Source organism: Eulemur rufifrons, chromosome 19 (genome assembly GCF_041146395.1).
Source record: "Eulemur rufifrons isolate Redbay chromosome 19, OSU_ERuf_1, whole genome shotgun sequence".
Lineage (NCBI taxonomy): Eukaryota > Metazoa > Chordata > Mammalia > Primates > Lemuridae > Eulemur > Eulemur rufifrons.
The window spans coordinates 64,555,209-64,699,387 of record NC_091001.1 but is presented as its reverse complement, the minus strand read 5'-3'; the positions used below and the strand labels follow the sequence as shown (position 1 = coordinate 64,699,387).

The following is a 144,179-nucleotide window of genomic DNA, read 5'->3' as shown; positions in this document are numbered from 1 at the left end:
TTCTGTGCGATGCTTGTCCCTCAAAGCCTTGACCGGCTTCGGAGCCTGTCTCCACCCGGCCCATCACTCACAGGCCTTGGGTCAAGCCCTTGTTTTGCGTGTGCCTTAATTTAACTCAGCGAGTTGAGTGCCCCCAGCCCGGAGTGGCTGGCGTCCTAAGTGCCATTTGAAAAGCGCTTTGATATGAAGTGCCCCATGAGAGCTTGCGCTTCTGTTTATACCAAACCATTCCCGTGAAGAAAACTAAATGGAAGCTCTGGGAATGAAAAGCGAACGGACTGTTGGCCACAGGCATTTAGATCCAGAGGAACTTGTCACACTTTTAGCGTTTATCAAGTTGGGATTTTTTTTTTTAACCTCAGCAGGCTTAGTTTTTGCCTAGCAGGTGTTCACTCTAGTCCGAGGCCCCAGATTTAGATCAGAACTTGACAAATGAGACAATGGAGTTTGTAAACTCTCCACTTACAAGAGGAAGGCAAGAAATGGAAAGAATGACCGTTATTATGGTTAGCGGTGGCCCCTGGAATCCAAATGGCCCTTGAGAAGAACACAGTGGGAGGGGAGCATTTGAGTGGCTCCTAAGAACTTGCCCTGTGTTTGTGGGACGCTCTGAGAGTGACCGTCTTGGGTGGGGACAACCTAATGGAAGGCCATCTGCAGAGGCTAAAACGTGCAAGGGTGTTGCCTTCTGGGAGGCAGCAACGCTCCCTGAAGAGCAGAGCAGCTGTGTGTTACTTAAGCAGCAGCTAATTTGGCTGTCTGCATTCATGGACGTTTCCCAGATCTCCAGGCTGTGAATAGCAGCGTTGTTAAAGATGGCCACTACTCCTTCCATCCTCTGGCCAGGAGCGGAGGGAGGAGCCTGGATCTGCTCTCCTGTCACTGCTGCAGGAGGACATGATTAGTGGTTAGCCTATCTCTAAAAGCCCTGGGGAGCAAAGAGTAGGAAGGAAGGAAGGAAGTTGTGTAGGATAAACAAAACAAAGCAAAACCAAAAAAAGCCGCAAGAAAGCACTTCAGATGTGCAAGAATCTGTAATTCACATACTCATGGGATAGTTGAGGGTTAGGACCTGGAGCAAATGTTTTCACATGAAATGAGAACACCAAGAAAAAAGCAACCAAAGGGAGGGGCGACTGGCTGGGTTTTAAAGAGGTCCTGGAAAGAGATTTCTCTTATGTTTCTGGATGTTTAGACACATCAAGGCCTATACATAAATTGTTTAAAAATATATTTTGCAAGTTTTACCATAAGACCTTTCACATTGCCAGTTTGTCTTTCGTTTTCCATGACAGGATTAAATAGGTTTTATGATCTTGTTGAAAATAATTCATCGCTTTTTTAAAAATGTAGTGTAAAAGAAGTGAATATACCGATAGAAAGCATGAAATGATCTGTTGAGTGAGGCACTATTTTAGAGAAACTGGACTGGTTGGTGCATGGTGACCTTTACAATTCAGTCCTTTTACAATAAAAGAGATTCATCAGGGCTCAACACACCTCAAAGATGGGGGTTTTCAACATCTTAATGGCCGTTTATGTGGAACCAAACAAACACCTTTAAAAAGTAGGAGTGGGGGGGGCCATTTTAATAGGCTGCTAAATTATCTCAATGTCAAGTGCGCCAAGGATTACTAAACCGAATGGTATGCCGTGGTTGGAAGTGTTAGCCTTGTGCAGCTGTTCTGGTGAGGGGTTTGGGGGACAGCTCACATGGGAGCCAAATTTTTTGCAGGTTTTGTTCATATATGTGTGTGAAATTAGTTTGAAGATGATCTGTCAGGTTGAACATGGCAATGAACAAAAAATAAAACAAAAACCAGTTCATGACAATATTTCAGTTTGTACAAATTAAACAGATTTGAATTTCATATGTATGAAATTGAGTAGGAAACAAATCTTTTTTTCCTCATCTAATAACATTATTTTATCATGTTAGTTACCGTCATTTGATCATAAAGCTTGCCGGTGAGGGCAGGGGCTCTATTGTTGGAAGATCTCAAGTTGCATTTCCTAAGTCAAATGGTGAACTTTAAGTCAAGTGGTCAACGTCCCAAGATACTCTGTTCCCAAGTTAGAGAACTTGAAAGGGAACTGAGTACTGTTCCCTCCTTGGCTTTTTTAAAGGACCCTCAAAATTGGTCTGAAACCAGTTGCATTGAAAATCAATTAATTGTATTTGCATGAAAGTCAAGGAGTTTCAAATCCAAAGAAGTTAAGTGTTCTGCAGCATTCTAACGAGTAAGAGGCAGCATGGGGTAAGATAGTATGTCCCTAGGAGAGTTCTGTGAGTCCCAGCAAGATGCCATGCTTCCCAGGTGTGCTCTGGGGTCCAAAGCATTAGGGAAACATTGCATAAACTCCTTTGCAGTATATTAAAGTCCTGGAGAGTCCTGTAGGCAAGAAACTGAGCTGACTTTATCTAATGCAGGATCTCTTTCTATCTCTGTCTCTTTCTCCTTCCCCTTCCCTCCCTCCCCCTTTCCTTCCCCCCTTCCTCCCTCAGTTTCCCTTGGTTCTTCCTTCTCCCCGACCTCCCCCCGCCCCAACCTATTAATACTACGCAACGCACATTCTGGGAAATCCTAGTCCTAGCCAGTAGCACAGCCATAGTATCTATGGCCAAATTTTGCATTTCTGGGCCTTATTTCCTCATCTGTAGACAATGGGTTTCCAGGTGCTTGGAATTGTTATCCCTTACACTCCCTTCCTCAAAGTTCCGTTTTAGAACTAAGATTCAAGGATTTTTATAGACTTTTTTCATATTCAGAATATGCTTTAGAATACCAAACAATAGGCCGGGCACGGTGGCTCACACCTGTAATCCTAGCACTCTGGGAGGCCGTGGCGGGTGGATCCTTTGAGCTCAGGAGTTCAAGACCAGCCTGAGCAAGAGCGAGACCCTGTCTCTACTAAAAATAGACAACTGGACAACTAAAAGTATGTAGAAAATATTAGCCGGGCATGGTGGCGTATGCCTGTTATCCCAGCTACTGGGGAGGCTGAGGCAGGAGGATCACTTCAGCCCAGGAGTTTGAGGTTGCTGTGAGCTAGGCTGATGCCACGGCACTCTAGTCTGGGCAACAGAGTGAGACTCTGTCAAAAAAAAAAAAAAAAAAAAGTGCCAAACAATAGCAGATAGAAGGCGAGAGAGGACTAAAGCTGGGACTAAAAAACACATACATTGGAGTAATGAATGTAAAGAAAATCTAGAAACTAGGAGATTTTCTTGGGTTGGCTATTCCCACATTGGTAGTGTATTAGTGGATGTGGGTCCTGACTTGAGGCCACCAACCATTTCTTGCCTCTCGTCCCGTAATTAGGGTCTTTTCTCCATGGCAAGTCCTGCCTCCCTGAGACACGAGTCAGTGACTGCCCTCCCTGCAGCGAGGATCTGCCCCTTAGACACGCCCAGCTGGGAAGCAGGTACCCAGCGGAATTGTCTCCCATCCAGGGGACAGCGCAGGCCCGGGGCTTTCCGCAGAGCTGGGCAGGGTGCCTGGTATTCGGTGCCCAGTGTCAGAGGTGTGAGTGGCAGAGACTGTGGCCAGCAGGGGGTGGCAGGAGTCCCCCACTGGAGGCCCACGGGCTGGCTGGGCCTTGCTCCTGCCTGAGTGGCTTCCAGCTGGACCCTGCGGCCCTCTTAGAGATTCTGTGAACTCCTAAATAGCCTTTAATAATTTATTTTCTGCATAAATCATCCAGGGCAGGTTACGTTGCTTGTAGCTAAGACCCTGACTAATACAGGTATACCCTGCCAAAAATGGCTGGGATGCAATTCTCTCTTAATGAAGCTTAGCAATGAAGGACGCTGGAGGTAGTTCGGAACATTTAGTTCAGTAATAGTGTGTTTATTCCTTCACATGTCGAGGATAAGAGCTCTATAGACCACACATAGCAGGGGCTCAGTATTTATCAAGTTAAGTCAACTCTTTTTCAAGAGAGAGGCCTCATTCAGCCCCTCCATCTGGTAGAAGAAGATTCTGCCCTAAGATTTTCATAGGCACAGAGGGTGAAAAGAATAAAGTAAGATTAATAAAATCCCAAATAAATTTCCAGGAAATAGGAAGGAATTTATAAACGATAATGAGGTAAAACAAACTCATACTAGGGTTCTCCCCTTTCTTGGAGGAGCTGGGGGCGGAGGGAGGAGGGGTTGGGGAAGGATCAGGATTTCATTCGTGTCCTCTCTGAAATAAAGCAAAAGTGTCAGAAGCCAAAAAAACCGCTATTTTTTATTTGGCAGGTAGTCCAGGAGAGAAAACCACTGTGAAAAATATTTTTCTTGATGTCAGGAGCTCATGGAATTATTTAATCAAATAATCAACAAATATTTTTGATTCATTACCTGCTACGGGCGCAGCTCTCTGGCAGTTGCTGTAAGGAATACTGAGACAACGTTTATTTTTTCTGAACCATTTGAGAATAGCTTGAGACTTCATGCCCCTTTATCTCTTAATACCTCAGTGTGTATTTCTTGAGAACAAGGTTATTCGCTTACGTAGCTGCTGTCTAGTTATCAAATTCAGGAAATTTAACCCAGATACAGTATTTTTTTCTATTCTACACTCCATATTCCAACGTTGTCAGTTGGCCCATTAGGACCTCAAAGTATTTCGCCCATCCAGTGCAGAATCAAGTCCCACACAGCATTTACGTGTTGTATCCCTTTTTGTTTTAGTTACTCTGGAACGGTTCCTTAGCCTTTCTTCGCCTTTTATGACATTGAAATGCTTGAAGAACAGAGGCCAATTATTTTATAGAATGTTCCTCAAGTTGGGTTCCTCGGATGTTTCCTCGTGACTAGGTTCAGGTTAGGCAGCCTGGCCAGCAGACTGCACCAGTGGCACTGGGCGATGTCCCTCTGCTAACGCTCACTGTGATCACCGGGTCAGCGTGTGGTCAGCTTTCTCCACTGCATAGTCACCACGTTCTTGCCACTCGGAAGCAATCTGCCGGGTGATACACTCTTGTCTTTTAAGGGACTGGCACGCGGCGCATATGGAGGAGGCTGCAGAGGGTGGTGAGGAGAACAGGCTTGAACACTCCTGACTCAGCCATTCCGTACCTGCGTGACCTTGGACAAGTCACCTCACTTCTCAGAGCCACCTTCCTCTTCTGTAAAATAGGCTAACAACATTTCCTTGCAGTGTTGTGGAGAGGATACAAACATGTCTGGTACTTGGCTTATAGGAGACATTCCACAATGTGAGTGTGCCTCTCGTTCTCCTCCTCCACCTTCCCCCCATCCCCCTTTTTTTAGGGACAGGGTCTCATTCTGTCACCCAGGCTGGAGTGCAGTGGTGTGATCATAGCTCACTATATCTCTGTAACCTGGAACTCCTGGGCTCAAGTGAGTAGCTGGGACTACAGGTACCATCATGCCTGGCTAATTTTTAAATTTTTTGTGAAGAAGGGGAACTGTTCCTAAGGGATCCTTCCTCCTCAGCCTCCCAAAGTGCTGGGGTTACAGGCATGAGCCACCATGCCCGGCTGTCCACATTTTTAAAGTTACTTTAAAGTTCAAAGTTGAGGACAGTGGTTTGTTGATCTCTTACCACTGTCTCCAGTGCTATGAAGGGACAACAAGGACAAGCAGATCCTACAACGGCAACCTATGTCAAGAGGCATGACAAGCCAGATATGCAACAGAGGCTCTCTGGAACACAGTTCCCTTTGGAAATGCCAGGAGCAGAGGGTGGAGGCAGCAGCAATAGGGCCGACTTGAGAGGCATCGTGATGCTTAGCTGGAGAGTGAGCAGTCAGGAACACAGCCAGTGGGACACAGACTGTGAGACTGGCCTGGGCTCCAGGACTGCAGCTCTGCAACAGTAAGGACTCAGGGGTTTCCGCCCCCTGCCCTGACCAGAAGCCCAGGAGGCGAGACAGAATCTGCCCTGTTGCTGATGAACTGCACATCCCTAAGAAAACCACCAATCTTCTCTAAGCCTCCATTTCCTCATCTGAAAAATGAGAGGTTTTGACCAGATCTGTAGTTCTCAGTCTGGGCTGTCCATTAGAATCAGTAGAATTATTATTATTATTATTATTAGACAGAGTCTTGCTTGTCCCCCTGGCTAGAGTGCAGAGCTTACTGCAACTTCAAATTCGTGGGCTCAAGTGATCCTCCTGCCTCAGTCTCCCATGTAGCTGGGACTACAGGTGTGTGCCACCACGCCGGGCTAATTTATTTTTCTATTTTTAGTACAGTAGAGACAGGGTGCAGTGGGGTGGGGAGTGGGAGTGGTGGTGGCAAGGGGGCATGGGGGTCTCACTCTTGCTCAGGCTAGTCTCAAACTCCTGACCTCAAGCAATCCTCCCCCTCGGCCTCCCAGAGTGCTAGGATTACAGGCATGAGCCACCATGCCTGGCCAGAATTTTTTTTTAAATACCAATTCCTGGTATTTAATACCTACCCATCCTCAGACCACTTGAATGAAAACCCAGACATCAGAATTTTTCAAAAATTCCCGAGATGATTCCACTGTTAGCCAAATGTGAGAACCAAAGACCTAAATAATCTTAAGTATCCTTCCTAGCTTTAAGTTTCTATGAGTCCATAAATGGTATATTCTGAGGAACTTAGTTTTCTGATGAACTTAGAATTCGCCACCAGAAACTCCTTTTTGTTTCTATTCCTATTTTTGAAAACCCTTCTAAATAATCTTGAAGGTCCTTCCTACCTTAAAATTTCTATGACTACATGAGAAGGATATTTGGAGAAAGCGAGTTTTCTGGTGAATTTAGTAATCACCAGTTTGCCACCAATAATTCCTTCTCATATTTATTTCTATTTTTTAAACCTTTTCTAAAGTGTACAATTCCAACTTCCTGCCTAGGGAGGCAGGGGCAATAAATTCATGGGGCCGCCACGTGCTCTCCTTATAGACAGGCTGGACGTGACTCGTTGATGAAGACACTAACCTACAACTTGCCTTAAAAATCTTTCTCACCTCGAGGCAGCCAAGACCAACCAGACAAAGCCGACACACGGGGAGGAACCTGTTTGCCATTCTTGGTGAACTTAGCTCAATTCTTTCGTGATGGAGTGTCTTTCCAAGGCAAGATTCCAAAGGACCCTTTCTCCACTCCAACATCTCCCAATAAATACACAGGGCTGTCGGACAGGGGCTGTGGGGGGCTGTGCTGCATGTACACTGAGTTCGGATAAACTTGGGGTATAAACAAAGTTTTTTATAAAATGTGCTTTGCTGCCATTTACTTCTTTTACTTAAATTGAATACAAAGAAGCCAGTTCTGGGGAAACAGTATTACAAGTAGAGTAAGAGCCAGCGTTCAAATCCTGATCCTGCCAAGCACTGGTTGGACCACTTTGGGCAAGTTACCCAAATTCTCCTCTTGCTGCCTCAGCTTTCTCTTCTACAAGATGGGGGCCAACAATGGTATCTACCTCACAGGGTTATTGTGAAGCTTGAATGAAATAACACTCAGGGTCCGGCACATAGGGAACTTAACAAATGTCACCCATTTTCCTTGTTAATACCATCTATTGAGGGTTTCATTAAGTGACGTATGGTACATCAAGATGGAATAGAAGTAGTGGAGATAATAGAAATACCCATATTGTGCCTCAAACGCCAGCCTGAGTCTGAATCCACCCAAAGTGAGTGCCTGGGCAGTGTGGTCCTAGGTGGCAGCCCCCACATCTGGGATGTGGTCATGTAAGCTTAAGACACTCAGCAAGAGCTGTGGTGGCCCAAAGGGGGAATTTTGGAAATTAGTGGGTGCACTTTTTTGTTGACGCTGCCATTGGCATTTGGGGATGGGGAGGAAGATAGATGTCCTGCAATGAGTCAGAGAATCCCGTACAACGAAGAATTGTCTCACATCCCACCTGAATTTTGAAAGTCCCCCTCAACTAAACTTGCTACAAATGTGCATCAGCAATACTTTGAACACACTAATCCTGAAAGCAAGTTGTAAGAAGTTACTTGAGAATCCCAGTGATTTAGACCAAGGCCATTCCATGGAGAGCAACTTAAATGGAAGAAACGTCTCGTCTCGAAACGATTGAGTAATTTACTCATGCTGTGTAGATTGCCTGCTCTATTTATGTATAAAGCATTTCTAATTACAACTTTTACTGAAAAGGGTTTCAGTACAGTAGGGCTGTTGCTGTACAATGAAACCAACTGAAAATATGTAACAGATTTGAGATTTCTTTGAACAGGTCTTGAACGAAATATAAAAGAGCAGACTCATGAAATGCAAGGCTCTCATTGAATTTCAATTATTTTGTTTCTACAAATATTGTTATATTCTTACCATTCTATACATTATATATATTTAATTTTGTAGCACAATGATAAGAAGCCTAGGTTGTGAGAATTATTCATTAAAATGATTTCCTATTATTTTTCGACATTATTCTGATTCCTTCTCTAGAGGTCTTCCCCACCACGTGGCCTCTTTCAAATACATCCTTCTTGTCTTTTGTCTCTCACAGGACAGGGTCCCCAAGTTCTTTTTAAGTACTGGAGACTCTCTTATCCCAGGTCATAAAACGGGAAAACATCCTGATGCCGTACCTATGAATAAATAAGCCTATAAATAAGCCCCAGCTCATTTATGGCTTTGAGTCTGTAGCTTGTCTCAGTATATTACAGGTTGAGTGTCCTTATCTGAAATGATGGGTGGCCTGTTAGGAAATGCCTGAGTAAGAAAAATAAAGAAATAAAAAAAAAAAAAAAAAGATTGAAATGATGGGGACCAGAAGTGTTTCAGATTTTTTGGATTTTGTTTGCATACACATAATGAGATATGGGGATGGGGACTCAAGTCTAAACATGAAATTCATTTGTGTTTTACACACACCTTATACACATAGCCCAAAGGTACTTTTCTACAATATTTTTAATAATTTTGTGCATGAAACAAAATTTTGACTGTATTTTGACTGCGACCCATCACGTGAGGTCACGTGTGGAATTTTCCACTTGTGGCATCATGTTGGCACTCCCAGTTTCTGGTTTTGGAGCATTTCGGATTTCAGATTGTTGGATTAGGGTAAGGTTACCTTATTATTTCTTTTATATTCACATAAGTGTTCTCTATTATTAATTAGTTTAACACTAGTTTGTATGCTAATGTCCATTCATACCTTTGCTTTTTCATTTTTCTGTTCTTCCTGTACAAATAGCTTCTGATCTTCTTATTCAAACCCATACATCAGTAGTAGGTGCAGGCATCTGGTGGCTTCATTGTGTCCCCCTGTGCAGCCAGGCTTGAATATACAAGTGGCATTAAACAAAAGGAATGTTTCCAAATTTTTGCTATTTTATTACACATTATCTTCTTTATGTTAGAGGAGTGATTCTCACTTGGGGGCATTTTCCCCCACCTCTCCCTGGACATTTAGCAATATCTGGAGACATTTGGTTGCCATGACTGGGTGTTACTGGCATCCCCTGGATAGAGGCCTGGGATGCTGCTAATCATCCTACAATGCACAGGATACACACACTCCCCAGCACCCCCCAAAAGAGTAATGTGGTCCCAAATGTCAACAGTGCTGAGGATGAGAAACCCTATGTTAGGGTTAGGGTTTTACAGAAATTTTTTTTTTTTTTTTTTTTTGTGAGACAGAGTCTTGCTTTGTTGCCCGGGCTAGAGTGAGTGCTGTGGCGTCACAGCAACCTCAAACTCCTGGGCTTAAACGATCCTACTGCCTCAGCCTCCCGAGTAGCTGGGACTACAGGCATGCGCCACCATGCCCAGCTAATTTTTTTTCTATATGTATTTTAGTTGGCCAGATAATTTCTTTCTATTTTTAGTAGAGACGAGGTCTCGCTCTTGCTCAGGCTGGTCTCGAACTCCTGACCTCGAGCGATCCACCCGCCTCAGCCTCCCAGAGTGCTAGGATTACAGGCGTGAGCCACCGTGCCCGGCCCAGAAATTTTTTTTTTTAAAGTGTGTATAGATAGCTTATGCAATCCATGAATTTCATTTGGGATATTAAAGGGAGTTCACAAAATATTTATAATAAAAAAAGTCACTGGCATACATCAAAATAAGAGGAAGTAGTCTGGGTAGACTTTGTGTTCCCCACTTCCACCATAGCCCTTGAGCTAGTTATGAAAATAGAAAATGGCTTTAGAAAAGTGTCCTGTCCCTTAATCTCACAAGGAAGCCCAAGGTCAAATGTGGAACTCCAGGGTATCCGAATCACTGAGTGTCCGTCTTTCCAGCTGTATTTCTCAAACAGCTTCCACAGAGTAGCCTCGTTCTAGGCAGCATTTATTCAGCACCTGCAGATTCCACGTCCTCTCCCTTCCTGCACTGAAGGTGAGTGTTTTGGGAACACTCTCAAGAGGTCTAAGTCACTCAGAGCAGCGGTCCCCAACGTTTTTGGCACCAGGGACTGGTTTCATGGAAGACAATTTTTCCACAGACAGGGCTGGCGGGATGGTTTCAGGATGATTCAAGTGCATTACATTTATTGTGCAATCAAACCTCTCTGCCAATGGTAATCTGTATTTGCAGCCGCTCCCCAGTGCTAGCATCAGTGCCTCAGCTCCACCTCAGATCATCGGGCATTAGAGTCTCATAGAGTGTGCAACCTAGATCCCTGACATGCACAGTTTACGGTAGGGTTCGTGCTCCTGACAATCTAATGCTGCCACTGATCCGAAAGGAGGCCAAGCTCAGGCAGTGATGTGAGTGATGGGGGTCCGCAGCTCGGGGGTTGGGGACTGCAGACCTAGAGGATTTGAGACACTTCCCTTTCAGTCAGCACCAGCCCGGGGCCTCTCTATTACAATTCCCAACCTAGAGGAACACAGCTGCAAGAAAGCGCTAAGGGTTTTCTCCTCATGCTACAAATATCCCGAAAAGAATTCTCAGAAATTATTTAAAGGCGTGGCGCTTACTATGGCCAGTACGTGGAAGAGAGTTTGTGTATAGCACGAGTTAGCACGTCCCCTCCCAAGATCCATTAGGAAGCCTTCATTACAAGTAGTGTTAAACAAAGGGAATGGAAAATTCCAGAATTTGCAAAACAAAATAGGGGTGAGCAATTTCTGGAGGAGAGACAATCTTCTGGTGCAGTAACTCGGCAATATGAGGACCCCCATTTCACCATTTATCATGCTGTGCGGCTTTGGATACAACCTTGTCCTCTCTGTGCTCTGACAGATGTCCCCTTCTATTAATACAAAACGGGGATCATGAGGTATACGGAGTGCCTAGCAGGTGTCTGGCACCCAAGCTGTACTGCCAGTTCCTTCTGGTTAATAAATCCACTCGAGGCTGTACTGCATCTCGGCAGGATGGGCCCCGCTCATGTCAGAACTGGAGTTTGCTTTCAATGAGTTACATTCTTGGCAGCTCAGGTAGCACTGGGGAAGGATCCCAGGCCTTCAGCCAGCCCTGCACTTTGAGCTCCCTGTGGGCTACTCTGTTGGGGACTGGCCTTAGACCTCAACCATCTTAAGATACGGTAATTATTAGCACTTACTATGCATAGATTATATACATGCATAATCTCATTTTATTCTCATAACAACCTAAAACAGAGCTGCTACTGTCCCTGCTCATGGAGGAGGAAAGTGAGGCTCAGAGCAGAGAAGCCCCCTGTCCAGACTCACGGTGGCAGAGGGCCAAGGACCCAAGGCAGAATGGAGCCCAGGCCTGGCCCTTACCTGCAGCCTCTGTACCTGGCCAGGGCTTTCTCCCTTCCTTTTGGGGAAATCACTGCTAAAAGCCTACTCGCAGACCTCCTGGGCAGGGGAGATATGGAGAAGCCAGCCAGCCCTTCTTGAGACTTCCAACTCAAGGGTCCTGGAGCTCCTTCCTGCTCTCAGCCCAGCACTGAGCTCCCCAAACCTTGGCTCCCGGCTACCACATCTGCTTGGTAGAGAAATGGGTGGGACCGAAAGAGCAGATTTATGGCGTCCCCAAGCGCCTTGGGCTCCATCCCAGCTGCACAGAATTGGACAGATGACAAGAATAAATGTGTTTGGCTCCAGGCTCAGTCACTGAGGATTTATTTAGCACCTGCAATAATAAAAAATAACAATGCTGCAGCATGCAAGGCACCTCGTGGGCACGCAGGGAGAGAGGACGCAGGGCAGCGGGCGCTGGCTCGCTTGCTCTCTAGCTGCTTGCAATCTAGACGGGAAAAGAGATGCTTCCTGTAGAATCAGAGAAGGAAGAAAGCGGGAGAGCTTTGAGATGAGCCCTGAGAAGTCAAATACTTTGTTTGAGGTCACACAGCTAGTGAGGAACTGAACGAAAGCTGCAGGTTTGATGGCACTTACATGAGCTCTTTTTTTTGGTAAAACGTGTGGAAAAATAAAATTTAAAAATACAGCAAAGCAAAGCAAGAGAAAACAATCACCCCAAATCCCACAGCACAGAAATAACCACCAGCACCGTCACCTCCCAGCTTTCTTATTCTCTGTGCAAATGCACATGAACACAGCTACATGGCATGTGTTGTTACAGGCCAGTCAAATCTCACTTCGAGAAGATACCCAGGGCCTGGGCAGTCCTATTTGCAGGTTAAATTCATTCATTTACTCAACAAATATTTGTTGAGCTCCTACTATGTGCCAGGTACTGTTCTAGGTACTGGGGATTCAGGAATGGATAAGGTACAATTTGGGGGAAACAGACTATAGACAAATAACTATATCGTGTGTACGTCAGCTAAGGACTCGGGGAGACAAAGTAGAGTTAACAAAGAGCGTGGGGCGGGGACGCCGAGAGAGGGAAGCTGTGTTAGACGAAGTGATCTGGGAAGGCTTTTCTAAAGAGGTGACATTGCAGGAGTGGCCTGGAGAGCGAGGGATAAAGCCACGCAGAGATCTCAGGGCCGAGCATTCCAGGCAGAGGAAACAGCAAGTGCAAAGGTTGTGAGGCAGGAGCGGGTCTGAGGAAGAGGAGGCCAGTGTGGCTTAAGGGAATGAAGGGGGTGGGGGGAGTGTTAGGAGGGGAGGTGGGAGAGTCAGTGGGGACCAGATCGGGTAGGCCTGGAAGGTCGTGGTAAGAACTGCGGATTTTGTTCAGAGATGGGAAGCCACTGGCGGGGCTGAGGAGGGGCATGACACGAGGTCCAGGGAGGACTTCCGCTTTCCCATGGGGATGAACGATTTTCTAAATGGTGAGACCCCACTTCCTTCCTTGAACTTTGAGCTTAGGAAGAACAATTGAATTTTCATTTCACAACTGAAGATCTTGCACGGTCTCAGGATGGGTCATTCATTCATGATACACAAACTTATTGAGGACTCCACGCTCCTCCCGCCGCGGCAGCCGGGAGTTGGATCTCAGTCCTATTCCGGGAGGCAGGTCGCCCCCCTTTCCCCACGGCTGCGTAAGAATCCAGCAACTTGCAGGCGCCTGGGAGGGGAAGGGTCTTTTCAAAGGCAAGCAGCTCCATCCTCCACACCAACCAGGCCTTCGAAGATCCTTCCCTTGGTTCTGGGACCACAGTTCTTAAGAACTCAGTCTCCCCGGTATCTACTCACCACCCATCGGCAGTCAGGTGCTGGCGGCTGCTGCACCCATGAGCAAGGCACCTTTCCTTAAGCCTCCGGTAGTCTTTGGTCCGGCAGACACGTGCACCAGCATTTATGGTAGGGGAGGCTGGCTCTGCTGGGGCAGGCGACAGACTCTAGTGCTATTTTCCTTATGAGAAAAAAGCCAAAGGAGAGGATGCAACCCTCTGTCTTAAATTTTTTCAGAAAGATAACTTGAAACTCTGGGTGACGGAGCCAGGCTGGGGCAGCTTCGGATTGGGCCCCGCAACCTCACCTGGACCCTCCACTCAGCCTGGGAGGAGGGCTCAGGTGACCCTCGTTCGGGAATCAGGAATGCCGCAGTGACCTGCCGCAACCGAGCTTTGTCCTCTCCTGCGCTCAGCACTCTGCCGGTGAAGGGCACGGTGTCAGCTGGCAGCGCCGCGGCAGCACTAATGAAGTTTAGGAAGCGCTTAGCTGAAAAGGGCACGGATGGGGTAATTGAATTGGTGTCAGACGCATAATGGCTTCGAGAGTCTTTTCTCCCTCATTTGGTAAGAAGAGCCCTTTCCCTCACATCCTCCGTAAAAGCTCAAGGAGAAAAGGATGTTCACCCAGCTATACATCAACCCTGTCTGTTGAGAAGGAGTTTTGGGAAATCACGAGGAGAAGCACACTTTTTAAGAAGGCTTTGGGGACTGTTAATAGCAGGCTGGGCAGGGCACAGGAAGAGACTACAAATGAGTGTTTTCCACGAGCCGCTGCCAGGTGATAAAATATTAAAAGCAATACCGACACTCGCTCTTCAAGGAATGGTCTTAATGATTCTGTCAGATGTCTGGGCCCTGTGGTCAAACGGACAGTGAGCTTTGGGCTTTATCATAGGCAGCTTAATGGGTGCCAGGCCCTGCGCTAAGCCCTTACACCTTGTCTCATCTAATCTTTACAACAACCAGGCAGCACTAGCATTATCCCCATTTCACAGACGAAAAACTGAGGCTTGCCCAAGATCACACAGTCATGATGTGGCAAAGCTTAGCTTGAAATCTAGGATTGGGATTCCAAAGCCAGTGCTTTCTTTCTTTACTTCTCTGATGACAAAAACTTTAAAAAATACGGAATGTATTCATATATGTGAAAGTACAAAAGAGTTTACAATGAAAACGAACTCTCTGTCCCAGACCTGCAACCATCAGTACTGCTTCCCTGTGCTGCCTTCCAATAGAGAGAACACACACAGACATCCACGCACGTGTGCACAGAGCGGGTGTGCGCTGCCCGTGCCATCTGCATCTTGCTTTCTTAACACTTTGGGAGGCTTTGGCAAAGCCTAACAAAGAGAACTGCCTGATTCTTTAAATGGCTGCGTAGTGGTTCATAGTATAGATATACGGGTGCTTAGGGACACTCCTTAGGGACAATTAGGACTTTCTAGATTTTGGGCATCAGTAACAATGCTGCAATGGGCATCTTCAGGCAAATGCCCCTTCACAGGTGTGTGAGCAACATTGTGCTTTTGACAACAAGAGCAAGAGGATATCCTGGCACAGCTGGGGTCACCTGCCAGTTCACTGGCTCAGAGAGTTTCACTTGTAGCATCACCAGGGGACTGGGATGGCACCAGGGAGGCCATGCAGGCTCTCGGCTTTGGGACATTCCATACGTACAACCCTCCAGGTTTGACGGCAATAGACCTGGGCACCCCAGGGACATTTCCGAATGCAAGCACGTATATAGATGGCAGAGGTTCCTCTCTCCAGCTGCCGTCTCCTCACAGCATCCCAGGGCAACCCGGAACTGCAAAGGTCATCTGTCAAGCCTGCTGCCTGTGCAGGTGGAGATCGTCATGTCTGGGTCACCGAAGGAGGCACAGACTGAAGTACAGGGGCTGGAGTAGCTTACCCGGGTCACACTGATGGTGGTGAGGACGGTGGGGCGGGGCTGGCACCCAGTCTGCTTTCATCTTGTGGTTTGCTGCCTCAGTAAGTGGCCTCCATGATTGCCTGGGGGAGGTGAGGTGGGGAGGATGCAGGAGGGTCACATACTGACACTTAAATGTCTCAACCAGGTCACCTGTAGCCCACTGGCCAGAATTGGTCACGTGGCAACACCTAACTGCAAGGGACTGGGAATGGGAGGGGGGGTCTCGCAGATAATCCTGAGCAGGATGCTTCTCTGCCGGCTGGGGGCCCAGGGGAGTGACCGCAGGTCTGTGGGGACCGCTGTGAATGGTGGATCTGGGGACCAAGTTTAGCTTTTAGGTGCTACTCAATTGCTAACTCATCCACAGAGGACTTTTATTTTTCTCAACCATCTTACTGTCAAACAAAACACATACACACAGAAAACTCCCCCCAAAAACAGGCAAAGGCAAAGACATTTTTTTTTTTTTTCAGACGGGGTCTTGCTCTGTTGCCCAGGCTAGAGTGCAGTGGCGTCGTTATGGCTCACTGCAGCCTCTAACTACTGGGCTCAAGCGATCCTCCTGCCTCAATATCCTGGGTAGCTGGGAATGCAGGCGCATGCCACCACACCTGGCTACTTTTCACATTATTTGTAGAGACGGGATCTCGCTATGTTGCCCAGGCTGGTCTTGAACTCCTGGCCTCCTCCTTTGGCCTGTGATCCCAGGCAAACACTCTTGAAACTATCTCCCAAGGCAAGAAACAGAACCCAATGGCAGAGTTAATTGTTTTAGCTTTTGGACTCAGTGCTGTACTTTGCCAAACTTGAGTCTAACATAGCTTTGGAAGAGTGAGGTTTTGAATTTCAGAGGTATAATGATCCACTCTTTTTTTTTTTTTTGAGACAGAGTCTCACTTTGTTGCCCAGGCTAGAGTGAGTGCCGTGGCGTCAGCCTAGCTCACAGCAACCTCAAACTCCTGGGCTCAAGCAATTCTCTTGCCTCAGCCTCCCGAGGAGCTGGGACTACAGGCATGCGCCACCATGCCCGGCTAATTTTTTCTCTATATATTTTTAGCTGTCCATATAATTTCTTTCTATTTTTAGTAGAGACGGGGTCTCACTCTTGCTCAGGCTGGTCTCGAACTCAGCCTCCCAGAGTGCTAGGATTACAGGCGTGAGCCACTGTGCCCGGCCAATGATCCACTCTTAAACAGAGGGCAGCCTAATCTCAACAGTGAACTTGCAATCTGTGATGGAGGGAGTGAGGAAGTCCTCCCCTCTCACAATGAATGTGGGGACCAACGTGGGGTGCCTTGGGCCAGCCAGTGGCCTGGGGAAGCTGCTGTAAGGCTCTTCCCCCTGTGCCCTAACTGTGGACTCGGTCCCTGGGTCAGCCTGCTTCTTATGGCCCTGCAGGCCACCACACCCACCATGTGGCCCCTCCTCTAGGCCAAACTGCAGCCTGGAGGTCGGCCTGACCTCTGGGACTCCCAGCTCTGGGCAGAAGCCCCGCCACCCCTGCCAAGGTATGTGTCAGCCTTGAAGCAGCAGCTCACAATGTTTTGTAACTTGCAAAGGCTGAATCCTAGAAAGATCGCATGTTCCTGGCCGCTGGCCGCCAGCCTTGGGGATGCTCACCCCGCCCTGGGAGGCCGATGCACCTGCTGGGAGGCAGCACTGGGCAGGGCCCTCCCATCCGCTCTGCCAACACATATTTCTCGGCTCAAGTCAGACTTGGGAAAGCGTGGCTTTCTCCCAGCCCCACATCCTGCTCCCCCTGCACCCATGGAGCAGCTGACCCAGTTTTGGGTAGAAAAATGAGAAAATTCACCAGTCAGATGAGAGAGAGGGGAGGAAGCAAGTGCCACGCTGCCATAATTCAGCCCAGACATGACCCTCCTTCTGAGGAAGGGGTGAGGAACTTGGGCCTTCTCACTCTGTCTTTTCAGAGCATTTGGAATAAATTCCCAAAATACCAGAGGCTGAGTGCAAACCTCTTTTGCTGTCATCAAGAGGGAGGATGAATCATGCAAAACACGCAATTTCTCTCGTCCCAAAATACTGCATATATACTTACATTTAGTGTCATTTTACATGTGCAAGGTATTTTTTAAAAAATTCTTTTCTCTCTCTCTCTCTCTTTTCTAAACCAAAAACACCAGCTGTAAAACCCACTGCTTCCTTCCCCGCCAAGTCCGCAGTGGCAGGAGGCGGCGGCAGCAGACAGCAGGGCCCCTGTGCTCTGAGTCAGGCCTCCCGCTCAGTGGCTTGTTGCCTGCAAAACAAACTTAAAAGCTGGTGAATGGCACTTAGGGGCCCGCAAGCATGCAGGGAGGCCTAAAATATTTGCAGAGGCGCACACTCTGTTCGTAGAATGAAAGGCCACTATGTAAATATCTGGGCCCTGGTTGGGGCGAGGCATTTTCAAAGTGGCTTCTCCGCTTGTTGCATCAAGCCAGTGGGGAAGCAAAGACACTCATTCAAAAACATCACGCAGGAGCCACACCACAACTTCCTGGCCCCAGAGGGCAGACTCAAAGGGACCACAGCCCCGGGGGCCTGTGTTTCTTCGACCTTTCTCCTTCGCTGCACGTTGCACAGGATGGTTTTGTGACAGCCTACAATGTCAGCTTTTAGGGCTGGGCAGACAGGATCAATTTTCTCTTTTTTGGCAGGGAAAGGGCTTTTTTGGAAGACACTCAAAAGGCAACCATAGTTACTGATGGAGCATGGCAAGCATGAGACAGAGGTAGTTATTACCCAGGCTTGACAAAAGAGGAAAAAACGTGGGATGGATTTTGCATCAAGCCATAAATATTAATTCCAAGTGCTCCAGGACGAGCATAGAGGCAGAGCGGACAGACCTGAAGCCCCTCGAAGCACCCCCCGCAGACTCCCAGGAAGGCTCATGCAAACATGGAACCTGGCAACAGCTCTCTACCCGAAGACAAGGCCGGGAGCCAAGATCCAGGCAGAGTTTTCACTAACCACATTGTTCATGGGGATGCATTTAGAAGAACATTCTTGGATTTCACACCATTCATGTTGCCCTCTGTGAGCCAGAACAGGACAGAAGGTACCAAGAAAGAAGGAAATAGGTTTTTAAAAAAAAATTTTTTTTTTAACATATATATATATTTTATAGCAACAAGAATGCACTTGAAAGGAAATAGTTTTGTTTTATTCAGTCTGTCAGTCAAGGTCTTCCACCTGGGCAAGAATTATCTTCTAGGTCAGACAGCCTAGTTTCATTTTTTTCTGCTTTTCTCCAAAGCAACAGACTGCAATTCCCAGCATGAAACACACTGAGAGAGAGAGAACGAGCTGAAGGCACATATCAGCTTCAGATGTTTCATTGCTAGAGGAAGTGTCAACAGTGGTGGAAGGAAAGGGTGCTGAGAGTTGCTGCTCAAAGATGGTATATAAACTACAGTTGATTGTCTAGCTTCAACAGAAATCTCATAAGCGGAGCAGAAGATCCAACCGTAGGCTGGCTCAGAAATACCCCAGATAATGCTCACTAGGCATGAACATCTTAGCTGGGCAGATGTTCCACAAGCGGAAGCTGCCAGCACCCAAGTAGCAGGCTTAGGACACGGCATTTACCTTGTCTGATGGCTGAGGCTGAGCCTGGGTAGCGGGCTCTCCAGGTAATGGAAAAATACTAACAAGGGGCCAAAGAAAAGACAGTAGAGCCTGAAGGGGAGAAAACGCCTTCGAGACCCAGAGGTAGTGATCTCTTTGAACATGACTGTTCTGCAAGAAACAGACGCTCGTTTTAGATAACTGCTGCTTAGTGTCCTCTGCAAGATGCAAGAAGATATGGCTTCAGTGGAGCTGGCTCAAGAAGGAACTAGAAAGACAACACAGTCGGAGATAAGGCAAGAGATACACAGGGAGCTGTCTAAAATAAGAGGGTAGTACAGAGTAACCAAAAATAGAAGAGCCAGAGTCAAAGCTGCATAGGAAGAGAGTAAGAGCAGAATGGACAACAAAACAGCTTATTAACCAAAGAGAGGAAGAGGCCACACACTTTTTGTTCTCAGGATCCCTGTACACTTTTAAAAATCACTGAAGACCCCAAAGAGCTTCAGTTTCAGTGGGTTATAGTTATTGATATGACTGCATTAGAAATTAAAACTGGGCTGGGCACGGTAGCTCACACCAGTAATCCTAGCACTTTGGGAGGCCAAGGTGAGAGGACGGCTTGAGGCCAGGAGTTCAAGACCAGCCAGAACAATATGGCATAGAACCTAAAATGCAAAAGATAAACTGGGAGTGGTGGTGCTCACCTGTAGTCCCAGCTACTGGGGAAGCTGAGGCAGGAGGATCTCTTGAGCCCAGGAGTTTGAGGTTGCAGTGAGCTGTGATGATGCCACTGCATTCCAGTCTGGGTGACAGAGTGAGACCCTGTTAAAAAAAAAAAAAGAAGAAATTAAAATAGAAATTTTAAAAATATTTATTAAAAATTTATTTAAAAAATTGGCCGGGCGTGGTGGCTCACGCCTGTAATCCTAGCACTCTGGGAGGCCGAGGTGGGCGGATCGTTTGAGCTCAGGAGTTCGAGACCAGCCTGAGCAAGAGCGAGACCCCATCTCTACTAAAAATAGAAAGAAATTATATGGACAGCTAAAAATATATATAGAAAAAATTAGCCGGGCATGGTGGTGCATGCCTGTAGTCCCAGCTACTCGGGAGGCTGAGACAGGAGGATTGCTTGAGCTCAGGAGTTTGAGGTTGCTGTGAGCTCAGCTGACGCCATGGCACTCACTCTAGCCTGGGCAACAGAGTGAGACTCTGTCTCAAAAAAAAAAAAAAAAAAAAAAAAAAAAAATTTATTTAAAAAATACAATAAACCCTTTGCATATTAATAAAATAACATTTTTTCATTAAAAATAACTATATTTTCAAAGTAAAAAATAGTGAGAAGAGAGTCACTGGCTTATAGCTTGCAAATCTCTCTCTTTTTGTTTTTTTGAGACAGAGTCTTGCTCTGTCACCCTGAGTACAGTGCAGTGGCCTCATCATAGCTCACTGCAACCTCAAATTCCTAGACTCAAGCAATCCTCCTGCCTCAGGCTCCTGAGTAGCTGGGACTACAGGTATGCGCCATGAGGCCTGGCTAATTTTTCTATTTTTAGTAGAGACAGGGTCTCACTCTTGCTCAGCCTGGTCTTGAACTCCTGAGCTCAAGCAACCCTCCCGCCTCGGCCTCCCAGAGTACCAAGATTACAGACGTGAGCCACCGCACCCCACCTGCAAATCTCTTTAAGGATTCTCACGTCTGCTTCTGAATTCAATCTGTTGTGGTATGTTGTTTTGGTTGAAGTATATGAAGAAAATCTAACCTCAGATAGATATGTTATTGGAAAAGGGAAGAGAATTTTAGTAGACTTCTGAGATCCGTGTGGATAGTCTTCTTTGATACTATGCCAAAACTCACAGTGATAGCTTTTTAAAAGTCAATTGCAATGTAGAATCTGAAACCCTATCACTTCATTACACCAAAATTCATTGGTCTTGCACTTTGAATGGATCTTTTACCCACGCATGATTTTGTAACAGCATGCATTGGTCATTTGGAAAATACGGATTCAATGAATTATCCAGATCTCCTGAAAGTTAACACGTTTCATTTTCCTTACACAATGCATTAAAAAAAAATAACATTTCTTAATATCACCACCAATTTTACAAGAAAAGTCTGTTGGGAAACTGTCAAGCCAACAGTAGCAAATACATGTTTTACAAAATCCCAATTTTTGCTTGAATGCTCAAATTTTATCACTGACAACAAACACTGTCAGTTTTCTTTCTTGAAGTAATAGGCTTGTTTTGCTCATTTTTTTGAGAAAGTGTCTGCCAAATACCCCTGCCTGAATAACCATAGTGACAGAATGACAGTCTGTCAGTCACTCCTTCAAGCAAAAGTAGTGTCCCATGACAAAAGCAGCTAGCTCAGTTTGCAACTCTAAACAACTGTACGAAGGTTTTACCTCAAGGTAACATACTTAACTGTGCAACATACGTGCTTTATACGTATGTTTCATTTTGTCACATAGAATATTAAAAAGATACAAACTCAAGGGCCGATATTTATTCATTTATTTGGCTTAAACAGGTATTTTTTTTTTTTTTTTTTTTTGAGACAGAGTCTCACTCTGTTGCCCGGACTAGCATGCCGTGGCATCAACCTAGCTCACAGCAACCTCAAACTCCTGGGCTCAAGCGATCCTCCTGCCTCAGCCTCCCGAATAGCTGGGACTACAGGCATGCGCCACCACGCCCGGTCTCAAAAAAAAAAAACAAAAAACAAAAAACAAAACAAAACAAAACAAAAACTTGAATGCTAAGGTTAAAATCTATTCTTGAAAAGTAATATGGATGTAAATCAGTGGTTATCTTAATGGGGGAATTTCAGGTGTTGTTTATTTCTTCTGTACTATTTGGTTTTCTTTAACAATATATCAGAATAGGAATAAGCAATTTTCAATTTTGGGGAAAAAAAGCTTGTCTTTCTTGGTGAACTCACAGGCAGTATTTTATTAGATAAATAGAATGGCATAACCCATTCACTGTCCTTTTACAGTGCTATCCTTTATTAAAGTTTTCTTGCACTCCACCTTCCCTTTCATTTGTTAGAAGAATTTTGAATCTGGGAGCCCAAGGATAGAAATCACTTTAGAAATGACCTAGTCCAACATATCAACAGGGTACATATTATAAAGCAGTGGTCCCCAACCTTTTTGGCACCAGGGACCAGTTTCATGAAAGACAATTTTTCCACGGACCAGGGATGGGGGGGTGGCTGTCGTGGGTGGGTGGGTCACAGCATGGAGCTCAGATGGTGATGTGTAGCCTGTTTCCTAACAGGCCACAGACTGGTACTAGGCCACAGCCTGGGGGGTGGAGACCACAGTTGTAAAGAATTAAAGTAGATAAAAAGGACCACTACATTTTATTCCATATTTAGATAACAAGATTTAAAATACAAATGCTCCCAAGAAGATAATGGGGCAGCAAATTCACCTTAAGGTGCAAATGACAGATATATGTTTGTTTTAGTCCATTTTGTGTTGCTACAAAGGATACCTAAGACTGGGTAATTTATAAAGAAAAGAGATTTATTTAGCTCAGAGTGCTGCAGGCTGAAACATTCAAGGGCATGGCCCTGGCTTCTGGCAAAGGCTTTCATGCTTTGTCACCATATGGCTGAGAAGGTTAAAGGGGAAGTGGGCATGTGTGAAGAGGGGAAAACCTGAGGGGTGTCCTGGCTTTATAACAACCCACTCTCACAGAAGCTACTCCTACCCCGTGAGAACAAATCTGGGCTCGTGAGAGTGAGAACTCACTGAGTCACTAACGGTACCAAGCCATTCATGAGGAATCCACTCCCATAACCCGAACACCTCCGCCAGGCCCCACCTCCCTACTCTGCTGCATTGGGAATCAAAGTTCAACATGAGTTTTGGTGGGGACAAACCAACCACATCCAAACCACACAGGGGTCTTTCTCTTCCAGGGGGTTTTGGAGGAGTGGAAGATGCTGGTCTTGAAAAAGGTTTTATGGGGACTGGAAGCAAAGGGCATGGACGGGGAAGCTGATTGGTCTACATCACAGCGTTGGCTGGTATTGGCTTTGTTCCCAGGCAGAAGTTGGATTGGTGTGGCCAAACTGGCCAGGATGGGGAGCTCATCAGAGATGAAAGCACTACCCTCCTGCCCTTCCAGTCAACCCACCTTCGCTGAGAAGATTAAAGATGCTGAGTTCACTGCTGACTTTGGACATTTATGGGAAAGCCTTACAACCCTAACAGGAGAAAGGACTCAAGGAATTTACTCCGAATTCACTGGAGAAGTAAAGGAACTGATAAGACATACATCCATTTAACCAAATGACCGGGCTGTGATCTTACCTCTTCTAACTAGATAAAAATTTAAATGATTTTTTTAATGTGAAGCTGTTAAGAAGGATAAGGTAAATCTGTATGTATTCACATGCAAAGGTGTCCAGGATACATTTTTAAGTAAAAACAAAACAAACAAAACAAACAAACATTTTTCAGAGCAGTATAGATAAAACACATGATTCTATTTTAGTTCCTCTCCAAAGAGAAACACACGCATAAATGTACACACACACATCTGTGCATAAATGCACAGAAAAGACCAAAAGGACACACAGTGGTTACCTTTGGTGTGATAGAGAGTTTTAGGAGTTGAATTGTGTCCCTGTGTGCCCCCCAAACTCTGACAATTCATATGTTAGAGTCCTAACTTCCAAGACCTCAGAATGTGATCTTATTTGGATATACATCTTTTTTATTTATTTTTTTAAGAGTCACGGTCTTGCTCTGCCACCCAGGCTGGAGTGCAGTGGCGTGACCATAGCTCACTGCAACTTCAACTGGGCTCAGGACATTCTCCTGTTTTAGGCTCCCGAGTAGCTGGGACTACAGGTACGCACCACCATGGTTCGCTAATTTTTCTACTTCTTGTAGAGACGAGGTCTCAATGTTGCCCAGGCTGGTCTCAAACTCCTGGCCTCAACCAGTCCTCCCACCTCGGCCTCCCAAAGTGCTAGGATTATAGGCATGAGCCACCATGCCAGGCCATATCTTATTATTTTTTACAGTGTATGACATTTTTATGACTTTATATATATTACTTCTATAATCAGAACTGCTCCCCAACTTTTAGGAAAAAGAAGAGAGAGAATGAGAGAAGAGACATATGAGGTAGAAAGGGTTCCAGGTATGACTATTGCATAGTAACTTTTTCCTCCTTTATACATATACAGGCTTCCCCCGACCCCAACACTGCCCTTTAGGGGTTTGCTTGCCTCTAGGGCACCACTAGCACTGGTGGCTGCTGCAGCTGAGGAGACGGGACAGGCCCTGATTTGCATGGTCACAACTGGTATCTGGTTGTGCAAGAAGTCACCAGGGTCACCTTCTTTCATTCCATACATCTGGTTCAGGCCTAAACAAACAAACAAAGAGTGGCATTTCTAATTATCTCACCCCACAAATCAGAAAGCCCAACAGGCCTGCGGTAAGAATGCCTGCAGGGGCGGGTACACTTTCATGACCCCCCCCCCCCACACACATGAACAGCCCTGTGCTTGCTGTGATCATCTGCTCAGATGCCACAAAAGAGTAACAAACTGCCTTGTAAATCCCATAAAAAAGAACTCTTCCAACAATGCTTTTTCCCCTGGGAAGTGTCCTGATTTTCTGGGGGGTGTCTACTGTTTGGGGAAGGGAGTTGTGACCAGCATTGGGGGAGCAGCAGGGAGGAGGAGCAGACAGAAGCCTTACTTGCAGGAGGTGACCCCAAAGTCCACAGAAGCGAGGCAGGAGGAGGTAGGCAGCGCTCAGGAGACACTGTACTCCAACCCCAGCAAGTGCCACCAAGCCAGACTCAGCCTCTTGGCGGAAATGTGTGGATACAAGCTGCTGACTTTTTCCAAGTTGCATGAATTGGCTGCCCCAGAATCTAGCCAGCCTGGTGCTCTTCTCGCTCTTCTGCAGCGAGCGATAGGTGGGGCATTAACACATCTGGAAGGGTAAGCAGGAATCGAAACCAAATTCAGAATCACAGAGAAGGTAAGAAATGGAAATCTCAACATATAGGTTGTAGATCTAAATACTCACAAAATATTGACAATGTGCTTTGGCCTCCTGTGCCTTGAAGGAGTTCATCCTCTCCAGTTCCCGCTGTTTCCTCAGGGCCCAGAATAGAGGAACGAGCTAGCATTTCTGGAGCACCTCCTGTGTGCCACACTGTAACTACAGCGTGTCACTTAACCTTCCTCGGTGCTCTGGGTAGGTGTTATTCCACTTGTCCTACCTAGGAAACTCAGAAAGGTGAAGCCACTTGCCCAAGGGCTGATGGCTAGTAATGGCAAACAGACTGTTCAGTGACCTTAATGATGTGCAGTCAGCCCTCTGCATCCATGAGTTCCATATCCATGGATTCATTCAACTAACTATGGACCAAAAATATTTGGGGGGGAAAAAGGATGTCTGCACATCTATACTGAACATGTACAGACTATTTTGGATGCTGAGGGACCACTGCTGTTTCTCTACATGTGCTGTCTCACTTGTAAAGTGGAAATGAACCTCGATCCCGTTTTGACGGTGTCTGTAGTGTGCCCAGTTCCTGGCCTGGCACACAGGGCCCCAAAGACAACAATCTACTCCTGAGGCAGCTGACAGATCTGGACAAGGGGCAAGGCTCTTGACTGGTGCTGCCAACACGGAGGGAGGGAGCCCAGTGAGGACCCAGGCCCTGTGGTCAGCCAGCCTGGCTCAGTCCTTGCCTCGTGTGACTGCAGGGCACCTTGGTTCCTTACCCTTTCTGAGCTGTAGCCCCTCGGCTGTGACACAGGGACAGCAGGAGGGACCTCTGGCAGGGGCACGAGGGGGCAGGATCTTAGGGCCCTTTTCCTACTCCAGCTCTGCAGAAGCCCCACAAGTCTTCCCCTCACTCTCTGACTCCCAGCATCTCTCCCTGCCTTTCGTTTCTGCCAGAGGCTTGGAAAAAATCACCCCCTTTAGGAAGAGTTGCAGCCAAGACAGAGGGGCCCCCATACATCTCTTTCTAAGGGCCCTACTCGGTTCCCTAGAGAAAGAGCTGAAACTTTCCTCTGTGACCCTCAAAAGACCTCGTGTTTTACTTCCTTCTGGGGATTGTCACTGCAGCTTTTGAGCATCCAAAGAGTCCATTTGGAAAGGAAAGTGCGCCAAATAGAGCTCCTCTGAGGAGACCAAGGGTCTTGCAGTTTTAACAATTGTTTTCTGAAACTGTCTTCCAAACTCCACACACACACACACACACACACACACACAGACACACACACACACAGACTCTCTCTCTCTCACACCAACACCCTGAGGTTAAGCAGGAATCAGGAAAACAGCTTGGAGGAAGTACAGCTGTTCCCTCTGAGGAGCTCTCATGGGGGAGGCCAGGCCTCGGAAGAGGGGGTGTTCCCTGGGAGGTGACACGCAGCATTCCTTTCACGTGAGGCAGCGGAGCCCAAGGAGCTGCTGTCTCCCCTTGGGAACATGACATAACCATAGGTGGGAAGGCCTCGCGAAAACAGACCGGTGTCCACACATCCTCTCCACAGGAACCCCCCTCCCATCCTGTGTGCGAGAACGCCTGGGTCAGCCGAGGGCCAGCTGTTCCCCCGTCTCCGGTCAGACAAACACCCCAAAGTCACGATCTGATAGGATGTGTTTATATTTACATGGTACAATTTTAAAGCAATGACTACATTGGTCATACATATTAGAAACCATAAAAAAAAGTTAAGAACTAAAATGTACATCATACACTTGTATATATATTTTTTACACAGAGGTAAAAAGGCTTATTATAAAAAAATCAATACAACAGGGTTTTTAGTATACAGGTAAAGAATGAATTATGCTTGAGGCACTTTAATTTGTTAATGTGAGCGAATAGCTTGGGGGAGGGTCGGGGAAGCTTCTGGACAGAAAATCTTTTGGTTAATGTTTTGTTACCACAGATACAAAAATAAAATCTGAATAATTTCTCTCAAATGATTGACGTCAGTATGGCAAAGCTGACTGGGAAAATACTACACACTGTTCAGCTGCAGTGTGGCAATTAGAGAGACGTATTTACATAAATGTCCCCATGGCTGTCTTTGTGCCCTTAACCACTGCCTTCACAAACCAAAAAGTACACGTGGAGTAAGATTTGCTAGCAAAACTGTTAAAGGGTGGAAAAGGACAAAGCGTGAAGGAAGAGAGAAACATATAACAACTAGAAGTGACAATCAAAAAGCAGCTGGGATATCTGTGTTCTTATTGAAATAAATAGGGGCACTTGAACTGAGGTCTAAGGAAACATACATTAGTGTTGTGCTTTGTAGAGAGAAGACCCTAGAGAAAGACCCTGAGGAAATGCCTCAGGGCGGGGGAAGATGGTCTCTCAACAGTGCTGGAGTCTGGCTGAAGTTTTCTAGATGTTTTCCAGGCATGAAAGAGGTTCTCTTTTCTTCCATCCATCCATCTAGACAGTTCTCTGTTCCTCTTCCAAACTGGAAAGCCCAAACCAGTTACTCCAACAAATGAAAATGTCTAACCAACTAACTCATAAGCACACTGGGTATTTACACTGCTGATCAGACTAAAGAAACACCATGGGCTCTCAGAGGAGCCGAAAATACCCCCATGGAGGTGAGCATGGCTAGCACTTTCCTAATATGATTGGCAGACTGGAAAAAAGTCCCTTTCCTTGAAGACTGATGTCCTGTGTGCAAGAAAGAAGGGACAGGGAAAGGGAGGACGGGGCACGGGCCATGCCTTTTGCTGGCCATTACCACAGAAAGATCATGGCAGGAAGAACAGCCAGTGTTGACAAGCCCATCCCCTGTGGTCTCCACGAGGTTCTGATTGTACTATGCTAGGTACAGGTAACCACTCTTCGTTTTTCTGCTTTCTTCAATAAGAAGATTTGGCTATCTCTTGCAATATATTAGAAAAATACTCTTCCAGATAATTAGAAACCTCCTACGTGGTGAGGCGACAGGTAGAACCAGTCGGCTGACCCAACCATCTGTGCACCCAAAGTGGCAAGTCTGGGTTTGGAGTTGCAGGAGAAAGACACTTAGGCATTGGAAGGGTTTTTACATATGGCCTTGATTTTCCCCAAGTATAAATGAAGAAATTTGGTGATGTGAAATTGAGTCCAAAGTAACAACAAAAACATAAGCTCATGAACAAAATGCAACCCACCACTCCTCAAATATTATGACATTTAAAATCTGCCCCCCCGCCAGTTAATATAAAATAGCCACTGGCGGGGGGGGGGGGGGGGGGAGAAGGAAGCTCCTATAGTTTTATTCACCACAACCTTAGTGTTTCTCAGTTGGAACTTGTTCATAGAACACTGGTTTGTGTTTGAGTAAACTATTTGAGTAAACTATTTTGCAAAATATTGAGCAAAATTTCTTACTTCATTAGTGTCATTCTAATATTGTGAAATTTTTAGAAGTGGTAGCAACACAATTTTAAAAAGTTCTACTTTAGGGATAACTGGGGAGGCTCGTAGAAACCTGAAATCCCCTTTCTAGCCCTAGTCCAAGAGGCTGCAATGCAGTTTAAGGAATTTTCCTAATTCTTACAAGTTAATCTGAAGTTAAGGCTCGATTCTCAGTCATTTTACGGGTGAATGTTTTGCATCAGGGAATAATTTCGACAGATTTTTTTGGGTGCAGAAAATGATGATGGGCTAAAGATAGAAACTGCAGCTTACATGGGAAATTTGGCTTTAGAAAAGTTAAAGCAATATTGTTTTGTGGTACAAGTTTGTTAACTAGCTCACCTCCTATACATAGTAAGTGACTGCAGGTTTAAATACTTTCGGTAGGGTTTCATCATTCTGACATCACACGTCGGCAGGCACCTGATGCTTGCTAGCAACGGGCAAGCTGAACCAAGAGAAAGATAGCCTTCACACTCTTGGGCAAAAATCAACTACAAAACCCACCAAAAATCATTAGTTCCAACTGCAGACGCCTTTGAACTGGAAGAGGTGGGGGAGGAAAGAGGAAATCAATACATGGTAAGACAGGGAGCTTGGTTCCAGATTGTTAGTAATACACGAGAGTCTATGCCGAAGGTTCCTTCCTTAGAACACCGTGTGGGCACGTGAATGGGTGTGTGGCTGACGCAGTGTGGGTGGCCGGGGCAGCGGAGCACACCCGGCCGGTGCCCCTGGCTGGAACGGTGCCCCAAGGAACCAGGGAGCTGGCAGGCCTCTTGCTCTCCTCGCGCCTCGGAGTGGAAGGGAGCAGGGGAGGAGATGACAGTGTGTGAGAGACAACGAGTTCCCCTGCGGTGGTGGATGGAGGGGGAGAAGGGAGAGAAACCGAGTCAGGCGGCGGCTTTGTGCTTCCCGCCGCAGCACCTGCACATCACTCCGCAGTGGTAGCAGGCCCGAAGGGGCAGGTAACAGCACATACAGGGGGCCAAGAAAGACAAGGCAATAAGAGCCATCCACCGGAGGCAAAACTTCTCGTCGCTAGTATCGCACGAGCAAGGGTCTGTATAGTCTCCCTCGGGGTCCGACATACAGTGGTAGAGCATGCTGTCTGCACACCACATACAGCTCACCCGGCGGATGCAAGTTCTCACGGAGTCGGGCGCGTCCTGACAGTGGCCCCTCCGGTTCTCCTCGTGGTTGAACATGTCCCTGCAGTACACGCACCGCGAGCGCTCCCCGTCCTCCTTCCGCCGCCGGGACTTGCCCCGGGGGGGCTGCGTCTTGATCACGCTGCCCCCTCGGCCTTTGGGGTCCTCGCCAAGGCCAAAGTCTGAAGAGTCCACGTAGGGGTAGTTGTAGTCGTGCTTGGGGACCTCGCCCTTGGCGAAGCGCACATAGGAGTCCGCGTCCTCCGAGGGGTCCGGATACTTGCCCCGGACCGGCGCATGTCGGTAATCCTCGTACCCCGTCATCCAGATCTTCTCCCGGGGGTTGATGCGCACGATCTCCTCGTCGTCGTCCGGGAAGCTCACCTGGCGGTAGGGCCTTGGCATCGGCTGACCCAGGAAAGAGAAGACGTTATTTTGTAGCAACAGCAGTAAGAACACCTCCCTCCCCAATCCTCCAAAATGCACCTGTCACCTCCACAGAGGCACTTCTTGTAGAAACTGACCCATCCTGTAATGACTGAACATCTTGCCCATCAGTCAAAGATGTATTTCAAACTGAGTCTCAAGCCACTACTGGGTCAGAAAAATCAATTCAATGGGTTGAGACCAGCAATATTTTCCCTTTTCAATGAAGTACTAGCACAGGCAGGAAAGTACCCATGTGGCGAGAGCAGTCTGATGAGTGCTCAGGAGCCCAGCACACCCTGACTGAGAGGCAGAGCAGGACTTGTCCTCCTAGAAAGTCCCCCACCTCCCTCAGGTACTCCCACCCACGGGGTGGGGGCTAGGCTGATTTCTAACAGCTTAGATAGGCTTTGCCTGTTTTTGTACAGTATGTTCTCTTTTGTAAGACTGGCTGCTGCTGCCTTTTTTTTTTTTTTTTTTAATGAAATAGCATAAGGCTACTGGAATGCACTGCATGTTATAAGGGCAAGTACTGTGTCCTGAAACTTCATCATCTATGTGTGTGCAGTATCTGCGTGCAGGGTCACATTACACGATGCATTTCTCACTGCAGGTCATGCTCCAAAGGGCAACAGGGGGATACCAGAAGATGTAAGGCTCACCTTGTAATCTGGTTGGGAAGATATGATGCACAGATAAGAGAAGGGTAAGAGTGAAGGCTCAGACTGCTGACTGCCTGGCTTTGAATCCTGCCAGGATCTCACAGACAGTGTGACCAGACCCAGAGCCATACCCTTAACATTCAGATCCAAACTGCATTCTCCCCTAGGGTGAAAGAGTCTTTTCTCTACTGTTAGTCTGGCTATAGTTTACAACAGCACCTTGTCCAAAGTGGCAAGAGCTGAATAAATATTTATTGCACAGATGCATGTAACCCTGCCTTGCTCAGGGCATCTCCGTTGAGGCAGAGAATGAGATTTCCCACCTTCAAAATCCTTTGGACATGAAGAATTTTCAAGGGGCAAGGAACATGGCTCTGGAGTGACCCATTGCAGTCAAATGCTGACTACAAATTTACTAGCGAGTCACAAAGACTTACTTTCCCTGTCTATCAAGCTGCATAGGACCATTGTGAAAATGAAGAGAAATTATCTAGGCAGAGCCTGGCCCACAGGATGCGCTGGGTGTACCTGTTGCCATCATTGTCATTATAATATTGCTATAGAATTTATCACATGGTAATTATTATAGATTTGCTCGTCACTTCCCACCAAATCGTGAGCTTCTTGAGGACAGGGGCTGTGTCTCACACATTTTGCTTTAATTCCCACCAGACTCTTGTTATCAGTTTCCCAGACTTTGGAAAAATCACAATTCTGAAGGATTTCAAAACAAATCTTGGGAGCTGACTTGGGCTTTGCTAATTTTTGTTTTGCAAAGTAAGGAAAATAAAAAAGTCAATTTCCATCTACTGCTACCATAATGTGATTTTTAAAAAAGATATAAAAAAGGGTATTTTAATGCCAAAATATTAGGATGCACACAGTAGAATGTTTTAAAGGAGTCAAATAAATCTAGCTTTATGTTTAAAAAAACCAAAAAACAAACAAACAAAAAAAAAACCGCTTCACTGCCCCGTGTTCCTTTTTTCTAATTTCATAGCAGTCTAGTGGCCATATCACCCCACGTGGGCACCAGTCCCTGCCCCACGATTTGGGAACCTGCTCCTCAAAGCAGCCACTTGGTAAATATTTGCTGAAATACTGAATTCCAGACTCCAGCTATATCCCTGCGCAAGACCGGGCCTGCAGCCTGCGACGGCAGGGGCTGGAGCCAAGCGCGCAGCATTCCTCAGTCCTGACTGAGGCCCTGCTGTCACACAAAGCCAGGAGGCCCTTTGCACAGAGGAACACTGGGGGCAGCATAGCACCCCGGGTGAGGACAGACCTGGATCTCAATATCACTCCACCAGGTGCTCCATCTCTCCTCGCCTCAGCTTCCTCATCTGTAAACCCGGGGATGCTGACAACTTGTGGGATAATTTGTAAAGGTTAAACCAGATAAAGCATACAGAGGGCTTGGCAATGTGTCTGGCACACAGAAAACTCCGAGTAGGGCTGAGGTGCCACCACCACCACCACCTTCAATACGGGGTAGGGGCACAGAGTTGGAGAACGGAAGAGGCCTGGGCTCGGGGCGTTTGGCTGAATGGGAGGAAAGGAGGCCATCCCAGAATCAGAGCCACCCCCCTGATGACCTCAGAGGAGGGAGACTGCTGCTCACCTGATCGAGGTGATAGTGGTCCGTGGGGTACGGGTCGTGGAGGTGGCCCAGAGTATAAATCCTCCGGTGCTCACAGGATGTGGGTGAGGAGATTGTCCGAGTAGGTTGTTCCCTCTTCTGAGAGGAGTTAGAAGAACTGTCTGTAGCTGTCTGTTTACAGGGAGGTAACAAGAGTCAGTGAAAAAACAGTAACAAAAAAACCCCACATACCAAATCCTAACATGCACTATTCAAATACCGTCTCTTCGCCAACTGTGACATCTTGCTGGACTTCCCAAAATCCTGAGTTTATCCTGGCCGTGGCCGAGAACCCCTGAAGGGCCCGAGTGTCTAAACATGATGTGGCTGGCTCAGCAGGCGAAGAAACCCAGCCACCAGATCCTGGAAAGTTGGGTTTGCTTTCTCAAACGTGGGAGCAGCGACTGGGCTTTGGGTAAAGGGCTCAATACACCAGGCTCTCGCTGGTGTGTTCCTGTTTGATCAAGCAGGGTTACCCCATGTGTGGCCTTGGTTGCGAGGTACTATGGCAAGCAGGGGAGATGCAGATAGGCAAAAATGAACCCCAAATATTTATATGTGGGGTGAATCTCAGCCTGGGAAAGTCTCAGAGGTAAGGGTAACTCTAGGGTATCATAAATACTGGTTTTCCAGGAAGAAATTTTCTAATCTTTGGAGTTGGAGGCAAGCCTTGGAGATCACTTTAAACTAGAAGTGAGACGGATGACTGCACAGAACAAAGCCACCCCTGTGGAGGTGAGTGGGGAGCTGTTTTTTCTCATTGAGATGACGAGTTATGATTGGAGACTCCAACCAGATCTTTGCTGAGGGTGATCAGCTGTCAGTATGGACGGTACATGCAAATCCCACAGGCACAGGTGGCCTCACTGCCACCCAATATACCACCTACGTGCCACAAGCTCCCACCTGAGAGACACAGAGAGGCAGGCCAGTGGATCCCAGGTGGTGGCCGCTCTCTACACCCCTCTGGGCCCAGGGGCCACATACTCATAAAGGCTTTGTGAAATACAGCTGGCAACGGCCTTAAAACCAGGGCCCCTCAGAATCCCCACCCTTCCGTCTGCTTCCTTAGAGCGACCCCCCCTCCCCCGCCTCCCTGCACAACAGATGAAAAGCTTTTCCTTGGGATCTGGGTGTCCCACTTCTGGCAAACACATGGGAACTCCTCTTTGGCTGCGCTTCTTACTCTCATCTTCCCTTTCTCTCATTTGTGTATGTCTCTCTTTATTTTACATATTTTTCTTAGCCGACATAAATCCTTTTGGGGATAAGGCCAGATAAATAGACTTATAAAAGTTCTTTTTATCCTCCTCCCCATTCATAAGTAATATATATTCAGAAAAGTGGGACTACACAAATTCAGAAAATTGAAAAGACCCATATTTCCATTATGCAGCACAATCACTGTTCATTCGTAAAGCTTGTTGATGGGTGACAACTCTTCAGGGACCCAACCTCCTGGATTTTTCTCTGCTTGCGTTTGGTCCATGTGACGCAGGGCTAGCGCCTGTTTCCAATCCCCTAATCCGTAGAGACTGATTCTGATACGAACACATGGTGCTCCCTGAAGCCATACAGAAAGACTTTTGACAGAGAGGAGAGGAGCTGCTGTCTCCAACACTGTGTTCAGGATCTAAGGGTCCCATAAACCTGGCATTCTGGTGGACACACAGGGAAATGATGTGAGGATGAAGGAGAAGCAGAACCAAGAGAGGGCTCCCAAAGACATCTCTTGAGCTTCTGGATCCAGCCAAGCCCAGGAGTTCCCATTGATGACAACTCTCTTTTGTAACCTAAGTCAGAATGCACTCGGTTTGTCACCTAGGTGCACTATATTTTTGCTTCTGGTTCCTTCCTGTGGCAGTAGTTCCACCTGCAACACCTCTGGGTCTCTCTGTGCCTTGCTCACTCCTCCCCAGATGGGGGCAGTGGGCTGGGCATGTGGTCTGCTACTTCCCTCCTCTGCCTCTTGGGAACCACCCAACGGGCAGACAGCACGTGCCAGTGGCCACTCTTGTCCCGTGTGGTCCACCTGGAGATCAAGGGCCTGCCTCTTCAGAGCCCCTGTGCCTAGTGGGGGCAGGTCTATCTAATCCTGGGGTCTGACTCTGGGATGTGACTTCTTGCAGTTGTAAGCCAGGGCTGGCCTCATTAATATAATAATAGAGTATCTCCCAACTCTTTTTACTCCATTTGTTTCCCAGTAACTGAAAGACACCAAACTGATACATAGACTTTTTACTGTCTTCCAAACTCAGGCCAGCTCCCCAACTCTCACTGGCCTATGTCTTTCAAGGCGGTGCCTCCCTTTTTTTTATCACACAGGTGACTGCAGATCAGACAGAACAATAAAGCAAATGACTCTAAACAGAGAACAGTGCCAGATCGTGTGAGCGTAGCCCTGAGCTACATGCAAATACCATTCCTTAGCACAGCCTGCAGGTAACAGGTAAAATACCATCTACGTGTCACACCTAGGCACATGGGGACTCCGAGAGATGTGGGATCCTGCCCGTGGTGGCACGCAGTCACTGGCAGAGCTGGGACTGAAACAGGCTCACTGACCACAAAGCCCAGTGAGATTTCTAATGCACCACATCGCTGCCTCTCAAACTCAGGCACACCCACTTCCAGTTCCTACTCTGGGAGGTATTTTGTTGAGGTTAACACAAAGTACAACTTCTTCAAGTAAGAAGGTGCACTCTGCTTTATACACACTAAGGAGATGAGGGGATGACGTCTCAAAATATAAAGGTCACTAAAGATCTCAACAAATACCTTTTGAATGAGTAGATAAGGGCCCTTCAGTGCGATTCAAATCTCAAGAGTTAAATTCTATCCAACATCCATGGTGCAGCCATCTATTAGGTTAGACATTATCCTTGTATTGAACATTGTAATATGCTCTCAGCATTTAGTTCTCAGAAGCCCAGTTAACGTGTAACAGTCACTTCCGTGTTAGTCACGTGTTCACCCTAACCCACCCTACTTTCTGTGACCCATGTTTGGGTTAACAGTGCGTAGAAAGAAAGTCATTCTGAGAAATGAGGCACATGCAGTTTTTCCTAGGATGCATTAGTCAATCAGAAACGCCACCTTCTGATGCACCCATCCCACCTCCCCGGTCCCAGCAACCTCTTCCTACTGCACAGGCAAGTGCAAAGCTCTCTAGACACTGGTCAGAGGATGGAGATTGAGAAAGGCCTTCAGTAGCTCCTAATCTAATGACAAATTTGTACAAAGGAGCAAGAAGGCCAGAAGACCTCAAGAGGCATCTATAGTCCACTGCCCTGAGGGCAGAGCTGAGGGTACGGCCTCGCCCAGCCCGCAGGCTTCCATGCCCAATTGCTCCAAGTTTGGGGGTTAGGAGAGCACGCAGGAGAGGTTCCATCTGAACCTGATGCTTATTTCAGATCTATACTATCCGATAAAGCTTGCAAAGAGGTGAGTGTGACCTACAAATGAAAGAAATGTACTATCAGGGCACCTCCATGGAAGGCAAGGAAAAAAAATATCCCTTTACCCACATGCAACTCTGAACTGGCTCTCCTGTAACTCTGCTGTGGTTTGCACACAGACCACAGAACAGCAGCCCACCCGCGGTATGCACATACACGCTACAAAAGCAAGATTTGTAAACACCTCTGTTATTTCTGTGCACAAGCTGCCGACACCTACCAAACTACCAATCCAATAGCTGTCACCTTCAACTGAAAGGCTCGGCAAGCACATGCCCTCTGGCTATGTTTTACACTAGACTTGCTCCCCAGTGGGTGTCTCTGAACTCTCAGGGCTTTGAATCCAAGCAGAACAAAAGCAGAGGTCCTCTGTGACTACTCTGTGCTCAGGGACTTCAGGATCCTACGAGGGGCAGCTTCAGTAACACATTTCCCAGCATCTTGAAAGAGCAAGGTCAGAGTGGGTGTTGAATGCCTCTTGCTGTGGACAGTGAGGCCAGGCACTGTCATCTGGGAGGTTATGTGTACCATGATGCAGTGAGCAGCAGCCCTATCACCTGCGAATGTATCCTCAAAAAAAAAAAAAAAAAAAAAAAAACAGACAAAAAAATCTTCTGGGCTCAGACAAAGTAGACTTGAATCATTCTCTGCTAATTATAAGATGTGTAATTTTGGTCAAGTTAATCTCTAGCTCCAGTTTTCACATCTGTAAAATGGGGCTAAAATCTTCCTTGGGTTATTGCAAAAATGAAATGAGATTTAAAATTTCTATTTTCTAAACTATAATTGCTGATATATGGGAAAGTTATTGGTTCTGTGTGTTGATCCTGCATCTGGTTGCTTTGCTTAGTTAGCTACCTTATAAAACTTCAAATAATTTATTAAGTGATTCTCTGGATTTTTCTAAGTAAATCATTTCACCCAGAAAAGAAAGTTTGATTTACTTTCCTATATTTATACCATCTTTTCTTCATCTTATTGCATCTTTTGCCAGGGTTCCAGCATGATATGGAAAAACAGAGGTAACAGTGCCCTGCTTGTTTTGAACTTGACTTTGATGGAAAAACCTCTAATGATTCTCTATTTGATACAATGTTTCTAGATAACTGAAGTGACTATAAAACCCCCAAAGATGCTGGATATCATGATTTTTGATATCTACTGAGATGATCACACCATCTTTTCACCTTTAATTAAATTATTGATTAATTCACTTAGAGTCAGCCTCTCGCTCTAATTGCCTGGCTAGAGTACAGTGGCATCAGCATAGTTTACTACAACCCCAAACTCCTGGGCTCAAGCGATCCTTCTTCCTCAGCCTCCTGAGTAGCTGGGACTACAGGCATGTGCCACCATGCCCAGCTAATTGTTCTATTTTTCTTTTGTAGAGATGAGGTCTCGCTATATATTGCTCAGGCTGGTCTTAACTGGGCTCAAGCAACCCTCCCACCTCGGCCTCCAGAAGTTCAGGGATTATAGGTGTGAGCCACCATGCCTGGCTGTAATTTATTTTATTAACGTGGGAATTAAACAGCTAGCTTTTCCAATATAAACCATCTTTGCATTCCTGGAATATATTCTACTGGTCTTTCATTAAATTTGTCTTACTAATATTTGACAATTTGATGTGATTTATCAATATTTTTATTAAATTAAAAAAGAAATAAGGACAGAGTCTAGCTCTGTCACCCAGGCTGGAGTGCAGTGGCACAATCATAGCTCACTGCAGCCTCCAATTCCTGGCTCAAGTGAAGCAATACTCCTGCCTCAGCCTCTAAAGTAGCTAGGATTATAGGCGCATATCACCATGCCTGGCTAATTAAAAAAATTTTTTTTTGTAGAGACAGGGTCTCAACTCAGGTTTTGCCCAGGCTAGTCTTGAACTCATGACCTCAAGTGATACTTCTGTCTCAGCCTCCCAAAGTGCTGGGACTACAGGCATGAGCCACACCCCCCAGCTGTCTCCCATACTCTTAAAGATACAGGCCGGAGGTTCCTCAGGTTCCTGTACTGTGTAAATGGTTCAGCTCCTCCCGGCTATCCAGATGTGCCCCCTGGATATGTGCTGTGGTGCTCCCTGCAGCCCTGGGAACTGCACACAGGTGCGCAGCTGCCTCCCAGGACAATGCTGATGTGTTCTGTCCTCTCACATAAACCCGAAAGTGGACTCTTTCTACACGCTAAGCCTTTCTAAATATGATGTAATTAACCAGCAAGATGTGTAAAGTAGATAAAACATGAAAGTCTGGTTTGTGCCTAACAGCCGGTGCTATTTCAATATGGAAATTGAGTAGGTACATATTTATTAACATGTTAATTCATTCAGTATTGAGTACCTACTATATGACAGGTACTGTTCTTAGATACTGGGGATATAACAGTAATCAGAATGGATAAAAATCCTTCATGAGGCAAGCTAGAGACAGGAAATGATTTTTTAAAAAGATTTTTCTTACAAACTTTGTTTTTAGTTGGGGTATAACATAAAGTACTCAAATCATAAGCATACAGTTTAATTAACTTTTACATATTTATATACCTATGTAATCACAACTAATATCAAAATATAGAACATTTTCAGTCTTTCAGAAGGCTTCCTTGTTTTCCTTTCAAATGTAATAACCCTCCAAAGGTAATTATTCTGATTTCTATCAATATATTTTTCTAGTTTTTGAACTTTAAATAAATAAAATCATATGGAATGTACTGTGTGTATCTGACTTCTTTCACTCAAAATTTTATCTGTAAGTTCACCATGTGGCTGAAATTTATTCTTTATGCTGTGTGGTATTCTATATTATGAATATACCACTTTTTTTTTTACCCATTTTCCTGGACATTTTATTGTTTCCAGTTTTGGGATATTGAGGATAAAGTTGCTATGCACATTCTTAAAAAAAAAGTTGAAACAGAATTTTAGAAAAAATTGATTTTAATATTGTAACTTTTTTTTTTTTTGGGAGACAGAGTCTCACTCTTTTGCCTGGGCTAGAGTGCCGTGGCGTCAGCCTCGCTCACAGCAACCTCAAACTCCTGGGCTTAAGCAATCCTCCTGCCTCAGCCTCCCGAGTAGCTGGGACTACAGGCATGCACCACCATGCCCACCTAATTTTTTTTCTATATATTTTTAGTTGTCCAGATAATTTCTTTCTATTTTTAGTAGAGATGGGGTCTCGCTCTTGCTCAGGCTGGTCTTGAACTCCTGACCTGGAGTGATCCTCCCACCTCGGCCTCCCAGAGTGCTAGGATTACAGGCGTGAGCCACCTCGCCTGACCGATAACTTGACAATAAGTCAAAATCTGAGGTGCAAATGACACTGAGCTGAGGCTGCCTGGGCCAATGAACTGGCTGTTTCCCCAAGGTCGTCAGTGCTGCCTGGTTTGGGTGGGATCTGGGCTGAACGGAGACAGGCTCATAGCGGGTTGATGCCTCACACAAACATGAGGCCAGCCCCCTCCTACCGTCCGGCCAACTTGGTAGTGTGATTACTCCTGGAAGCTTGGCTACTCTTCCCTCTCCTATGGAGGGACCTTGAGTTTACTAGGAAATTCCCAAAGATGCACATGCAACTGTTCACATGCCCTGGGCCCAGGAGCGAGCCTTCTTCATTTGGAAGCTCAAGGAGGGAAGGAAAGAACCAAAAGGCCAAGCCAGATGAGGAGACAGTTTGCTTAAACTGTGCATCCCTGGGCTGGAATTCTGGCTATGGATCAAGGGCTTTTGGGGGTATTAAGGATGAGTTGGATGCATTTCAAAGTGAAACAAGTCTTTTTGGGACTATGTGCACCCCCTTAATTCCCCCGTGTTTTCCTGCTAAATGTTTTTCCAAAACGGGCAGGGGGTGGAGGCAGTGGCAGCTGGCACACAGTGCTGAGGGAGAGGAAAGGTGTGCCTGCGTCTGTCTTCTCAAGGAGGATGCTCCCACCCAGCACATGGGCCAGGCCATGAGAAGGCGGCAACCAGCAATTCCCTTCTCCTTCCTGGAGATGGTGATAGGTGGGGCGAACCCCGCCTCGAGGGCAGCAAGCAAACAAGCCATTTCATCATCCCTGCGTCCCCAGGAACTCATGAGCTGATTCAAGAAACCACAAAACGCAGAGAATCAAGCCCTGTCTGAGCAGCCATTTCAGGAGGTCACCAGGCCTACATGTTTTGAGTAAGGTATAGTATAGACGATAAAGAAATTGCTTAAGGAGCCAGCCCGTATCATCAGGAGTCATGCAGCACTATTAGGCAATAATAGAAAACCTCAGGCCCGACTAGGCCATACATCTTGCACAAAGTCACTTAACTTCTTTGGGCTTCAGTTTCCTCATGTGTTAAACAAGAGGGTTGTACTAGGTGATCTTCAAGGTCTGTTTGAGCTCTAACAATTTTATGTGTAACCCTTCTCTCCTGCTCCTAAGAACACTGCAGTTTAGAGGAGTTTGACTCAGCCTATTGCTCAGCTGATTTAAGAGCTATAGGATTTAGTTTGATTAAGTAGAATTTCTGCCTTGTCTATGGATGCTGCTGTTATTTTGAATTTTTTAAAGGTGGATAACTAGTCATTATGACCATGTTTGCATTATTTTTGCTGCAATCTACCACCAGTATTTCAACAGCTGATAGAACCAGAGCAACATCCTTCCGATTACAAGGGATTCTCATTTTATATTAGAAAAAGGTATACACACCCCTCCCCCATATTGTAAATATAACCATTGCTCTTCCTCTTGGGCTGGGAGTGCCTCAAAGGCTCTTGGCTGCTCAGGTTGTTTGGATGAGCTGCCAGCCTTTCCCCTCCACCTCTACTGGCACTGACAGAACTCTCTGGCCAAACAGGAAGTTGCCAGCCATTCTGTCAACAGCTCTTTGGGAACAGGTAGCTCCACTCACCTGGCCTGAGGGCCTACACTGGTTTCAGGTGTCCTCTTTCAAAGAGGCAAGCAGATCAGGAAATAGGCTAGAGCCATGCTCTTTTATAATCCCAGCTACAAGGTAGCTGCTGGGGGTGGAAAAGAGATGACTTTGTCCTAGACTCTAGGACGTTTATCTTTTCTCTAGGACCTAGAGGATTCTTTCATTGTGAAAATAGCAAAAACAATTAAAATAAAAATTTTACATTTCCAAATTTTGAATTTAGATGACTTTCTGTTATGAAAGAAAAGGAAACTTTTATAAACCCACAGCTTGGATTCCCTGGAAGGACCAAGGGGTTGGGAACAGGAAAGGCTGGGTTTCAGGTAACCTGAATATGTACTCTGTATGAATTAGTAAAATGGAAATAATTGTGTTTTATTATCCACAGCTTAAAAAGATGAGATGATATCTATGTAAATGAAGCAAGACACAAGTGGGAGGGCTACTGTAATGCCTTTGAGCTTCCTGAACCTGAGAGCATTTCAAAGCTTTTGTTTAGATCCTTAGACATTTAATTAATTTAGCACTATAGGTATTACAAGTTGAATAAAAAGATCCTCTTCTTACAGTGCAGTGCGAGCTTGATAGTTATTGTCATTTAGAAGATAAAGGAGCTCTCCCTCCCCCATCTTCTGAGACCTTCCACACCACCCCAGCCAGTGCTGGGTCTCAGCCAGCAGCAGTTATGGGATGTGCTGCTCCCTGGGTCAACCCTGAAGTGGAGGGCTGCCCTCCCAAAACATTTTTGCTTTTCTTAATAAACCACCATAGGTCAGTTTCACTAGTTAAACTTTGTAGAAGTAATTTATTTCCTAACTATTTTCTCTTTTACTTACCACTCCCCACCTTACTCCCAATCCCATACTTCCAAAAGTAAAGACAGCAGAGAACATTTTTGATCAACTGATCTTCTAAAATGAGACTGGGGCTTTGAAACGGACAGGGAAACCTCATACCTCCACTAAAGAGACAGCCGAGCTTTTAAGCCAATGCACCAGTTGAAAAGTCCATCATTTAGGCAGTTCTGCCAGTAAAGGAATCTGGTATATTGAATATGTAAAATTTGGTGAAACATATTGGATAAATATTTCCTTTCCTTAAACTTCTCTGAAAGGCAGAGAAGTTTGCAGATTGTGGAAGCAAGCACCATTCACTTCATCTTTCTGAGCCTTGGTGACTTTATCTGCAAAAACAGCAGTGTACCTCACAGGGTGGTTGTGAGGACCAAATGCAGTAACATACGTGGAGTGGAGTGCTAAGTGCCAGGGACAGAGCCAGTTTCACCCCAAAATCCCTTTCCTTCCCTTCCCTTGGGCCAGTGAAGAGAGACTCGAAGGAATTATATTCACCCAATAAAGCTTTGCGCTCAAAGGATCAGTGATCACAGCTAACTAAAAGCAGAACCAAGTTTAGAATCCAGGCCTCTCCTCACACTCCAAACTCCACAAACCCATTGATCACATACCACCTCGTCTTTTAAAAAAACACTCCTTAGAAAATCAGCAAATGAACCCCATTTTTTAAACAATAGGTAGATATACCCTCAGCTTTAATGTTTGTTGGGGATGGAGTAGGTGGAAAAAACGCTTCAAGAAAAGGAAAATGTGGCCGGGCGCGGTGGCTCACGCCTGTAATCCTAGCACTCTGGGAGGCCGAGGCGGGTGGATCGCTCGAGGTCAGGAGTTCGAGACCAGCCTGCGCAAGAGTGAGACCCCGTCTCTACTAAAAATAGAAAGACATTATATGGACAACTAAAATATATATATATACAAAAAATTAGCCGGGCATGGTGGCGCATGCCTGTAGTCCCAGCTACTCGGGAGGCTGAGGCAGCAGGATTGCTTAAGCCCAGGAGTTTGAGGTTGCTGTGAGCTAGACTGACGCCACGGCACTCACTCTAGCCCGGGCAACAGAGTGAGACTCTGTCTCCAAAAAAAAAAAAAAAGAAAAGGAAAATGTGCTATTCTGTACTCTTCTCCTGTAAATGAAGCTTTGATAATTACAAAATTCAATGAATTCACTTTTTTCCACTTAATCAAGAATGAAAAAAAGCACAACTTGCAAACACTCAAAAGCTCATCTAGGACAAAACAAACTGCTTCTCGGTGCTTTGGTTCTAACCATGTGCTCTGGCCATGCTTTAGAGAACACCTGGGGTGGATGGGAGGGGTCCGGGATGTCATTAGGGACAACTGCTCTGAATAGCCAGAAAGTCATAAAATGCAGCTTGTAATAAACAGGATGTCAAGGGTTCAAGCACAGGGCATGAGGAAGGACCAAGTTTTCCAGTATGGGCAAAACATGGCTAGAAGCTGCCGCTGCTGCGAAAGACAGGGCATTTTTCCTGTAAGGAGGACTGCCTGCCTGAAGAAATAAGGTACAGCGAAACATCAAAACATAACCCCAAACCAGCCCTTTTCATCTGGGTTCTGGGAAAGCATTAAGCCCCACACAAAATGCTGTGAATGACTCTTCTTAATTCTGCAAAGGATGGTACACAGTTGGCACCATTCTAAGTGCACAGAAGAGAAGTTAATTCATTATATACGATGGATGTCTGACAGTGCTGGGGCTTAACTAGGAATCTCAGTTGAGAAGGGTTGCCCAAATCCAGGAACAAAATACTCTGGTGGTAGTAGAAATCTAGACGCCGAAGGGAAAAAAAAAAAAAAAATCAAAACTTTATATATGGCAGGGCCCCCTGTGCTCAAGCTTCAAGTTGCTACTTTGGGGGCCTCAAGAGCACAACACTCGCTACAGCAGGCTCTGCGTCCACCACAGGAACGGTTCACATGAGCACTGGTCACACGTTTATCCTCTTCTCTCTCCCCTTTCCAACATGGGACCAAGAGAATCCTGAAATATAACTCTTATATTTGATTGTTGTTTTAAAAATAGAATAGCTGAAATATCATGAATGTAATTATTCAACTGAGGAAAAGAGAAATAGCCGTGGTGAACTGGGAAGGTTGGGAGATGGGGTTGGTTGTTCTTCCGCCATGATCTAGCCGTGCCTCTTAGGCAAGTCCTCCATCTGACTGAACTGCTTCTGTGACTGTGTGTGTAAAATGAGGTAAATCCTACTTCTTCAATAGGAGGAAGGAGGCTGGATGAGATGAACTCCTGATCCCTTCCAATTCCAAGACCTGTAATTCTAAGGACTTGGCATGTCTACAGCCACCCTCACCCTCCAGCAAGCCAGACAATTCCAGCTAACTCCCGCCATCCTACCTTTAATGTGCCATTCTTTACCTGGTGGATATACTGCTTCCCAATATCAGGCCAAGAACACAGTGACAGCCACTGTGAAGTGCCCAGAGCTGCAGAACACAACCTCTGCTGAGTCTCTTTATTCTCCTTAAGCCCCGAGATATGGAAATCAGGATGGCTGTAACTCAGGTGTCTCTCTTGACTCCCTTTCCCTTGACTCCCATTCTGAGAAAGCCCCTCTCATTCTTCGGTCTTTTCTTTTTTAAAAATCAAAGCAACACATGGATAGCATTTAATAAATCAAATAGCAGCCCCTTGGTCTTACCCTCTCTATTCTCAGCTTCTCACTCCCCAGAGAAACACATTTTCACTTTTTTATGGCTCTTCATTCTGGTATTTCTCTCCATTTGTAAAATACTACGGTTCTCCTACTATTTCCTGATTTTCAGATTTAGATTATTTCAGGGGTACTTCTTATGGAAGATGAAGACTTAGCTGTTTAATATACCCCCAAGTTATCTTCCTATAAAGCAAATATTAATATGTCTCTAACCCCCAGTTTAGAGCCTGAGTCCAGCCACTCAGCACAATGACAGCTGAAGCAACGACAACTGACACAGATTCTAGATTAGCCTGCTCTAGAAGTATGCATATACCACTGCAGCTACATTCTCCCAAGATCATTTAAAAATTGTCCTTGTCTATCTCTGAAGATGCTAACATTTAAAAATGATTTTAGAATTCTGCAGCAGTAAATAAACCACTAGGTTTTAATGGACCAAACCCTATCAACAGGAGTTTGGGAAACTGTTCATTAGATGACCATAAAACCTGGAGGCTCTCCAGTTCTCTACAAGCCATTTTCTCTACTCCCATGCCCCATACCTAATAACGCCCCCCTTCCTTGCTGGCTCCAAACCCTCTGGCCTTAGAGTACTCAACTGCTGCGCTCTGGGAGAGTTGGTCCTAGGCTGGAGAGCAAATCAGCTCAGCTTACCCACACAGCTAAAGTTCTCATAGCTCAGGTTTACATGGACCTCCTCAAGACATGCCGGTTACCAGAAGTACAACGGGGAATGACCTCAGGAGGTTTCAACTCTGTCCCTCTCAAGTCTCCCCAGCCTGGAGTGGAGGGAAAGCTGTCCACTGGAGGCACCAAGAGTATGATAACTCCTAGCAATGGCAAAACACTCCCCTGCCACAGAACGCTAACCTTTTTCTGTTCCTGTTGTTGCTTTATAGTCTTTGCAGTATTTGGCTTACAGATTTGTACCAAATGGCTCAGATGCTGGAATTTCTTCATACATCCATATTTAATGCAGGCTACACTCTTGCCACCTAGGTGTCTGTCCTCAACTGGATTCACTATTGCCACTGGGGTCCCCCATGGAGCAGAGGGGGCTATGAAGGGATCCTGCTACAAAGGAGAGTTGATGGGAGGGCAAGGAGAAAGCTGAGCAGACAAAAGCTTACTGTGAGTGACCACGGGGAGCTCAGATCTTAACTGTAGACTGAGTAGAGAACACAGCTAAAGAAGCCCTCAAAATCAGCCACCTCAACTAGTCCCTAAGGATAACAATAAAGCAAATGAATAAAATATGAAAACCTAAGATTGTTACTATACTCATCCGGGGTTCACATTATCAGTTTATTGAGCATCTAGAGAACAAAGCTTTCCTGGGTTATAGAGGCTACAATGATGAATAATCTGCTTAGGATCTAATTAGATGAAGACTCATTCATTCAGCAAATACAGTATGAAAGAAAAAAAGAAAGGACAGGCTGTCCAGTGGTGAGAGAGAAATAAAAAACATTGTATAGTGGTAAAGTCTAGGCAAAAAAACAGAGAGAGAGAGAGAAATAAAAAACAAAGTGCTACGGTATTTTAAAGGAGAAAGAACAATCATGACTGTTTGACGGAGAAATATTAGGAAACATGAATGGAATATATAGGCCAAACCTCAGAAGGTCAGAGCAGTTGCTAATCAGGAGTTTCTGGCAGTGGCCCGGGCAGGAGAGATGTGGACAGGCCTGGGCTGGAGTCAGTGAGACAGGAAGGAGAAGCAAGGGGAGGCTGTAGGGGCAGCGGTCCCGGCACCTGACAACAAAGCGCAAGGCAGAGCACTTTCCTCCGAGGAATGCAACATGGTTCTAGAAGTTAGGACAAGCTGATCTGAAGGATAACCATGAGAGCTGGGAAAGTGTGAGCAGAGACAGCCACACTTTTGTGAAAATACAAATCTAAACAACCACTCCCTGGGGAGGTACCCCTTCCCCCAGGCTTTACTCCTAATGAAGTAGAACATTAATTAAGGAGTGCTTATGCTCTTGTGCATCAATATATTGTTCACAATATTCTGTCTTCCTCCTAGCCCCAAGGAATCTCCTGAAACAGAGGGAAAACTCGGGCTCCAGTGGCAGAAACAGAAAAAATAACACGCTTCGTTCCTCAAGTTATAATTCTGAAGGTTTTCCCACACATGCTGCTCTCTTAGAAAATTATTATTATTCTGATCTATCATACGTTTTAAGAGGGTCTTATCACCATTTATAACCTTTCTCTGATAAATGAGTTCCAAGTTCTAGATATAATATCTGTCTTACCAATAAGTTTCAGAACACAACAGAACTTGGCAAACTGTAGACCACACAGGAGTTAAAGCAGTTGCTTGTGTCCTTGGCTCTGGGTTTCAGACATCTGTTTTAGGGCAGAAAGTCTAATGACAGGGAGCTCATGAACGAATGGGAACCTGGTCTGTAAGCCCTGGACGACCCTCCCATTTTCCCATGGCTGTGTTCCTACTAGTTAATGGCCTAATGATTGGGCTTTTCGTGGTGAAGGGAGGTACTATTATTCATTGGTCCTTGTTTGTCAACAAATGGAATGAAGGCAATTGATCACACACATCAGGGCCTACATGGAATGCAATTAATTGAGTTTCCAAGTGTCTGGAAGCAGCAGGGCTGCTTCTAAACTTTCTTCCAAGCATTTGGTGTTACCCTGGAGTAGCACATGGATCCCCTGTGGATTAAAGGGCAAAACCGGGAGGGATTCTGGCTTCCATCCTCCCTTTCACTCTTGCTCTCTCCAGATTGTATAAATCACTTCTGGCAGGTAGCTGGGAAGCAGCAGCGAATGACAGTTTTGCTCTGGAGCACAGGAAGCCACCTTTTAACCCGCCTGCTGTTGTTTGTCTCTCGAAACGTGACAAAGGAACAGATGCAAGCAACATGCCAACTGTTGAGAGGATCTGCTCGGAGCACTATAGGAAACCTGTTCAGAGCCACATCACACTAGCCGCTCCAAGGAAGGACAACTGAGTTCATTTCCTGAAACCCCAACGCATGCTCTGTTCATGTCAGGTTGGGATTGGCAATGCTCAGGCAACTCAGCACGCACACTCCCGCTTCCACCTTCGTCCCTGTGGCTCCCCGGTCTTGAAGCCCCTTCCTGAACCTCGTTCAAATGCCACTGAGGTCCAGTCCAGCCTCGCCGCACACCCCTTCCCCGCAAGGTCTTTTCTGACCGCACGCTGCGCTCTCATCTCTTGACCAGACTACTTTACATGGTGTGTGCCAGTCTCCAAGCCCCTCATGGGGCAATCTCATCTCTGTAAACCATCTTGTATCTCCTTAAGGGTTGCAGCCAAGGCTACATACCTTCGTATTCCCAAAGGAATAGTTTTTCAAATCACTAGTTGCAAACCATGAGTGTACTGGTAAACAAATTTAATGGACTGCACCCAATATTTTAAAATATGAAATAAAAACTTACAAAAGACACTCTTGGGACAACTGAGGAACTATAAAGTGGATATTAGATGACACTATGAAATTCCTGTTAATTTTCCTGGGGATAGTAATGGTGGTGTGGTTGCATAGGGGAATGCCTTATTTTTTTAGTTTTAATTATTTTTATTAGAATTTATTTTTTGGAGCAGTTTTAGGTTCACAGCAAAATTGAGTGGCAGGTACAGCAATTTCTCATATATTCCCTGATCCCGCACGTGCACAGCTCTCTCATTACTGACTGCTCCCCCCCGAAGAGTGGTATGTTTGTTATAATCGATGACCCTGTACTGATACATCATTATCACCCAAAGGCCACAGTTTACATTAGTGTTCACTCTTGGTGGTGTACATTCTATGGGTTTGGACAGAAGTATAATGACATGTATCTACCATGATAGTATCATACAGAATAGTCTCACTGCCCTGAAATTCTTTTGTGAATACCTTATTTGTAGGAGATCCATGCTAAAGTACTGAGGGGTAACTTACTTTCAAACGGATCGGCAGATAATATCTGTGTGTGTATGTGTGCGTGTGTGTGCATGTGGGCCCACACCTATGTGTATAAGTACACACACTCACACAGATCAAGCAAATGTGCCAAAATGTTATAACTGTTCCATCTAGGTGTAGAGTATATAGGTATTCACTGTATTATTCTTTACGTTTTTATATTCTGTGTGTTTGAGAAGTTTTATAATCAACAAAAGGAAGAAAATGAAATAGAGAAAAAAGTCAGAATGCAGAACATGAAGTATTTGATTCCAGGTATCTATTGATGCATGTGTGTGCTGGGTCACAACATAAACGCATTTCTTATTGTGGGTCAAGGCTCAGAGCACAACAGCAACTTGCAGCCCTAAGCACACTGTAGGCTTTCAATGAACTATCTATTAATTAACCTCTAGAAGAATAGGATTTAACTAAAGAAACAAGCTGAGAAATCATTTTGTCCTCAGTTACATCCCATTAACTCAAGCTGTGTCAAAACATCTAGGCCCTTTCCTGCCTTAGCACACTTGGGCCTAACCTTAACTCAGCCTTCAGGCCTTTCTTATCAGACAGTTAATTACTCTTCAGGAAGAGTACTTCTAGCTTTCCCCCATGACAGGGAGAGAAGTATGCTAACAGAAGACCCCAAGTAGGGTGAGCAATTGTCCTGGTTTACTTGGGATTGAGGTGTTTCCCAGGACTAGGGACATTTGGTGCCAAAATGAGGACAGATCTGGGCAAACTAGGGTAGTCGGTCACCCTAAATCTGAGAGACGACTTTGGGAGAACCCTGGACAGATCCGGGAGAGCTCACACTGTTGTGCTGCGTGGCAGATGGCAACACTGCAGTGTGAGCAACAGGGCGAACCCAGGCAGGAAGACGTGTGCCAAGACAGAGATCTCTCTAATGGCTTCCAAACAGCAACAGCAAATGCCGCACTGCAAAGTGTCTCCCATGCCCTCAAACAGAATCTTTCTCTGATTATTCATCAACTAATCTGGAAAGCAAAGGACAAAGGACACTTACTGTAAAAACGTCATCATCACCAAGCTCAGCTTCATTATGGATGGTGGAAGATGATGTTGTTGATCCTAAAAAGACAAAAACGTAATAAAAAGTGTTTCCCAAGACGATAAGTTAAAACCAATCATTAAAGAGTATTTTAATAAAGCCACATTTCCTTTTGCATGTGACTCACCAGGAGAAACATGTTACCTGGGAATTAAGTGCTTTTAATTTATCTTCTTTAATTGACTCTTGCCAGGATGCTCCCTAAATTAACTTTGCCTAGGGTTGTTCCCCATTCATCTCTAAAACTTCTGCACTGGCCACTAGAGAATAAGCACACAGAGGGGCACCATGCAGGAGGTGAGGGGAGAGCCTGCCCACTCCTCCAAGGGGCACATTGAGTGGCTTCTGTAGTGGCCTTGAGGTCCCGGCTTTGTAGTGGGAAGACTGGACTGGGAGCCCTCATGTTAGACCCGCCACAATCTCACTCAGCTTCTCTGGCCTTTTCATTGACCAATGAGGGAGTTTTATGCCTGCCTCCAGTTCCGAATCCATATATTGTATTCTAAACTCCAGGTTGTGGGAGCCAGTGGCCAGACAAGGAGGTTTCCTCACCAGTGAATTTTCTCTGCTTTATTAGGCAAAATTAAGGCTCTTCTCAGAAAACCCCGCTTATTTCCATCATGGAACCAAGTGGTCTTTAGAATTCAATTTATTTACTTATTCACCTTTTTCTTCATTCTGGTATGCAAATCAGTATAACCGTCCCACTTTACCCTGCAATAGCACCCAGTAATGTGTGGATCAACTTAAATGACCAAAAGAAAAACATATTTAAATTTGCATAAGTGACAGATATACCAAAAGGGAAATTTATTCTCTATCTTTTCCTTTTCTGGGTTAGGTCTTCTAAAATGTACATTTGGAAAATATTTTGTTATTACATAAAATTGAAATTAAAAGAATTGCTCAGAAAAGGATGAAAAATACTTAAATCTCCAACAAGACATTGCAGGAGGAAAAACAACAGTTCCATAATACCCTCTGTGCAATTCCTATTGGTCAGTCTTTCAGGATTTTTCTTTACTCTTTGAATTAGTCCAATCAATCAATGTTTAGGCAAGTTTGATATAAAACAGCTAGGTAGAATGTACATAGAGAAAAAATTGTAAGTAGGAGAATCAAACTTTGTACCTTCAGTAATTAAGTACATGGACACCACACAAACTTCTATCAATAATACAGGAGATATTCTCTCTCTAAACATTTAAAAACTATTATTTAAAAACATTTTAGGCCAGGCATGGTGGCTCATGTCTGTAACCCCAGCACTTTGGGAGACTGAGGTGGGAGGATCACTTTAGGCCAGGAGTTTAAGACCAGCCTGGGCAACATAGCAGGACCCTGTCTCTACAAAAAATAGAAAAATTAGCCGGGTGTGGTGTGTGTATCTATAGTCCCAGCTACTCGGGAGACTGAGGTGGGAGGACTGCTTGAGCCCAAGAGTTCAAGTCTGCACTGTAGTGGGCTATGATGGTGCCACTGCACTCCAGCCTGGGTGACAGAGTAAGACCTTATCTCAAAAAACAAATAAAATAACATTTTAAATATTTGCCACTTATGTAAAACCTATGAGGTGAACATTAATTTTTATTATTTTCTTTTGGCTATCTCATGGTTGCTGTTTATGGATTCACGTTCTAACTAGAATTGTCTTACTACTGATTATAATAATGTTAAGTGATTTTTCTAAGATTTGTTTTAATCTCTTCCCCCAAAACCACTAATGAAAATGATTTCAGAACACTTTTACTTCTTAAACAAATGAAACATACATTCTTTTGTGACTCACTTCCCCAAATTCTGAATTTGACATTAACATGCCTTGCTTCATATTTCCTTACTCACAGGGCCCTGGCTATGGCACCTTTAACCTGTTGATTTGACAAGAGAACGTGAAGTGGAGAATTTGTGTGTTTGCATCTGTGGACTCTAGCCAAGCCCACCACGAGACTGACTGCCCAAGGGCCTTCCAGGTCCTTCATCAGATGTAACACAATGCCTACTACTCACCCACAGACCAAGGCCTAAACTGAACCAGGGCTCCAGAGGTCACGGATCCCTTTCTTTTTCAGTGGCAGCCGTACACCCCGGGCCTCTGATTACAGGAGGACAGTGGGTAGGCCTGGAGCCTTCTGAGCCCTCCAGAATCCATTCTCTACTTCTGAGCCAAGACAGACCAGACCAAAGCCATTTCAATAATCAGGACAAGGTGAAATCAGTCAAAAACACATGCATACGGCAATCCAGAACCTGCCTGCTTGTTTTTTCACAACAGAGTCTAAAAACCAATTGAGATCATTTATCACTCTTAAAGCTATCTCCTTTCCCCTACATTGTCACTTTAATTCCTCTCCCTGGGTGCTCCAAAAGTTTTGGTATCTACTGACCTGGCCCCAAACCCTCCTATAAATAAACTACAAGCACATGATGACAGACTATTGGAAGTAAAAGAATTTGGCATATTTCTGTAGTCCCACTAACAATGCAGCAACAAGTTCAATACCTTCTATAAGGTCTTCGATTGCTTTCCTCACTCCCCTGTCAAAGGCTCGAGCGTCAGCAGGGCTTTGGAAAGTCAGTCCAAACTTCCTATTATCGACCTTCCAGTGATGAAACGTTGGATTGGCTTTGATGTAGACCAAGTCCTTCCTTACATAGCATTCCAATACCACCTGAAGGATGGAAACACACAGGCCAGTTACTTGTGGAATAGCCATGATGATATCTGGTTACAGAAGTCTAATTAGGAACCATCACCGGTGGCAACTAATGAAAACCCTCCATCCCGTGCCTGCACACATCTGTGAGTCTCTCTATCTCAGAAGAAGCTTCTGCTTGCCTGTGGACTGCTGGTCCCTTGGTGTTGGGGATCGCCACTGTCCTGGCTGTAACTCCATCACCATGCTCCTCTGCTTCCCATTTACTCCCCTTCCACCTGCCCCTGACTGTAGGGCACTAAGCTGATGTCCAGGTCTTGGGTCTTGCACTGTTCAGGTTTCCTGCTTCTATGTCGGGGCCTTTGTATTAATGGCTCTGAGTCTTCTCTCCCTGTCCAAATGGGTGACTCCCCATGACCCCAAATTCAACAAGTTGAAAAATTAACTAGTTTGCTTTGAAATTTCTGCCACTAGTCTCCTCTCCCAACTTCTCCCTATCTGGCAATGCCCCCCCTTCTCTGCTCACTCTGGCTCAAGATTTCTATGGTCACCTTTGCCGCCTCTGCTTTCTCTATCCCCTGGATTACCAATCACCAAGCCCATTCCATTTTTCCTTCTGCATTTCTTATACTAACCCCATTTCAGTTGCTGCCACCCTTAACTTTACATTAGGATTACTATTATAATCTCCAAGTTTCTAGCAATTTAGTCTCAGAACTGGCTTTTACTGAGCTATAACTTTGAGTAGATTGATCTTTTCATTTCTAAGATGGAAATAACACCAGTGTTATCAATGAGATCATGAACATGCTCTGAAAACACTAAGTAAATGAGAAACTCTACAGGGTCACACTCATTGTCCAGTATATTTCCACCATCAGATTTTACTCCTGTATTTACTACAGTTCTCTCTCTTGTCACCTTCACAATTCAGTACCTGATTTCATGTTATACTCTAATGGTTTCACGTGTATTGGTCTTGCTCCCCAGCTAGACTACAAAAGGTCAAGATGTATTTTTTTTTTTTTTTTTTTTTTGAGACAGAGTCTCACTCTGTTGCCCAGGCTAGAGTGAGTGCCGTGGCGTCAGCCTAGCTCACAGCAACCTCAAACTCCTGAGCTCAAGCGATCCTCCTGTCTCAGCCTCCCGAGTAGCTGGGACTACAGGCATGCACCACCATGCCCGGCTAATTTTTTTTCTATATATATTTTTTAGCTGTCCATATAATTTCTTTCTATTTTTAGTAGAGATGGGGTCTCGCTCTTGCTCAGGCTGGTCTCGAACTCCTGAGCTCAAACGATCCGCCCACCTCGGCCTCCCAGAGTGCTAGGATTACAGGCGTGAGCCACCGCGCCCGGCCGGTCAAGATGTATTATAAAATAACTCCCTGTGTCTAGCACAGCGCTGTTGTTGATAAAAACACCAAAGATTATTTAATATTACAGAATAAAAGAAGCACTGCAATCACATGAATGTAAACTTCTTTATTCATTAAAAAAACACAAACTGTTTACAGTATTTATTCCTATAGCTTCATTATAAACACCATAATGATTCTGCTAAGTATTCATAGCCTTGATCTTGTTCTGGCAAAGCTCTGCATTTAACACAATGTGATCCTATTAATTTAGACTAAGTGAAGGTCAAGAGTAAATGCCTGCCTCAATTACTAAAATTTAAATTAGAGAATATCTTTAAATGAGTACAGATTTCAAGACTACATCAAAGCAAAAAGAAATTAAATGCTCCCTAATAAATGTTCCCTAACTTAAATAAATGAGAATAATATTCAAATTCGTATACCAAATTGCAGTCCCAAGCAGTTAACTTTATTACATTGTATTGAAATAGGACAACAGTTCCCTCACACAATTCTATTTATGATTAAATTCCTTATTATGGCCATTTTCCCCTAAGAATAGTGCAATGATTAAATGTCAGCCCAGCCCCATTCCAAACTGGGGAAATCCAAATAACCAAGGATTTAACTAACAAATGTTATCTATTTTAGAATTTAATAGTCTCAATATAAAGTCTCAAAATAAACTTTTTGTAAAAACAAAAGACTCCAACTTTCTCCGTACTTTCAGGGTGAAAAAAATTAAGTCTTTGGTTGACATTTTCCAATTTTAAAATTATTCCAAAGATATATTATAGTTTCTTAGAAAAGTGTAAGTAAAATAAGTGAAGCCACCACTTTAAGTTAAGTGAGAAGGGGAATGAGATACCATCTCTTTATGTCCTCTGAAGCAAAATAACATCTTTATGTATCTAGGTTTAACAACAAAAATGAAGAAGTTTAGATGCTTTGATCTTCGTAACAGATATAAACACTCTGGTGAAGTTTTGGCACACACATAATTAGGCATTAACTTAAAACTTGAGAAAGACTTTTTAAAATACCTTTTCAAATAAGATGCATGAAAAGAAAACAAATGATTATATTCTTTGCAGGCTTTAAAAAAATCTACACGAGAAATACATACTGTAAAAGATTTAAGTAATTTAGATGAACACATGAAGGCTGCATCCTTACTTATCTCTCCCTCCCATCCTCAACACCTCTCTATTTCCAGAGAGGTGGGCATCTAGGTAATTTGTAATTGATCACTTTTACAGACAATGATGTAATTTACATCCCTATATGTTACAAGTAAAAATTAGAATTTTGGACAGCTTCCCAATACTTGCAGACTTTTTAATGAGTCAGTGGCAATAAGAAATGTGATTTTTCGATATTATAGAATAAAAACGTGTCAACATTTGGAAGATCTGCTTAACTCAGTAAACCATTATTTTCCTGATGACCAATGCATGAGGTTATGAAATCAGGTGTGAGTAGAAAAGATCCAGGGTGCAAGATAAACCAGTGGATTTTAATGTGACAGAGAATGAAAAATTCATTGAGATGGTTTCAGATTTCACATTTAAGATACTATTATGGGTAGAGTTTTAGTGTAGTATCAAAGAAGAATATCTGTAATTGTCTGAAAAGGCTATTAAAATATTTCTCCTTTTCCAACTACATATCTGTGTGAAGCTGGGTTTTCTTCATCCATATCAACCAAAAGTAACATATTACAACAGACTAAAAGCAGGAGTATATATCATTATAGAATTCAGCTATTTTATATTAAGCCAGATATTAAAGACATTTCCAAAAACATAAATAAAACAATGCCACTGTTCTCATGAATTACTTTTGTTCTGGAAAACAGTTACATGGTTATTTGTCATAAAATGTCACTTATAGTAACAATATTGTTTAAGAGTTTTTTAAAATTTCAGTTTTAATTTCTAATTTGGTAAACAGTAACAGCTATAACTCACCAAAACCAAAGCTCTTTAGGGTTCTACATAAATTTTTAGAGTGTAAAAGAATCCTGAGATCAAAAAAGTTTAAGAACTGTTGATGTCCATAAATCTTTGTGTATAAGTCTTTTTCTATAGGATAGTGTTCTAGATGCAAACTGCTATGTAAAAAGATATGCACATTTAAATTTAAGATTCTTGGCAAGGCGAGGTGGCTCACCCCTGTAATCCTAGCACTCTGGGAGGCCGAGGCAGGAGGATTGCTTGAGGCCAGGAGTTTCAGACTAGCCTCGGCAAGAACGAGGCCCTGTCTCTACCAAAAATAGAAAAAAAGCCAGGCATAGTGGCATGTGCCTATAGTCCCAGCTACTCGGGAGGCTGAGGCAGGAGGATCCCTTGAGCCCAGGGGTTTGAAGCTACATGAGCAATGATAATGCCACTGTACTCTAACCAGGGCAACAGAGTGAGAGCCTATCTCAAAAAATAAAAAAATTAAATTAAATTAAAATCCTGCCAAATTGCCTTTCAAAGAGCTTTGCCAGCTCAAATTCCCACCAAATGTTACGCGAGAATGTTCCCTGACCTACACATGGGCAACGACTGGTATGATCAACCTTTTAGATTATGTGATTAATCTTCACAAGGTGGTTTCTCATAGGATTTAAGGAGTAAACTTCTGTACTCCATCTAAAGTAAGATGCAACTCAGAAAATTTTAATTTACATATAATTTCTTAGGCTTGTTGTCAACTTACCAAAACATTACCTGAACGACTATTTGTGAATGGGTGTCTGGAACAGAAACTTTTCCAACAGAAAGACACAGTGGCAGTTCAGTTGACAGGCCTCAATAATATGTAGTTAAAAGCAAACAAACAAACAAATAAACCCCCCTAATAACATGTTAGGTTCTAGAACTGTACTACACTGGAAAAACTACTGGCAACACTATTTTTATCAGAAAGAGCATTTCATGCTCTGGTTGGGATACCGGGAACTCGATACCACCCATCCAATGTACCCTTAAAATGATTTCCATCCTCTCCTTGCCATCCCACCTTTGTGGGGGTTCCCTCAACAACCCACCCTCTCCAGTGGGCATAAGCACTGGATTACAGAAGCTTGAGAGGCCAAAGGATACACTCACTGTATCTGCGTGCGTGTGTGTGTCGTGGGGATGGGGCAGGAGGAGGGGTTAGACATCACTGAGTATAGGAACCCAGAATCCCCCCCAGAGTGTGAAACGGGCAAGGTGAAGGATGGAAAGATGGAGAAGTAGAGCTGGGAGTATGGGTGTGTGATTTAAGTACTAGCAAATATAAAAGCCCAGAAGTGTGGAGTCACAGAATGTAAAAGGGATGGAAAGAGGGATGGGGAGATGAAGAAACATGATGGAGGAGGGGATGAGGTACACTGTTAGGGTTGTATTATCCTTTACAATGGCAACAACAGAAGCAGGTTCACAACTCCATGGGGGTGGACCGAGTACGAGGACTGCCCTATTAGTAGGAAGAGTTAGTATGAAGAGACTAGGCTTTGGCTTCCCAAAGAAATGGGCTCTAATGCAGGCTCTGCCAATGACTGCATGCCCCAGACCGGGGAAGTGGACCATTTCCTGGAGCACTGAGTTTCCCCACTATTATATGGAGATAATAGTATCTTACTCCTTTCAGAATGTTGCAGGAATTTAACTGAGGTTATTTATGTAAAGGGCCTCAAACAAAATGGTAAAAGTTTATAATTATTATGCAAGTCACTGGTAAGACACAGTGTTTATAAAACTAAGGGCCTGGATTAGACAACCTAAAGGGCCATTTTAGGTTGAAATATTCTATGACAAACCATAGAAATACCATGAAAAAAAAATAGCTCTAAAATATATATAACCCTTCTGATAAAATAATTTTCTAACATAGCACAATGATAAAAATTAAAAGGGGGAAAAATTAAAAAAAATCTATCAAAATTTTGTAGGAAAAGAACACCAACTAAAGTAAAAAGGCAAGCAATAGATTATAAAAATATATTTGCAGCAAATATAGCAGATGAAGATTAGTATCTTTATTACACAAGATGGCATACATACTAAGAACAAAATAAGACCCTAGTATATAAATATATGAAGGACATTAACAGTTACAACTGTTTAACAAACAGAAAAGCATTTTATCTCATGATACCACTATTATTCTATCAAATTGGTAAAGATTTAAAATGTGTGACCCTCAACGTGCTAAAGGAAATTCTCATGCTTGTCAGCCCCCTGGACATGTATCAAAAGTCACGAAAATGACACCCCCCAAATTATTCCAAAAAAATAATAAATGTGAAAAATGCACATAGGTGTCTATTCCTAACACTGAGGGTGTGGGGAGGAGGAAAGAACCTTAATATTTGATACCAAAGAGAAAGCCAAACAATGAAACATCAAACTGTTATCAGCAACATAGAAAATTTCTTATGAGAATGTTAGGGCAAAACAAATGAGATACAAAACTGTTTACGAACTGATTATAGCTATGTAAAAATAAAAATATGGCTGGGTGCGGTGCGTGAGACTGTAATCCTAGCTACTTGGGAGGCTGAGGAGGGAGGATCACTTGAGCCTAGGAGTTTGCAGCCAGCCTGGGCAATATTGTAAGATTCCAACTCTAAAAAAAAAAAAAAACAAAAAAAACAATACGTACAACGGGGAAAAAACCTACATCAAAGGGCTAAAGGTGATTGTGTATGTGCGATTCTGATTCATTTCTGGAGTCAAGAGTAATAGACTCCAGAAGGGCTGGGCATGGTGGCTCACGCCTGTAATCCTAGCACTCTGGGAGGCCAAGGCGGGAGGATCGCTTGAGGTCAGGAGTTCGAGACCATCTTGACCAAGAGCGAGACCCCCATCTCTACTAAAAATAGAAAGAAATGATTTGGACAGCTAAATATATATATATATATATATATATATATATATAAAAATTAGCCGGGCATGGTGGCACATGCCTCTAGTCCCAGCTACTTGGGAGGCTGAGGAAGGACTGCTTGAGCCCAGGAGTTTGAGGTTGCTGTGAGCTAGGCTGACACCATGGTACTCTAGCCCGGGCAACAGAGTGAGGCTCTGTCTCAAAATAAATAAATAAATAAATAAATAAAAATAGAGTATCAAATACTAGTTCCAGGCCCCCAAAAATGGGTCACGCCAAGAACAAGGAATCTTTCTGAATCTTAATTACTTTAATTACAATTATACAGGCTGCTGTAAGGATACAATGATACATACAACCAAACCAAAGGGCTGGCATTGTACTTAGCATATGATAAATGCTACATAAATGACAGTCATTTTCCTTTTTATTGGTAACATGGTTAAATTGCCTTTATTGGAAAAATGTTATAAATAAGAATGTTTTAATTATTTGACTATTATGCAGGGAATTTCCCGAATAGATACTTCTTAAAATTTGCTATATTTCCTCTTTAAATTTTCAGAAATGAATCAAGCGTGAAAACAGCATTTCTGTTAATCCATATATAGCTTTACAAATTGCTCTGTCTTATCTATTTTGTAACTTTTTAAACTATAAGAAGTGATTGCAAAAGAAGATTAAATTTGTACACTTAACACATAAAATTCAACAGATGCTGCTGTAAAGGGTCTCAAATGTAACACTGACATATTCTTATGGTATCTTTGCATTTTGTCTGTGAGATCCTGTACAATCCTGCACATTCTGAATCATCTGTTGGCTTTGGAGTATACACTCCATGATCAAACACAGAAGTAGTGATCTTCTGTGTTTAGGGCCATTAATTTAAAATAGATTTGGACATTCAACTTTCCTTCCTGTCATATAGATTCCTTCATAACACAGTACTGGACATTCAAATTCCTTCATAAGACCACATTTTGAACTAAAGATTATTCTCCAAAGTTTTTATGTATAAGCATGTATAATTGTAGAAGTGTGATATCACTGCTTTTTGTTACTTTCTTTTTCCAAACATGTTCATTAGCTTATGAAATAAAAGCTACGGTATCTTTTAGACAAACATTTACTTAGAAGTAGCCAAATGTCAGGTGACAGACATCCTGTCTTTGCATTTTTACCTTCCACCATCCAAACCTCAATGACATCCTCCCTGATAAACCCCACATTTAAAAAACTCCGATTTCACAGCTCAGTACCATTGTGATTCGTAATAATAGAAGACACACTTTTGTTTTGATTACCTTGTTACAATGACAGAAAGACATCTTAATTAATCAAAGACGCAAACAAGACAGCCAAATATACTACTAAGCGTCTAAGTTATACCGTGTGTGGTTAAAAGAGACTTTGCTGGAAAGGGAGGGTCATGTTTTGCAATTTGGCACCAGCTCCACAGTTCTAATTCTTGAAGCTTTTGCAAGAGTTTGAAGTCAGAGAAGGAAGAAAAAAATACCTATGGGAAGAGGGCTATGATTTAACGTAAAGAAATCAGTTGTTGCTAATTTAACCCATGTGTTGTATGTCTGCCATTACCAGTTTGTCTTTCTGTCGTTCACCATGGATGAGAAAGCCGCTTCGTCCATTGCCTTCGGGGTGCATGACCTTACAGACCCCCACGCGACTGATCCCGCCTCCTTCCTGTGGGAACCATCCCCCGCTGGAGTCATCTCTGGTCATAACCACAGCCTTGACACGCACAATATAGCTGTCACTAAAACGACAACAACAAGAAGAATGGGGCATGACAATGGTCTGGTAGCTGCAGAACATGTTTCACAACCCAAGTTGACCACCAGCCAGCACTTTTCTGGACTCATCAAAAGAAAATCTATGCCTGGCAGCAAACTTAAAAGGTAGCCCATCAACTTTTAGGGAAAAAGCAAGACACTTAAACTCAATATAAAAGTACATTTTTAAAAAGATACCTAGTAATAAAAAAAATACTTGTGAGTCTTTGAAGATGTATACAGGTATAATATTCTCCAGTTTCAGGGTATAAGTATTAGTAATAAAACAAATAAGCTGATCTCTGCAATTACAGTCTCTATAGGTTGAAAAGATACAAACCTATCAATTTAAGATGGTATTATGGTTTCAACCCTTTAAACTTAGTTGACAATGAATGACCAAGTCTTAACATTTTATAAAGCCAATATTCTTATTTAGCACAAAATAGGATTATCCACTCCAAATCACAAATTCACCATGAAATCATTTATACAGGTGGGAAAATATTTCAATTCAAATAACCCTTTACATATTTGTAGCCTTCTGTTTATGATTTTATTTTTTTCCAGTCTAAAACGTCAATTTCGCAATAAATTCTTTTGCACATTTGTCAAAAATCCTCTTTTTCCTCCAGAGACCAACTCTAGCTTCTTTTCATTCTTCATAACTTTTGGGGGAAATATTATTTGATTTTCTGCAAGGCCATTACATTCTCACTTGCTGTTTTTTTTCTTTGGAAAGAATTCATTTTTTACTCATTCAAACATACATTCACATCTCGTATACGCCAGGCGCTGTGCCAGATTCTAGGGAAGCAAAGACACAGAGTAACACAGAATCCTTCAGGGCAGACTGTCCCCAATGCTCAGAGCCTGGCCACCAAGTTCTGCCAGAGACCATGGAGACAGTCCTTCTGCCCCACATCCCTGCTCACCTCACTCACACACAAAGGCAAAGCCATTGGACTTTCCACGATCCCAACAGCTCACCCTCTACTGTGACCCAGCTCTCCTTCCCTACTGTCCTCCCCAAGGTCCACCATTCCCTTTACTTCCTCGTCCCCTCCTCTGACCATTCCTTTCATTTTTTTTTATCGAGGCAAATATAAACAACATAAAATTTACCATCTTAACCATTTTTAAGTGTATAAGTTCAGTGGTGTTGTTAATAACTGCACCCACATTGTTGTGCAACCATCACCCCCATCCACCTGCAGAAGTTTTTCATCATCCCAAACTGAAACTCTGTACTCACTGAACATTAACTCCCATTCCCTGCTCTCTCCACCATTCTACTTTCTGTCCCTGTGACTTCGACTACTCTAGCTACCTCCTATATGCTCCTTTCACTTTCCTAACCTAAAAGGATATGCGCTTTCGGCTGAGCCTCTGTGGCCTTCCTCCATGGACCTTTCTCAGGAGGCTGCTTTCTCTCTCCCACATCTCTGCCCGCTGGGCCTAAACTGGGCCTAGACGTGGGCAGGGTGCTCACCACGGCTGCAGCCTATCTGGCCTCCCTCTTGTTCCAGTTCCTCTAAGCTCATACACCTGTCCCTACCCCTCACAACCTTTCTTCAATCTCTACAGACCTCTGGGTCACCCCTCTCATTCCTTGAAGACCTTAGCACCTAGGTTCACTGTCCCTCCATCTCTCCACCGTGATCCCTGCCATGATTCTTGATAATTTTGTTATTGACTCTGAAGATCATTCCAATTCCTTGGCCTCTCAGTTTCTGTGACTCTTCCCCTCCAATGCCCTTGTCTTACATACCTCACCATAGCCATTCATGCCCAGGTCAACCCTTGACTTTGTCATTACCAATATCTGCACCACCTCAATTTTATTTTATTTTTATTTTTTTAGAGATAGGGTCTTACCCTGCCACCCAGGCTGCAGTGGAGTGGAGCTTACTGTAACCTCAAACTCCTGGGCTCAAGTGACCCTCCCGAGTAGCTAAGACTATAGGTGCACGCTACCACACCCAGCTGATTTTTTTAATTTTTTTGTAAAGATAGTGACTCACTATGTTGTCCAGGCTGGTCTTGAACTCCTAGGGTCAAGCAATCCTCCTGCCTTGGCCTCCCCAAAGTGTTGGGACTACAGGCGTGAGCTCCACCTCAATTTTAAGCATCCTGCTCTCCAACCACCGTCTCCTGACTTTGCAGCTCCCTCCCTCCAGACTCCAGTAATTCTTCACCCCACTGGGACCCACAATCTATTGGTTCTGATCACTTTAACCCTCTTCCCTAGACCCCCTCATGTCCTCACTTGATTCTCTACCCAACCTAAGTTCCACAGTCTATCACAATCTCTCTGCACACAATCTTAACGCTTTTGCCCTCTCTTTCCTCACTGTCATTGCCTGGCACATCCCCAAACCGGTTAAATGCTACATCTACCCACTCCATGCTCCCACCCAGGCCGCTGAACACACAGAAGGGGAAAAACTCCACTCTACTATGTTTAGAGGCCTTGTTTTAAAGTCATAAACACTAACCTCAAGTGGTTCCTTAAGTGCCACCTGGCATCCTGCTACATTTCCCTGATCTGTCCCCACAAATACTATTTCACACACCCTCTGACCCCCCTGCTCTCAGATGGTGGATGGGCTTACTTTAACGTCACTGAGAAAGCAGACACAATCAGAAGAGACCTTGCACCTGTGCCTACCACCATGCCTACTACTTTGTACTAGCACTCTCTCTGCCTTTCCTCCTGTAACTGTGGCTAAACCATCCATGATCCAAGCTGGGGCCTACTCCTCCACCTAAATTCCTTCTGTATGCTAACAGTGCCCAAACTGACATTTCCAACCAGATCTCTTCCCCAGCTCCAGACCAGTAAGACCAAGGACCTATGTGATTTCTCTGCTTCAGCATCTAATGGGCATCTCAATCAACATGTTTCAGATTGAATTCTTGATTCCAACACCTGCCCATCCTTCTGATTCTCTCTTTAAAATACATTCAGAATCTACTTTTTACCACCTCCATCAACACTGACTGACCTAGCTGCCATCACCTTCCACTGAGATTACTGCAACAGCCTCCCAACTGGGATCCTTACTTCCACATTGGCCCAACTTTCCCAGAAAACAGAACGGTTAAGTCAGATCACCACACTCTACTCAAACAAATACTGCAGTAGGATCCTGTATTACTCTGAGTAAAAGCCAAAATCTGGCCTTACCCTACTACTCTTCTTCTTGCTCATTCTACTTTAGTGCCACGACTCCTTGATGGCCCCGTGCATTAAGCACACTCCTACTGCAGGGCCTTTGCACTTGCTATCTCTTTAAAACTCCACTCCCCACCCTTTTCCCCACATGCCAAATGGGCTCATTCTTTTATTTCATTCAGGTTATTTCATCATATTAACAGACAACTTCTCTGTCCACTCTATGTAAAGCCACCCCTCCGTAAATCTTCTCACCCTGTTTTGTCTTTTTACATGCTAGTAAATCAGTGCTTGCCCTATGACACATCTGTTTACCTACTAGGATATAAATTCCACAAGAGCAGGGACTTTGCCCTTTTTGTTCACTGCTACACCCCTAGAGCCTAGAATGGTGTCTTATATGTAACAGGCTGTGGAATGAATGGATTAAATACACAATATAAACAGGTTTTTGAAAATATATTTGCAGCCAACAGATTCCTTGTAAAAATATAAAGTGTTCAATACTCATTTGCTTATGAACCACAATACCATAATTGGAATAACAGTAAAGATTTCCTTCCCATTAATAGGAAAATTGAATAAAAATCACAGGTTCCATATATAGAAGTACATACAAAAATCACAGGATGTACATGCACATATATCACTAATCCACTCATTTCATATACATGCATATTCCTTTAGATCCTAGAGATTAAGAACATTTTATAACATTTATTTAGATTGACTGCATACAATTTTAGAGAATAGCCATCATTTTTCCTTCCTACACCTTGTTTACGTCAGAAAAACTAAGGGGCCCCAGGATTTGTAATTCTCCAGTGTGCAACACAGCTTTCTCAGATCTTCTGTGAGTGTCCTGTGGGCTCGTCTCAACAGGAAATGGCCAAGGTGAAGAACTGAAACTCTACACACCTCCTGTTAAAAATGCTTTTACTTTTTTGTGTGGCAGCTGTGTAATATTCTCCCTTTCTTTGAGGGGATTAAATAAACATGAAAAAGGAAAGTCTGCATTATTTACGTTAGTGCCATAAACTTACTTCCCAAACAAGTACTCACTTATCAGAGATTTTAAAAAATATCCTACCCTCTGCTTTCAGACCACAAGGGCTATTAGTTAACTCTGGCCTTTGCTAGCCCTCTGTGGCACCCTTTCTCCTGCCCCAATTCCCTCCACCAAGTGCCTTCCCGAGTGCTGACTTCTCTGGGTGGGGTGGGGGCTCCAGGGGCAGAAGCCCCCTTCGTCTCCTCGGCAACAACCCGACAGCCAGCATTAACTGAGGCATCCGGCTATTTAAAACAAGGCAGGGGGATAAAGTGTTGCACTAGAAGTTGCGGAGGATGTCTGGATAATCCAGCTGCATGGCCGCCTGCCAAATGCTTCCTATCTGTGGTGTATTTACGTTCCTCAGGCACTTCACCCCACCCAGAACAGAAATGACAATGAACTCTACTACCAAAAAGGTATAAAGGAGGAAAACTCCCTTTCCACCTTTCCTCCCCCTCTTTCTGGAAAGAATTAAACAACATCTGTTAAAAACAGATGCAGGGTTTGGGGTGGGGGCGGGTAATGGAGCAGGAAGGGCAAGGGGAGATTTATTTTTTTTAAATTTGCACAAGGAAAATGCTGTTGGATGCCTTAGGAAAAAAATTCAAAACATGCTACCTTTGTCAAAAATAACAAAAAATTTTTTAAAAACCTTCTGAAATTGACAACTGCTGTACTGGTGAGGACCTGGTAAAGCTCGAGACGTGGGTCCAAACACCAACTGAATGGAGCCCTAGTGTCTGAACTTCAGCAGAACTGCCCCAAACAGTCACTGTCATTACAAATGGTATTTGACAGCTACCACTCAAACAATACCATATTCTTTAGGTGTGTTAAAAGTAAAATCGGCTGAACTGGGGGTCTTCCATTTAAATGTGGTTTCCTTAAGGAAAAAGCTTTGTATTCATATCATGTGGACATATTTGTAAAAACAGGACTTACTGGATCATTCATATGTAAACGAGGCAGGAGACATCCCATCACAGTATAGGAAGGGAAAGAAAGTAAAAATTTCAAAACTGGATTAGCACCCCAAATCAAAGTTTTAGATCTCAGGCTTTTACGTTCTAAGTTTTCTCCAGATTCAAAGAAGGCCCTGTGTGTGTTTACAGAAGTAAACCAAAGGATAGTAGGAAACGGTGCAGGCAGCCCAGCATCCTGTACAGAATGTATGCTTAAGGCCAGACAGGCCAGAAAGGCCTGACCTTCTCAGTAGCTGAAGAAACCTCTCTCTGAGTTGCATTTTCCTCCTTTCCAAAATGAATAGAGGATCTACCCTGCTGGTTAAAAGCAGTGATACAGGTCAAGTGCCAGATCCAGAGAAGTTTGATAAGTTGTGGCTAGCATTATTTGTGCAGAAAGGCTGACCTTGATTACAAAAATAAGTCCTTCAAACAGCAGCCTCCAAAGCTGCTGAGGAGCGGGTTTCCAGACTGCCTGCCCTCCTCAGCTGTCAGAGAGTAAGGGACAGGGAAGCTGTCAGGCCCTCAACAGTAGGAGAAAATCTGAAATGACCTCTAGCAATAATAAATGCGAGTCAGGCTTATGAAGGCCAGGTGTGTCCATTGCAGGCACACCTGCAGAGGAAAGTAATGCTGTCTGGGACCTGGCCCTCTGCTACCAACCCCCACCGCTGCAGGATGGAGACTGAGACTTTTATATCCCCCATAAATACTTCCCATGGCCAGCCCTTATCTGATTACACGGCTCCTTTATCTCTCCATTATGCTTAACATTAGATGCACTTCCTCCCAGCCTCCTTTCCACTCTCCTCCACTTCACCAGACCTTGAGAGGGATTAACCAAGATCCCAGCCTCTCCAGCCCAACTCCCAGACGCCAGCTGAGCCAAATATAACACCAACTTCTCCCGGGAGCCAGGCACACTCACTTTATTTTAATCACATCCCTCGCCCCCAGTCTTCCTCATGCTTATAGATTTATAAAGGCTCTTTGATTTCATCGAATTACATGTTTAAAATGTATGTGTGTATAAAATATGTATGTCTAGTGATCTTTTTAAAAAGAATTGACAAAATGCTTCAGTATAGAATCAAATGTGTTAAGAAGCCAAAGGTATTGGTCATATTCTATTAGTTAAATTGGGCAGTGGTTTTGTGGGTGTTTGTTTTAAGTATCAACTACTTAAGAATTTTTTAACAGTGGATTGCTCTGGTTTTAGAAGTTTATATATTCTGAAGTTTATGAGCAAGGAAAGTTATACATAATGTAGTTTTATGCTCAGTGGTAGCATGATTTTCTGCTCTGTACAACCTACTCAAGGTAGAACACTTGCTTTGCATGCCTAATGTCACAGGAAATAAGGCCTCTATAGTCACTACCAAAATATGCACCATTTGTATGCTTAGGTTAGGCCATTATAGAAAAGTGTTAAGAAAAGCCCACCAATGCCCACGGTAGAAAGACTCGATAGCAAAGATGCCAGATCTGGCAGTGGCTAACTGTGGCAAAGGCACCAGCTCTCCTCTCAAACACTGATAAGTGGCACTGTGAAGGAAAGAAGAAATTTTCTGAACATTAAACATTTACTTCAAAAAGAGAACTGGCTTGCACGACATCAGAGTTGGGGAAGGTGAAAAGTGGGCTAAGATCAGAGAGTAGAAGGTCACAGAGAGGAGTAGCCTCACAGTTACTTAATACATGCGATGGACAGTCATCTTCAAAACTGCCCTACCTCAGTATCCGCTAATAAAAGAAGCCATGTACTTGAACAGGTTCTGACACCTAAATCTGAATGCACAGTGCCAGGGTACCATGCTAATGACCAGATTTACCAAGAGGAGAAAACAGGCTCTTCAGTCTAATCTTGTGTCCCTGCTGTTCTGAAATACCCCAGCCAATCTTGCCCATGCAAGTAACCTCCTCCCCACCGGAGGATTACAACATAGCTTTGACATGTTTTATCTTCATTATCAATTTAGGTATTTTTTAATGGTATAGAATTGAGTTTTTAGGAATGGAACCCCAATATAGAACATGGTACCCAAAAGTTGTGTGTGGGGGGGAGGTAGTCCTTGCCTGACAACGAGTGGGGATGTAACCTCCATCCAGGAACAAATTAGGCTGAAAGCCAGGGGTCCTGATTACATTGTGGGAGCCCCAGAAAGGGTGTGAATACGTTTTCCTCCTTCACTCTGTGTTAAGCTTGGAATCTGAGTAAAGCCAGTAGAAAATGTTTTAGAGGAATCCCCACTGTAGCCTTGCACCACAAGCCAGTAAGTTCTGCTGTCCTGCAAGGTCACTAGTGCCCTGTGTCCTAGTTCTACCCTCTCCTGGAGGGGGAGGTAAGGGGCATGTCCATCCTCATCCTCGCATGCCTCGGATAAGCCTGGCATCTTTGTTGTTCATGCTACCTAGCTACCCTGAAACATGTAAATAAACCTACTCGCCCACACATCATTTTCCAGTGCACATATTAAAAGGGGCCGTTTCCTCTATTATGAAAGACACTGGTAGCACAACTAATATTTGAAGTATAAATGATTATTAAACTTAATAATTTATAAATCATTCTTCAGAACAAATTCTAGCAAGTCAAAGTTTATTAGACATGGACCTCTAGTATTTTTACTTCCCTACTGAAATTTTAATATAAAGACAGTCCTTTTTTAATAAGCTGAGAACTCCTATTTTTATAAGCTAGCAATTCTGACTTAAAATATATGCCCATACCTTGTTTAACATATGCTGCTGATTTAGCAAGCTATGTGCCTCTATAATATGTTTTTTAAAAATCTCAATTCACTGTAAATGTACACATTTCCCAATCTCTGAGTGCTACTTTACACCTTCAGGCCACCAGAGCCAGAGCAGAAGGTACACCCACATTCTGGCACATTCTCTCGCAAAGGGGGGCCACAGCACCTGTGCTGCAGGCGCCCTTGGGAGTGGAATGCATGCTCTGCCTGGCTGTCCCAAGTCAGGGCTACCAGGCAGTGTGCCATTCACGTCTGGCCTCTCCCTCTTTCTTTGCTGCTGTGTCCTATGACCCATAATGGCCAAGAAAAGGAAATGAAGCAAAGACACAAAGGAACAAAGATCAGGGCTGGAAGTTAAACATGCAAGCTTTACAGAGGCTTAAGAGGCCTTTGAGGAAATAGTTGGGGAAATACCAGCAGGCAATTAGAGATCCTCTGACATCCCTGCAGCCTGGGAGCACTGACAGACGGTTCTAGTGGGCCTAGAAAACCCACTTGGGCAGATGCAAGCTGGAGCTTCTGGTGCCACCCCCCCTGAGAGAGCCCCAATTCTGGGGGCAAATCCGCATGGACTGTGAACTAAAGGTGGGGTGATGTCCATGGCATGGCAATGCCCACGCATGCTGGAAGTTACCTCATAAAACGCTGGTTTTGTGGTTTCCTTTGCAGCAAGGTTTAAAGTAGTATTACACTCACTCCACTGTACTACTGTTTTTGAAACACAATTTTTAATTTCACCTCTTAAGCATTTATCTCCTGGAATTTGAACAAACATAAATCCTGCACAGGAAAACAGTGATTCAGCTGGATTCTACTGATATTCCTCTCATTTTTTTTGGATAAAAGTCTTAATAAAACCTTTTAATTTTACAACTGTCTGAAGGACAGAGCTATAGTTTTAAAAAAAAAAAAACCAACAAACCTTTCCAACAACATTTAAATTCAGCACTTAAATCCAGAAACCACAAGGATACTAAATGTATCCATGATGACTGATCACTTATAATTGGGGCACAATAAAGATACAGGCATTAGGGCTGTTCTGCTCATGCGCAACCTAAAACCGTAACACGGGGGGGGGGTGCAGTTTTAAACATGGGCAATGAAGTGTTTGCCGACGTAAACCTTAGTTTCAGCACCTGAAAAGGCAATTTTAGAAGTTGTATCTAAGGCAGATTTTAAAAAAAAATGGTTCTCTGGTAACTGTCCCTGCGTCAGCATAGCTTTCCTGAGCAAGTACCTCATGAGGTGAGTGATGCACCCAGCCAAGGAGAGCTGGGCTGAGCGCAAGCCTGGAGAGGTGGCAGGACAGGCATGGTAGCCTGCTGATTACAATCGGTGAAGACGGTAGCAACTTTTTCTTGAAATTCAAAAACTCTTTGCTGTAATCCTTCCTAATAACAGAAATCCTAATTTTCCAACCCTGGGGCACCACGGAGCTAGAGACTCCTAGGCATGTTTCCTGGCCAACCAGCTAGGACCTGTGTATCAGTCAAGCATCTGTACAGCAGGTAAATGACCTTAATAGAAGGCTCTGGAATGCATTTAAAATTATTTCTGAGTTTTAAAACACTGACTCTAAGAAATTAAACTCATACTATCCTCCAACAACTCCTTAGATTTGAAAGTAAATGTAATACAATTTTAAAACATAAAATATTTACAATTCCACTAAATTCAAAAAAGTGGAAAAAAATTTTTTTTAAGATTTTTTTTTTTAACCTAGCATCAAATGATTCTCTGCACTGTCCTAGGTGAGAATTATATGAGCACAAGGTGGATAATTCAGATTTAGGTTCTTCTTTCCAAGGCAAATCCCCTATACCAGATTAGGCTTCCAAACTTAACTGGCCATGTCCCCTGTCTGCCTCCCTTCCTCTCTACTGAACCAGTCACATCCAGGAATCCTATTTGCTGTAGATTGTTACTAAAGTAACAAGATAAATATAGATATGTATATGTGTGTTTTATTGTACTCTTAAATCTATTAAAAGCATTTTCCACAACTTCTCTAAATATTAACAAGAATATTTTAAGGTTAAATCATTTTAGGAAATTATGAGAAGATTTTATCGTAATAGCTCATTAACATTCAAGGCATCTACTGGAGATAGTTCTGAGTTATGTCAAAAACCACCAAAATGTAAGTAACTTTGACATGAGTAAACTACTTAAAAAAAAAAAGAAAGTTATTTTATTCAAACCAAAAAAAAAAAAATGAATCCACTTCTTACAGACTGTCTGTCTTAAAGGGCTGAGTTTCAGGGTGATTACACAGTGTGAAGCAGGGAGGAGGCAGTCCTGGGAGGTGAGAGGCCAAAGTCTGAATCTAGGTTTATGATTTTGCTTTTATTGTCTGTCTACTTTACTGAGCCTGAAGTTCAGGGAAGTTCGTAATTAATCAAGATCAAAGGATTACAAACTTAAAACAGACAAAATAACCCACCCCTGAAGAAACCTTTCTTCTTCTACTTTTTACTCTGAAAGCCATGATTTTCTTTGACTTTCTCTGTTTTACACACCCTTCGAAAAACAGTATTTACGATCCACATTTAGAACCCAAAGGCCAGCTAATGGAAATGTCAGATTACTAAACAAAATTAACTCTCACCACATTAAAGTGTACATGTAATAGAAAAATTGGTACTTCAAAACACAAGTGGCAAAGGGAGTTGTTTAAAGTTAATAATCTCCAATTCAGGGCTTTAAACTGCAGCCCTTGAACTTCTATTTCTATGCCTGACTTTTTCAGAATATTTTTGCTTTCTTTCTCATTATTGGAGAAAACAAAGGAAGAGAGTACTTAATTCACATGCTGAAATGTTTAGGGAGAAATACACTGGTATCTGTAACTTACTCCGAAATGCATTAAAAAAAGCGTGGACTCTTGGACAGAGATGGATGGACATACAGATATTAGGTGTGTGATAAAGCATAATAGCAAAACACTAGGTGCAGGTGGTAGGCATGTGGGTGCTGACTCTGTATTTCTTTCTACTTTTCTGAACATTTGAAAACTTTCATAAGGAGGAAGAGTGAGAGACTCTATAGTGCTATATTTTAAACTGAGATCAATACTAAATCTATAAGATGCTGACAATAATATTTGAAAGTCTGGTTACTTCTCTTCCTTTAATTCAGGTCATAGTTTCCATTTTTTTCCTGTTATGTGCCCCATGAAAGCAAACCATGATCAAAACGTCAGGAAATTACTTTATCACACTATGTTAATACCAAATTCTAAACCTACAAAATCTTTTACAAACCAGCACTTAATAAGACCTGTTTTCAAACAAAAGGAGGTGATAATTTACCCCTGGGGAGGAAGGAAAGTCATGCTAGCATAAGCTGACAGGGTTTTTAAGAGCCTCACTGTTGATATTCCCAACAGACCCACTGGACTTGGGTGCTCTTTCAGGTGGCAAGAATTACTGATTTATTTAGTTCCTTTTTTCCTGGGATTCTGCCATCTCCCTTCTTAGAGACAGAAAGCTAACACACAAAGAAACAAACAACACACACTCAAGGCATTTATTCCCCCTGAAAAATGCTGGACTGCTTCTTTGTTTCCTAAACGGAGAGCGGAATAGAGGTGTGCCTGAAGGTAGAGTTTAGGTCTTCAAGTTAGTTAACACCTTTTAAGCTAGAAAGAATTGTGGAAACCACCTACCCTAGACCTCTCACTCAGACAGGGAACTTGTTCAAGGTCCCTGACGTTAGGGACAGGTAAAGGACTAAGATCTAGTCTCTGTAACCACCCCCTACCCACACTATTTTTTTTTAAAGGGGACTATGTTGTGGCAAAAGTCCCCATATCCAAGCTAGGTGCTTTGAATGATATAAGACAAGTTATTCTTATTGGTCTCTTAAAATTTACTGACTGTAAAAGGAATTACAAGGAGAAATGAAGAGGTATTACTGATAGCACAGCTACGTGAAAAAATGACAGAGCTGAGGAGTGGGGCAGGGAAGTCCTACTCATCTTGGCAAAGTTTCACACCAACAGAGCCAATCTCTTTTTGGACCTGTCAGTATACCTAGTGCTGGAAGTCAGGGGACCTAACCTCCATCACATAGCTCCTTCTCACAACAGGGCAAGACACCACAGACTCTACGACTGAGTGTCTCATATGTAAGGTGAGGGGCAGGGACCAAATGAGTTTTGAGGTCCATTTTCAACATTGGTCCCGTTGTAAACTTTGTGTTTTAAAAAAGGGCCTTAAAGTCCTTTAGCTGTGGGCGAGGGCTTAGCAAACCTACGCCACTAAAATATCCTACAAAAGCAGATCAGAAAACTTTCAGCAGGAAAACGTAACAGAAAACATCTTTTGAATAGAACAAAACTTGAGACCACAAAGACCTGAAACCACGTCAAACCAACAGATATGTTCTCTCAGTGCAAGTGTTATTACGCAATTACAAAGTTCCCAAGAGTGAAACTGGTTTATCAAAGTAGTTTGAAAAGCAAGCAAATGATGAAAATTAAGTTTTAAAAAGTTTAATGAGATCCTTTGTAAAAAGAAAAAAATAGGTACAACCTAATCATCTAGTTGACTTTATGCATCCACAAATGTCAGATTCTCTTTAGCCCCATGGAAGAAAAACCCTATAACATATTAATGAAACAAATGCAAGCAAAAAAAGAGAAGAGAGATCTGCCCCTCTTCTTCCAAATAGTTCATTCTATCTGCCTTATGAGTGGATTCAAGACAAACTCCCCAGTCCCAATTTTCACTACATTCACAGAAAAAAGGAGAAAAATGCTAGGAAAAGGTAACGTAGGCACTGCTTAACTTAAAAATGAGGAGAGACATTTTTATAGATCTATGATAAAGCAACTCAATGCACTTCAAGTTGCATGGTAGGTACAGGCTGTTTCATGTGACAAGTCCTGGTTCAAAAGTTTTCTTGTAAATCAGTAGTTTGAAATTGGAATGTATTTTCCCTACAGAAAAACATAAAATGGTGAGCAGTGGGGTTCCCAATCCAGCCCATGAAAGCCTAATCGGTTCGTGAAATACTGTTATATTCCCAATGTTTCCACTGCCCACTGACAGTTGCCTCTTTCCCCACTGCCAGCCGCAGCTGGCCAGTTCCACTCAGCTCTTCTGGGTTTTGGCCAAGAGCTTTCCTATCTGGGTGTGAGGTGGGGGAGAGAAGGTAAGCAAGGAAGAATTCTTAAACTCCTGATTTAGCTTCATTTTTCAGATCCCTGGAATTTGGCACTATTGGATCCTGAATGGCTCTAACAAGAGCCAACCTGCTAATAAGGTTGAGAAATTTTTACACCACAACAAGCAAACAGACCAACAAAAAGCAAGCACCTAAATACCCAAACTCAAAATGACTTGTTTAAATGCAAAGGTATCAATGGTATCTGTATTACAAATCCTAGCGAAGTGTTCCTGGGGAGACTGTTTCTTTTTAGGGTCGGTGTTGGTGAGCATAAGGCAAGTGTGCGGCTCACAGGGTAACCACACATGATGCAGTGGATTCCTGACTAGATGACTTCACATAGGGACAGGATTTGTTCTACGGTGGCAATTTCCTTCTGAGTTATAACAAAACAGAGCCATCCACTCAGTAGACGTACTTCCCTTAAGTTACTTTCCTGCCATAAAAGAACTGGTGGTACGAATTATGTATAGGACAACTAGCTATCCAGCTTGCTCACAGCTTTAACATGTTAAATATTTTTTCACTTATAAGGCAGTATTCTCGTTTCAAGTACTTGATTCAAAAAAAACCTCCAAGAAACATCAGAGCTAAGTCCTCCCAAAGTCCACCAGCTTGTGCAAGCACTAGAAGGCATTTTATTTCAAGACTCATTTCAAGCTTCACAGATACTAATCATTGAGATGGGTGGCTAAGCCGCTGAAGTTGGGCTTTCCTGGCCATTACCAACACATTAGTGGCAAGGAAGCCAACGAAGCTTTAAGTCATACACATTCCGTGGTGGCTAAAGACCACTGCCTGAGACAGGACAACCAGGTGGCTGTTGCCAGCTTCTTCCATCAGAGAGCTTTACTGACAGGTGGCAGTATGCCTGGCCAACCAGATGCAATGACACTACCCTAAAGCCATGCTGTTACAAACCCATCACTGCAGGCTGCCATTTAGTATTGAAAGAAAGAATGAAAGGGCCCCCAGCTTAATGTTGGTAAGAGGAACAAGCCTCAGCTCATCTCACTCACTGGTGTGCTTCAGCCGCCTCTCAAGACTAAGCTCACATAGTTTTGGTCCTCTACAGAAGTCACAAATCCCTGAAGGCACCACGCATATGCCATCCCAACCAAAAATTGCTAAGTACTCTGTAATTTCCTACAGGGAGCAACTCGGTATATGGAAGCTCTTGTGTAAACTGAAAAAGCAAGATAAGCCTAAGGTGATATGACATGATGATTTTTCACACATGATTTCACATGTGATTATTCTTGTGAGTTTGCATATAGAGAATGAACCTTAACCCTTACTGAAAGGCAACTCCTATCTCAAAAAACAATTTCACACCCATGTTCAGTGCAGTATTGTTCACAATGGCCAAGAGGTGGGGACAACCTAACTGCCCATCAAGGGATGAATGGATAAACGAAATGTGGTACATACATACAACTAAATTATTCAGACTTATAAATGAAATCTTGCCATATGCTATAACATAGATGAATCCTGCGCATATTGGGCTAAGTGAAATAAGTCAGTCACAAAAAAGACAAATACTGCATGATTCATTTCACTTATATGAGGCATCTAAATGTGACTAGTCAAAGTCATAGAAACAGATAGTAGAATGGTGGTTGCCAGGGGCTTTGGGGCGGGGGGTGGTGGTGAAGTGGTGAGTTATTTAAATGTTACAGAGTTTCTATTTTGCAAGATGAAAAAATTCTAGAGATCTGTTACACAATAAGGTACATATAGTTAACACTACTATACCCTTAAAAATGGTTAAGATGACAAATTTTGCTTTTTATCACAATAAAAAAAGACAATCTGAAAAACAAAGAGGGACCACTGGAAATAGGTATACTAAAGGACCCCGAATTTAGAAATTTTGGGTTTAGCTAAGGAATATTTCTGCAGTCCGTAAGAAGGAAACAGCACCACTAAAAAAATTTAACTTTCCTCTAATTATAAAAGTAACATATGTCCGCATTGTGCAAAGTATATATATATCACAACTACCCTTTAATCTAAGAAACAGTCTTCTTCTGAGGAACAATTAACAAATTTGCAAGATGATCTCAAGGGAACTAAAAAGGAAGATCTTGTGCTTCAAATATAAATGTAAATGTTGCCTTTGCTTTGTTCCTTGGGGTACAAGGCAAATAACATATGAAAAACACAAACATTTCCTTTGATATTAGTTTTACTGAGATAAAAATGGCTTTTCTTACAAAATCATTTCAAAGAAGAACAAAAGAAAGTTAAACAGAATAGATTTTCTCCTAATTGTTAGCTCTAACAAATTCCCCTAATCTGTAGACAATTATATTCTAATAGAATGCTTACCATGTTTACAACACAAGTGACAGAATCCCCCAAAATATTTTTTATGATTAGTCCCTTTTTATTTCTTCTATTCTAACCTCAATTTTAAAGATTAAACACACACACACACACACACACACACCCCCTCACAAGGATTTCCTAACAGTTCCATTTCTTCCGAATGGGGGTTATTGATGTTTTTTAATATTACTTAAAGCAGAAAAAAAGGGGCTGTTTTATTTTTCTTTGGAACAAATTCCTGCCAGATTTTGCACATTGCAGTTCTTTGGTGATGTGATGAGAACACATGCCCACCCACAGACACTAATTTTGCTCTTCACCCTTCCCAAGCAGCCTTTATAACACATGCCGTCTATGCTCCATTTAATGGAATTCAAGAGGCCCAAACAGCAGAGCCCCATGGGGCCACAGCAACAGCAGGCAGCCCATCTCCTCCACTGGATAGGTACAAGGAACATGTGTTTAAAACAAAACCACAAAAAAGCCAAACCTAGTTTGGACATCTCCACTCAGAAAAATCTTTACAACTGAATGAATTAACACTGAAGACAAATCTGGAAAGAGACAGTATCTTGTTGCGATTCCTTGCACTCAGAACTCTATGAAGCCGATGCAGCTAACTCCCTCAGCTGTTGTCACAATGTGCAGCAAAGAAGGTATCACTCTCATCCCAAGCCAAAAGCTCTTTCTAAGAGGGCTGAAGTGCCAGCCTGGTTCTGAAGCATTTGCTTTCTCTGTGGTGATCATTAGTCACGAAGGAACGCTGCTGATTAAGAATCCAACTGGGAATGCATATGGCTTCCCTGACTATCCCACATATATCTCAAGGAAATCTAGGCACAGTCAAACCAACAAGCTGTCAGCAAACTTACACCTGGAAGCATGCTCAGGACTAATAAAAGTTCACACTGGTTTGATTAGAGGGTGGTCATTCATCCCATTTATGTTTTCTTAAGAGTGAGGTTTATGTCCTTAGAAGGCTGTTCCATGCTTATCGCTGCTTTTCTGAACTACACAGGAAAGTTGCTATTTCTAGATAATGATACAAGTTTTACCTACAAGTGTTTTCAGGCCCACCCACCAGAATGACCACAAACTCCAGATGTGGGGAGGACAATGACACAGCAGATAGCAGACAATGGACAACAGGCAATGGGCCGTCCAAGCCTCCTGCCGGGGGCGATCACCATGGCCACATACCCATAAATCATACAATCATGCAGCAAGAACAGACTGCAGACTTAATAAACAGGTCTCTCCAAATACAGATAAGTATTTTTTAATGTTGGTAGATGATCTATAGTGATTTTATATAAATCTGCTTTTATGAAACATTTACTGAATTCATAATAGCTTTCAGTCTTTAGAATACAATTTTAATAGATGCTAAAAAGGGGAAAGGTCTTCAAGCCAGTAAAGATTGGGAAAAATGGTGTGTTCCACTAAAATATCTTGGACACTCTAACCTTTTAGGATTCAAATGCTCTCCCTGCCTGCCACTCTCCCCAAGAAACACAGCCCCCCCCAAAAAATCTTTTGTCCAAGGTTATGTCACTCTACTTGGCTCAGAGAACATGGCCACCAAAATAATCAAATGGATTTTTGAGTAGAGCAGTTCTTTCTTGATTTCCATCCAACAAGAGTTAGGTTCTGAAGAATCAAAAAAGAATAGCTTAAAGTTGCTTATACACATAGCAATTAGTGGCTCTGGATTATAGACTCCAGTAAATCTATGAATAAAAGAAAACCCAGGGAGGAATCTATCGCCAATAATGATAAATCCCCACTAGAGCAGGAATTAAAACAAGGACAGGGCTGGGCCCAGATGGAAAGCATTTTTTAATTTAACACTACCCAGCACATTGCTCTGAACATAGGCAGTGTTGCACTCAATATCTATTGATTGCTTCCAAGTTGAATGATATGAGACCTTTGGTACTGGCTATGGCTCTGTATTCCTTTTCCCTCAAAAGGGAAAGAAGGAATCTAAAAACTATGTGGTCACTCTGGTCTGATGGCTCATAGTGCTTAACAGCAAAGGGGCCCCTGAGGAGGGGCAGCCACAACCCTGCGAGTGATTACTATTGCCCAATCTCAATGGTCAATGTGCTCTGTGTGTAATGCAACCAAAGCTAAAAGAAATCTATGCTGTTCTGGAAAGAATCTGGACAGGACCTGAGCTAGTCTCAACAGTACAAATCACAGGAAGACAAGACATTTTCACAGAAACCACCAATAAATCAAGAACTTTAAATGTCTGTATAGCCCTGCCTATAATAATTTTCTGTAGGCCTCAAGAAAAAAAAAATGATATAACGGAACCTAATGTTTTGGTGAAACCAGAGAAAATTAGGTATTCTGCCTTTAATTCGTTCACATTATTTTTCTGATAACTTCTGAGAAAGCGAACCCTAAGTTGAGTGTGGTATTCACCAAGACTGCAAGAAAGAACCCCATTTACTATAAGAATGCAAAAGATGGGCTTTAGTTCAAGCTAACATTTTTAAAGTAGTTTTTCTTCCACAACGTGGAGTGAAAAAGGGTCCTCACTCTGAATCTGAAGTATTTTTTAATAACACCAAATGCTATTATTAAATATGTACCATATATGCATGTATACACATACACATATAAAAATAAGCACTACAGATGTGGGCAGGAAAATTCTTAGCAAAACCCCCACATATTTCAAATACTGTTCTTCCTCATTATTGTCCTCTACCATAATTAGCATGTTACAGCATAACAGGTGGTTTTCATTTATAGAATGCAAAATTAATGAAATTTGGAGATGGTCCTGTCTCCAAAAACAAATTGGCCATTCTAAAAAAAGTGTACCCCTTAATCTACAAAACAAATAGAAACAAACCAAACTCCCTTCATGCTTGCCTTCCAAATTATATGAATTTCTGAATGTAGTTAAAAAGTAAATTGAATGCATTTACCCACAGCTTAAAATTCATACACCTCAAGGAAAACAAGTCATGTTATGGGCCTTACAAGAAAGGGGAAGAGAAACAAAGACTGTCTATTTTCCCAGCTTGGTAACCCCAATCTGTTTCATGCTCTCTGAGTGGTAACAGGATTTACCGCCATAGACTGGGCTGCTCCACAAATGCTAAATCTTAGGCAAATTTGTGGGCAGTTGTGTTGTAGGTCCTGACCTAGCCATTCTGGACAGACAGACCGGGAAAGCATAAATAGTACTGCTATAAACTAACTGTAGCATCTGTCCCTAACAAGCAGGACTCAAAAAGTATTTTTTAAAAATATGAGGAGACACTGAATAGACTGTCAACACACATAGGAATGTTTAATATACTCACATAAATAAGATACGTACTTTAGTCAGGCATTGTTTAAATTTAGTGAAGGAAGAGAGAGGGTCAGACAGGCAGACACAGTCTCCCAATTATGCAGAACGATCCTTCAGATCATGTGAAAGCTATAATTAAATGTTGCTACCAAGTCCCCATAACCCTTTCTCCTACCTAGAAAAAGTTAATGCATGAATTCAGTATGAGCAAATTGTGATTTGCAAAAAATAGCCATAATCACTCAGTAGGGGAATAAAGGTTTTTTGCATTAAGTTGCGCATCTTGGGGGTAGAAAAAAGCACAATACTGAAAGAAATCCAACATAATACAATAATTATTGTTAGACCACATCCTTCAGCTCACCTCTGCTTATTCATTTTTTTAAAGCTCTAAGCTACCCACCCAAAAGGTATATCAGCTCTGCAAGCTGTTTCCCAAGCAGCATCTTTTAAATTCAGGACCTAATAAAGGGATGGGGGGTTAAAACCTTTTCTATCTGAACATCTAAGGAGAAATTTGTTTCAAAAGGGGGGATGAGTGGGTAAGAGCTCTGTGTCCATCAACAGATCAATGGTTACCTATCTGCCCTTGCACGTGGGCACACACACAAATACAGACACACATTTCAGTTCTTTACAACTAGGATAATTCTCCTTTAAAAAATGTTAAAAGCAAACACTGGAAAGGTTAGCAGAAAACAATGAGAAAATAAAGTTCACGTAAACAGTAAGCACATACCTGCTGGGCGATGCCATTTCCTCTACATTGTAGAGCCCAAGTGCTGGGTATTAGCATTATTGCTACTATAAAGCTTCCGATAAAAATGGATCGTCTCTTGCTGACCTGAGAACCAGCTGGCTGCCTGAGAAGTGGTTTCCCCCATATATGATTCAGTCTCCTTGACAAATATACTGCATTGTACCGGATGACTCATCCGAGGGTTAGTCCGCATTTTATAGGCCTGTTGTGTCATTACTCACATTCAACATCCTGCTTCTCAAAAGTGGAAACTGGAAGCCTGACAGCTGACAGATGCTTTTTCCAATTAAAATATTGTTTGAAAAAATTCCTGTAAGTTATGATTATCAATCATTGATGAGAGTATGAAATGCCAAGGAAGCAAATGGCACAGCTCAATACCTGAGATTGGTCTGTGGAACCACAAGTGCAAGTTCTTCACCGACCCTCATCCCCAAACCGAATAATTTTGTCCAGAATTAAGAGCAAGGATCCCTCTCTTTCAAATTATCAGTTAAATTAGTCTAGGCATGGACTGTGTTGATTCTTGTGTTGTAAGGTTGCCCAGTTTCAGGAGCTATGTAAAACTAAATATCAAAATTTTAGTCCCCGGGTTAATTTTGTTAGGTGGGATAGTGGCATTGTGTTTATAAAATGTCTACTTTTATCTAGGTATGCTGAAGTATGTTAGGGATAAAATGATATACTATCTGGGAATTGTGAATACTTTAGTGAAAAAAATAAAAAGGGGAGGGGGTAAAGAAATGTGGCAAAATCTCGATAAATTGCTGCATCTGTGTGGTGAGTATATATATGCAGGTTGACTGTATTTTTCTCTCTTCTTTGGAGTATCTTCAAAAATTTTCATAATAAAATCTTTTTAAAAATTAAAAAAAAATTTTTTTCAGTCTGTATGATCTAACTTATGCACAAACAAGGCACTTTTCTAGTTAGGTATACAGCTACCACGCATGTGAGTGGGGGACACTATTCACACAGTGAGACAAAGTGGCCTGTGGGTGTGGGAGCTGCACTTGAAGTTGTTTCAGCCTTCCAGCTGGAAGGTATGATACGTGTCCTAAGGCCATTGTGAGTGTTGCATCAACCCCCTGAACAGACGCCTGGCATCCTCTCCTCTCAAGACTGTCTGGTGACTGTTTCCTTATGCTTTCTTTGAGGACACAAGCCCCGGCTTCGTTTGTGAGCTCACTGTTAACAGTATGAAGGAGAGGTGACTATTTCCAGCTTCCTTATATGGCTTTGGAAAGGCTCCATGAGAGGTTATGTAAGTCACTTCCATAGTCTCTTATATCAACAAATCCCTTTGTAAGTAAGGTGGCACAGTGTTTGCTCAACTCACTTAATGCTCAAATTGGGTTACTTAAACCATCTGGAGGAGGTAGAGGGCTTTGATTTCATGGCTGAAAAAAAAAATTCAGATATGGAAGCTCCAATGTATATTAAACGAAACCACTGTTGAAATTAAATGTCATTTAAACAACTATACACATTGATGTGTTGTGAAAACATGACAAGTAACCACAGGAAACTCAAAAGAGAGGTCACTAAAGCCCAGAACCTCTGCACTGTTCCTTTAGTTCTGAAGCTAAAGGATGGGAGAACATTTCAGGCTGAGTCTCCCACCTCAGCCAACAGCCAACTCCAATTCTCAAAGGGTGCTGTCTAACAGGACCACAAACTGGCTGCAAATAGACGGGACAGTCCTCATACAGCATCAAATTAAAACTTCACTAATCAAGACTGATTAGGATTGTGTGAGCCTGAAAGGAAGACTTCCTTGGCTTTTTTTAAACAAATTCTTTCCTCATAAGGACTGCAAACTACAGGCTTACCAAAATGTTCCCTTGCAATTTTATAACCTTTCACACACTTAAAAAGCATATTATACCTAATGCCACAAGTAGAAACTAGGGAAAATTAATAAACTTCTAGCCTAATTTGTATTTCTGTAAGTATTTTCAAGAAATAAATCCATGGTTCATTAAAGGATTTTAATTCAGATTTCCCTAATTAAAAATACAAAAATCAGAGCAATAATAATGTGGTACGCACATACACAAAGATTGAGAATAAGGCAAAAATGGTAAAATGTTAATAAATCGAGAGCTGGTTATAGGAGTCCTTTGTGTTCTTGCAACTTTTCTGTAAGTATAAAATATTTCAAAATAAGTTAAACACTCACAAACACAGGAAAGAAGATACGTAACCCCTTGTTACCAAAAAAAAAAAAAAAAAATTTTTTATGGATTTAATGGCCACCATAGTTGCTCCTGTTGACAGTCTACCCACTTAAACACTCTTAGACCATAAAGAAATTTACCAGAATGTTAACACTGGGAAATGCCTCTGGGTTAGGGTTTCTCAAAGAGTGTTCCCCAAAAACAGCCTTTTAAGAGGCCTAACACACACACGTGCATGAAACCCAAGTATACATTTTGGGAAAACAACATACTATATCCTTGAGAATACTGTTTAAGTTTGTTTAGTCTGGCAGTTTCCAATTTACTGGACCACAGAAAGCCCGCCCCCAACACCTATTACCATGCCAATGAGCCTGAAGAAAGAACTTTGGGAAACATTGCTAGAGGTGATAGCACACGGACTACATTTTTCCTGATCTTTTACTCCAAGTTTTCTTCGGAACACAGTTTACTTCTTATAACAACAAAAGATACCCAAACACAGTTTCTGCTGTCTTTCACGGACATTTCTATTTGGTCAACCTGCGTGCCAATGACCAAAAGAACAAATTATCTGATTATCCAGTCTCCGCTGACCATCCTAGAGTGAACTGTGCCTCCGTCAATGGCAGCCCAGGAGCCTGCACCTGTGTGTGCGATGGGCTGGCAGCCCATGCCAAGGACACTAGCTTGCTTCTTGTCATTTCCAGAGCACGAGGTCTTGGGACCTGGAACCTAGCCTGGATGTCTTTTGCCTCTGAGCTCCCTAGGCCTTTCCAAGCACTGATCTTTGAAAGGTAAGAAGCAAAACTAGCCCAGGGAAGACAGTAGAACATAGCCCCCAGTTTCTGGTAATTTTCTAGTGGACGATTATTTTTCAAATTCTTGCATGTATTAATTTACAAGGGTTTTAAGCAATTATCTGTACTTCTTCTTTTTTTTTTTTTTTTGCTAAGATCTAAATACTGGCTAATGTCAAGATCTAGAAGCAAACACGGATATCAATTATTTAAGTCCTGTAGGCTGTACTATGAAGTGGTATTAAAGCACAAGCTTAGAGTCAAACTGCCTTTGTTCAAAATCCAGCCTTGCCTATACTTATGCTACTTAACTTCTCTAAGCCTCTGTTTCCTCATCTGTAAAATGGATATACTATTAGTAACCTCACAGAATTGTTTTGAATGAGATAAATGTGATCATTCCCTACAAATATTTAGCATATGGCCTGGCCACATACAGAACAGTCATTGATTTATGAAACAATGATGAGGATGTTTGTAAGTTTAATGAATTTAGACTCAGGTGTGGGCACATCATGGCCAGCCACCACTCCGTTTACATACTGTCTATGGCTGCTTGAGAGCTACAAAGGCAGAGTTGAGCAGTTGTGACAGAAACCATATGGTCCCCATAGCTGAACATATTCACTGTCTATACCTTTATAGAAAAAGTTTGTCGATCCCTGGTGATCAACATTTAGATAGATGAAGAACCAGGTCTTTTCTCTATAGAAGTTTTGGTCGTTGGTCCCTTATTCTGATTAATGTCCCAATTCAGAATCAGATACATAAGTGTTATTTATGGTCATTTGGTCCACATGAGCTGTAGCTCACACTTTCCTTGCAATGCATCACACGCACACAGCTCCCTGTCTCGTGGCGGGTGGGGAAATCTACAGAGCCTGGGGCTGCCTGTTGGTCTTTTGGCCTCTTTCCTGACCTGCCCACTCAAAGAGGACCTCCCCTATTTCAGAGTCCAGCGACCCCCCAGCTGAAATGTGTGAGTCCACAGCCGTGCCTCCCCTCCCCCAAGTTATATCTGTGCATTATGTAGAAACCACATGTATCCCCAGAGGTTGAAGCAAGAGGTGAAAGATGATCTGGAAGAGGCATTCAGGAAACTGAGCAAACAGAAACGAAGGACGCTTGCAAGAAGGCTGGATAGCCACATGCAGGATTAATAAAGCAGCAAGGGGCCTTCAGAAATTAGGGCTGCAACAACACTGTCACTGCCAACAAGAGCCCAGTAAGGAAACTGAGGGTCAACCCAGAAACATGGAGAACAGGCCTCAAAATCAGGTCCTGGGACATCCCTGTATCCAATCAGACTATGTATCTTCTCTGGCAGGAAAGCTTGTTTATTTTCGAAAAATGAACCACAGCATTAATGGATAATGCAGGGGAAGGGACACCTGGGACTGGTCTCTGGGAGGGGGAATTTGAACAAAAGAAACCATTCTAACTGCTTTCATTTATGGTCTCTTGGAAAGAAAAAAAAAAGTCTTAGCCAGCTGTTTGGGCAGATTAATCCGAGGTACACTTAGATATACACAGTGTCTTTCTGGTGGTCACTGGCTGCCTTGCTGGCAAAGATTAACATCTTTTAGAAGTCAATCCATAGAGCAAGGCCTTATTAAAGACTGGAGTGAGTGGTGAGGCTGGTCGGGGGTGGGGGGCAGATGATTCTGTCATTACCTGACAGAGCAGGATCTCAGAGATAGTATGCACAGTGACAAACCTCACTTGAAGCCAAGTCAGTTTTCAGCCATGCTCCTTGAAGTGTAACTGGCCGGCAGGAGGGGCAAAATAAAGCTCCCTCCAAAGCTCACGGTCAATTTGGGGATGTTCTGCTTGGCCAGAGCCAGGAGACCTGCACTGATAAAATACATATGGGCTATTATGCTAAGCAGGTTTTTTTTAAAAAATAAGAGACCTTATAATGTGAGGACCTTTCAGAGCTAGGACTGCGGTTTCAGCCCAGGTTACTGGAGGGCAGTGGCGAGATCATAGCTCACTGCAGCCTCGAACTCCTCAGCCCAGGTTTCTTTAAGGAAAGGCAAAGGGAACTCCACTCACCCAATGCCCTCTGTGTGGCGTGCTCCATAAGGTTATATCACCGTACCCACAAATGTTGTTCCTGGCCTGTGTAGAGGAAAAATAGGGGGCTGAGCTAGTAGGCAGACTTTGCCTAAATTGTCTGAATTTCTCCAGAACAGTATGTTACACGAACAGGGCAGGATTGATGAGAGAGGGAGAAGGAACCCGAAATACCTGAGAAATTATGAGAGGAGGCTTGATTAGCAAGGAAAAGAAAATGGTTAGAGTGTTCAGGATGCTAATCAGAGGCCAGGTGTCTATGAAGACCAGTTTCCCCTTCCAGTCTGGCAAAGGAGAGCTGAGGACCAACCAAGACAATGCCTAGCTTCTCCAGAGATTTGGGTTACAGAGAGAAACCAAATCTCGATCAAGGGGTGGAATTTGAAGTTCATGGAATGAGGCTGGCTCAAGACTGGGATGGGGATAAAGGGAGTACTAGGAGGTGATCATTTAATGTATTTAGCATCTACCAGACTGAACAATGAGGTCTGTGCTTAAAATCTGCTCAAAGTTGGATGGCCTATGCTTAAGGTACATTCACTGCATGGACTGAGCATGCTGGATCTAAATCTGCCATTCAGGCTAGCTCAGCACACTCTTGTTTTCCCTACCTCCAGACCAGAATCAGACCTCAAGCTGCTCAAAGGCTGTAAAATTCTAGGGATAGTCTTCAGGAGAGAAATCTATCGCTTACCTTCATGCTAGCCACAAAAAACTTAACCAAGAAAATGGTAGCTTCCTAGCCAAGGAAACCTCCACCTAGAAGCCATCTCTGTCTGTCAGATGGCTACACAGCTATTTAGCTGTGGAAATGGAAATCTCTTTTGAGAACGCTCAACAATATTCTTTAATCATTCACCCAGGTAAATAGCACACAATTAATGGAGTTAGAAAACCTGCAAATTCATTCTATTGAGAGGCAGTAGCTTTGACTTGGCTTTGCTGCTAGTTATATGACCTTGGGCAGAGTCATTTAGCTTCTTTGTGCCTCAATTTCCTTGTCTAGAAAATGTAGGGTTAAAATTAGTGCAGCCCTTGAACCTCTAAAATTCTGCAAGGAGTGGATTAGTATAATAACAGCTAAATGAGAAAAATGTCTAATACCACAAGTAGCCAAAGAAGAGAGGAGTGGAAAGAAAGCTGGGCAATGCTGGTAGATCAAGACCAAGGGACTGGGAGGAAAGTTATGTCCCTGACCCTGGATCTGAGAAACCAGACCAAACTTACACACCAGTCTGAAAGGATGCAGATCTCACCCCAAAGCTAGAACTGACTTTTCCTTAAAAACAAACATCAGTTGACAGCAGCAGCTAATGTCAACATTAGCTATGATTATATCACAGGCAAGCACTGGGCCTTAGAATTACACAGGACTTGTATCCCAAACGAAGACCCAAGATAGGGAGATGGAGTCTAGCACATCCTCTTCTCCTATCCTCACAGGAATCAGCACCATAATGACAACATTTTGTTATGACTTTCCTATTATCTTTGCCATTGGACTTCAGGTTCTCCTTCTTTTTCACCTATGAAGCCCAGTATTTGGCATACGGTAAACCCTCAGAAAATTGGGTTTCTTTCAATCATTCAACAAGCACACTGAGTTCTCTCTCTTTTTTTTTTTTTTTTTTTAGTTTTGGCCATATAATTTCTTTCCATTTTTAGTAGAGACAGGGTCTCACTCTTGCTCAGGCTGGACTCGAACTCCTGAGCTCAAACGATCCACCTGCCTCGGCCTCCCAGAGTGCTAGGATTACAGGCATGAGCCACCGTGCCCAGCCCTCGACAACCAAACTCAGAGTAGCCTTTATAGGCTTAAACAGGAGGTGGAGATGATTACATGAAGAGAGAAAATGACAGAAAGATGGTGGCAAACTTTTTTAATATGCATTTTTTTTCTTCATTTACAGTAGTGAACTCACTGTAGAAAATTTAGGAAATGGAAAGAAAAACATTCATCTGAAATGACAGCTAGGTGGGAGAATTTAAGAGTATTACAGGCATCCACAATATGTGATACATGTTTGCTAATTTAATGTACTTTCCTTGCCATGATCTGAATCCCATCTAAAAAGTGATTGGGAAATAATATTCCCCTATTTTTCCATTTATGCATACCTGATAAAAACAAAAAGTATTGTGCCCAGGGCTTAGCAAGATTTTTTCCTCTTGTTTTAGTTCACCTCCCCAGAGGGGCAAATAGAAAACTCCTGGGTTTCATACCTTATAGACCTTAGAGATTAACTACAAATAACAGCCTAAAATCCTAAAACGGACCTTACAGTACCTAGTTTCAGACTGACTACACTTGACAGATGAAAAAACTAAAGCCAGCAATCAAGTTCCTCATTAAAATTTAGTTGTAGGAGCAGAACTGGGCCCCAAACTTCAGACTCTTAAGTCCATCATTCCTTACTAAGAATTAGCTACCTAGCTAAAACCAAAATTATCCCTAAATTCTGTCACATTGTTTACATTTAGTTTCTGAAAAGCAATCAATTAGAGATGATTCTAGAACAAGAAAAGTAGATGACTGGGTCTAGGATATTTATATGGACTAGAATTCTCAGGCACCAGGTTAAATAAATCATCAGAAGGGCAGCCAAAGTTACTCAATACTTTCAAAGTTCTTTCTGGCTTTGCCATAAACATTTTAGCTCTATCAGAAATTTTAAAAATAGGTGAGTGACACTGAGTCAGTGCTCACTGGTCAACAGATTGGGAAACTATCAGATAAGGCTTACAAATCACTGACTTTGGCCCCAAGTTCCTCCCCATGGTGTACCTGAATTCTGTGCAGGGAAGGCACATTTAGAGAACATCCAACTTATTTCAAGTATCTCCTTCTCTCAGGAACTCCCAAGAGTGATCATAGTAAAACTTGCTGGGAGAGGGGAAGGAAGGAGGGTATCCAAAGTATCTCATCCAAAAAAAGAACCTTGCTCTGTATGGTAGCTGAGTGCCTTAAAGGGGAGTCTCATATATGTATGAACAGTTAATCTTCCAAATTCAACAACACACACTCAGTAAGAGAACAGAAGCAAGAGCCTGATAACATTTAAAGAGAGTAGAGGCCCTTCCTCCGAATGAACACATATCCTGGAGTTGGCTAAGATTTGCGGGCCCCTGTCCACATGCCTCTCCTGGTACTTGTGCCTTGCCATGCCTGATGTGACTTTAGTGTTTCAAGACACAGTACATACTCATTTTCAACATGGCTCCTAAATGCTAGCCAACTACTTCATCTGGTGCTCCATCACAGAAACATCAGTCCTTCTCAACACTGGAGGAAGAGGCGAAGGCTCGTATATAGGACTCCTGCAGAACTTTCAAGGGTGGATAGCTATGACTGTACGTGATTTTCAGCTCTACGCAAAAGAGGCAGAGACTTGTGGGAGAGAAAACAAGCCCCTGACCAAACCTCAACCTCCCTGACCAGTACTCACTCCTAGAACAGTATTCACTGTAGTACTCATGCAAGGAAGAAAGAAGACCCAGGGAACAGGGCTTACCCACTCTCTTCACTTAGTGGCTATTTAAAAAGATAGCTCTTAAGTTTCATTAAAATAAGCATCAGATGGCTAAAAGGGAAGAGCAGGGGGAATGGACAGTGAATATGGGCACCACCTATTTTATAGACGGAAAACCAAACAGTAATACACAAACTGGGAAAAAAAAGAAAAGGTACATTTGTGGCAGAGCTAAGAATAGATCCTTGGTATCCTTGAATTTCATCTTTCAGAACTCTTTTAAAACAAGGTTCACTCTCACATGTTCTTTTGTTTCAAGTCTCCCCAAGGATGTCTGCCTGTCTTTCTCCACTCAAGAGGGTGAGAGGAGTTCCATGGATTTTATTTGTTTGTTTCCTGTGAGCCCTGGAGGAACCGTCCCTGAAGATAAGAATGTGCAGACTGTGAAGAGCAAGTCTTAACATTTGAACATTCCAAAGCTACCAGGGAGGGACTAATTCAGCTCAAAGGGATTTTGCTACCACTCAGGAAAAGCTGGAAATAAACACAAACATACGGACAATATGGTGCATAGGATGCCAATGGATAAGCAAAAGACTGCACAAGGAGACTGGAGTGGGAAAGGAAGCCATGCTTCTACTCCTAGGTCCTCCTGCCATGCCTCCTCCTCAGAAAACAGCAGTAGCCAACTGTGCTGGAGGGCTCAGGCACCTGCCTTCCCCGTCTCTTGAAGTTAAACTTTAGATGTTACCAGCTCAGTTTACATTTCAGGATGAGGAAGGGGAAAAGCCCATGGGCTTCAGAATAGAAACAAACATTTATAATCTGTTGCTGAGCAAGGCATCATGGGAAGGGTAGGTCACACATTCCACGGGCTGGACACAGCCTCACTGGTCCATTTCAGAGCAGATTCTGGGATGTTTAAGTCTGGACAAGCAATGGTCAGAAGCTCATAAAACAGATTAACCAGGGCATAATAAAGCCACTAACTTATCTGCACAATGTAAGTATAGATGTGTTTTTTCTTTTTAATTTACTCTATATAGGTAACACATTCATTTGATTCATAAATCAAAATATAAAAAGGGCATACTCCTACCACATCCCATCTGCCTCATTCCCTCGCCCACCCAACAAGCCAATAACAGCCACCTCTTAAAAGTTTTTCTGTGTATCCTTCCAGGGTTTATGCAAATATAAATATGTATCTCCCCCCCACATACAAAAAAGGTAGCATATTATTCACATGTTCTGGATCTTGCCTTTTATCTCCTGAAGATCTCTCCGTATTGGAATATAGAAAATTTATTCATTTCCTTTTTATATCTGCACAATATTCCATTATTAGGATATACCAAACATTTTGCTGTTAAAAACAATCCTGTGATGAATAACCTCATATATTAGAGTTGCATTTACATAATAATATTTTTGTTTGGGGCTCTGTAACCACCTGATCATGATACAAAGACCAACATTAGGAAGAAAACCTTGCAACTGCAAATCTATCCAAAATCAAGATAAAGCCCTTCTAAAGAAAGAAAGAAAAAAATAAGCTATGGAAAACTAAAATGAGATTTTGACTTGTTGGGTTAGGAAAATGTGTGATGAATATGTAGTAGGCTCCCACTGAGTTGTGGAAGGGGTGAGACAGAGTTTGATTATTTAGGATGCCCATTCTCCGTCCTTATCCTCCTGTCAACCTACCCAAAGCCTCACCCGTTCAAGCTGGGGCTATCCAGGCATCTGCCCATTTAACACACTGACTACCGCACTAGAAAAAAAATTTTTCTTTGGGGCCATGGTGTTTTATTAAGAAAATAGAACAAAAACTTCAAAAACAAAAGAATCCTTTCTGATTTAATGAAAAACTTGTTATTTTTTTATTGCTTTCTGTGTGTGAGTTATATGCAACTTGAAAAATAGTTCACATGGCTCCCACAGCAAAGAGATGTGAGTTACATATGCTTCATTAGGGCCCCAGGTTCAAAACTAGCCTGAGTTAAATACAACTTACATGGTAGTTAATGTGTTAAATTCTAATAGCACTCTATCTCATGGAGGAGGGCAATGTGCCAATGCCCTGACTGGTGAGGTGGCAGATGCTAGCTCAGAGGGCAGAAAGTAACCCCCTCCTTCTCTGGTCTCCATTGGACCTGAACCCAAAGGTCCAGCTGGAGGTAAGGCCACACAGAGCCATCTGCACTCCTAGGGACGCAGGGCTGAGCCGGTGTCAGCTGCTCCCTCCATCACAGCACAAGTCCCAGATGACTCCCCAGGTAACTATCAAAGCAGCACCCCTCAATAGAGCCCAGAGAGCAGCCCAGGAGGCAGTCCCAGCCCTTCTCAGCCATAGCCTCCAGCAAAGGAGCAGGCAATTCTAACCTGTCCATGGAGCTGACTCATACTCTCTTTCTACAAGCATCCTGAAGGTTCTATTCTAAGTTTACCAAAGGGAACATGCCTTCAGGCAGAAGCAGAGCACAGAAGTGATTGTGGCCTGGGCCTCAATTAGCATTTCCTCCATAACATGTTGAGGTCCCACCAGAAGGGCTACGGAAAGGTAAAGAGGAGAGAGACCATCCCATAAACATCTGCTGAGCCAAATGCCATTTACACCTCTTTTCAGAGGTGCATGTGCATCATTACCTGTGTGTCTACACAATGACAGTTTAACTACCTTGGAGTTAAAGTCAAACTACTAAAAATGAAATATATTTGGGCCTTAATTCGAACAAACCAAATGTATAAAGGTATTTCTGAGACAAATTGAAGAAAACAGAACATGGATTTGGTATTAGATGGAATTAAAGAATTACTGTTAATTTTCTTAGGTGTGATAATGGTATTGTGGTTATTTTTTTAAAGTCCTTATCTCACAGAGATACATACTGAAATATTTATGGATGAAATGATGTCTGGAATTTGCTTTAAAATACTCCAGCTCACCCCCTCCCAATAAAAAGTGTGCGTGGTGGGGTGGAGGGGACATGAATGACAGCTGGGTGATGATGAGTACACGGTGGGGGCATGATACTATTCTATTAATACCTTTGTGAATGTTTAAAACATTTCAAAGTGAGAAGGAAAAAAGGGCTGTTTAATGGCTATATGTCACCAAGACCTCACTACTGACAGAACAGGCAATTTGGCCCCATAGGGGTGATAACTCTGCCCTGGATGATCTATAGATGACAGAGTTAGTGACCACACAAAGGTAAGTCAACTCAGTAAGTAAACCCACCAGAAAATTTTTCATTTCATCAACTAAGACGTTGGTTTTCAAACCTGGCTGCACGCTGGAATCACCTGGGGAGGTTTTTTATTGTTGTTGTTTTAATTGGCACCTAATTTAATTGTTTGGGGTGCAGCCTGAATTTATTTCTGGATTTTTTTAAAGTTCCCCAAGTAATTCTAATGTACAGCAAAATTTGAGAATCAGTATTCCAAGAACTTAACAGGCTGGTTCAGGAAGAAGTCAGGGGTAAGGATGGGAGCAGCTGGATGCTCTCTGTCCAAGCCTTCCTGGGACCCTTTCAGCCTGCTCGTCTGTCTTTCCAGGGCCCCCAAGTCTGGGGTCCAGGCCAGGCTTCCCTGAATTACCGGTGCAATCAAGGGGGGACACTAGAGCTATAGCAAAAACTAGGGACTCAGCAAATAGATTAAAAACAGAAGCTGGGCCTACCTTAAATCCAGGTGGGAGGTGACCCGTTAACAGTACCAGGACTGCATTCCATTGACCGTCCCCCCTCACCCACCTGAGCATTAAGTGTTGATGTGCATCTTGTTGAGACCAACCTGTGTTGGCTACAAAAAAAACTCTTGTTTCAAGAGGCTGAAGGGTCTTAACCAGTGAAATCTGTTATAGCTGCTGAGCACTGGAGCCCTCAGGTGGCCTTATTCAAGCAGAGAGGTATCGGCGATTCTCCTCTGGGACTGAAGCTTCACCTCAGAAGGGACCAGGGAGATTTTCCTGTGGCAGGGGGCATCCTCTGTTGTACAACTAGGAGCCTCTGCCTACCGTATTGTGGCAATGGGGTTAATTCTGGTGTCATTCTCAGAGCCTTGGGGGGGCTGCATCTGTTGAGGCCCCTCATATATATAACTCCTGTGACCCTCTCACAACCCTGAAGTGTAATCATGCTCCTACTGTACAGATGAGAGAAACAAGGCCCATGAAATCTTAGTTATGCTTGAGTCAACAAGGCAAAAGAGAGCAGAGCTGGAATTTGACCCAGCCCAACTCCGAAGTCCCTCACTTTTTCCACAGCCATGTCCTCCAAGATATACTTTAGGAAACAATGAGCATGGCACCTTTCGTTTCCACCTGTAGGAAATAATCCAAAAGTTGCTTGGTCACTCTGTCTTCCTGGATGAACCTATTAGTCACGTCATGAACCTGAAGATGCAAAACACTTGCACTTTCCTTCATCATTTTCCAAGGGGACATGCACTCTCCCTCCACCCCGGTGAGCCCCAACTGGCTGTTGCTTTCTAGCTAGGCAGGCTGCTCAGTCCGGGGCATTATACAAGAAGGACCAGTGTTTCTCACACCCAGCTTTGAAGTCCTTGCTGAGGATACTGACCTGAGGGCCCTTTCCTTGACACTCACATTTTCAGATTCGAATTCTGCATATCACGAGGCGTAAACAGACCTGGTAAGCAAGTCAACCGAGGTCAAAAGTCAGGTTTTGGCCTTTACTCCTTGGATTCAGGGAACCTTCTCTGCCAGAGCCCCATTCGCAGCTGCACACGCCCCAAATGCAAGGCCAACTCAGCTGCTGGTGTTACTTAATAGCGTAGATGTAAATAAGACTAATTTTTACTCCAAAAACTCAACCTTATAGATCTTAGTTCATACTGCCCACTCTCCTCCAAATCCATGCCTTTAAAACTTTTGTCCTGGGAGACTCTACTTGCATTCCAGAGATGCTGTCTCAAGTCAAAAGCTGCTTGAAACCCCTTCTTCTGCCTTCAAGGCCAGTCTTACATAATGAGGCAGCCATTTAAAAAATTAAAATAATTCACCCTTATTGTTACCTAAGCACCATTTTTTAAACTTATCGTGGATGCATCATCAAAGTTTTATTCTCGACTTACCAAACTTAGCTCTAATGAACTTAAGGCCAGTTACAAACTTAAAAATCTACCTTCACAAGATAAACATTTAGTATTGCCAAGTATGGCCCCCCACTATCTTTTTCTTTGAGAAGAGTTCCAAAGAGGCTTCTAAAAATGTTTAGAGCAAATGGCCATGAGATCAAGGTGAGAGTGGAGCCTCCTGAGGTGAGATTCAAGAGACAACATTGAAATACAAAGGTTCATATTCTGCTCTGATATGTTTGCCTCAAAACAAAAAAAAAAAAATTCAATTTATGTGTATCTTCACTTACATACAAGAAACTGTGCTCCACCAAAGAGCATTAAATGGCATTAATGATAATCATAATGAAATATTAGCTGACATATTTACCAGATGTGCCAAATACACTCTGCTTTTATGTGTCCTCTTTAATTCTTATAGCAGTTCTCTGAGGTAGGTACCTTAAAGCCCATTTTAGAGCTGGGGAAACTGCCACCCAAAGAATGAAGAGCCCAACCTATGAAGCCATCAAGAGGTGGGACCAAACAGGCAGCCTGACTCCAGAACATGTGGCTCTTACCCCTTTGCTCATTTCCAGACCTCACTGGGTTAGGCCGTTGTGGAGTTGCCCCCTTTCCGCCAACATAACAGCTACAGGATACTCTGGAGAGGCCAAATCAAACCTCTTTCCAGCCAGCCCTGGACCCTCCGCTGGACACAACAGCTACATGGGGAGAAGCTGCCGCAGCACGTAGCATTTTAAAAGCCATGCAAGAGGGTATCTATCCTCCCAGCAAAGCTCAGAGGAGTTCAGTGCCCCTCAACGCTTAGCTCAGCTGGTTTAGCAACCCAGAGCTGAACCCTCCCCTGGTGTCATGTCCCAGCCTGCACCAGCAGGCATCTCGATAATAAACAAAGGCTTGTGTAGAATGGGACGATACATACAGGCTGGTCTGGGCGGTGCACAGTAACAACTTAACAATTAAAACACTCAGCTATGGAGTCGCACAGCCCAAGCTGCACTCCAAGCCTCACCGATTTCTAGCTATTGAGTTCTTGGACAACTCGTTTCATCTTTCTAAACTGTAGTTTCTCCATCTGCAAAATGGGGAAACTGGAGTTTCTCCTCTGGGGTATCTTGGAGTTTACTATGCTAGTTAACTATACATGTAAAAAGGCACTTTGCACAGTGTCGATATGCATTGGGCACTTAATAAATGTTGACTCCTACATCAATTATGCCAGCAAAGGTTCAGTATATGCCAGATGGCCAGGTGGGCAAAATGTGGCAAAAGCATGAGGTGGCTCAGTGCAGGGCTGTTTCACTGGCTAATGACCCAGGTGTCCAAGCAGAGAGACTTCCCCACAAAATAGCCTCTAGCAAATAACTGTACAATACAATGGGTTCTTCCTAGATCTCTGAAGTCAGTGTGGAACTCCTCCTTGCAACAGGGAATAATTTGGGACTTTCAGAAACCAGTGGAATTCCCCGCCCCCCCCTTTCCTGAAATGTCAGCCTGACATTAGGAGATTGGTTGTGGTTCTGCACTTTTGTACTTCTCAAAGCAGGAGTTTCCTGAGCTTCACATCCACCTTGTGTTTTCCCAGCATGCGTTTACACTTGCCTAACCACTCCAAGGGGAGAAGGAAGGAGACACTGTTCTTTTAGGGTGGCTTCCCAGTGCTGGCCAGGAAGTTCCTGAGATGGTCCTGCAAAGAAAGGATTAAAAGGCCACATCTGGAGCCTGAGTTGGGGGCAAAAAACCCATCTAAACAAGAAAATAAACAAAACAATAGCCCCTCTGGACAACACATCACCCCCACAGGTCCCATGAGGACACAAGAGAAGAGTTCTGCATTTGAAAAAAGGTTACCAGGAAGGAGGCTGGTCTGTAAAGCAGGCTAAGGAAAAAAAAAAAAAAAAAGCCAAAAGGGATGCTTTTGAAAGGATTTTTAGAAATTCCTGCTCTTGCTTATTAAGTTATTAGCTTTTTGCCTAGAAATAGGCTGTCCCACCCACTGCCCTAGGCAGTCTCCGGTTAGGGCTGGGCCACCCCCTCCAGGCCACGAGGGAGAGAAGCCTCTGAGAATGTACTGGCTTCAAAACCACAACTGGCAGCTGAGCTCACTAACAGCACACACTAGCAGCACCGTCCTATAGAAATGTAACTCGAGCCACAAACACAATTTAATATTTTCTAGGAGTCACATTCTAAAGGCAATAAAAAAGCAGGTGAAAGTAATTATAGTAATATAGTTGACACAACACAAAATATTTTTGTATTTTTGTTTCAACAAGTAACCAAAACAATTACTAGTGAGCTGTTTTACATTCTTTTTCTTTGTAATAAGGCTTCAAAATCCAATGTGTATTTTGTGCTTACAGCACAAGTCCGTTCACACTGGCCACATTTCAAGGGCTCAGCAGCCCAGGTGGCATATTGGATGGTGCAGATCCAGAGGCCATGGGCTGGGGCAGTAATTCCCCATGGAGTCACCTGGATCTCCAAAGGGGCGGGTGGTGCCTTGGGGTGGTGTGTTGAAGAGTGTGGCATCCCAGCCCCGCCTCGGAAGGCCTCAGTAAAAGGCAGCTGGCCAGCCTCCAAGTTCCGCTGCGGCACAGGCCGCCACCCACGCAGCCTGGTCACCACCGCCTCTCTGCAGGAGTCATGCAAGAAGCCTCACATTTTAAAAATACCCACCAGCGTACTGGCTTGGGATTTGTAAGCAAAAAAAAGGAGGAGAGCAAGGGAAGGCTCCAGAGGCAGGTGGACTGGGCTGATGAGTAAAATACCCACGCCTGCTGAACCTAGATTGTCTATTTGTCTATCAGGTCTGAACTTGGCTCAAGCTCCAACCCGGCTTTTCTCTTTCTCCGTGAACAGACATGAGCACCAAGCACACTTGAATTCCCTCGTCTGTGAGGGCAGGAGCCCTATTTATAGTCAAAAAATGTTGTAAGAACAAATGATGGTCCAATGAGGAAGGATGGTCCAATGAGGGGTATTCTGAGCTTTTCAAAGGAGCAGAATTTCTTTAGCTAATATTCCCCCATGGTATTCAGTAGGGCATTTAAATTCCCTTACATAAGGCCCCCCGCAGCTATCACTTCAAATCCCTAGGACTCTGGCCAGAAAGAAGCTACCTTTAACCTGGAGCAGGGAGGCTGAGAGTACCCCTCAAAACCCAACGAAGGTCACTCCCCAACATTACCTGGGGTTTTATGTCCTGGGATAAACCTTTCTGGTTTAGCCTTACTTGCTGGGGTGCCTAATCGAAATCTCTCAAAGGAAAAGTCTGACACACCAGTACGGAAAAGTTCTCTTATCACTTGGAGAAAATAATTTAGGGCTGGGTAGATAAACATGTACAGGAAATACTTCTATAGAGGTCTTGATCCTCTGAAGATTAATAACCCACGGAACTGGAGACCAGCCTCAAACTCAGAGGAAATAGGCAAGTTATAAAAACAGGAAGAACGGGAAGTTTATTTTTGGATGAATATTTGTTCTAGTGAAGCTCTCGATACTGACAAAAGCCTTGATCTGCAGGTCATTTGCTGCAGCTGAGCTGCCGCAGTGCATGTTTCCACAAGCTCTCCCACCACAGATTTCCAGGTCTTTTTGGAAAGGGCCCCGCCCCACTCCTGCAAAACATCTGCCTCGCTGCCACTGGCTTAGGGACTCCTTTTTCCTGCATTCCTGTTGGCGTGCTGTCCCCAGCTCAGCTAGAAACCTCAGCCGTCTGCAACAGCCCCCTTGGCATTCGTTCAGTGCCCTGAGCCCGCCGATCTCCACAGGTGTGTGCACTGTAGCTCTCCATGTCTATCCCAGCAGGATGTTGCAGTGTCCCTCAGCGGACTGCTGGCCTCCCCGGCCTCACAGCCTCCAGTGTTCCTTCTACCACCCCTGTCACCATATCTCCCATGGCTCCCCACTGCTTAGAGAATAAAGCCAGATGTTCTCAAGCTTGACAGACAAAGCTCTTCACAATCCAGCCAAACCCACCTCTACAGTCCCATTTCTATAAGCAGGACCGGCTGCATGATTTGCAGGGCCTGGTGCAAAATTTGTGGGGCCATCCTTAGTTCAAAAATTACTAAGAATTTCAAGACAGCAGCAGCAGAGCATTAAACCAAGTGTGAGGCCCTTCAGAGCACAAGACCAGGTGTGGCAGCACAGGCTGCAGGAGGCCCCTTCACCTGCCTCCCTCGAGCCAATACCAGAAGGCAGTGGTGCTTACGACAACTGAGAAAACACCTTACCTCTTCTGACCCTCACTGAAACTCATCCTTTCCCTCAAGGAAGACTTCAAGACAAGCTCTCAGATGAGCTCTCCGGCCCTGCTTTGTAATACGATATTTATTTACCTGTGTCTCCTCCACACCTCAACTAGCCCAAGAGTCCCAAGGCTCCTTGTGTGTTGTGCAGTTGTTTCTGTGCCCTCCCCTCCACCTGTCCAGAACAAAACTTGGCACACAGTAGGTCTGCTATAATTCCTACTGAATGTTCACTAGGAATTTTGCTCCCCACCTCTAGTGGATAATACAAAGCCCAGGCAAGGTCATAAGCCTGCCAAGTGACCAGTTAAAGGAAAAATTAAAAATTCCCTAAGATTTTCCTTTTACATAAGAAGAGGTGCCTGTGTGCCCTCTGGGGAGTTTGAGGGTGTCTGAACAGGAACTTCCATTAACCACTATTGTGCAGTGTGCTGTCCAGACACAAAGGCTGCCCATGCTGACTTTGGCAGGGGCTTCACAGGTGATGGGGCCAGTGCAGGGGGGTAGGGGGCCGAGACATGGGAATCAGGAGACTCAGCCTCACCCTCATCCACCTTCTTTGTCTGATACAGGGGTGGGCAGAACCCAGAGAGGACGAGAGTGATCTAGTGTTTGATTCCCTGCCCACTGCCACTAGGAAGTAGGAGATGGACAAGAACATGGGGTTTTCTTACCTAGAAACTTTAAATGAGATTTCATTTCCCTGGAAAAGATGAACTTTTCAGGGAAAATGCTTGTGGGCCCGTAAGTTCCTTTTGAGCAAAGAAGCAGAAGTAAGGTAGGGTGCAGAAGAGATAGATGGTGATCACTACTACCTCTTAAATACAGACCTGCTTTATTATTTTTTAAGGGGAAGAAAAACATTAGAGATCCCAAATAGCTTCCTAAATGTTCAGGCAAAGTTGATTTTTCCAGCAATTGTTAACTGATCCTGCCTGTGGGAGATGGTGGGGCCAAGGGAGGGGGATGATACTGTGTCAGAAAGCACAGGGATTCACTGTGTGTGCAGCCCACCCCCCCCCCCATATCAGAAGATCTTAGGCAAACTTCCTCAGGGAACTGCCAACCCCCACGGGCCATTTGATAACCATAACAACAGTAGTAGCAGCAGCAGCTAACAACTGTGGAGTCAAGTATTCACTGGGTAAGAGCTAGATCACTGATTCTCTATCATCCCTCTCGCACTGGTACAATCTGTACTTTACTTGTTTACATGCTTCTGCTTACTGTGTGTCTCCCTCCGAGAACGTAAGGTCACTTCTGATTGTCCACTTATTACCCAGAACAGCACTACAAACCTAGTAAGTTCTTAATGCAATCATGAATTTGTCAAATATATTGCCTTCATCCCTACGGTATGGTTCCCATTTTATAGAGGAAGAGAGATCAAGTAACGCGCTCGGGCTACCTCTCAGGGAAAGGATGCTTCAGGTTTGGGCTCTTAACTGTCCTCTGTATGTTTTAGAGCACTTTGCTGTTTCAGAAGTCCCAGGCATAAAAGCATCTTTTATAATGTATACTTTAGAGACCCAACTTTCCCTACCACATTTCACCCAGAAATCACACTGATGAACAGTTTTCTATATATGGCTCTTTAAGAGCTATCTCTCTCTCTTTTTTTTTTTTTTAAGTTGAAGCTGGGTTTTAATGTTCCAGAAAAAGATTTCAATTGGAAAGCATTCGGCAAATACCCTGAACATCTAAGACCCCAAGAAGGAGGCCAGGGGCCCTCCCAACATGATGACAGGGTGACTCTGGGAGGAATATTCTAAATGCCTTGTGTGGCTTGGTAGGTGCTGGATCGAAGCTGGTACCCTCTGCTGTAGTCACACAACACTGAGGACAGAAATTCTAAGTGGCTAACCAGAACAACCCCCTCAACAATCTCTGCCTTAGTCTGGACTGCAGCTCTTCTGTGCTTTCTCTTTGAGGAATACAGTCACCGCTGTCTAGCGATGACCACTGCAAAGGAGTATGAACTCCTTCCAACAGAGATTTCTCATTTCCACAGCTAAAACAGTAATTTGTTAACACTGATCAGCCAGTTTCCACACAAAATAACCATACGCACACCCAGATCTCAGTTTACATAACAGAGAGCAACAGCTAAATATATTTAATTCTGATACCAATAAATGAAAAAACAATAGCAAAAATTTTAAAACTTGCCTGTAAATGCTTCAAAATTGTTTTTGAAGTAAATAGGTTAGGTATTTGCGTGCATACTAACTTCAGAGTGAAGATACTACAGAGTTTGGTTAAAACAAATTCAGAAATATTAAAATACAAATATGTTTCTGATTTAGATCTGTAGACTATTAATCCAAAATGCAAATTTCCCGTAAACATACATATACATTTATAAGAAAGGAAACTTATAAATACTGAAAAACTAGGTAGTAATTTCTAAAAGCCACCACGATCTAGCCGTGAGGCTTGCGTCTTCAGGTTCAGCACACCACACAGCCACAAGAAAAGCCGGGCCAGTGCCTCACCCACAAGCTGTGTTCAGTCACTTATTTTAATATAGTGTGTTTAGAGGAGAAGAAAGTTCAACCTGAGCGAATCCAGTGCTTATGAAACTCTGAATCTGAGCCCTCAAGGTAAAGATCGCGTGTCTCCCATTAGAGGCAGGGCCAAAGACATTATCAGTGCCCAACAAATGAGGGTGAGGTCATGCCAGCCCTGGGCGGCATGTGGGCAGGGCCGCCCTGCCTGCCCCGTGCCTGGCTCCCAGCTAAGGTCCCTGCTCCTACTCGATCCTGGGCCTTGCAGAATTAATCAAGGCCCATGGGCTTACATTCCATTTTTGGTCACTTCTACTTCTTGAGCCCGTAATAGTACAATAAGGACCCTCACAAACAGCTTTACTGTTTGTTTTCCCAAGGGCAGCGACTGGGAGATGGCCTGGTTTCCTAACTGGGGGGTTTACCAAGTGCTCCTCCGGGCTGTTATCAGCAGGGCAGGCAGTCCTTTGGTCCCCTACCAGGGCAGACAAGAGACTAAAACCAGGAAGGGGGAGGAGGCTGAAAAGCAATTTTTCCCCAAAACACATACACAAACAAACAGACCAACTAAACACACTCCTGTTGTATTTCTGGACGTTTCCTAGGTACCCAAAGCAAAACCCAAACCCTGAGCATGTGGTCCAATATTATAAAGGCCCTATTCTTTAATTAAATGGTCTTTCTCTGTCTAGCTCCTAGCCCGCCTCCCCTTGGCTTAGGGGTAAATTGCTCTCCTGGGCAGCCACACAAGCCACCAATTCAGCCAATATCCACAGGCAAGGCAGGCAAATCACCAGGATGCAGTAGGTTCAACAGGTAGGGGTGAGGGGGGAGACTGCATTCCCAAAAACTGCCCAGTGATGCTGGCCCTGCAGAAGGAGTGGCAGGCATCAGGGCTCTGGGACTCCCAGCTGGCCCAGCCTGTCCCCATAGTCTGGCCTTTGAGGCCCCCAGTCCTCCTTCCTCTGAAGGATGGAAGGCCCTTCATGTCACAGCTGGGGTGTCATAGGTCAGCCCTGGCGTCAGGAATCCACCTGGCCAGGCCAGAGAATTCAATTCTCCACTGTTCTCACCCCAAGAGATGCCTCATTTCCCTTCTAGAGAGACAGCAATACAAAGATACGTCTTTTTTTAAAGGAAACATCTTGCTTTGGGAAGCACTGTCTTTCCTTTGAACACTAAAAATTCTAAAGACAACCCTACACTTTTACAATTGAGAAAGAATTAATTTTTCTATATTACTTCTCCCCTCACCCCCCAAAAAGGGTGTGTTGGGGGGAAGAGGGCGACACATACTTTTGAGAGAAACATATAGATTCTCTGAAACATAACGCACAAGGTCCAAATTTAAACTGTTTTGGCTTAAACATCACATTCCCCACAAAGAAGTACCTAAAACTTTGTTTTGTTATTTGTCAATTAACAGATTTCTAAGATTTAAAAGCAAAAACATTCCCACACCTAAAAAGACATGTAGATTTTGTGCCTCCACCTCATAGGTGAGGAATGCCGATTCCCTCATTGTTCAATTAATGTGACAAAACAAACATTTAACCAGAAATTCTGGCATAGTTCTCAGAAATTCTGACAAGTTCAGACAATAATGGAAGGTATTTCTTTTTGATACAGAAATGGAGTTGCTCTAACTTGAATGACGGTTGGGAAGATCCTTGCCATGTACAGACTTTGAATCAGGAGCTGGAAATTCTGTTGTAGGAGTAAAACTGCATTATTTAAAAAAAAAAAACTGAAATATATTTTTAAACCTAGAAAGTAAAGCAAGCTTGTTGAAGAAGTGTTTAAAACAGGTAAGCAGAAAGAATGCATACTACCTGTGATCCACCACTCAGAGATAACACTGTTAACAAAACACCATGCAATCAAGGGGTCTTTCTTAGGCAAAAGCTAAGGATGGACAGCCTGATATGTATCACCGCCTTCCTATATTTGGATTCTTCCTGAAATAGGCAGAGTCCAGAACCCTCATGGAAGATCACAATCCCTACAGCAATGTCTGATGGTTTGGGCAGAGGACCCAAAATCACCTTCACAGAGGAAGATGACTAATGTGCCAGACTTGGCAAAATAAAAGAAAAGGAGAAGTGTTTCCAGAAATAATCAAGGCTGCACCTGGACCTAGTCCTTTACCACAAGACCACGTAACAAAACTGAAAGAACACTATCACCAGAGACCAGCAATTCTGCTATGGAAATCCCCACCCCAGGCTCTCTCCAACAGGGGGAAGATGTTTCCTCAGTGCAAGGTCAAAGGCAGTCCTGGCCATGACTTTGGGGCTGGAGTGAAGCAGCAGTAAGTGGAGCCTGGCCGGCTCAGTGGCCTGGCATGGGCAGGCATGGCATAACTGTCGAGGGGGGTAGCGAGAGGAGTGGCTGCAACAGGGGATCCGCAGGGAGGCAGGTGGTGGTCAGCAGCTCAGATTCTGGATCCAGACTGCCTGAGTCCAGACTCTGTCAAGGGCTGGGTGGCCCTGGGTGACTTAACCTCTCTATGCCTCTGCAAACAGGGATGCAGTACTAGTGTCTACTTCATAGGGTTATAATGATGAGCCGTGTGAGCCACCAAAGCCATTCAGAACAACACGGGCCACCTGTAGGAACTATTAATATTTAAGTTTCTGCCTATTTATTCTTTTCTTGTATTTTCTAAAATAAGCCATATTATCATCAGAAAATCTATTGCCTGACTACCATACAGGCCCTATTAGCTTGTCACTTTATCTTTGGACCTTCCTGTCAAATGGCACAACGTCTCAATACATACACACACACACACACACCCCTATCCATCCATACATATATACATGTACTAGCGTCACCAAGTGTCCAGAGTAGGACTTTCAGTGTTAAAATCAGGGCAGTATCGGGCCAACAAGAACAGGTGATCATCTTAACATGTACATAAAAGAATAAAGAAGAAAACCAAGAATCATGTCTGCAATATCACAGCTCAGTAATGACCAATGCTAACATTCTGGGGTAGTTCCTGCTGTCCTTTTGCTAGGCAAAATTTGGATCATGTTATATACGTACAGAGTTCCCGTTTCCATCTGATTTTGTATTGCCCATATTATTAACAGTTCCTTGAAAGCACTGTTTTCCACGGTTGCACAATATGCATGTTCCCTGTGGCTTAACCATTACACCAGGCTCTTAATATTTTCATTCACAAAATTTTAAACACCACTGCTCATAAATGGGTTTTCACCTGATTTTTATCTTTAAATTTCCAGAAGAGGAATTTTTGGATAAGAGGATGAACATTAAAAAAAATTATAAATTACCCAACTGCCTTCCAGAAAGGGTACAATAAATTCTACTACCAAAAACAGTACATGGGAAATGCTCCCTCACCCAAACCACACCAGCATTTAAAAATAATTTTCTATTTGATGATAACAATTGAAAACCTGCTAGTATGTTTTCATTGTATTAGTTTAATAATTTGTGGGGTTAACTATTTTGCTGTATGTTTAGCTAACTATATTTATCTTTTGACCAGTTAGCTTGGCGTTTTTTTAAAGTATCAAGTTGTCTGTTTTTTTTCCTTGTTGTCTTAGTGTTTCTTCTGTAATTTTCTGAACTCTTCATAGTTTTACATTAACTCTTTAGATATCATAATTGAGGCAATATTTGCATGTTGTTATATTTGTGATACTGCACAAACTTACGTTTGGAAACGCAATGATTTTCTCTGTAATTTCTTCCAAAACTTTTATATGTAGGCAATCCTTCCTTTAGAAATGAACTGAATATTCGCCTATGTGTTCTTCTAGGCTTTTTTTTAAAAGTATTTTTTTTTAATATTTACATCATAGTTTTTAAATTAAAATGTGACGTGAGGCTCCACATTAGAAGAAAATCATGAAGCCCATGGTACAGTGGTGTTGTATGAAATGAAGAAATTGTTAGAAATTAAATCTGCAGGATACAAGCTGGGGATTTGCATGAGACCTACTCTTAGTAATGAATCAGCTCATTAAAAAGCTGTACTTGACAATGAACAGGATTAATCAGAACGTGCCAGGGACACTCAGTCCTCCTCCTCGTCCAAGCCCTTGTCTTGTAAGTGCTGCTGTAGTGGCTTGTTGGGAGTTGAGTGGAAAGTGGAAAGGAGGAGAGACAGAAGCAGAGGGCAGTGCAGAATGAGGAGGGCAAGTGGGTCCCGCAGACCTCCACGAATGACAGATTCTACCTGCCACTTATTAACAGGAAAAAAGGAACCCCAAGGAGCCTATCAAGAGTTTAAAACAGGCCGGGCGCGGTGGCTCACGCCTGTAATCCTAGCACTCTGGGAGGCCGAGGTGGGCGGATCGTTTGAGCTCAGGAGTTCGAGACCAGCCTGAGCAAGAGCAAGACCCCATCTCTACTAAAAATAGAAAGAAATCATATGGACAGCTAAAAATATATATAGAAAAAATTAGCCGGGCATGGTGGTGCATGCCTGTAGTCCCAACTACTCGGGAGGCTGAGACAGGAGGATCCCTTGAGCTCAGGAGTTTGAGGTTGCTGTGAGCTAGGCTGACGCCACGGCACTCACTCTAGCCTGGGCAACAAAGTGAGACTCTGTCTCAAAAAAAAAAAAAAAAAAAAAAAAGAGTTTAAAACAGATCTCTTCTTGTCTCCTTTTCAAAAGGCAAAAGATCATGGAACTACCTATTTTTCTTACAGCAAGTTATTGCTTACAGAGATAAAAACAAAGCGGCACATTATTCAAAATAATCTTAAATGTGGCGTTCAACCCTCTTCATACACCTGCACATAGAAGCAGCACTACTGTGGAAAACTCGCTGTCAGAAATGTGGCACGTCGCCCCAGCCTGCCCCTCTACCTGGATCTCCATCCAACCTCTACTCCCTTTCCCAAAATCCGGAGCTGAAAAGAGCAATTTTACACAGTATCTGTTTAGTGATTAATCACAGCTTTTAGGTTTTTTTTTCTCCTTTGCCATTATAGTCATTATAGAGGGATTTACCAGAAATAAGGAAGATTTATTGGTGCTTTCAGGCCCACGGCCCCATTCTCAAAACAACTATCTCAGATATTATCTCATACTGGGGAACATATGTCCTATTCTTTTTGGAGAATCCATTCATTCATTCATCCAGCATTACTGCCAACTGTAGGGCTGATAATGGAGCACAAACCCACAATGGAGTCAGACAGGGCTGCGTTCCAGTCCCACCTCTGGCACTACTAGTTGGGGGATCTTGAGCTACTTAACCTTCTGAGCCTGGGTTCCTCATCTCTAAAATGGGGATAAAAACTATACAAGTAACTTAGGAGTACTAAGAATGTGTGAAAAGTACCGAGGCAGGAAAACTAAAACAGCCATAAACAGTGGCTGCTACTTGAAAAAAGAGCTTTCCCTATGTCCAGTGCATCTACAGATAGCTCCCTCATATGTAAATTTTTAAAAGTCCAGCAAACAATTTAAATTCTTATTTCCTTTCAGGTAGCTAATCTGCTAGAAGTAGACCAACCACAGTTCAACAACTAAGCAATTACACATCATTAGGTTCAGAAGGATGATGCTGCAGACAAATCTCTGTTTTTAAAATTCACAGGTGTCTGGCAAAGGATGCTGCTTTTAGAGACCTGCCCTAGACAGGGACAGCTGCTGGCGCCCTGCACAGGCCACTCTGACTGAAGCCGGGAGGCAGTTGTGAATGGACAGGAACAAGGGCTTAATGGACCTTCTCTTTCAAAACAGCCTCAGTAAACACAAACACTGAGAATTGCCTCTGGGCCAAATCTGACCAAGGAGCACATACTTTCTTATCACAACAGGTTTCATAGACACCAGATCAAACATTCAGCTGACCCACTTGGACTTAAAGAGAAGAAGGAATGCCCCTGCCCTCTCCTAGGCGCTTACTTAACACCCACTGAGAGGGGCTCTGTCCCCTGTGTGTGCACTGGGTCCACGCCTGCCTGCCTTTCTGTTTTGGTGCTAAGTGTGCTGGGCGCCATGAGGGGTCTTGCTTATTATTTCTATTTCCCAGGACACCCAGCCCAGCTCTCATCACACTGAGACTCTGAGAAGGCAGAATGCAAAGGACTAGCCAACAGGTTTTTTTTTTTTCCCCTTTTTATACTATGAGAAATTTTTTTTTAAATGCCGCATTTTCAAATTATGGTACTTGTCTTTTTTTAATGGGCAAATTTATGCAATTGTAGTGATTTTTATCCATTTTCTGAATGAGGCAAATGGGCGACTGCCTCAGGTTGGGGTCAACTCTCACAGCAAGGGAACAAGAGATGTCCAATGACCAGGATATGCCAAATCCAGTCATTTCTCTCTGCCCTGTGGCTCCCCCTGAGGTATCCAGCCCCCTGACCACCTATCCATGTGTCCCCGCCTGAACCCATCATTCAGCCCGGCCTTGGACCTAAGCGTTCAGCAATCCCCTGTGTTCCCCTGCCTGTGGCCCCAGCTCCGGCCCCTACGCTCTTCCCTTACCAATGTTACCCACCCCCCCACACACAGATTTTGCCCATCAATAAGCCCAGCCCTGACCCTTCAGGCCTGTTAGTGGGGTTGAAAAGAAGAGGGCTTCCCCCTTCCTCTTTGGCTCCCCAGGGTTCTCCCAACACCCCACCCAGTCCAGTGGAAGTCAGAGCCTCTGCCCCAGACTCTGCCTCTTCAGCTGCGCCCCAATCTCTCCCATTCCTTTCTTCCTTTCCTCCACTCTCTCCCATGGACGCCTGCAGTGCCTGGGTTACCTCTCTGCCTCTGACCTCAAGTTCATCTTGCACATCCTGCTCAATTCCACTTCTAGCAAGTCTTTAACTTCTAAACTTGACTCAGTTTCCTTATCGGTGGGTAGAAGGGGGCTTCAATAGCGCCTATCTCATAGGGCTGTTATGAAAACTAGATGAGGTTAGGGGTGTCTGGGATAGTGTCCAGCACATAGTAATGAACTCAAATATTTTTGCAGTTACAGTTGGAAGTCCTGCTGTGGCCACATCACACCCCATTAAAAATCTTCAATGGCTCCCTGCTGCTTACAGAATAATTAGCTCAGCACTCAAGGTTCCTTTTTTCCATCTGCCTCAACCACTTTTTCCTAAACTTTACCCCTTTGAACTACTCCTTTTCCCCTTCAAATATCTTTTGCTCTAACTAAAGCCTGCTCTGGCTCAGAGGCTAAAAATCTGAGACTTGGAATTAGACTATCTTGGGTTCAATTCTCCCCTTTTACCACTTATGAGCATTCTTGGGCAAGTTATTTCAATGCTGCAGGCCTTAAAAGAAAGCAGGAAAAAAAGATGCTAGGAGGATTAAATGGAATAACGTGAGTGAAGCCTCAGTCAGGTGCCTGGCATACAGTAAGAGCTCAATAAATGCTGATTACTCTTTCTTCCTATTTTTCACCTGTTCCCTTGCTTTCTAGCTCTGTCCTCTGCCTAGAACATCTCTCTCTGCACAGCTAAGCCTGTTCTTCAAGGCTCAGCTCAAATGTCACCTTCTCCATGAGGGTTTACTTGAAATCCACCCATCTAACTAATCTCCTTTCCCCCACTAAATACCTGCAGCACATCATGCTATTCTCAGGCACTTCCTAGGAAAAGCTCCATGTGCTTGCCCTATGCCCTATACTTGACTGACAACATTTGTGGACAGGACCCATGTCTGATTCATCTCTGTGTTCTCCACAAGGTCCTGAATATGGCACAAACTTGGTAAATATTTGCTGAGTGAAAGAACAAATTTTTGGAGGAAAGGCAAGAGGGAGTTCCAAGCTTTGAAGACTAAGGAACCAGCACTGCAGTGTAACTGAGCAACAGGACAGAGACGGATCTGTCCTGGGACACACTGGAGAAGTAAAGAATTTTTCATTCCAAAGGAGCACTGAAGCCAAACTATACAAAGTAAAGTGAAGTCAGCGTCCTCCTGTCTCCTCCAAGTGAAGCATGGCTGCCTCTCCAGAGCCAAGGGCAGCCACCATTTTAAACAATTACTTCACACTGCCTCTGGTGCAAACAGCCCTCAATGCTCAGGCCTGATGGGAGGGACTCTTGTACACCATGCACTTGAAAAATTAGATCTTTGATCCCAAGAGGCTATTCTAAACTTCTACCCAGGCCTGTCTGCTTAGCAGTTCACTCCTTAAAAGCATGTGTTGGTAGCAAGTACAGCTGCATTCTTAATCACTTACACCCCACAACCAACTAAAGATAGCTTGAGGAGGTCTGCCATATGCCAAATTCTTCTTTTAAATAAGAACACAAGAACCGTTCATGCAAGAAAAATTCAGTCATGGCCATCAGAAAAGGGAAAAGGAAAAAGATTTGACTTTTCTCTCCTTGTTTTGAATGAAATACTAAAGCAGAAAAATTCTGATAGAGAAACAGATGTACATTACATCTTGGCACCAGGCTTAATAGCTGTATGGCCTGGCCTTGGAGACCCCCAGCCCAGCACTTACTCATGAATACCCTGAAAATGACCCATGCCTGTCAGAAGTCAGTGAAAGATAGCACCAAGCAACAAACCCAGCCCTCACCGCCACCATCTTGAACAAATGAGCAGTGTTAACTTTTCTCACTGGCAAGCAGAGTGGGCTGTGGCTTAAGATGTATCTCTCCTTTTCCTTCTTACCTAAACCCAACTAATCTCTCAAGGCAAAACTCCATTACTTTCTCTCTTATGAAGCTTTTCTCAACTGCCTAAACCAAGATAGTCTCCCCTCTCCCTGCATCAAATTCCTACATTGTGTTTTTTGGGGGAAGGCGGAGCCTTCACAAAGCCAGAGTACAAGGTAACATATAATTGTATTTAATTTGCAGGCCTTTCTAATTAGATTGCCAGCTTCCTAAAGACAGGACATATCACCTCCTCCAAAGCAACTGATAGAGCTATTCTCCACAATGCAGGGTACATACAGGTGTATATATCCTTCTGACATCAAATTTGGCAATTACCTAAACCTCTCTGAGGTTTAGCTCTCTTATGTTATCCTGGCCCCTCCACAATTCTCTTCCTCACTCCTTCTTACACACCTACATGACATTTTTAATTAAATCAAGATTTGGTGATAGATTATTATGATTTTATAAATATTCAGAGCTGACTGTGGAATAGTCTGTAGTTATAGTTTCTTGTAACTTTCTGTTTTGTTCCTATATTAAAACTGCCTCCTTGCTTATTTTTGCTTAGTTGTCTATGCATGAATTACTGTTTCATCCACAAACTGGGCCACAGCTGAAAAACATTTTCTCAATAGGATCAAAAAAGCACTTCTGGGGCCCTTCTAAAACCACCCATCCTCCATCCCCCATATCCCTCTACACCGGCTGTTCTCAGGGCCTAAAGATGTGGCTGTGGTACAGGGGCTTCTTCCCTTCACCTCTGTGTTGGTTCCCATTTCCTGGATTCTGTGATGTTCTTTCTTTCTCTTCTTTCTTTCTTGCTCTGATGGAATGTCCTTTCACATCCTGTTTTTGGTTTGATCCTGCATCTGGAACGGGAGCCTTAAGATTCTGTAGCAAAAGCTCCATCTATCCCGCCCCTAGCTTTGCACCACCCATCCTGGCAGGCAGGCGGTTCAGTTCCAGCTTTCTCTGCTCTGCTAAATCAGCATTCACACACTGGCATCCCATCTTGCAAAATGTGGTTGATATGTCTCTGGGAGGTTTCTGGGTTTATACTGGTTTTGTTCCCTACTGTCACTTTATTAATGTTTTGGGAGGAAGCAGAATTATATACACTTGTTCAGTTTACCAGAAGTCAAGGACTGAATGTTTACAAACGGAATTAACCAGGTCAGTTGCTATGTTTCCTACCATTTTTTTCCTGCTAGCATCAAGTACAAAGACTTGCGAGTCGTGAGAGCTCAAGAAGTATTTGCCGGCTGGGCGCGGTGGCTCACGCCTGTAATCCTAGCACTCTGGGAGGCCGAGGCGGGTGGATCGCTCAAGGTCAGGAGTTCGAGACCAGCCTGAGCAAGAGCGAGACCCCCGTCTCTACTAAAAAAATAGAAAGAAATTATCTGGCCAACTAAAATACATATAGAAAAAAAATTAGCCGGGCATGGTGGTGCATGCCTGTAGTCCCAGCTACTCGGGAGGCTGAGACAGGAGGATTGCTTAAGCCCAGGAGTCTGAGGTTGCTGTGAGCTAGGCTGACGCCACGGCACTCACTCTAGCCCGGGCAACAAAGTGACACTCTGTCTCAAAAAAAAAAAAAGTATTTGCCAATTACAGGTGGTCAGCTGTAATTGGCACATCTGCCAATCTGTTTTAGGTAATCCTGAAGGAACACAAATCTCACCGGAACTCGACATCACTGGGGGATCAGTACTGTGTGCAGGCTTGTCATTGCAGGGCCTCACCTTCCGACACACTCTGGAAATTGCTTCTTTACAACACAACAAAACAATTTCTACGAGTAACATGTTTATTTTATTATATTACTTTTCCCCCCAAACAATAGAGAATAAACAGTAATGCTAGAACTGTAAAGCTCTCTGCATTCCAGATAAAGGCATTCACTTATTCAACAAATACTCAAGATTCTGCTACACTCAGGTACTTTCTAGGCACTAGTACACACTAGTCAAAAAAACAAATGGGGTTACTACTCATGTAAAGGGAGACAGACCGTGAATACAAATCAACAGACAGTGGTAAGTACCACTTATTTACACACAAATTTAAAGTTGGGTGACATAGAGGGGGTGACTAGGGTCAGGGAAGGCACCCCAGAGGAGCTGACATTTAAACTCAGATAAAGTTATCAAGAAGGAACAGTCAGCGGGAAGGGACAACCCAAAGACCCTGAGGTAAGAAAGAGTCTTCCTGGCTCGCAGGAGAATGACCCAATGGCCTAAGACGAGGAAAATGTTCGACACAGGCCAAGGCAAGGACCAGGCTAGGCAAACCGAGTCAGGAGTCTAAGTCCCAGGGAAACTGCTGGAAGGTATTAGGCAAGAAGAGACTCGAGGCAATGTCGTTTCTATGCCGATTGTTTGGCTGCTCTGCAGAAATGTATTATTCAGGAGCAAGAGTGAGGTGGGGTGCAAGGGCTACAGCAATGGTTCAAGTGAGAGACCGTGGAAGCTTGACCAAGAGAGGTAGCTGCAAAGAGGAGAATAAAGGACAATTTGGGTCGTGTTGCAGAGGAACAAGAGACAGCTTTGTTGCATTAGAGGCGGACAGGTGCAACAGAAAAGGGAGAATGGAAGATACCATGAATTGGGATCTAGACCACTGAGTGAATGGTGGTGCCATTTGTCAGGACAGGAAAGCTTGGGTGAGAGGGCGGCTTACTTTAGGGGATGGAAAGTTCTCTTCTGGACATTTCAGTTTAGATGCCTGTTAGATGTCCATATGGAGATACAGATACAAATCTGGGGTTCTGGGAATGGCCAGGCTGGAGTAAACAATCTGAGAGTCAACGGCACACAGATGGGGACATGAAGTCACAGGATAGATGCCACCCAGGCAGGCCTATACAGGGAGAGAAGGGAGTAGGTTTGACCCCCTGGGGTGCTTCAGTGCATTTGGCTGAATTGAGAAATATAAATGAATCTATCATGTTTGGGGTGTTTCATACTTCTGCCAAAGGATTTATCGGCACATTCTACTTTCAGCCAACACTGAACCTATTAACATTTGATTTACATCCAGAAGCCAAAATACATTCCCAGAAGCCAAATACAAAGCCTCAGACTTCACTCAAGGTCCACAGTGAATCCTGAAAGGTCCAAGCTCAGGAGTGCAGGTAGAGAAACCAGGCAGTACTCTATTAACCATGTGCCCCCAAACAACGGCCCCCTCTAAGAAAACAACTATTTCCAGAAGTAATTAAGGTTAGAAATGTCAAAATTTATTAATAGAATAAGATGCAATAGGCATCTTTAGAACACAAACAAAACCCCAAAACACTAAAGACAAATTGAAATCTTGCTGCTGGAAATGGGGTCCAAGGAGCAGCAATATGGTCTGCACTCACAAGCCTACTAGCAATCCACAAGCTCAGCCCCAACCCTGGGCCAGCAGAATGGGGACGTGCAGCTTACCAAGAAGACCTCTAGGTGATTCTCACGCACATCAAAACATGGGTCTGGACGGCCCAGATCTCAGGTGCTTGGTACTGCCTGGTCTAAGCGATAATCAGGTAAACACAACACTCAAAATACACACCCTTTTACTCCAGAAGCAGCAGCATATTCAGTTTTCTAAAAAGGAACATTCATGCTAATAATGTTCCCCTTAATTGTTCTAAGAATTGTGTGCAGGCAGGCAACCATGTTAAATAAAGTTAAGATCTATAATCAAATATATTCACAAAGTTAATCACATATATTACACAAATAAGTAAACTGCCTGGTAGCTAGGTATAAGCACAAGTGTATACCACTTGTCTATGGCCAAACTGAGTTATTTTTAAAGTTTCTGTCATCTCTTTCTTGGATGGCTAAACGGTCTTGGTAATGAGTTTCTCAAGGAATTTTCTTAAGGAGCACATATACTTTAATGATATTCATTCACACTGTACCCTATTCATTCATTCAGCAGATACTTCTTGAACCCCTACTACGCCAGGCACAGAAGACAGCAATAAACAAAATGGGTACACACCCTACCTCTTACTGCACAGATGGAGAAGACCTGGGGTCTCTGGGAGCTGGAGAGTTGGCATACCCTCCAAGTTTGGGATGCAAGATCAGAGAGAAGCCACCAAGTAGGCAAATGGGATAGGCTGTAGGTCTACAAAGACCACGTGCCTGTTTCTCACAAATGGGGGCACAGCTCAGTCGTCCCATGCACTCCATCTCCAGCATGAACAGACCACCCTTTCCCTTATGCCAAACAAATCCCTCCTTCCTAACAGCATACCTTTTTGGACTCACGTCATTTAGATCCAGGAACCTGCTGTCTCTCTTTTTTTTTCCCCCAAGACATAGTCTTGCTCTGTTGCCCAGACTAAAGCACTGTGGCAGCAGCCTAGCTCACTGCAACCTCAAACTCCTGGGCTCAAGCGATCCTTCTGCCTCAGCCTCCCAAGTAGCTGGGACTACAGGCACATGACCCCACACCCAGCTAATTTTTTCTATTTTTAGTAGAGAGCAGTCTCACTCTTGCTCAAGCTGGTCTAAAAGTCCTGAGCTCAAGGGATCCTCCCACCTGGGCCTCCCAGAGAGCTAGGATTACAGGTGTGAGCCACCCAGTTAGGAACCTGCTCTCTAATAGACCTTTCATTCCTCACTTTCCCTCCTGTCTTGTGGCTGTACCTGGTAAGGTATGTTTTTCTTCTGTCACACATGTGTTATAGACAAGATGGTGTAAACATGATCAGAAACAATTAGGACAATAATGATAGCTTGCTAATATTTACCATGTTACTTCTTATGTGCCGAGCATCATCTCATCTAACCGTGTATGCATCAGCCCATTTTTCAGAAAACTAAGGCTTACAGTTTCCATAACTGCCCTAGGTCATATGACTAATAAATAGCAGAAATCAGGACTCTAATTACCTTTTTATAGCACTTTCCAGCTTAGTGGAGAAAAGCCTACAGATGACATAAAAATATTGATAGAAGAAGTCGTTTTTCCAGGGAGTTATAAAATGTTGTCTTCAACTTTCCTTTTATCATTCAAATAGCAGTTAACAAGGGCCAGTTGCTGTAAATCATCCTCAGTTTTCCCTCCTGCTTGGATCTTATTTATTCTGATCCCAAATATTCCTAGCTAAAATATTTAATGCTGATTCTTTTATTCCTCATCATGTTCTTGTTACAAATGCAAAGTAACTGTGAATGACTGTCCAATGAGCAGGACAAAACTCCCCGAATTAAGTCCAATACACACACCTGAACTTAATGGGGCCTCAATACCCCCAGAAGATTAATCAGCACTGCAGGGCTCCAGAGAACACAAAGGCTATTTTGTGGGAGTAATGCTGCGCTGCAATCTTCTTTTCTGTGATTACACCTCATTTTATAACAATGTTCAGACATTTGGTTTGAGCAAGTATAGTAATTACATTTCTCACTTTGAACTAATTTAAGCAGCTACATCTGAGCTCTTCCACAAGTCCTCAGGCTTACCCGCCCTCCTCCTCCCACCCAGAGCACTCCCATTTCAGAAGACCCAGGGCCTTTTTGCTGTGACTGTTCCCACTTTCCTCTGGCACTCTTTATAATTCAAACCTAATTCTCCAAGCTGACCCTCCTGCAATGGGCAGCACACCCCACCCTTTCTTCCTGGCACTCATTTGGATGAGCCCTGCAGAAAAACAACCAGGCCAACCAGACTCTCCCACTACCCAACTGTGTGACCTGGATTTAACTCTCTAGGGCTCAGTGTCTTCATCTAGAAAATGGTGTTTCTGGCCTCTTATGTTGTGGACAGACACTCCTTTGGGCTGATAGTGCTACCCTGAGATTAGAAAAGCAAACCACCCCAAGGTGGCAGGTCCTTCAGAGCTACAAAGACCCTCCCAGAGGCAGAAAATTCTGCAGCATGTGCCCTGCAAAGAAAATGCTGAGAAGCCAGGATTTCTTAAAACTCTCCACCCAAACTCACCACCCACAAATTTTCCAATCCTCCAACCCCCTTTTTATAATTCACTCTTCACAGAGGTCAAGAATAAAAACTGAGGCCGGGCGCGGTGGCTCACGCCTGTAATCCTAGCACTCTGGGAGGCCGAGGTGGGCGGATCGTTTGAGCTCAGGAGTTCGAGACCAGCCTGAGCAAGAGCGAGACCCCACCTCTACTAAAAATAGAAAGAAATTATATGGACAGCTAAAAATATATATAGAAAAAAATTAGCCGGGCATGGTGGCGCATGCCTGTAGTCCCAGCTACTTGGGAGGCTGAGACAGGAGGATCGCTTGAGCTCAGGAGTTTGAGGTTGCTGTGAGCTAGGCTGATGCCACGGCACTCACTCTAGCCTGGGCAACAGAGTGAGACTCTGTCTCAAAAAAAAAAAAAAAAAAGAATAAAAACTGAAATGTTACAAACAGAAATCAACACCAGCCCTCCCAGCCAAATCAAAGAGCCTGGTTTTGCTAGATGGGACCCAATTATTTATCCACTCATGTCTATGCACTCGTTTGCTTCTAAGATTGCAAGGAGCTTTTAGAAAGGCCTAACTGGTTATAGAAATGAAGTCAGTCATTATATTCTTTATGTACCACATATCTGAGATGTCCTAACATTTTCTCTCTAGGGAGGTTGGGTTTTTTTGTTGTTGTTGTTGCTGTTGTTTTTGATGGGGGAAAGATTGGATTAGGGGCAGGGAGCAACTCACATTTCACTTTCCTTTTGCTTGGCAAATCGGTCCATTCTGCTGCACAGGAGAAGGTGGCTTGAAATAGTTAATGTCAAGTTTTCCTTTCCACCCTTGCTGGGAGCTAACCTGTTCCACCAGAATGGCCTGATAAAGGGAGCCGCCACTTCCTTAGAGATAAGATCCACGTTTTCTGAGAGCTCAGACCTAAGAGTGACACAGGGCCCTCCACCAAGCTGCCTGTCCTGGAGGCTCATGGGACCAAGTCACTGGACACTACTTGGGGCAGTGGAAACTTCAGTCTCTTTCTCAAATGGGGCATTTGGCTCCTTTATTCTTGGCTAAAATCCCAAGACAGAAAGATTCTGATCTCATAGCTAATGTGAACTGACAATGAAAAGACTCCCAAACCACAATAACTTCTTAACAGGAACTTGAGATGGCTACACATCTGTGCGTGTGTGCATGTGTGTGCTGGGTGGAGGTGGGGGAGGGGATAATTAATATCTATGCCTGAGTTCAAGGAAAACAACATGTACAGTGAAAACCCATCAAGTGACAATCTTTAAATTGTCCTCATCAAGTAAAGATTCAACACAAGGAGGCTCTAATCAATTGCTGCTCGGCCACAGATGCACAAGAGCTGTAGGTGAACCAGAGGTGGGTGTGCGGCAGGCAAAGTTTCTCTCTGGGGGAAATTGGGGGGCTGCTGCCAATTTACATCTATTTCATGCTAAGTACAATGACTGTCACACACATCCCTGTTCATGTGCCTTGGGAATCTAGATTTCGGTGTCTGGTTTGCTTAAATCAAAAGATCAACTGTACTTTCTCTCTGGCTGGATCATGCTGTCCTTCCACCTGTGAAGACACTGTATCCACTCATGCTTCTCCTTGCGTGCACACAGGTAGACAGCAAAGGCGGGGAGGATAGGTGGAGCACAGGTAACATCCCCAGAGCTCCATTTGGAGGACAGTTCTCTCCTCAGCTCTTGGGAGTGTCTTAAAATATTAATTTATGAGGGAACGTGATGCTCAAGCTATACTTTTACTTTTCTCCAAGAAACAACAAAATATAAAGAGGTAGGCAAGGAAGCCAGAGGTCTAAAAGGGCAGGAAAAAAAGGATGTTATCGAAATGATTATGACATCGCATGGCCCATGTGGAGAGTAACTCCCTGATACGCCACCAACCCAGGCCCTGCCCCTTTTATCAGTCTGTTTTCAGCTCAAGTTTCTCACAAAACCAGTCTCTGAGGCCCTCTCCTTTCCTGCTGGTTCCATCTTTCTAAGATGCTTATCAGAGGAGCAAGATCAGTCCTTTCTGTCTAGACTTTGGGTCCTCTCTATAAAGCTATAGGTTGAAACTGCTTTCCAGATGCCAGCAGCATTCACCTGGCATGTATTAGGCACCTTAAATGTGCCAGATGCTGGTGTGTCTAACTTAATCCTCACGAGCCTTATATTATTAGCCATATTTGACAGACAAGAAAGGCACAGTTTAGGAAGATAAACATGCAATATAAGGCAGAGTCAGAATTCAAAATCAGGTCCCCTGCCTCTGAGGCCAAAGCTGTAAGATGCCACAGCAATTCCCGTAGGAATTCCTTGTACACTCTCTTCTCTCAATTGGTCACAGAGCTCCAGACAAATTGCTCGGACCAGAACCAGAGTCCCCTTCCAATGTTTGTATATAAGATCCCAGTCGGTTGGTTGTGTCAGAGGATTTTTGATGTTCTTCTTTAGCTCGTAAGTATTGCCCTAATACTGGCTTTCAACATAACCCTTATCCTTTAATCCTCACCCTATGGGACCACAATTATCAGTGGATATCTCAAAAGTCATGTCATTTACAGATCACCTCTTCATGGACCCAAACCTTTATGCACACAAATCAACTGACTTAATGCAACGGCCCAGAAAAGGAGATATCATGGTCCCTTTTTTTTTTCCTTGAAGGAAACTGAGGCTTTAAAAGGCTCAGGTAATTTAACCTTGGTCACATAGCTAATAAGCAGCAAAGTGAAGTTCACACCCAGGTCTGTCTTAGTCTACAGGCGTACTGTCCAACACAGTAGCCACCTGCCACGTGTGGCTACTGAACACGTGAAAAATGAGAGGTGCTGCAAGTGTAAAACACACATTGCATTTCGAAGGTGTAGTACAAAAAAAGAATGTAGGATACTTCAACAATTTTTTAATATTAAATGTTGAGATAACTTTTAGATATACAAGATTAAATGAAATAGATTAAAATTAATTTCACCTGTTTCTATTTACGTTTTTTAACACCATTATTAGAACATTTACAATTACATATGTGGCCCTCGTTGTATTTCTATTGGACAGCACTAAACTTTACGGTTTTTACCAAGAAGTCCTACTGCCTCCCTGTAATTGAACAGCTCTTAGTAATTTACATCATGTGCACTATTTAAAAAATAAAGTCACCTTGACCGTCCCTTCTAATAACAAGAATTTAGTTCCCCGATGAAGACTTTTAAAATTAATTTTAAATGCAAAAAAAAAAATATAACTTCATATACAGGTGCCAACAGATCTGCAAATAGCCTATATGGAGCTGACCATCTCCTGCCCATACTGGGATCTTTAGTATCCTCCATGGCATTTGATTATAACTTTCAGACAGAAACTCCTTTTACAATCACTGCTTGTATTCACCATCCCTGTTCTTAACCTCGCTAGGTAAAAATGGTTCCCAAATCAAAAGAGAACCTAGCTTTTTTCAAAGGATGAAACTTTTATAGATCAAAAGTTAGGCTGAACTCAAGAAGCTGAGCTGAGAGGACTGCTTGAGCCCAGGAGTTCGAGGCTGCAGTGAGCTATGATGGTGCCACTGCATTCCAGCCTCGGCAATAGAGCAAGACCCTGTCTCTTAAAAAAAAAAAAAAAAAGTTAGACTGAAAGATGTAATGCACAGGGTCTGTGTGAAAACAGGAGCCTACTGCACTTCCATACTTTTCCTTGGAGAGTGGTTCTCAGTGCAGAGCACCCAGCTAGTGTCTGGAGGGGCGTCCTGGCCCACACAGGAGGACCTGAGACTGTTTGCTCTAAGCGTCTCCACCGTGGAAAACCAATCAGAGGATGCTCTTGACCTTATCGCAACTGCTAACCCTAAGGGTTAGTTTTCTTTCAGGGTTTTTAATTTTTATGTTTTAACCATTATCTGCTGCGACAGCTACATTTTTTAAAAAATTTGTTTGCTTTCCACGTGCACGTGACCCACGTTCTCTCACTTAATCCTCCAACAATCCTTTGAGGAATTACTTTCTGGATCCAGGCAAGACTCAGATTCAACAGCAGGCTCTGAAAGCAACACCAGGGGTCTTCCCTTCCCTTCTTTCCTCACATTCCTATGATATCCCTGCTGCCTGCATGGGGGGAGGGGGGCAACTCTATCCCTTGCGAAAGTACTAATATGGTATCATTTAATAGTTACTTAAATTACATGCTTTTAAACAGCACTCCCACACGATGACATGACAAATGGTACAATGTAACGGGCCACACATGCATAGGTTGTGTGAAGTAACTAGCTTGAAGGGACTTGTAAAACTAAGCTACAACAGGGGACAAAAGTAAAAGATGGAATGTTGGCCTGAACAGCTCACTTCCTTGCCTTAATTGGCTTCTATCTTTGTGTTAATTGACTTTGAGTTAAGTGCCTTTCATACACATCAAGGAAAGCTGACCTTTGGAACGCTGGTGACTTGTTGGGTAAATAAGTCTTTATGGACTTCATAAAATGCAGATTGTGTAAACACATACTCAGGAACTATTAAAAGCACTGGGTGGCTGGAGTAAGGCACAAAGGTGGCCTTTAAGATTCCTGAGTACTCAGTAGTTAGACATTGAAGAAAATGAACATCAAGGATGTAATTACAATTTAGAAGTGGGTCTCAACCTCTAGCTGGTAGGCAGAGAAATCACCTGGGGATCATTTCAAAAATGCAGATTCCCTGGGCCCCACAGCCAGGGAGGCTGATTCATGAGGTACGGGAGGGCTCCAGACGTGTATTTCAACAAGCCCTCCAGGGTACTGACTGAGTAGGTGGCCCAGGACCAGCTTCAAGACACAACAATTTCAGTGCTGTAAGCAGTCATTTACCTTCACCAGTACCAAAGAATGCCACCTGAGTAACACAAAGGACGAGAGTCCTTCACCTAGAAGTGGGGAGATCCTCTTCCCCAACCGTGCCCAGTATGCCCAGCAAGTGACCATGCTGGCACCAGGAGGACCTTCTTTTTGCCCACCTCTCTCAAGGGGAGCGGTGTCTGCTCCTCTACGGCCCACAGAAGTTGAGGTGACCAACGGATGCATAAAAAAGAAAATCAATGGTGCAAGCTCCGCACCAACAGCATGCAAACAGCCTGGTGCTTTTACATGGACCATGGCCCCAAAGCTACCCTAGACTGCACAAAGAGAGGCAAATACACAGTGTCTAAGAGGCTGTGGCTTCTGGAAAAGCATCTGAGTTCTGGGTTCCCATGTCATGAAGAGAGGTGGTTGCATCATCAGGAGACCAGGATGATGTTTGTCCAACAGAAGAGAGGAAGCACTTCCTATTGTCTGCAGGGTGGTCAGAACGATGGAGAATGGTTGTTCCTGCTGCAGAGGACAGAGGTTCCACAGAACTCACTGCCATTAGAGTTATGTACCCAAGTCACTATGCATATGAGACCCAGGTGTTCCTTACCAAGGACATGTCCAAGCAGAAGCTGGCCATCCTGGTAGAACAGGACATACTTTTAAGCTCCCTTAATTTGTAAGATTTTTGGATCCTGTGTTTAAGTCCTGGGGCAGGGGCTGTGTGCTTCCATCACAAATAACCCTAACCCCAAAGCTTTTCAGAGTGGTTCATCACATTTGTTTTTTCTACTGAACACACAGATTGCCAAACTAAGTACTATTTGTGGTGACTTAAGTGTTCCCAAGGCCAGAAAGTGTCAAATCTATAAACAGTTTATGAATGAGTGTAAATTTTCAACAATCAAGAATGAGTACTTGTTGGTAAGAGTTAGTGTGTAGTTTTATTGAAAAATTCACAAAAGCTATCAGTTGTTAATATTCCCACTCTAGGGTTATACTGCCTCAGAAATGCTAACAATCCAATTTATACCAACATGCTACTAGTAAAACTACTTAAAGAGAGAAACATGAAGTCTTAAAAAAGGGTGGGGGGCCTAGCATTATCAAAGAACAAGTTGTTTTTTTACAGGTCTATGCACTACAGCACAAATTCATTCTTGCATTCATTCTCTTTGTTTTAATTGAGTCTGAAGTTCATCTACCAGACTATGAATTTTCCCATCTTTGAATAGGGGAAAGGAGGAAGGGCTGACTTACTGGGTTAGTTTTTTACATGTGTGTGAGTACTACACTTTTTCTGTTCTCTCCCATGATCACTACAACTTCTGAAGTTGGTATTCTTGCTGCTCTTGAGAACACGGAGGCTCTGTGGATGTAAAGTGCTTGCCCAAGGCCCTACCAGTTGTCACCATGGAGAAGTCTTCCTTCAACCCTGGTCCCCATGCATGTCTGGGAAGAAGGCATTACCCCCACCACCGCAAACCCAAGACCCAGCTGTGCAAGGTCATTCAGACTACTAGAGCTTTCTCAGATATCCCATCCCCTTATCAAGACACATCAGTACTGTAGAGACACACGTGCCTGGTGCACTGCAGGAATCTTAAGGAGATGCAAGGCTTTGGGCACTGCTGGCCTAATCTCAAAGTTCATCTGCCTTAAACTTCTGTGAAGGAAACTGGGGGGGTGGGGTACGGGGTGGGGCACGTGTGGCACAGAATAGGGGAGCCTAGGGGACTAGGCAGAGATTAATTGGGAGCCAAAAATCTGTAATAAGGAGGGTAGGCCTCTGAGGAGTATAGGCCAGATAGCCGTGTTCAAGATTCCATTTTTCGGAAGAAAAGTGTTTCTTTGAGTCCTCAAGTCATTAGCTGACTCTGTCGCATTAAAAAAAAATTATTTTTTAATTGTGGTAAAATATACATAACATAAAAGTTACCATTTTAACCATTTTTAAGCATACAGTTCAGTGGCATTAAGTACATTCACACGGTTATGCAGCACTCTGTCCCATTTTTAAGTGTGCTCTTCACATTTTCTCCTAAGACATTACGACAATTTTGGGGCCTTCCCCACATTTGCATGTGGTGCCACACTTGTAGGTGACAAGCTACAATCTTAAGCCTGGCATCAGTTTTTGTTAGAGACATCTGTTTTAAGTCAATGTATTTTCATTTCTAGGCAAAAGCATATGATTTTACAGCTCTGCTTTTCTTTAAATTCAAGCAAGTAACAGTCCTATGTTAACAAAGGTTTGTCAAAAAATCAAATTCAAGGAACTATTCTTGTTCTCTGTAAAGTAACTGGCCCCTATTCCACCAAAAAAGGGGGGGCAAAATTAAAAAACACCCCTATATTAACTACCTTAACCATTAAAATAGCTAAATTCATATCCTAAAGGCATCTGTGTTACCTCACCAAGGAAAACTTCTGAAAAAATTAACAGAGTTTCTAAAGTTTCAGCCAAACCTTTAAAAAATATAATAAAAAGCAGTTGTAATTTTGATCAGCTGTAGGTGATTTTTTGGTATGTGTTTCAGAATTTTTTTTTAATTAAAAAAAAAAAACCTTTTGGATCAACAATTAGAATCTGTTGACTCTCTATGACCTCACTTCCCATGTAACATCAATTTGGGATATTTCTCCCTGGGAGGTTATCTGTTATCTTAACTTGAAAAGAGAAAAAACAAAGGCAAGAGAGGAAGGAACAACATTCCTCCCAACACTAGGTTCACTAATAGGGACATGTGTCATCTTTTAAATGCCACCAGATAGGACAGACTAATCAGGACAAATTAATGGGCAGTGGAGATACAAGGTCTTTACAAGAGCAAATGCTCCCTGGTCAGTACCATCTGGTTTGGTTGCAACCCTCAAGGTTTGGGTATTGTCCCCTTAGCTAGGCATATTAGCATCTCCTGGATTTTTAAAATACCAACCCAGGAGGATGGGAGGGTGGGGGTGACATTCTGATTCACTGGTGTGGGGATGAGAAAGGTTAAGAGTGGAGGGATGAAAGGGTGGTATTTCCTTGGTAGCATCCCCCACCAAACCCACATATGCTCTCCCTTGGGGCCAACCATCACACTGCCCAGGGGAGGGGTGGGGAATGGCCAGCACGAGTCTAATTCTCCTGGTCACTGCTGTGCTGCTCCCTCTCCAACACAGGGCGTGTGGAAGAGGGAGTCTGCAGGGAAACCATCACAACCAAACCACCTGTACCGTTTTAGGTTCACCACAGACCCTTTACTCTGAGTAAGAAGAACGCCCAACTGATGGGCATTAACAAGGGAGACAAAGGTATGGGGGCTGGAGGCCAGAGAGAAGGAAATTTTTTAAAAACAAAAGTTTCTTATCCTACACAAGCAGTATGAATCTTGTTATACCAAGGGGAATCCTGACTGAAAAATATAATTTCCAAGTAGGATTGGGAAATGGATTCTCACCATGGCAAAGTGAGGTGTGTCCTCCCAGGCTATCTGCTGGATCTCAGGCTCTTGGGATAATGTGTCTTGATTTAGGGACTGTTTTCATTCTTACTCAAGCCTAGGTTTTTACATGCCCTTGGCCATGACACTTACTAGCTGTGTGATTTGGTACAGAGGATAATCCTGACTTGATCTGGAGTTAATCTATGGGGCAGTTACAAAAACTTAAGAGTAAAATGCTACCATAAAAAATTCTCATTATATGACCAGCCAGTCAACTTCTCCTTCCCTCTCTTTGCTATAATAGCACCTGCTGGCCCATAAGTAAGTGCAGAATTCTCACAGTAATGTGCCCAAACCACCACCCTTCCCATTCTGGCATCCACCTCCCCCCACCCCCAGGAGACCTGCATATCAAATATTACTTCCTGTTATCTATGACCACACCGCCTTGGCAGTTAACACCAAAAGCAAACACATGGGGAGAACAGAAGGCGCTGGTGAGGAAGAACAAGCATAGGTAATGTTTCATAAACTTTTTTTTCTGGTGCCCAGGTGCAAAAACCTTGGAACTTCACATGTATTTCAACTGTTCTGCTAAGGGCTCATCTTGTCTCTCCCAGGATGGTGAGCTGGAGGCCCTTCCCTGCCTCCACCCCTAATTCTCCTGCACCTGGAACATGACATGTGGAAGCCCTACCTGCCATCCACAGGAGAGCCACACAAGCTCTTCTACCTCAGCCTCTTGTAGGTGTGACCAAGCTAGCAGTCTGTTCAATGTTCATGGTTCCATGTCCACCAGTGCCATGTTTATCTGAATTAAGTTTCCACCATCTTTTTCCTGTCTCCTGAGGGTTCAACAACTCAGGGTAGCAATTGTATGAATGTTTAACATAGCACCCAAAACAGGCCTGGAACCAAGGCCAGGTGACATCCTGTTGACATAGCCCAAACCAACTAGCTGTGTGACCCTGAGTTAGTCACTTGGCCTTTCCAATCACAATTTACATGTGGGAAAAAAAGAACCTGAGCTTGTATTTTCCTAAGATCCTCTACGGTTCTGAAATCCAAATGGTCTTCCTCAGGAACAGTGTCTATTGAAAAAGAATTAAAAAAAAGTCTTATGGTGAGGTTGCAACCATTTTTCTCTAGTGAGAAAGAGCAATGCATTCGCCACTTCATTGATGAATGCTGTGAGAAGTAACAATACTGAAACCAAACAAAAACAAAAAAACCTCACTTGGGTTATTTCTAGGCTATACATCTGATCTGCAAAGTAAGTTGGCTAATTTTGTTCTGATTTTCACAGCCCCCTGACCATCTTCCAATAAATGTAACAACAATCTCCTTGGAACACAAGTTTCTACATGTATGCCCCCTGCATTTAACAAAGTCAGACAGGAAAGTCCTGCCCAGATCTATCAGAGAAACAATTATTAGTGGTCTCCCTGACTCCCACCTAGCCTGTACCCTGTAACTAGCTTGATGTTACCAACATTATCACTGTATCATCTCTTTGTTTCAAAGCCTTAAACATCTACCTACAGAACAAAAGTCCAAGTACCCACTTTATCAGCCTGGCTCTCCATACCTTCTCAAATTTAAATTTCGCCTCAGCCGACTCAAGCAGCTTTTTCTTTGACATCCTTGACATCCCCTGGCATAAGCTGGGAAGTGGAGTGTCCCTGCCCGTTGGGGGGAAACCTCTGGACCCAAGCTGCCTCCTCTCCATCTTGCCTGACCTGGCCCCCTGCCCCAAATACAAGCATCATCTTTTTCTGAGTCCTCAAAAACTCAACTCAAGACCCACCTTGTTGAAAGTGAATTCTCCGCTGGGCATTTTAATTTCTTACTTATATTTTTCTCTATTTAAAAAAAAAAAAAGAACATTATGCTTGTAAATAAGAATGAAAGTTTATGTATTTTTTAAATGTGAACTCTCTTTGAAATATTTGAAATGAGAAGAGTCCTTCAATATTGCTTTATTATTCAGCCCCTCTATTTCAGAGATGAGAAAACTGAGTCTAGGTAGGTATGCTTACCATCTTGCCCAAGGCAGAACATGTTAGTGGCAGAGAAGGACTGGGGGCCAGCGCTTGAGCCCAGGAGTTAAGAGGTTGCAGTGAGTTATGATGATGCCACTGCACTCTAGCCTGGGTGACAAGGCAGACTCTGTCTCAAAAAAAAGGGGGGAGGGGAGTGGGAACCTAAGTTTCCTGGCTCCCAGAACTTACTACACTTGGCAACCAGGTACCTATCTTCTTTGCTACTTGGTATCCATTCAAGAGCTTTGAGTGTTGGGTGTATCCTCTTTTCCAACGTAAATAGTTGTGTACTGCACAGAACAGGTGTCTGGATAAATGCTGACTATAAGAGTGGAAAGCGGGGTAGAGCTAGAAGACAGAAGACTCACTCCCCTAACTCTTCCTCCTTTAATCAGAACACCTAACCTTATACCTAGTCTCTAGGGAAGATACATAGACTTTTTTTTTTTTTTTTTGAGACAGGTCTCACTCTATTCCCTCGGCTAGAGTGCACTGGCATCATCACTATTCACTGCAACTTCCAACTCCTGGGCTCAAGTAATCCTCCTGCCTCAGCCTCCCTAGTAGCTGGGACTATAGGCTCATGCCACTGTGCCCAGCTAATTTTTCTATTTTTTGTAGTGGCAGGGTCTCGTTATGTTGCTCAGGCTGGTCTAAATTCCTGGCCTCAAGTGATCCTCCAGCCTCAGCCTACCAGAGTGCTAGGACTACAGGTGTGAGCCAACGTGCCTGGCCTACAGACTCATTTTCAACTTCTCCCTCCACACTCCCCATCCCTGTCCACCTCCAACTAAATGTGTCCTCTGACTTCCTTCAGACCTTCCACCTAATCCGCTCTACGTCGCCAAGGCACCCTCTTGCATATTCATCCCCCACCCACAAAATGACCACACTTACGTTTTTATGTCCAGAATGCGGTTTACAATTCCCAACTTTCCAAGTAAAAGGACTTGAAAGGAAAAAAATTCAGGGACCATTCCCCTCCCCAGAAAATATAATTGTATTTTTTAATAATTGTGAGTCAACAAAAATATACACCAAACATCTACTGTGAATTTGGTAGTATTTTAATGAGGCTGTATTTTATTATTCTATAAATGCAGCTATGTACATTAAAAGAGAATAATACATATATGTGAAGGACATTATGTATTTGGATCACAAACAATGCTGGGAGTGCATATGGGTTCCCAGCTACTTGTCTGGAAACAACTGGGTAGTGGTGTCAGTTCAAGACTTGCAGATGAGGCCGGGCATGGTGGCTCATGCCTGTAATCCTAGCACTCTGGGAGGCCGAGGCCGGAGGATCGCTCAAGGTCAGGAGTTTGAGACCAGCCTGAGCAAGAGTGAGACCCCCGTCTCTACTAAAAAATAGAAAGAAATTAACCGGACAACTAAAAATATATAGAAAAAGTTAGCTGGGCATAGTGGCGCATGCCTGTAGTCCCAGCTACTCGGGAGGCTGAGGCAGGAGGATCGCTTGAGCCCAGGAGTTTGAGGTTGCTGTGAGCTAGGCTGACGCCACCGCACTCTAGCCCGGACAACAGAGTGAGACTGTTTCAAAAAAAAAAAAAAACAAAAAAAAAAAAACAAAAAAAACTTGCACATGAGGCCAGGAGTGGTGGCTTGAAGTGTGTATTCCAGCCTAAAGAGACAGAGTGAGACCCTGTCTCAAAAACAGAAGACAAAACAAAACAAAAAAGGCTTGTAGATGAGATATCTAAATGCTGGGGAGGGATCTTAAGTTTTACTCATCTTCCTCTCAAAGAAAAATATGACAGGCTAATGAAGATACAACCAGAGAGTCTATAGTTAGCTCATTTCAGATTTCCTGTTGCACCCACCTCCATATTAGAGTTACTGATTTCACAGGCTTTCATATTTTTAGTACTCTTTTTGGGGGGAACAAAGGGGCTCTCATTTATTTCAGTCCTCTGGTTTACTCTTGGCTTTCCAAGCAACACTGTCTCACGTGGAAGCCCTTTTCCAATTCATATTCCAGTCTCTTCCCCATTTCTCACCAGGAATTATCTCTAAAGAGTAAGCACTGACAAGTGATGGATAATTTGCATTTTAACCCTATTCAAATTTGGGTAAATGGTTTAATATGCATGCTAATATTCCATCATTATTCCAATTAAGGAAATTATTATGTTAAAGTGTTTAATCAGGAGAATTAGGGAGAATTCTAGACACCTAAAATTAACCTCTAATAGTCTTGACATTCATTTCATTTAAGTGCAATTTGCCGAGGTACAAGCAACTCTGCTTAAGACTTCTGCTTAGGCACGTGGGGATTCCTGATAAGACCTAAAGGCAATTCATTTCCTAACTAGATTGCTGTCTAAAAGAATAAACTAAAAGGACCATAATTTAAATACAATCAAATCCCCAAGCAGTCACATTCCAAGAGATTTAAACATCATCATCTTGATCCCCAGTAACAACAATATTCTTCGCATCAGAAACAACACAACCACTTCCTCTTTCTCTGACCTTCTCTGTTTAATTACTTCCTGTGATTTCTTCTAGGGCTGAGCGCCCAAGCTTCCCAAGGCAGCAGGCAGCCTTTCCGTACCTATGTGACTGATTTGCCTGGAAAAGGTGAAGAATGCCAGCTGACTGTCAGAAATCACATGCACCATTTGAGGACTTCACATTGCTTTTTAAGTGATGGATCTCTTGGGCTTCCTGGCATTCACCAAGAACTGTTTCTAAGCCATTAAGAAAAGAAAAAATTCCTCCAGCACATTCCCATCTAAAATCCAGCTGCACCTCAAAGCTGGAAGTCCTGCCAGGAATGGGGACCAGCAGGCGCTTGATAATACCTCTCAGCATACAAGCACCATTCATGTCCAATGAGCTTCTTAAGCAAACATTCAAAATGCCAAGTATGTGAAATCATCTTTTTATTAAGGTCTGGACAGTGAAAACACAAACCATGGTCACAACCACGGATAAGCCAATGGACCCCCATCGGCATCAATACCAGGGAGTTCGTTAAATATGCAGAATCTCATGCTTTACTGAATCAGAATCCTAATTTTACCAGATTTCCTCAGGGAATCGCTATTTAAGTTCAGTTTGAGAAGCACTTCTACAGGATGCTCCTCTCAAAACAGCTAGGCTACACCTGTCAAGCTCCAGGTGAACACTATGCTTTGTTAGCCATTTTGCTCACATAAGCTTTCCATCAGGGCTAAGATGGCTTGTTCTCTTTCCAAAACAAGTATCTGCAGAGCTGCTGTTTATATCTCAGTACGGAAAAGGCCACCTGGATGGGCACTGGCTCCCTACTCCAGAGAGCTGAACAGGAATGCAATGTCACCTCACAGTTCTGCGGCGTTTACAGGATTCTAAGAAGAGTTCTAATTTCTTTTGTTCAACAGTAATATAAACCAAGCTATACACACAACGCATTTATATGAGAAAACTGAGGCCCTGTGAGGTTATGAAATATAGTGTTATTCTACAGATATGAGATTCAAAAGTCAAAGGTCCTGGTTAAAAATAACAAATCTCACTGTGTGTGTGACCTCAGGCAAGATATGTAACCTCTCAGAATCTTTTCTTCACCAGCAGTATGTAAATGCTTGACTGTTGGACATATTCCACCCACGTGTGAATGCGTACGTGCTTGTATGTACAACGCTCTCTTTCTCTTTTTCTCACACCCTAAAAAGGAGTTGAAAAGCTTGCCTGTTAGGGGCTTCTGGCAAGGGCAGGTAGGTCTTTTAATGTTCTGCATAAATAATTCCACATCCCCTCCTCCAATCTGGGAACCCCACTGCTTACATTTCCAGCACGCAGCTCCAGGGGGAACCCAGCAAGAGGGAGGGGAAGAAAAGGGAAAACAACTCTAGCAATCAATCAGTTAGTCAGTCAACAAGATGATGCTGTCCTCACACCCTTAAGGCATTTGAAAGTATCTAGCACTCTAGAATGGAACCTCAGAGACGGCAAGGACTTCCTGAATCATAGCTCTGGTATTGTCTGTCAGGTCAGGTACCCTATATTTGCAGTAAGTGAACAGCATGCGGTAGGCACTCAACAGCTAGTCACTCCCTTTCCATTGGCTGTACCCCTACTCATTTATTTTATTCAATAAAGTAACTTATACATGGTTTTGCAATTGGGGCTGAAGTACATTTTAAATTTAAGTTACTTAGATTCAAAGTGCACCACACTCCAAAGCAACATCTATAATCTGGTATCCCCTAATTTTCCATAGTACAAAAGATATCTAAGAATGGACCATAAGGGCTTCAAAGCTTATTTACAGACAACAGATTCCTGTTCTGAAACCTGTTCGTACACAGATCAATGAAAAGGCAACCATTAGGCCGCCAGGACCTAGTGAGGTGTTGAGCCAGTGCACACCATCCTAGCAGGACAGATCTGCTTTGGAATTCTGAGCCTGAGAAAAATCAGACTTGGCTTAACCTTTAAGCAAAGGAGAGAAATATAGTAACTACATTAAGACTATATTCACACTCATACAGCTTTAAAGATCTGTAAAAATGAGTAAAATTACTGAGATATTGATGATTAAATTAAACCTCTGGACCAGCACTCCATCTGTATTCCCACTCCCTCACCCACTTTATTCCTTGGCTGGAAATATAAAATGAAACAGCAACGTGGCATGCAACTAGACAAAACACGTCATAAGCCAAATGACTACTAAGAGAGCCCTCAGCCCCACCCATCCCCACCAAGCCTATGACTTCTGTTTTAGAAACAACCTGAACATTTTCAGTAAGATTTCTAGACCACAGAGCAGGAAAGGAGTAGGAATGGCAAGGGAGCCAAGGATGCTACTACAGGTAGATACATTTACAGCAAAAGAGCAGACCAGCTATAAAAGTCACAATCTCAAAAAGCAGAACCAATTGGGATCACTGAGTACAGGGGCCAACAGACAGCTATATCACAGTACAAAAACTAAGGTGCTATTCTAGAGGGACCTACCAGCATAACATTGGAAAGCCAAAAACAGCAAAACATGATTTCTAAGTTCGAATTCACCTCCCACAAACTCCCCGAGCAGCCTTGAACAGAGCACTTTGTCAGAAGGGGGCCAGAGGTAGGGTCTGCCCCACAGCCCACGATACTTCCAGTACCATCATGGCAGCCTCCCCTTTGGTAGTTTTGAAAAAGCAACTGAAAAGTCTTTTTGGGTAGGTACAATGTGAATAACCATTACAATTTTATATAAGATAATATTATTTTTCAATTAATATTTACTTCACCCAATCAATATATGTTTGAGGAAGCCTACAGTGTGCTCAGCACTCTGCCAGGCCATGGGTGTGAGGGTCAACGAGCTATTTCCACACCTAGAAGGGCAGATGGGCCACGCTTCTCTGTACATTCTCAGGGTGGGATGCAAATACAAAATAAAACAGTGTTTATCTGAACAGTCAGTACTGGAGGCCAGAGCCAAAGCAATGAAATAACAAAAAGAAATAAGAGGAATAAATAATGAAAAAGACAAAGATGTCATTCTCAGATGAACAACGGAAAGTCAGTTAAAAAAAAACTTAACCAGATAATTAAGTTTCAAGCATTTATGAATGGACCACAGGGACTATATCTAAGAACAAAAACAATGAGATTTGAAAAATCATTACTTCAAGACACAGAGGAGCCAAAGCCATACATTTTAAAGGCTGACTGGCACATCTGTTCTAATCTCTTCAATCACAAGTGCTAAATACTAGCGTGAAGTCAAAATCTATTTCTTTACCTCTACCCTTCAAAGGGCGAGTAAACAGAAATTTTATGGGGTTGTTTGTTTGTTTGTTTGTTTTCAGAAACAGAGTCTCTCCTGTCACCCTGGCTAGAGTGCCCTGGCATCATCGCAGCTCACTACAACCTCAAACTCCTGAGCTCAAGTGATCCCCCTGCCTCAGCCTCCTGAGTAGCTGGGACTACAGGCACACACCATCAGGCCCAGCTAATTTTTGTATTTTTTTGTAGAGATGGGGTCTCGCTCTTGCTGAGGCTGGCCTCAAGCAATTCTTCCACCTCGGCTCCCCAGAGTGCTAGGATTACAGGCGTGAGCCACTGTGCCTGGCCAAAATTTGTTTTTAAATAAATATTCAACTATTCTTTGAGAGTAGCGTAAATAACATGAGCACAATTTGGTATCATGTGTGCAATATGCCACACGTGAACACCCTGTCCGTAAAGACTACCTGAGAAAGGGAAACGGGTAGTTATGAAACAGCTGTCACTTAGCTTAGTGAACTCCTATGCCAGCCGATATCAAGTATTTTACTAAAATCCTGGTCTGACTTTCTTTCCATGACATGGGACACATGTCACGCTGAGGTAACAATCCTTCATGCCTACCCAGGGTAAGCATATAGAAAACACATTTTGCTCCACAGGGCACTGTGTGCATTAGTACAAAATATTCCTTCTATTTCAAAGTCACTAAAAGCCCTACAAATGCCTCAAATACATCATCAATGTTCTAGCCCTAAGTATTGATTAAAAAGAAATACTTGTAAGAGCCAGTTATCAAGTATCAGTATGACTGGGTCTTAAAAAAAAAAAAAACAGCCTAATTTACTTTAGAGAAAACAAGCCCAAATAATCACACACCCCTAAAATTCCTGCTCTGCCTATATTATCATCTTGTTCAATTCCCAGGATTTTGCTGATAGATTTTGTATTTGTGTTCAGCCAGTAATACAGGAACTATGCCAATATTGGAGTTCATCAGCACAGCTGTCTCCAACTTCAAGCATTAAAACTTCAACAGAACCCTGCAGCTATCGCAAATTGTTAATATTGTGATTTCTGCAGCAATTCTCCTACAGAGGCAGAAAAATAGGCCCTGTCTTATTGTGCTCATGATCTTCTACTTGTCAGTTCCCACAACAATGAAGGAAATCAAAATGGTTTTCAGTTGCCAATGACAGATCACCATCACCAAATTGTTCTGCGCCCAATTTCCACAAAATACACCAAGGGCTTCACGAGAACAGGGTGAGTCTCTCAGAAGGAGGCTGATATATACCCTAAGTTAAATCCAACAATTGTAATTACTGCATTAGTCAGCACAGACAAAACAGCATTTTAAAATAATTAAGTCCATTATTTTATTCAAGAGACATTTACTAAGCAACCACAATGTGCCCAATGGTATTGAGCCAACAACTAGGCAGTTGAGAAGTAACCCTGACTCCAAAAAGCTCATATTCTGATGCAGCTGGGTATAAGCCCAACTCTGAATGGTGATAACTGCCATGAACTTTATAGAAATACTATAAAGAGTCATCTGTTTTGCCTTGGAGAATGGGGTGTGGTGGAAAAAGTCAAGGAGAACCTCCCAAAAGGAAGCTCGGAGCTGGCTGAGGGAATGAGCAGAATTTCACCTGTTGGGGAAGAGAAGGAAGAAAGAAAAAAATTCCATAATAAACAGCGAGAGCAAGCAGATTGTTGTGTTTGATATTCCTCCTGATTTCCTTTTTACATATTTTATGGGTAAAAAGAACAGGAAAGCAGAGGGACCAGTTATAGTCAGAAAGGAGGTAGCATTTGCTAATATTCCCATGGAAACAAACCCAGACCACCACCAGCAGATGGAGGTGAGTCAAGTCAACCGCCCCACTAGCTGTGCAGCCTTGCAGCAGGCACTTAACTTTACACTCTGACACGTCCAGGCTTACAAGCCCCTTAAGGTCTTCCCAAGCTTTTCTGTTTGTCTTGCTTTCAAGATTATCAAATGAATAAATTAAGATTCCAATTCTGCACAGTCAACTCCATGCTTTTAACATTTAAGGATTTTACTCATGTAGAGTAGAAACACACTCCCTTTTTAAGGCTAATGCAAAGAAAATGGATCAATACCTGTATCAGTTTAATTTCCACAACTGTTATTTCAATTTATGTAGATCTAACATTCCAGTAATAACCAACTCTGAATTTGCACTCCCCCTCCATTATCTTAAGGTGTATCATAGAATTCTCAAACCAAAATTTATTTAAGTTCATTTTAATTTGGTATGCCCACATGCCTCAGAGAATTTTCTGGGAAGATAAGCGAGAAAAATTACGACAACGACAGATTGTCACCAATTCAGAAGAATTAAGAACAGCATGACTGGCAGAAACAATGTGAGCTCCGAAATCAGAATGACTGAGGCTGGACGCCCTCTCCCTTCACAGCAATTCGTTAAAAGTACAGAGCCCTTCCTGAACCAGGCTGCTGGGGTGCTCCTTCAGTTACTAATGGCATGACCTTGAGCAAACGACTTGACTTCTCTCTGCCACAGTTACCTCATTTATAAATGGGGATAGTAACACCATCTACCTCACAGGATTGTTCAGAAGACTAAATGAATATGTTTGCTATCTTGGGCACTTAACTTTACCTAAGCTTCCTCATCAGTTAAATGTGGTAACACCTCCTTCACAGGGTTATTTGAAAATTAACAAGCTAAGTCTGCAAGAAACCTATCTCAATGCTCTGCAAAGAACCACACAGGGCACCTATTTTATGCCATGGGCTATACCATAAGCTTTACACAGGCTACCTAATTCTCACAGTAGCTCCACAAAATAGGTAGTATTTATTCCCATTTTATTTACTCCATATAAAACCAAAGTGAGATATGTAAGTAACTTAGATCATAAAGTGAGCAAGCGGCTAAGCCTTGGGCCTTAAACATATGTTACAAATGCATTTAACTTGGGGTCTTTGATTAGTCCCTGGCTGAATAATCAGTTATATAAAAACATTTTTTTAGAGTGTTAAAGACGTCAGGGAATTATTAATTTTTCAAAGTGTGATAATGGCATTGTGGTTTTACAGAACAGTATTTTATCTTTTGAGAAGTAAGCTCAAGTATTTAGGTGTAAGAGTTCCAATGTTTGTGATGTCTTTGAGATGATTCACCAAAAATATTTAAGCCTTTTTATTAATGGGAAACCTTTCAACAGTAGGAAAAATACTACTGAGGGGAAAGCTGCAAATCCATTCCCTGCAAGAAGTGGGTTACAGAGAAGAGTTCATGAGAGGAACAAAATAGAAAGCTGAATGAACGGCAGCCTGATGTCTTCTGAGTTAGAACTTGCTGCTGGAGGGTTTGTCTGCAAATTTCCAAACCATTCATAGCCATGGTCAAATGCTTTAAAGATACAGACAAAACACAGGTTTTACCATTTTTTTCCACTGCTTTGTGCAAAAGACCACTTCTAATAGTTTGTTGGCACTCTCTACTTTTTAAGTTATTAAAAAGAGTCTGTAGAATTGTGAATCTTAACATAAATGGCCAGTGTATTTTCTATATAGAAGCTATCTTTTAGGACCACCATCAACAAGAACAGACAAGCTTTCCTGAATTACCATGTTTATTAGAGGAGTCTTAAATTGACTTGGAACATTAGAAAACAAAACATTCTTTTAATTAAACACAATTTTACCAGTTGCAAGATTCTGATTTACTGCATTCTGATGCTAAATGTAACAGATATTTATCTGTAGCATTTAATAAAAACCTTAACTATATGTGGACTATCAAGAAAATCTGTATTACCTAAAGTATACATCTCCCCTAGGTCTCCAGTGTGATGTCACCAATTCTCTTTATAAGTAACATACCCTGCCTAGTTCCAAATGGTATCTGAGAGACCTCAAACACAAAGCCATTAAAAGAGAAAATAGAAAATCAAAATTCATACAGAGGGGTAACTAAATTTAGTTAAAAAAATAAGCTCATATGGCTACCTTAAACAAACAATTTTAGCTCTAGGCTTACAGACAGTGGCAGCAAACAACCACCACACACACACACACACACACACACACACACACACAAAACCCCAACAACAAAAAAGCAGTCACAGCAAGCTCTGTAAATCAGAGAAAAAAATCTTCCTGTCACTAAATTTGAAAGGAATTTTTCAGATGGGTCATTACATAAGAACACTGAACAATATAATGGACAGTGTCTTCAATGGCAGTTTACAGCCCATGCGGCCTCTTTCTTTTCAGGCATTTCATGTCTATGCCAAGGTCATCACATTAAAAGTAACCCCCAGAAGCCCATTTCTGCAGTAGCTAAGGTGCCAACGCTTTATGATTCTCTAACTGAAACCAGAACCTGTCCTTAAATATCCATCCTCCATGAGCTTCTAACAGCAGAGGAAGCAGCGGTTCTGAGAGCCTGTAATGGAGATATTTATTTCTCCCTGGTGATCCCACCCGAAATCCTTTTGCTTTGGATAGCAGATGGGGAAGGACGCAAGGCTGACAAGCTGCCCTCAGAAGGGCCAGGCCAGGCCTGCACTCCCAAGAGACCCGAGGTGGAGTGGTCAAAGAGACCCGGGGTGGAGTGGTGAAACCTCTCCAAGAATTCGCGAGGCCTGAGCAACCATCCCTCACTGCCGTCACTGCTACTGTGTGTGCAAGTACGAACGAGGGACAATAAAAATACTGGTTTATTGGTCAAGTTCAAAAGGCAGCAAGGCCCAGCATCATGTTCCTTCTCCATATTTCAGCTCTAAAAGTGCAACTCTTTTTTTCATTTTACCCTTTCAAGATTCCGTATATGAAGACAAAGCAAAGCAGATGAGGTGAGACGGCAGCGACAAGCACACCAAGCACACCAGGCAGGATCTTCTCCTGGGCCCGATGCCTGGCAGATCAGGGGTTACTGCAGTCAGAGTTCCCTGGGGACCCACAGGAAGGAAATTCCCTTTCCCAAACACCAGCCCCCCTCTCCCGCCTGGCCTGGCAACAGCAGACGCCAAAGGATAAAGGGGGCATTTAAAAAGAAGTGAGTAGATTTCTTAGAGTAGAGCACAGCATTCTGTCACCTGCTGCAAGAGACAAGCCTCCCTGTAGCCTAGCCCTGAGTCACTTCCCCTCCCTGCACTCTAGAGTCTCAACACTCGCGGGGGGCAAAAGACCTGGAGCCTCCGGAGCTCACTGCCCGCAGCCCCCACTGCCCCGCACAGACTCGCGCGGGGCCTCCATCCCGGGCGCATTCGCCCGGCTGCCGACCGGCTCTTGAGCCCAAGCCGGCGCCGCCGCTACCTTGGCTAATGGCAGCACTGAATGAAAGGAGCCGAGGCAGGCTCCGGATTTATGAATGTGCAGGGGAGGAGGGGAGGGATGTCATGTGACAATAAAGGAGACCGTCTTATTCACAAAAAAAAAAAAAAGTGCTGGTGGCGGGCATAGCCACTGAGCAGCGGCGGCCGCCGTGCGGTGACCGCTCGAACCCCAGGCCAAAGACCTGAGGAGCCGGGCCCGGCGGCCCCGCCCCCGTCGCACCCGAGACTGGAAACGCCTCGGGCGGGGGAGGGAAAATGCCAAACCGGACCCTAAGACCGCGAGGCGGGAAGCGGCTGCACCTTGGCCCAGGACTGGCGACAGGCTCGGGTCCCGCGAGGGGCGGCCCGGAGCCCTCCGGCGGAGCGCCCGGAGCATTGTTCCCCTCGGGCCTGCGGGCCGGGCACACGCCCGTGCACGCGCACACGTGAGCGCACACACACACACAAACACACACACCCCACACTCTCCCCGGCAGCGCGCTGCCCCGCACGCTCCCGCCCGCCCCCGCCGCACACGCTCCGACCTCCCCCGAGCAGCCCCGACCCCGCGGGGCGCGTGTGCCGGCCACAAGCGCGTGCACACACACTCACACGCGCCGCGGGACCCCTCGGGCGGCTCCAGCACGCCGGCCCGCGCGGGGACCCGGGCGCACCAGACCCCCGTACCGCCTGAGTCTGTCCTCCCCTCGTTCCGCCGCGTATTTTATGAATGAAAATGTGGTATGCAAATGAGAGCGATTCAAGAAAACGAAATGGCGGAGCCTAGGCCCCAGTGGGCTCGGAACGGGAGTACCGGGCGAGCGGCGGGGCGGGAGTCACAAAGTCACCATGTAAAAACCCACGGGCCCCGGGAGGCCGGAGTCGGGGGTGTCAGATCTTCCACTCCGACCACCAATGATTTCGGGGAGGGGGGTTTGAGTCCTCGGAGAGGGAGTGGGGACCGCGCTGAGGTCACCCGCGCGCCCTTGGCCCCCGCAGCGGCCACCAGCCAGCCGACCCTAGGCGTGCCCTCGCTGGCCCGAGGCAGTTTTTGCCCCCTCCTCACTTCAATTAGGAGGGAAGTCTCACGTCCCAACCCCGACAGGTCAGCGAGTTGCTGCACCCCACGCCAAGTTCACCCAACCAGCGTCCCCGCCCGCATCCTCAGCCCCGGTCCCCACGCCGTCCCCTCGGGGCACCCTCGTCCCACCCCGCGGCCAAACTTACTCGTCCGGGTGTGTTTCTTCGGTCATTTTCTTGTTCACCTAGACGCCTGTCCCGCGGCGGGCAGCTTTGCTCCCTTCATCTTCCTGTCCGCTCACCCCCCTTCTTTACATCTCCGGAGATCTCCTGATTTGGGGGGGGGGGGCGGCTAGAGATGAAGGGGGCGCCGCAGCAGAAGGGGAAGCGGCGCGCCGGGGGCGCGGGGTGAGGTTTTGGGGAAGGGGTGCAAAGGCAAGCCGCTGGGGGAGTGAGCGCCGCAGCGCCGAGGGGCGAGACGGGCGGGGGCTCCGGGGGCTCGAGAGGGGGCGAGATTTGGGCAGGGGACGGCGGTGGGGGAGAGCAGAAGAAAAACAAGCGCGCCTCGGAGCGGCAGGGACTGCTGAGAGGAGGAGGAGCGGGCCGGCCGCGGGTGGGGGCTCGGTCCGGGGTCGCCCCCGGGGGCCGGGCCAATCACGGTTCCGGGGAGCGGTCGGCGGCCGGGGGAGGTGCGCATGGGAGGCGGTGCAGGGCGCCCCGTCCGAGCCCCATCTCTCGACTCTACCGATTTACTCCATATTGGATTCTCACCGCCGCCAACAGGAGGAGGAAGTAGGGCGGAAGCGATGACGTCTTCCCAGCGGCCAGAGGTGGTGGAGTGCAAAAAGCTTCCTACTTGCGACCGAAAAAAAAAAAAAGGAGAAGAAAAAAAAAAAACTTTGTCCTGCCTACTGAGCACGCCCGGCTTCCTTTCCCCCTCCCTCCTGGCTTCCACTCCCGGGGGAGCTGCGGAGCGGAGTTGTTTGCGCCGCGACCGTCTGGCTCCCAATCCTCCTTGGTCGGGGCTCCGGGTTTTAGGAAGCCCGAGAGAAAGGAGGAGGCGGGAGCGGGGGACTCGTACACATCTGGCTCCCGTTTTGTCCCCTCCCGCCTCCCAAACCCAGGATTAAAAATCGGGGGGCGCGGGGGCGGGGGCGGAGATGAGGAACTCAAGGGAGAGGATGGAGTTAAACGACTGGAGGGATTCGGGCTCAGAGGAACAACTGTCCCCACCATAAGGTGGGAAGGTAGGGGCGGTGCAGGTGCCAGGGGCTGGTCCCTCCACCCCAACCCAACCAGAAAGGGAGTTAGACTTTGCCAAGGTTCTGAATGGCAGAGGCTTTTCGTTTTCACGTGAACCTTGCGATCTTTTTTGTCTGATAGGGGAACGGGAGTTTTTAAGTAATCATTATTTGTGCATAGAAAAATAAAAGGTAAACCCAACACAGCCCAGAAACATTTGCATTTCAGTAGAAATTATGGCATTTCTCACTTTGAGGTAACCCCAAATACTTATATTTTTAATTATCCAGTAAACTTTTCTCATATTGATGGAGGATGGCTCTTGTCTCAGGCCCTTGGAGGCCATAGTTACTGGGTCAAAGATTGCCAGCCCCACGGGTTTTGGCACAGGGAGATGGGGAGCTCACTCCTCCCTTTTATTTAAATTATTTTTCCTGGGTGGACCCATGCTCTCCAAAGCAGCACTCTCTGGGCAATAGGCAAGACTAGCTTCCTGGGCATGCAACCTGTGCAATTGCATAGCAATCTGCACTTGGTTTCATGCTATGCTGTTGCAGCCTTGAAACTGTTTATAATTTTTAAACAAGGGACTCTGCATTTTCACTTTGCACCAGCTCCCACAAATTATGTAGCCATTGGGTATTTCCTTCTGGGGTCCTCCTGTAGGAAGCAAGGGACATAGTCCCTGCCCCTTCCTGCTCTCCAAGCATAATAGACTTTTCCATTCTCCTGAATGTACCAAGAGACAACCCAGAGAGTTTAACTAAACAGCAGCCATTGAACAAATTAAGAAAAGATTAAATATTTGCCTCAAATATAGCATACATAAAAAGTATATGTATACAGGGAGCCACAAGTGCTCCAAAAATGGTACAAGTTTCACCATGAGTCAGGAAGAAACTGGTGGTTTCGTACCCTAGGCTTCGTGCTTATCACAAGCATGATCACTGGGTACATGGATTGGGGTCACCCACCTTTGAAGCTGGGTACTGGTGATGTGTGGTGGTGAGAAGGGCACCAGATAGGGTCTAGCAGCCCTGAGAACCTGAGTGAGGCTTTCTAGCAGTTCTTCAGTTTCTTTATAAAACAGGAATAACAAGGCCAAGCTTGTCTTTCTCAGTTTCTGAGGCCATTGAGACTGTGAGAAAGTCCTAAACAAATGCAAGATCTCATTGTTCTCTAAATCCCCATGAGGCTAAGGTATCTACCCAGTTCTCACCTCTGGCCATTGTTGCTCTTCTCCCTGGAGGTGCTGAAAGAGATCCACTTAGTTGTTCCTGAACTTCCCTAACACAGGCATTTATCCCTGTGGAAATTATCCACCCAATGGGCATCTCTTTGGCTCCACCCTCCAATTTCAGAATGCCCAACAGCAAGGTTGCGGGTTAGGTGATTATTAATTTCTGCAGGTAGGCAAGCTCTATGAGCAGGCTGAACTGGTGTCAACACCACTCACTCAGCCAGCTCTCTGCTAATAGCAGTAAACGACTTGGATTGGCCAAGCCTGTGGGTGAGGCAGCCAGGGGGAACAATGGTAAACAGCGTCCAGGAGTCACAGAGTCCCCACTGGGATCTGCTGGTGCCAGACTCCAGCTGGGCCATCTCTGGTAGGTACTTAGGTTCTCTGAGCCATGGGTTCAGTGTGGCGTCAGACTAGTACCCACAACATACGGTTGCTGGGAAGATTAAATGGCTATACAATGAAGGTACCTGTTAAGCCCGCTGCAAAAATGAGATTCCTGGTAGCCCTTTTCTCTCTCTAGCCAGTTGGAATACCAAATGCTATCCTCTACTCCTTGTCTGTCCTTCGTGTTCCTCTTCTGCCTTGTTCATCACCCAAAAGGGGCCTTTTGATGGAAACATTACTAGCAGGTCACCTCTTGATCCTCCCCATCAATTACTAACTGGTTGAGGCATCTGACTTATGCATCTCCGTAGAATAAATGAGGATGTTGGGTGAGTAACTCAGATGTTTTTGATTTGAATATCAGTGTGTTATGAAAATCCACTGGATTGTTGCTGGAATAGGGGGTACCACGGATTTAGGGCTTTAATGAATGACATTGCTGAAAGAGCTAAGGATCCACATCCGTGTCTCTCCCGACAACCAACAGAACAGTTGGCAGGCAGCTCTGAACACGATCAAATCAAATCAATAGTGTTGACTCCGAGTAAGATCGTAAAGCTTCAAAAGTATTATCGATCTGCTTACAACTTCAGCAAACCCTGCGGAGCCCCCAGCAGGACCCCCACCTACCGGCCTCTCAATTCCGAGTCCCGGGCGGGGGAGCACCCCCATCCGTGTCCCTCCCGCCGGCCGCCCGGAAAGCCCGGAGCGCGGAGCCGGAGCGACCCTCCGCTGCTGCGGGACGGGCATGCTCAGTAGACCCGCAGGTCCTGTTTCACTGGGAAGCCGGCCGCGGCCCCCACCCCCTCCCGCCCGGCTTGGGCGCCAGGAGAAGCGGACATTTTAGTCTCTTCTGCAATCCGCTCTCTCGTTCGCGTCCTTCACCCCCTCCCGTCCGCGCGGGTCCGGTAGGGCCGGGAGTGTAGATTTCCTCAGGCGTGGGGGTGGGATCTGATAAATCACTCACCCTCCCCCACCAGGGGCGGGGAGGGGGGTGATCCGGGGAGGACTCTGCGGTGCCCTTAGGTTTGTGCTGCCCGACCTCGGCCCGCCCCGAGGACCCCCCCACGGCCGCAGCGCCCCCACCCCCCGCGCTGGGAGGCGCGCGCAGCTGCGCGGGGGCTTGTCCTCGGCTCACCCCCACTCTGCCCCTTCGGTATTTCTCAATGACCGGCGCTCCGAGGACACTTCCGACGCTGGAGGGAGGGGGTATCATTAGCGCTGGGTTTATCAGTTCCTTCCGGTCTGCCCCGAGCCCAGCCCTGCGCGCTGCCTGGCCGCGCTTTGGGAGCTCCGGTGCCTTTATTATTATGTTTAAATAAGCGGCCGTGTGTGCCAAGTGAGTTTGTAGCCCAGCTGTCTCCCCCAAGACCCGCTGGCAGGAATGGAAACCCAAGCTCTCTCGTAATGAAGGGGATGATGCAAACTTAGAAACTGACCCGGCGCCCGGGAATGAGGCCCCCCCCCCCGCCGGCCTGCGGCGTCCCAGTCGGGGTATGAATGGCTGCAGCCCGATTGCATAATCTGCGCGGTATAAATAGCCGGCGGGCGGGCCGCTGACGCGCTCGGTTGTACCGTTATCGTGCAATACTTCATCCCTATGCCGTTCACTCCCAGGTCATTTTCCCTTTCAGCTGCAGTGCCGGGATTTTAAATAGCAGAGATGAAAGGCCCTTGCCCCCGCCTCCCTCCTCCCTTGAGTTCATGTATTATGAATGAAACGCCAACCTCGCTGCTGCCTGAGGTGCTCCACTTCAGGTAGGAGAGAGGCTCAATGTCAGTGCAGCGGTCCGCCAAAAGTTGGGGGTGTGCGCGCCTTGGAGAGGGACAGAAAGCAGGAAATAATTGGTGGGGCTGGGAAACATTCTTTTCCAGAAAATGTAACCGCTCAGGCTTTGCCTCTGGAGTTTCAGTTTACTACCGTACCGGCCTCAGTCCATTTAAGAATGGATTATGCACAGGGTCTTTCCACTGGCTGCTCGCCCTCCCACCGTAGGCCGCTGCCTGGGTGGAAAGTGCTGTTTCATTCAGAGGAGCCGGTTCCTTCCCTTCCGAGGCAGCAAACATTCGCCCCCTCCCACTTTAAGTGGCGAGCTCAGCTGGTGCGGGTCACTTTAGGCTTTCTCTTGTTCTAGAAATCCTTAGCAGCCTCAGCTAGGTCCATAGCGGAGTAAAACTTATTCTTTTCAGCTGTATTTCACAAATATGTGGTCATTTTAAAAATTAAAGTAAGCAGAGGTTTTTTTTTTTCCTTCTCTTAATACCAAATCTCAACTTAATGTCTTAAAATAAAATTGCCAGTTCTTCACAAATGGATTTCTGGCGTGTGAAAGGCAATGGTCAAGGTCATAATTTTTCGTATCGGATACTCACTCCTCCCATCTGTGTTTAAAGTGTTGGGTACTCCATGGGGTAATGGGGACACAGGTGAGTGAACCCAGGCTCCTGCCCTCTAGGGATTTGGTCAGGTGGGGAAACAGGTGTGTAAAAGGACACATGAGAGCAATGGGGTAACTGCTGTAAAAAATGGGGTTTGCAGAAGAGAGAGCAAAGGTCAGGACAAGGAAGGCTGCCGGAGCAAAGCTGAATCTTAAAGGGTAGCACGATGGTGGGAGTGCCCACAGATAACTGGAAGGGGAGGGGCCTCCCCATAGGGCGAACACCTGAGGCCCTGAGGTGTGAAATAACATGGGGAGGGGGGAGGTAACCTAAAGACAGCGGAGAGGGTAGAAGCCAGGTTAGGGACACCAGGCGGGCCATGTTAAAGAAGGTTAGACTGTATTTTGAAGTCACAGAGACTTTTGTAGCTGTCTCACTGCTGATCTTTGTCTAGTCTCAGATCACTGCAGTGGCCCCCAAAGTTATGCAAATGTAGGGCAAGTTGGCATCCATTGTTCTGGGATTAGGGCATCAAACCCAACTCATAAACTAACAGCTCCAGGGCCAGATAAGGTCCCAGACCAGTTTTTGTTTTGCTTGCTTTTTTTTTTTTTTTTTTTTTTAAATCAAGCTAGCTTAAAATCAGAGTATTTCACATAAAACTCAATAGTTTTTACTCCTTCTAAAAAAAAAAAATTTAAAGGTCTGGCAACTGTAAGTGCCAAATTCCTGCTCTGTAGCAGTTGGTTGTTGTTGAATGGTGGCTACCCTGTCAGGCTTCTGGCTCCCAGAGGCACTTGAGGTTTTGACCCCTGGTGTGAAAGAATGTTTTGTGACTGGATCAAGCCCCCACTGTGAGACCCCAGGTAGGTAGAGCTTGTCACTGGGTAAAGCAATTTGCAGGAAGAGCCCTGGGCCTCTTGGGAGGAAAGACACCAATCCCTAATCTCCTTCCCCAAGATTTGCCTCTATTATAGCTAGGCAGGCCAGGCAGGGTAGATTGGAGTGGCTCCCAGTGGCAGGGAACAATGAGGCTCCTAAATTAGCAACTAACACTGAAGCCAGCTCAGGTTCTGTTTCTAGGGAACCCAACCTAAGATAACTAGGCTTTCTGCCAACAGGGGAGCTGGGGGTTCAAGTGATAAACTGGAAAAAATCATCAAGTAGCATCATGCTTATACCCCAAATTTGTGGAGCAGGTTTTATAAGTTATATAACCAAACACTTTAAGTAGGGAAGGCTCAGATTTTACACTTTTAATATATTACTTCAAGCACGGAGTATGGTTTGTAGGGAGCAAAGCAAAGACTGTTTAGGAAGAAATTTTTGTCTTTCACAACAGAAGTATACATGACAAAGCACAATAGCAAAGGCCATGGAGAGAGGTAACCAATTTCAAAGACACAGATGGGGTAGAAATGACTTGGCTTTATGATCTATTAGTTATGAGGACTAATGGAGAGGTCTGGGATAACTTCTGAGCTGGGAAATTGGGTGCTTCCTTCCTGGTGCCTTAACATGATTAGAGTAATAGGTGTGGAGAAGTAGGAGAGCTTAGATCACTCAAGATGGAGAGATACAATAGGCAGTTGCTGCTACTCAAGTCTGGGACGCAAACAATAGGTCAGGGATTGAGGGATACAGGTAAAACAAGTTAGAGGAGAGATCCTAGAGATGGAGATGGGGAGACAGTTCCCTGAGGACACCGTTTGAACAATTAGATTTAATCTTGCCTGAAGCCTGAGGATGATCTGGGCTTTTAAGATGTAAAAGCTAATATTTTTTGCTTGGGCTGGTTTGAGTTGGCCTTCTGTCACTTACAGCCAAAAAAATTCTAACTACCAAAGTAGAAAACCATACTTTGGATAATGAAAAAAAAAAAAATTGAGAGGAATTAGGAATGGAACATAAGGGGAATTTTAGAATGTGTATTTGCAATTTAACATAGGGACAACCGGGGTCAGTGCCAGGGGGTTTCATAGTAATTCCGATTTAATAGAACAAAATTCTGATTTAATAGAGCAAACTTCTCCCAGGAAGTTAGTCAACACTTTATCAGTTGTACCATCTTCTCTTTTTAGTCTCAGCATCTCACCTTAATTTACATCTCCAACTCCCTTCTCATTTCCTAATATCATGCCTCATTTTTACTACCTTTATTCCCTATCCCCTTTCTTCTTTAAAGACCGTGGCTGAGAAAGGA

General features: G+C 44.0%; 1 protein-coding gene across 3 annotated transcripts; it reads right to left on the bottom strand.

The window, feature by feature from the left end:
- Nucleotides 1-26,621: 26,621 nt before the first annotated feature.
- On the bottom strand, nucleotides 26,622-138,285 carry SPRED2 (sprouty related EVH1 domain containing 2). Of its 3 annotated transcripts, XM_069495278.1 has the most exons (8): nucleotides 138,241-138,285; nucleotides 137,500-137,576; nucleotides 136,936-137,058; nucleotides 59,694-59,871; nucleotides 51,718-51,886; nucleotides 49,170-49,234; nucleotides 32,270-32,419; nucleotides 28,242-29,968 (listed from the first exon to the last, which is right to left on the bottom strand). In XM_069495278.1, exons 3-8 carry the CDS (start codon nucleotides 136,959-136,961, stop codon nucleotides 29,303-29,305), a joined length of 1,254 nt encoding a protein of 417 aa, XP_069351379.1. In that variant the 5' UTR covers nucleotides 136,962-137,058; nucleotides 137,500-137,576; nucleotides 138,241-138,285; the 3' UTR covers nucleotides 28,242-29,302. The 3 variants fall into 3 exon arrangements, with proteins under 3 accessions (XP_069351378.1, XP_069351381.1, XP_069351379.1); XM_069495277.1 differs by having other exon boundaries at nucleotides 26,622-29,968; nucleotides 136,936-137,576; XM_069495280.1 differs by lacking the exons at nucleotides 136,936-137,058; nucleotides 137,500-137,576; nucleotides 138,241-138,285 and adding an exon at nucleotides 79,399-79,587 and having other exon boundaries at nucleotides 26,622-29,968.
- Between the last annotated feature and the right edge of the window lie 5,894 nt (nucleotides 138,286-144,179).

Excerpts from the sequence above, each read along its gene's own strand:
- SPRED2 (XM_069495277.1), bottom strand. The coding sequence starts at position 136,961 with ATGACCGAAGAAACACACCCGGACGA. Across the intron at positions 59,872-136,935 it reads GAAGAAACACACCCGGACGA|TGACAGCTATATTGTGCGTG; the intron begins GTAAGTTTGGCC and ends TTGTCGTTTTAG. Across the intron at positions 51,887-59,693 it reads AACGACAGAAAGACAAACTG|GTGGTATTGGAATGCTATGT; the intron begins GTAATGGCAGAC and ends TCCATCCTTCAG.